Genomic DNA, 117,756 nt, shown 5'->3' with positions numbered 1-117,756 from the left:
TGGATTGATTATTTAATACTTTTTAAAACTTTTGTATCTCATGTTATTTCAGCCATTTTTACCCTATATTGTTTAAATATTTATTTATTTAATTAGAAACCCAAATTGCAACAAATAAATAAAATAAAATACAGGAATAAAAACACAATAATGCACACAAAAAATCAACATAACTGCTAAACAAAAAAAGGTCTTATTCCCCATCCATCCTCCCCCTTCCACTCAACCACTGTTTACTTCCTATGCTTCTCTGTCTGAAGTCTTCAAGTTTAACATATACGCCTTATATTGTAAATAGCTTTGAGTCCCATTTTAGGAAAAAGGTGTATATAAATCAAATCAGTAAGATTCTGAAAAAATTTCCTGTACAAAAATACATACTTTGTAGGTTTGCCAGTTCAGGTTCATCCCAGGTCTTGACATTTCTGGGTCAAAATATGAGACCTAGGGGCAGTCCTTGGCAATGTCATTGTTAAGCATTAAGTTCCAACCACAGTTCTTCACAGTTTGTCATCAAAAACTCTCTCTCTCTCTCTCTCTCTCTCTCTCACTCACTCACACACACACACACACACACAGAGGGAGGGAGGGAGGGAGAATATATTTTCCTGTTTGGAAATTATGCCTCCATTCACACTATGAAAATAATCTGGGATGAATCCTTGTTGTTCACACACATCCTGAATGCACTCAGTGCACTTTGGTGGGGTGGGGTGGGGTGAGGGCTGGCAAAACTCCCAGTTAACCTGGGATATTTGATACAAGTTTTTTCTTCTGTGTTTTCCTGAAAGATCCACATCAATCCGCATCTTCAGCAGTGTGAATAAGCTTTTGAATCAATTCAGATTGCTCTGTATCATTCAAGGGAATGGAAGTGGCTCCATTTTATTCTGAAATTATGGTGTGTGTGGATAACAAAGGGGTAACAATGACTCGGATAGATTTGTGAACCCAAAATAAAATGGGAACAGCAAATCTGATATACATCAGTGCATATTTTGTCTCCTCTGGACCAAAAAAAATATGGTTGTGATTTCTAAGACAGAAATCTCTGCTGAAAGGACTGTTCCTCAGATCAAGGCGATATGTAAGGATTTTGTTCCTTCTCACTGTCTTAGAGAGAGATGGGAAGAATAAGGAACAATAGTTGGAAACCTGTGTCAGTTTATACTTAACTAAGGCTGCATCCGCACTGCAGAAATAATCCAGTTTGACACCACTTCTGGGAGTTGTAGTTTGTTGTGGTACCAGAGTTCTCTGACAGAGAAGGCTAAATATATCACAAAACTACAATTCCCAGAATTGGGAAGGGAAAGGAAAAGGTGGAGCCCTGCCAAGGGAACCCAGTGGACTCAAGCAAAAGCAAACTGTTGCAGCCTCTCCTAGCTTGTGTTCTTCCTCATTAATAACACTTGCCATCTTGACTACATTCTTATGTTTCTTGGCCCCACATGTTCCAGTTTTCATCTGTGAAATGTTGGAAGGTATGCCTAAATATTCTAAACACAGAAGATCCTGTTGGATCTTGAAAGGTAAGCAGGGTCAGCCCGGGTAAGTACTTGGATGGGTGACTGCCAACGAATATCAGGTGCTATTAGTTGTATTTCAGAGGAAGGAACTGGCAAAACTACCAGTAAGTATTCCTTTCCTACCAAAACCCTATGAAATTCATGGGGTCACCTTATGTTGACAGGTGACTTGAAGGCACAGAACACAACACCCCAGTTATGGACACCCTCCCTATGAAGGCCCAATTGGTACCAATATTGTTGTCATTCTGGTGTAAAGTAAAAACATGGTTATTCACTAAAGCCTTTTGAGCCTAACTGCTTTTACACAAACTGTCACATGTAAATGGTTTCAAATAGTTTTAACTATTTTAACCAGTTTTAAATTGTCTTTTAAATTTGTTTAATTGTTTAATATATTTTGAGCTTTTTAAAATCTTGTTTATTATTTAAATTCTTTTAAATCTGCCAGCTTGGTCTTATTTATTGATTCATTATCTCTGAATAGAGGGTGACATATAAATATTTAAACTGTGATAATATAATTTTGCTAGGTGAGCAAAAAAGGCACAAAATATCCCTGCACAATCTTTCAGAACCACAGGTTTCTTTATTACTTTGGAATCTGTCTCATGTTCAGTATGGCTACCCTGTATTTGCATGATGGGAAACATGCTGGTTTTAGCCACTCCATACTGGGCAGTTTTATTGTGTGCCCTCGATAACCTGTAAGAAAGATAATTATCCAAGCAAGTTTTGGCCACTGAACTGCCTCATAAATATGAACTCTTAAATGCAGTCCAAGACAATGAAACAAGGTTCTTTTAAGTCAGTGCTTCTCAATTATTTTCTGTCATGCCCCCCTAGGAAGAAGAAAACATTTCGCGCCCCCCGCGCGACTGTAAATAGTATTTGCCGAGGTCAAACGAGCCCCCCTTTACAGAGCCTCGCGCCCCCCTTTATGGAGCCTTGCGCCCCCCCGGGGGGCGCACCCCACTATTTGAGAAGTACTGTTTTAAGTGATTGTTTCCAAAGGTATTCACAAGATTTATTTATATACATACACAAAAGTAGACAGAGTATAAAATTGTGGTTCAGTATATTAACACTCCTGGTGATTCCTCTCCCCTGTCAGATTTATGGTGAAACCCATACATAGCATAGGACTGGGAAACTGTGGTGTGTCCAGGGGGCAATTTTTTGCCTTTGGAACCCTTCAAAGACTACATGGACTGACAAATATTCTAAAAAGCTCTGAAGGGTCTGGAAGTCCACTTCTGGTTTTGAAAATGTAACACATTGCAAGGGGAAGGGCTGCAACCTATTTAAAAGATGAATTGCCTCCCTGGAGGTTTCAAAGAATTACAATTCTGAAGTCAGAGAACAGTCCAGGGAGTCTGGATACAGGTGAAGAACTGCAAAAACAGCCATGAAGGGTTGGACCTTGCCCTTGCCACAGGTCCATGCGATTACCTGCAGAGAGCAAGCTCACCTCACTGCCTCCTTTCAGACTTGATTCCAATATAGTCTGACTTTATGCCAAACATAGATCCCCTTGTGCCCCTTCCCCTGTTCTAGTGGGTTGGAGGGAGAAGTAAAAAGAAATACAGGTCATTTCTACCCCACATATTCCAGGGAAAGGGGAAATCTCTGGTTTACTTAATTTAGTGGAAGCTGGTGGTTCCTACGAATGGGGAAGAATTTAATCCAGAATTTAATCCAGTCTTTATAGGATTTATCCAAGGTGCTGAATTGCATTTCGTACAGTTCAGTACGTTGGAGAGTTCCTTTAAAACTATCCCAAACCTGAAGTGACTACACTGTCTCATTGACATGGGAGACACCAGCTACCATGGATTTAATTCATGATGGTCCAGGGGCTGCACTCCTTTTTCATGGGATCTCCAAGACCTCCCAGAGCTCCATCCTCATGTGCATCTCTCCTTCTTGCCGAGATGAACTGTAGGCAATGAATGATATCAGATTGTTGTTGTTCTGTGCCTTCAGGTCATTTCTGACTTATTTATTTATTTACGGTATTTATACCCCGCCCTTCAGCCCTAAAGGCTCTCAGAGTGGCTTACAATTATTATTTTTAAAAAGACGGTTCCCTGCCCTCAGGCTTACAATCTAAAAAGACATGACACAAAAGGAGAAGAGAATGGTGGTGGGGAAGGGGATGAGGTCCAGCAGTTCTTCTCTCCCCCTGAGGCCTGGACCAAGGCAGATGGACTAGGGGGAGGGCTCAGCTTCTTAATCTAGGCCAGGCCTGATGGAGTTGGGCCTGCATCTCTCCCTCCTTGGCCAGATTGCACCAGATGGACTGAAGGGAGGGCTCTGCTTCTTAGCTCAGGCCAGACCCAATAGAACTGGGCCTGCATCTCTCTCTCCATGCCCAAATGGCACCACATGGACTGGAGGGAGGGCTCTTCTTCTTAGACTTATGGTGACTGTGCTAAAGTGAACCTATCATGGGGTTTTCTTGGCAAGTTTCTTCAGGAGAGGTTTGCCATTGCCATCCTTTGAGGCTGAGAAAGTATGACTTGCCCAATGGGTCATCCGGTGGGTTTACATGGTGGACCCAAGATTTGACCCGGGTCTCCAGAGTCATCATTCCACACTCTAGCTGCAGAATTTTCTCCTTGCAAGGGGATGATGCAGAGAAAGTCATACTGTGATTTCTGTTTCAAATCCGAAATAGCAGTTGGATTCCCCATCACCTTTGCACTCCTCATTAAGACTGTGAAGAATTCAAGCAGACTGGGGTCAGGGCATTTCTTCCCTAGCCAGATTCCCAACTGGAAATATGAGTGCATCAGTGAGAAACTATAGTGCAAATACAGGTCAGAAATGGCAGTAGGTTTCACCACCACTGTGGATGGCAGAGGAATCTGCTGCTGTGGGGGCATTTTACTTGGTTATTCCTGCAGTTGTTTGAATTGAACAGCTCTCCTGGGACAAAACATTTGAAGAAGTAGAATACGTATAAAAAAGAACAGAGCTCTTGTTCAATTCTGCTGTTGCAGAAACAGTGGAGAGTGGATTTCACCACCCACACACTGGCAGACTCACTAGCCACCCCTGACCCTCTTCACCTCCAACTGTTTGCTCTTGTCCTCCTTTTTAAAAGTCTCTCCCCCCCCCCCCCCCACTGCAACATATATAGTTGCCAACCTAGTCAATGTTCTTTTAATGTTCCAGGCAAGCTCTAAAGAGCCTGTGTTCTAAAGTGCCACCTACTGGCCATTCATCTAATTGCAGTTAATGCAAAACTAACAGAAACATGTCTTGGAAACATATCCAGGGGTAGCCATGTTGGCCATATAGCAAAGTACAATAGCATTCAAAATCCACAAAACAGTGATACTTTTAATCGGACAATCAACATGCACAAAATACATGTAGCAAGCTTTTGAAGCTCCACTAGTTTCTTCAGCAGGCAAAATAAACATCGTAATTTTATATTTTTTCTCTCTTGATTCGTAACACCTTTGCCTGAAGAAGAATCCAGGGAAGCTTTGAAAGCTTGCATCATTTTTTATGTGCAGAAATATGTCTTGTTCTGGAAATGTTTCTCCAGCTTTTGATAGCTATGTTTACCAGAATCTTCACAGCTGTGTTGTTAATTGCTGTCAAGTTGGCTTCAACCTATGGAGACCTTAAGAATGGGAGACTCCAAGGCATGCTGTTATTATTAGCCCAGATCAGGTCTTGGAAACTGAGGGCCTTTGGTTTTCTGACTAAGTCTGTCCACCTATAATGTGGTCTCCCTCTTTTCCTGCTGCTTCCCACTTTACCAAGTATTAGTGTCTTTTCTAATCAGTCATATAATCTCATAAAATGTTCAAAGTAGGACAGCTTCAGTTTTGTCACTTCGGCTTCTAGGGAGAGTTCAGGCTTAATTTGCTCTCTGACCCATTTGTTAGTCATTTTGGCAGTGCATTGTAGCTATAGATCTCTCCTGCTGCACTACTTTTTAAATGGCTTCATATTTTATACCAGTGCACTTTATTGGGATAGTCCCCTTTCCCTTTCTGCACAGAACTTTCTATTAAAGTAATGTTTGTGAGACAGATTCTACAATGTAGTTTAGAGGTGATGATTGCTCCACTACTCCAATAGGATTGTTATCTTGTTGTTTGGGAAGGACTTAAAGAGTTTTCATTCCAGAGATTTCACTGGAATATTTTGAAAGGAGTGGGCCATTCAGTTAGAGAAGATGGCTTATCTCCTTCCTCACCCATCCTGCAGCTAAAGATGGGTCTTAAGGTATGTGAAAAGAACAGTCTGAGGAAAGAGCATTAGAGAAATAGGGAGAACTAGACCTATTAGTTTTCCGCTGAAAAACACCACTGGGGTCCAGTTACCCCTCACTGGGGAACTGAAATTGCATATTGGATGGGCTTCAATACCCAGGGGTATATGTACAGTCTGACTCTGGAGTAGTCTGCTAATACATTTGTAAATAAGGGCTAGAATCCATTTGGGAACTTACAAATGCATAACTACTCTAGTTACATAGCTATGCAGTGTCTCCCACCCCAACCATTTTCTCTCTGCTTTCCAGACAGCAGCCACTGTGTCTGATAGAGATCCATTCCCCTGGAACTCAGGAAGTAGAAGATTGATGTTCCCACCCTCTGTAAATGATTTCCATTGCAACAGGCAGAAACAGGGTCTCTGCCACTATTCTCCCTTACACCAGAAATCAGTCACATGAGTGGGTTAGGAACATCAGTCTTCTGCTTCTCAGTCAATGGGACATGGACCACTGTCTATCACAGTGGCTGCTGATTGGGGGACTTTCACAGTCCATACATATCCCCTAAACTAGGTAATACATAGGAATTGTAAATCCCAAACAGTTGTGTATATGCAACTCTAGGCTGCATATTGGTAATTGTCAAGTGAATTACAGCCAATATTACACAAATGTCCTCAGACTCTGGTAATATCTCCTCCAAAAGAAAGCCAAATCTTGATAACTGCTCTCCCTGTTCATTGAAGTTGCCCAGATGTACCTGTCTGTTCAGAACTATTGGTGTCTCATCACAATAGCGGTGGATAATCCATATGTTAAACCAAGTCTTTGCCTTATAACTGTCACATCGCTTCCATGTGGTCTCCATGTGTGTCCCTGACCAGTTCTCTGTGGTAGAACTAATTGTCCCCATGGAAAAATACATACAATAATTAGTACATTAGCATCAGGATGCTATTTTGAGTTCATGCCCAAAATATATACACACAGTAATTAGGTCTTCAAACCTTATGGTGTTAAATGAAAGATGGTATCATCAGTGCTATCTGCAGCAGGACACATCAAGGTCATTGACAGAATGAGTGCTGATATCTAATTGGGTGGCACTTAATTAATATATAATAAGCACTGTATTATATCTGCCAAAGCAGCCTTTCTTATGTGTTTTATAAATATGTTGGGCTACAGTTCTCATCCACCTTAGCTAGATCTGGACTCACTGGATTTTTATTATTATTTTTTTGTACTTTTGAAACATTTTCCTTTAAGTGAGCTGTGAAGCTTTAAAACTCAGAACAGAAGCCCAAGAACAAAGTCCACAGGCTGTACATCTGATTCATATATCTGCATGCTTTTCCGTACAAAGTAGACCAAAATAAGTTTGCACATACATTCAGTAGAAAATCTACCAAACACACAGCAATATTCTTATGAAGAATGCAGGTAAACATTGGTCGTTTGGCTCTAGTCTGCCTTCACTGCACTTCCTCCACTAGGTAAACTAGGTAAAAGTGGCATATTGTATCCAAACTCACTTGACCAGAGAAGTGATAACAAAGGGGAGAAAAAGCATGTGCACAAGTTTGAGCAAGCATTTCTAGATTATTGTTGCTTTGTAAAATCCAAAGTACACATTGTGATATTTTTTATTGAGCTAGCCAGAAGGTGCATGGAGTTTGTACCTTCTATCTGACTTGATAAAGGTAACACCACAATGTGTGTTTTGGAATTTGTTTTATGGTTAGAACAAGTATCCCTGCAATATTATTTAAATTATTTCAAAATACCAAAGTTGTTGCCTTGTTGTTTCAAATGAGTTCATGTATCCTGGAGAGTAAAGAAACAAATGCCCCAAGCTGAATATCCAGTCCTACACTTAACCAATGTTAAAGGAAGGAGGGGGGAAATTAATGAGGGCCTGTAGATGAATAGCAGTAAGCCAGAAAGAAGCAGCTAAAACAAGGATGCATTGAGAAAATGGAGAAAGCTGTGAGCCATAAGAGGAAAGCTATGAGGATTCAAAAAGAATTTGTCCCTCTTCCCTTGGCCAATAAAAAAATCTGCTGTTGTCTGGAAGGAAGGGAAAATGTGCTACTCAATAATATGTTAGAGAGGTGTAGAAGTATCAAAATACATGTTATTATGTATGTGGCTTGTATGCATTACTTGATAAAATCATATTGGGATATAAATCAATGGACAGATGAGTCAGCAAGAAAGCAAGTGATAAAGTTTGGGAAGAAATTTGGTTGGGCTGGCCCAAAACATTTTCCTGCTTGGGTTGCTTGGCTGTTTGGGGTGGCACAAGATCATACCTCCTACTTCTATTTCATGTACAAAAGCACACTAAAGTAGCAGTTTATGTTTTCTTCACCACAGCAATTTCCACCACTATCATGCTTCCCCTACATGATTCCTCCTCACAGGAAGACCCAGAACCCTCAGTAACTGTCAACACCTTGGAATCACCCTCTCAATGGTCCGGAAGGATCCTTAGGGGAGTCTGCTGAGAGTCCTCCCTGCTCAGGATGAAGGGGATTATGCTTCAGAGGAGCTCAGAAGTAATGGCCTCTTTGTGCACAGGGGTTCTCTTCTTGAGGAAAACTCTAATGAGTTGTAGCAGAACCCAAGCTTGGTTTTTGGCAGCTCCTGTTTAAAAACTTCATTTTCAGGCAAGAAGAGCTGCTGGAGTTTTTCTGTATCAGCTCTCAATGCAGTAAAGCTCACCTATCTGCTCTCCCTTGGATTAAATTTTGGGAAGGAGATTCTTGGACTGCCTTCAACCAGGATTTTTCTTCAAACCTTGTTACTGAACTCTGAAACCACTGCTGGTCTTGACTTCACTACCTACGTGCCCCCTTCCAACTGCACTGGACTCTGGAAACCCTGTTGGGGTCAGACTATTTACCATCCTATAATCTCTCAAAGCTCTATAACAGAAACTATGTAGCTCTCTGGGTTTTGTTGGAATACACCTCCCAGCTTTACTCACCATTGCCTAGGGCCACTGGGGATTCAGACCAGGAATACATGGGCCCAAAACAGATGACATGGTTTCTGGCTGTGTTTGGGGTGCAGCGTTTAGATGACGCATGCACCAAATGTGGCTGGAAACTGTGTTGATGCCGCACCATCCTAAAAGAACTGGGCCAAAAAGGAGAGGGAAAATCTGCTCCTTTTCATCAGCTGGCTTTTGGACCACAGCAGTCGCCCAGATCAGGGCCTGACACATGCGGTCTCTGCGACCCCAGTGCAAATGGCACAGTAGCAGTCCCACCATGGTCCTTTTGGCCCATGTGTTTTGGGCCACGGAGACTTACTTGATTCCCATTTCTGCCTTAGCATTGCTGCAAACAATGGTAGTACACATAAAGGGAAAAAGTGCCTTTGGTGCTACTTATTGCATGATAATAATAATAATAATAATAATAATATCTTTATTTATATTTCCCACCTCTCCCCATGGATCAAGGTGGGAACACAACAGCTAAAATCAGCATTACAATGCATAAATATCACAACCCACAATTTCATACATATATTGATTACTGGTCAATTATAAAACAATATAAAAATTATTATTACAATCTATGTGCACATCATCCCTAGGAGGTAAACATTTTCAGGGTTCAATCATAATTGATCAGGTGGATACGCCCGCCGGAAGAGATCCGTCTTAAGTGCTTTCTTAAAGGCATCTAGAGTGTTAATAAGATGGATCTCTTCCGGTAGGCCATTCCATAGTCTTGGAGCAGCAGCAATAAATGCTTTGTCAAAAGTTGATCTAAGTTAGTCTAACTTTGAGATGTTCCAATAGTTTCTTTCTAGAAGTCCTGAGAGTGTGGGGCGGATTGTGTAGGGAGAGGCGTTCCTCCCTCAATTAACTCGGGCCCGAGCCATTTAGGGCTTTAAAGGTAATCACCAACACGTTATATTGGGCCCAGAAGCTAATCGGTAGCCAGTGCAGAGATTTCAATATCGGTGTAATGTGCTCTGATCTAGATGTTCTAGTGAGCAATCTGGCTGCAGCATTTTGGATCAGCTGAAGCTTCCAGACTTGGTATAAAGATAGCTCCATGTAGAGCGCATTGCAGAAATCTAAATGAGAAGTTACCAGCGCATGTACCATAGTTTCAAGGTCTCCCTGGTTCAGATAGGGGCGCGGCTGGTGTATCAATCATAGTTGGTACCAAGCACTCCTGGATATCGTCTCCACCTGGGGAGACAGCTGTAGAGACGAATCCAGGAGTACGCCTAGGCTGCGAACCTCGTCCTTCAGGGGAAGTGTGACCCCCATCAATGACTGGATGACAAATTTCCTTCTCTGGGCCAAGGTTACCTATCACTTGTACCTCTGTTTTCTCTGGATTTAATTTGAGTCTATTTTCCCTCATCCAGCCCATTACTGACTCAAGACAGGCATTCAGAAGAGACACACCATCCTTGGTCACTGCTTCAGTCGGAGACATAGAGAAATAAATTTGAGTGTCATCAGCATACTGATAACATCACCCCTCATGTCTCCGGATGACCTCTCCTAGCGGCTTCATGTAGATGTTAAAAAGCATTGAGGGACACCAGATGTCAGCTCTCTTTTACAAGAATAACTGTCCCCCAGCATCACCATCTGGAATCTACTCGAGAGGTAGGACCGGAACCACTGGAGTATAGTGCTGCCAATACCTAACCCTCTCAGGCGTTCCAGATACCATGGTTGATGGTATCGAATGCCGCTGAGATGTCTAAGAGCAGCAGCAGGGCCACACTTCCCCCGTCAATGCTCAGACGGAGGTCATCTACCAAGGTGACCATGGCTGTCTCAACTCCTTATCCCGCCCTGAAGCCGGTTTGAAATGGGTCCAGATAATTGGCTTCATCCAAGACAGCTTGGAATTGGAGGGCAACTGCCTTCTCAATCACTTTGCCCAAGAATGGCAATAAAGAGATCGGCCTGTAGTTATTTCTAATCAAGGGATCAAGGGAGGGTTTTTTCAAGAGTGGTTTAACCACTGCTTGTTTTAGGTTAGATGGAAACTTCCCCTCCCTGAGGGATGTATTGATTATAGCCTGTAACAATGTTGTTACCACGTCCCCTCCCCCTGGGCGGTAAGCCATGATGGGCAGGGATTGAGAGGGCAGGTTGGACTCTGCTTTAATGCCGGCATCAAGATCAACAAGATTTTATCGGCAAAAAAAGTCATTAAATGCATCACAGCAGGCTATAGTTGGTTCTAACAATGGGTTCTGAGTGGGAGGCAGCTGAGTTAGATCTCTAACCACCCTGAGCAGCTCTGCTGGACGCAACTCTGCCGATGCAATACAAGCAGCATAGAACGAGTTCTTTGCTACCTCAATTGCCATTCCATAAGACTCTAACAGGTTCTCAAGGAGTGTCTTATCAGACAAGCGGTGGTGTTTTCGCCAGCGATGCGCTAGTCGTCGCGTGGTCCGCTTCATATTACGAAGTTCTTGGGTATACCATGTTTTTTTATTTGAAGCGAACCAGAGAGGATGCTCAAGAGTGATGCTGTCTATAGCCCTGGAAAGGTCGTTATTCCAGGTATCAACTAGGGCAGTGGTTCCCAACCTGTGGGTCAGGACCCCTTTGGGGGTCAAATGACCCTTTCATGGGGGTCGCCTAAGACCATTGGAAAACACCTATTTAATTACAGTTATGAAGTAGCAATGAAAATAATTTCATGTGTTTGGGTCACCACAACATGAAGAACTGTATTAAAGGGTCACAGCATTAGGAAGGTTGGGAACCACTGAACTAGGGCATCAACAGAATCGCCATCATTCCCAACCATAAAACCCTCTAGGGCTTCCTGGAACCTTTTGGGTTCTGTCTCCCTTCGAGGGTGTACCATTCTAATGGGTCCTTCACCCCTGAGAAGTGTATGGGTAGTAGCCATTAGTCCCACCTTGATCAGGAAGTGGTCCGCCTCTGACATCTGACTCATAGCCGCTATGTCCCTGGAGCATGGTTAGCACATTCCTTTTCCTTGATGGGTGAAACTCCCAATTGCATTAGCCCTCAGGCATGAAATGTTGCTCATAGGGCAGTCGCAATATTGACAGTCACATGGTGTCAGTGTCTCTTCTTCACCCCCTTGCTATTTCTAAGCAGGCTGATTGCCTATTATTATTATTATTATTATTATTATTATTATTATTATTTTCTATTCTTTTTTAAAAAGAAGCAACCTTAACTTGCATTAGCAGAACTCTGGAATTGTGTGGAAAGGGGGGGGGGGAATGAAAGGCATGCTGAATAGGGTATAGGGCAGAACAGTAGGGTTCAGAGGGAATCAGAGAGTACAGTGGCAGAAGCAGCCCCAGCCAATTGGCAAGTCATGCAATAATGGCTGTTCTGAAACTAGTATGTTTCCATTTTTATTAACTGATGTGATTTCAGTGAGGATGGGACTTGTGTGGTAGTGTCCGAAGCTGACAGACCAGCTTGGGGCTGAGGGGAGGTCCTTCAGCACAGAGCAATCTCTTCCAATATCCTGCTGTTGCATTGCAATGTCTGCCACCAGAAGTATGTTGTCTTATCCTGCTTAATGGTAGACTCACCCTGGAATTTGTGGGTGCAGCTTGGCACCCATCTATCCATTGAGCATTTGATTGCGCCCTCAAGAGCCCTGGTGGTGCAGTGGTTAAATACTTGTACTGCAGCCACTCACTCACAAACCATAAATTTGCGTGTTCAATACCAGCGAAAGAGCTCAACTCAGGCTTGTATCCTTCTGTGCTTGATAATGAGTACCCAGATTGTTGGGAGCAATTAGCTTACACTTTGTAAACCGCTTAGGGAGTGCTTAAGTACACTGATAAGCGGTATAGAAATGTACTTGCTATTGCCATTGCTATTGCTCATTTCTGTACACGTTTTTCTCCACTGTGATGCCCTTCTTGTTCAGTTCTTGTATTAGGACCCATGAAAGCAGAGGTGAATTTTTTTTTAAAATGCCCAAGTAAGTAAGGTTTTAAAAAAGGCAGAGACCGGTGTAGAGGTCCATTCTTCTTGTTGCTTGAACTGCCAGTCATCTCTTGCTTATAGTACTTCTTAAAGGCTTAACAAGGACCTCAGCTCTGGAACTGCCTTCTTCACTGTCCTTCTATCAGTAGCAAAGACTTCTTTATTTCAACAAGCTTTTAGAACTGAAAGTTTTTAAAGAAAGGACTTTTAACACAGTACTTTATTATTTTAATTATGTATTCTTTTTAAAGCACTTTTTTATTATACTTAATTGTATTGTTTTAAATTGTTTAAATATTATGAATATTAATTCTTTTGTTAATTGATTTTAATGCTGGTCTTTTGTATGTTTTAGCTTTATTGAACTTCTTTTAATTTGTAAGCCTCCTGGATCCCCAGATTTGGGCAGGGTATAAATAAGGGCAATGGGGATTTATGTATGCATATGGTTATGATGCTATGCACTGGATCCCTTTACTGACACCCCCCCCCTCCCATCTGCATTTACCAGGAAGAAGCCACACCAATTGATGGAAGTCTGTGCCTTTTGATCAGGAAGCATCTAACTGATACTCTCACCCCTTCACATGAACAATCTCTCATGCTGCCTAATCTCTGGGCAGCAGTAAGGCCCTTGTGCCCAAGATCACTTGGGCAAATGGAGGTAGGGCCATCATCCCACTGCTTCTCTACTGACAGGGAGACAGATTTCCATTAACTGGAGATTTCAGTTAACCGTCTGCTTCCCAATAAGTGCAGATTGGGTGACTTTCATGGCCCCTAAACTAGGGGCTATAGAGCAGTTGTGAATATGAAACAGTCAAGAGAGTATTACTCTAGGGACTTTATCACATGAAGGAAATCTGGGGTTGAAAAGGGCATTTTGCCAGAACATTCGTGCAATCACGGCAAAGATTTTCCCACAACATTGTGATTAAAGAGAACTTATTCCAGGAAGAACCAGGAATGTTCCAGCAACAAATTATTCATGGGAAAATCCCGTGAATGATTTGTCGCTAGAACATTCCTGGTTCTTCCCGGGATAAATTCTCTCTAAGTGTGATGTGTGGGAAAATCTTTGCCACAATTGTCCTGGGAAAATGCCTTTTTTAAATCCCCAATTTCCCCCATGTGATAAAGTCTTAATTGACACATTCCTAACTGCCCCAACAAGATTCTGGACATTACATGGTAGTAGTAATAGCAGTCAGAGTAGAAATCAACTTACCTGTCTTTTTTAAAAAAAGGAGATTGTCATTTGATAGCCCAAAACTTAAACATTTGTTCTCAAATTATTTTAATAAAGAACCAGTTCAGTCTTCTCTCACTCTCTACTAAGCTCTCTCTTCTCCCATCCCATATTAATTCCTCTGAAGTTTCAGATTCACATTTTTTTCAAGCAAATGTGTATCCCATTAAGAGAACGCAAGACAATCTGAGGGACAGGAACAGGTGGAGGCTTCAAAAGATCGGGTGAAAGATCAAATCGAAGCAAAGTCATGGCAAGAGCCACTTTCATTTCATTCATGGCAAACTGCTGCCCAATGCAGTTCCTAAAAGAAAAGAAAAGAAAAGGGAAATGGTTACAAAAGCTTGTGCATAGAAACATATTCTCAAGACTTAAACTTTCTGTAGAACTCTTTTGGCCAAGAGGAGCTGCAATTTGGAATGAAAATTTGGAACAACTCAGTTCTTTCAAGAGATATGCCAGAATGGCCTTTCGTATCTGCTGGGGTTTAGTTCCAGGATGACTGTGGATATCAAAATGTGTGGATGCTCAAGTCCCATTATACAATGGATTATTAAAATGGTATCCTTTATACAAAATGGCAAAACCAACATTTGCTTTCTGAAATGTTTTATAAATATATTTTCCAGCTGTAGATGGTGGAATCCGTGGATGCAAAATGTGTGGATATGGAGGACTGACTTTATATAATTTTGTTCATGCTGCTTTGATCACTTCCCTGGAGGGGAAAGTAGTTTGCCCTTCTCCTCCAGCTTAATTTGTTGTTGTGTGCCTTCAAGTTGATTCTAACTTATGGTGACTCTATCACTGGGTTTTCATGGCAAGATTTGTTCAGAGGAGAGTAACTATTGCCTTCCTCTAAAGTAAAGAGGTAGAGCCATAGTGGCATAGTGATTTGAGTGCTGGACTACAACACTAGAGAGTTTGATTCCCAGCTTGTCCATGAAACCCACTGGGTGACCTTGGGTAAGTCACATGCTCTCAGCCTCAGGGGAAGGCAATGGCAAACCTCCTCTGAACAAATATTGTCAAGAAAACCCCATGATAGGTTCACCTTATGTATGTCCTAAGTCAGAAATGACTTTAAGACACACAACAACAACAACAACAAATGGTAAAGAGGTTGAGTGTGCAGATTGCCTACCTCTGATCTAGACAGAGATACCAGGTCAAAAAATTTATTCTAATTTACATGTATCTTACAAGGTTTACCTTGGACCAGCAGAGAATGGCAGGAAGGCATGGGAATTTCTGCTGGATACATTTTCAGGTGTAAACCTCTGAGGATCAAACACCTAAAACAAAAAGATTCATTATTGTTAAGAAGCCTTTTTGAGCATTTTAAATACATATATGTGTATGCATTTTCTATTTTTTTCTCCTACTTTTGTTGCTTCAATTACCAGAGCAGGAGAAATGAGCTTTTGACCCACCAGATATTTGGAACTATGACAGTAAAAGTGGTGTCTAACTGCATTATTTCTGCAGTGCAGATTAGACTCTGACTACTGAAAGGAATTGCAGTTTTTCTCATCCAAGATGAGAAACAATATTGAAATGGGAGTTGTAGAGTTGTGTTGGGCAACTCTTTGGGGTGGGGGGGGGAATCCTTTGGCCAAAGGATAACTATTTCATGTGCAAATACTTTCTTCACCATAAATCTCCATGTGAAAATAATTGAAAAATCCACAAAACTATCAGTCCTGCCTTGTGGAGGGAGAACTGTGGAAATTTGGTTCTTGTGTGTGAGAACAAAATATGCAATGATTTACATCCCTAAACTGCTCTTTTCTGGAATAAGAGTGAGTTGCTTATCTAGGGCTGCATCCACACTGCAGAAATAATCTGTTTGACCCCACTTGGGGTCATGGGTTAATGCTATGGAATGCTGGGAAATGTAGTTTGTTGCAGCACCAGAGCATCAGAATGCCAAGGACACATACCTCTGGATCTTTCCATATGCTGGGGTTCTTGTGGATGAGTTGAATGCTTACTGCAACCCAAGACCCTGAGAAGCAATCAATGGTGAAAAGAAATTAAGATGTGTTATACACTCTTGGATGTCAATAACAGCTATTACAGGCTCAGACTGATTGCCAGTGGTTTAAAGTTTTGTTAGTAAGCTACCCTAGACATTGAAGAAATGAACTGCAAAGCATAATTTTTTAAAAAATAAATAATATTGAATGTATTTAATAATACGAATAGAAAAAATAAGAATGAATGTACTTAAAACCATGTAAACTTCTCTTTTCCATCGGTGTGAATTCTAACAATGTTAGCCTGTGCTGCCCTACATTTAAAACAAACAAACAAACAAACAAACAAATTCTGGTTGTCAAAATAAAACAAAATGAAATATACCTTCAGGCAAAGTCTTTCCATCAAAAAATGTAATAGGTTTGGTGAGTTCTCGGGATACTCCTGGCACTGAAGGGTAAAGGCGGAGGCTCTCTTTAATGCATAGTGTGCAGTAAGTCATCTTGCTAAGATCATCCCTGGGCAAGATCAGAGAGAGAATTATTCAAAAAGGAAAACCTCCATACAGGCAGGCCAGATCATATGTTGGGTGCATGTTCCCCAGCCAGATTCCATTGTACTGTTGTCCCAGGGCTTGCCTACATTAGTTCTATACCCCAAATTCCCTTTGGGCTGACCACATGGTGTTTACACCACACAGATCCAATTGTATCTGGGCTGTTTACACAACATCTGAACTCAATTAAGGGTTTCCATCTCTTACCCTGCATTTTAAAACCTTACCTTTTGCTCTGGATCTTCTAGAAATCCCTGAGCAAAATGTGGCAACAACAGGAGGCTGCTGGTCCCTCAGCATCCCTGTTAAGTTGTTTGGTGGACACAAGTCACTCTGGCCTTGTCTGATGTTAGAATGGAGCTCGTTGCCTTATCTGACCTCACAGCAACTGACAGTTGCAGTGCTAGCCACTTCACAGGGACCACAGCCACCCGTCATCTTCAGCAGGTAGGGGATAAATTCAGGGGAAATGTGGGGACCAGAATATTCCAAAGGCAGCCCAAAATATTCTGGGAAGTGTAGACAAGTGCTCAGCAGAAATTTTACCAGTGCTTGAACCATCTTAACATTCAGGTCCTATCCATTCTCAACACTAAGACCACAATTACTGAAACAGAATCAAGAGTAATGTAATACCATCAATAGCATATCTATAGCAATTCTGTCATCGCCCATCAATTACAACGTCGCACAGGAAAAGCCATTTATGGATCAATATGTAGCTATTGCAGAAACAACAGATGAGCACGATACTCAGTGCCCCCCTTCTTCCATGAACAAGACAGCAGCAAACTGCCAAGTAAATAACACCTGTCTTGCAATGTAGTGCTATGGAGTTATCTAACAAGCATATAGACAGGGATGATTCACTGGACATTATACACTTGGATTTCCAAAAGCCTTTTGACAAAGAACATCACCAAAAACTCCTCAGGAAACTAAGCAACCATGGGATAAGAGGGCATATCTTGTGCTGTATTAGCAATTAGTTTAAAGAACAAGACATGAAAGGTAGGCATAAATCAAGTCTCAGAATGGAGGGAATTAAACAGGATATCCTGCAAGAGTTTGTACTGGGAATGTGCTTCTTAACTTTCTTTAGAAATAATATGGAGTTATGGCTGACACCTGAAGTAGCCCAATATGCAAATTATGTTGCAATATTCTGGACTTCATAAAAATGTGTGGTGTTTACATTATAGAAAATGTATTATATATGGATAAATATTGTGTATATTATATGAAATAAAGCAAGTTGTCTGTTGGTAGAGGGATCAGAATGTGGATTGTTGGAAATGAGTGGTGACTGGTTCAGTATTTGTGTTCGACAGTCAAATAGGGTCAGAGAGTTAAGTAGGAAAAAGTTAGCAGGGACAAATGTCAGAATGGTCAGGGCCAATTGATCAGAGAGTGGAATCTGTGATGTGTGTTTGAAGAAGGGTAAATTAGAATAAGTATATAGCTGTATAAATAACAGTAGGTATTAACAGTAGATAAAACACTGTATTGTAAGCACATGTGTTTGAACAAGTAATTGTGAATAGTTTCATTATCTACTCTTAAATAAATGATTTTGTATATGCACACACACTTTATGGGATTGCTATGCTGAATTTAAGTTCCCAGGACTGGGACTCAAGTTATGGATAAGGCCAGGCAGAGTGGTGTCCCCACAGATCCTGAATTACTCAAAACAGTGGCAGCTGATACAGAAAGCAGGAGCACCCCTTAAGTGAGTATATGAATTCAACAAAATGCTGCTCTTTCCTCCACACTCTCCCATCCACCTCTGCTCATCTCCCCAATGTGTTGCTGTTGGTTGTTATAAGCCTTCAGGCTGGCTCTGACTTATGGTCACCCTGTCATAGGGTTTTCTTGGCAAAATATCTTCAGAGATTTGTCATTGCCTTTCTCTTGGACTCAGATATTGTGACAGGGATAAACAGGGATTCAAACCTCACGTATAAGTCAAGGGCAGTTTTTCAGGCCAAAATCATGGATTTTGATATGACCCGTGGATAAGTCGAGGGGATGTTACAAAAGATCTAAAGGGGAAAACAAAGCACCACTTCCCACTCTACATCTCTCTCTCTGAACCTCTCTCAAGGGTCACAGTATCAGCATGGGGAAACAAGTCTGGGTGCATACACACACACACACCCCTCTTTGCATCAGCATTTGCAGACTCAAGGCTTGCAGGAAAAAAAAGAAGACACCAGCCTTGCCTTTACATGGCTTGGGCCCGAGTTACTTGAGGGACCGCATCTCCCCATATAATCCGCACACACAGAACAACCGAGAAGAACTTGTTGGAAATTCCACCTTCTAAATATGTTATTACTTCCCAGATGGCCTTCTCAGTAGCGGCCCCACAAATCTGGAATAGTCTTCCCGATGAGCTCCATCTTATCACCCCCCTGGAAACATTTAAAAAGAGGCTTAAAACCCTCCTCTTCTGTCAAGCCTTCCCCCCTGGAAAATGAAGTCGTGTACTCTGATCCCATTGACTCTCTACCTCACCCTATTGATTGATTGAATGATTGCTTTTAGATTGTAAATTGTGTTTAGTGCTCTTGGTTTTATCTATTTTATGATGTTTTTGTAATTGGTTTTAAACTCTATGTAAACCGCTTTGATCTTTTTGGAAAAGCGGTATATAAATAAATAAATAAATTATTATTATTATTATTATTATTATTATTATTATTATTCTGTCTATAGTTCTATTCCAGCACTTAAATTACTACACCACACTGGTGCATCTTCCTGCAATAAAGTCTTGCCAGCAATAGTTGACCATCACTAGTCAGTACAGGTTGAATCTCCCTTATCCAAAATGCTTGGGACCAGAAGTGTTTTGGTTTTGGAATTTTTTGCATTTTGGAATATCTGTATTTGCATCTACATACATAATGAGATATCTCAGAGATGGGATGCAAGTCTAAATATGAAATTCGCTTATATTTTGTATATTTCTTACATACCTAGCCTAATATTTTAAAATAACTTTATGCATGAAACACATGCAAAAAATTATTTGTGCATCAGAAATGCACACATTTCTGTGCATCAGAAAGCAAAGGTGTCACTATCTCAGCCACCCACTGATTTTTTTTGGTTTTTGGAATATTTTGGATTTCAGAATCCCGGATAAGGGAAATTCAACCTTTATCATATTCCTGGGCCAATGCATAGTTCTGCTCTCCTACTGCAAGGTAAATTCATAGTGATCCTGCCCTGCCCAAAGGATATACTGTAATTCCTCTTATGTTTCTCCAAGAGATGTATTGCATTAATAACAAACCTGGCAGGGAAAGGGAAAACGTTGAAGCTCTTCCATTCGTAAAAGCATGGGAGAAAGTGATAGAAATATCTTTTTTAACAAATGGATTTGTCCAGTTTGGCAAAAAGGACACTTTTGCCTCTCCCACACTTTTATGACTGGAAGAGAATGAAAGTGCTTTGACATCACCCAGAGACAGGCAAGATAAACAGGCTTCTTTCTGTTTCCCTGCCGGGTTTGTTTTTAATGCGATAAAGCTCCAAATATACTTTAGCATTTCATTTCAACAGGAGCCTTTAGTATGAAACAGAAAATATGATGAAGAATATCAAATCTCTTTAGTTTGTAAAGTACTACAGTAATGCTGAAAAGCCCTCACTTAGTCTGAGGGCAGAGCCACATAATTATCAAAAAGAAAAGGCTGCTACTAAAAACAATGGCTGCTCACTTCTATAATGGAAACCTACCTCATGTTTTGTAATTACTATAATGACTGCATTTAATTTCTATTAAAACAAAAATCAAGAATCATGGGATGCCTAGCAGGAACAACGGGAGATGTCTGTATATACATTTGTGCTCATCAGAACCATGATGGTTATCTCAGCAATTAAACATGAATCCTTACCACTCAATGGTGCCACGCTCCCCCAGGATGGATTTTATCTCCTCCCTACATCTCTGCTGATGCTCTGGGTTCACTGCAAGACAATACAGCAACCAGGAAATCCCACTGGCTGTGGTATCATGGCCTTCGAACATGAAGGTGTCCACTTCAGCACGTATATCTTCATCAGATAGTCCAATGCCATTTTCATCCTAAACAGTGACAAACTTCAGTAGTGGTAGAATATGGTCCAGAAATCCATATTTCTGTCTCTCATTGCAGTATGAAAAAACTATACTGAAGTAAATATGGGCGATACTGCATGATTCACACTATATGTTGTCACAGAAGATGTGTTTTATTAACACAGAATGGGACATTAGTACTTATTGTGAAGGTTCCTTCTAGTTTCACATATAGAGGCTTCCAACAGTGTGTTAATTCTTCCTATTCAGTACACTGATGACACCCAAATATGTTTCTCTGTGTCTCCGACTGATGCAGTGACTAGGGATGGCATCTCTCCTCTAAATGCCTGCTTGGAGTCGGTAATGGGCTGGATGAGGGAAAACAAACTCAGTTTGAATCCAGAGGAAACAGAAGTGCTAGTGATAGGTTCTCCCGGCCCGGGGGGGATATGCAACGGTCAGAAGCACCTGCTATCAGCTTCGGCTGATACGCCAGCTGCGACCCTACCTAGGCTGGGGGGACCTTGAAACAGTGGTACATGCCCTGGTAACCTCTCGGTTGGATTTCTGTAATGCGCTCTACATGGGGCAACCCTTGTACCAAACTTGGAAGCTTCAGTTAGTACAGAATATGGCAGCTAGGCTGGTCACTGGACGCTCCAGGGCCGACCATATAACACCAATTTTGTATGATCTCCATTGGCTGCCTGTTCGCTTCCGGGCACAATACAAGGTGTTAGTTATAACCTATAAAGTACTAAATGGCTTGGGCCCAGGGTACTTGGAGACCACCTCTCCCCATATAATCTGCCCCGCACACTCAGGTCATCTGGGAAGAGTTTATTGAGGATCCCTTCTACAAGATATAGGTCAACCTCTCAAAGGGTATTTTCCATCTTGGCCCCTGGGATCTGGAACACCCTCCCCGAGGAGCTCCGCACTGCCACCTCCCTGGATCTCTTTAAAAAGAGTCTGAAGACCTTTTTGTTTCATCAAGGCTTCCCTGATGTTCCGTGATATGTGTGCCCCCCCCCCCCCATATGATTAACATCTTCGAGTATATTGCTGGCTTTGTTTAATGTTGATTTTATGTATACTGTGCACTGTTTTGTAAGTTTTAATTATCTATTCCAATTTTTATCTTGTATTGTATTGTTATTGCAATTGTTGTACACCGCTGTGATTGAATGGAATAGCGGTATATAAATAAATTTTATTATTATTATTATTATTATTATTATTATTATTATTCACTGGAAGGTAGGAATGATGTGACTTTGTGAGGAGGGATTTCCCTCTGTAGGCTCCTCCTGTTTCCTGCCTGAGCTTGAATACACTAATGTGAGCAGGACAGAAAATAATGAAGTGATCAGTTGATGAGACCAGAGATAAGAGGTTGGGATAAGTACCTCAGCTCAAGGGCCATCATGGTGTAGCAGTTTGAGAACTGGACTATAACTCTGGAGACCAGGGTTCAAAACCCCGCTGCAGCATAAAAACTCACTGTGTAACCTTTGGAAAGTCATACTTGTTCAGCCTCAGAGGATAGCAACATGCCAGTATTTTTTTAAAAATGTATCTTTTAAAAAAGAGCTTCTTTCATATGTCCATTTTAAATAACCCCACAGAATTCCTTGCTTTCTGTGGATAGCTTTATGTTTCAATTTCCTGTTGGAGCGATCAATCGGGAAAGGTATAAGAAGAGGAACAGTGACAGACTGAGCAAAGAAGAGACACATTGATTTACTAAGGGGCTGTGCAGACAGTCCCAAAAAGGCAGCCTCCAGCTGCCCCTTTTACAACCCGATCGGGGCCGCAGCAACCACACACCGTTGCCCAGATCTAGCCTTTGCAGGGCGCAAAAAAGAGCTGCAAGGGTGCAATAACCGTGGTGACTCAGCTTTACAGCACTTCTTCAGCACTGCATCATGGATGCAGCACTGGAGGAGCGCCGTCACGCAGTGTGCCTTGTGGTGCAGTGCCCAGCATCACGCCACTCTGGGGATGGAGAAGGGGCATGCATTGTGTAGACCATGACTCTGCCCCCAACCCGGTCTTTAGGATATCAAGAAAGATCAGGAAATAGGCAACGTGTGAAAGTTTGATGATATATATGGCTAAACTGGGCTGGTGATAATAGCAGGGTCTGAGTCAAGAGATTCTATTACTAAGGCTTCTGTTGGTACAAAGAACTGTAGCCAGAATCTTAGGTGGGATACAGATCGTCCAAAAAGGGCAATCTGCCACCGCCTCCTTTTCCGCCAGCGGAAAAAGAACCCACAAAAAGTGGGTTCTTTTTGTGGCGCATCTCTGACACCCGAGTGCACCAATGGCGCACTTGTGACATCACAAGTGCGCCATGATGTGCGGACGCTAAGCGTCCATCACGTCAAAATGGCGGCGCCCGTGTGTACAGGGTGCTGCCATTTTAACATACGGAATACGTCCTAGGGTTAGGGAGCATCTGAATGGTGCATGCTCCCTAACCCTAGTATCGCCGCCGCCATGCTACATTTTGACGGTCTGTAATGGGCCTTAAATGGAGCTGGTTACAAGGATCATACTACTCCTCTGCTCCTACAGCTCTGTCGGCTGCTGTCCTGTTTCTGGGCACAATTTAAAGTGCTGGTTATGACCTATTCAGTCCTATACAAATTAGGTCTAGGCTATCTGACAGACCATACCCCCCCCCCCGCATAAACCTGCCTGGACTCAAGAGATCCACATGAAAGGCCCTTGTTTTGGTCCTACCACCTTTCACAGGTATAGTTGATGGGAACATGAAAAAGAGCCTTCTCAGTGGCTGCCCCTGGACTTTGGAGCTCCCTCCATAGAGAGACGAGAATGGTCTCCTCCTTGTTGGCCTTCTGTTAGCAAGTGAGGACTTTGTTTGAAAAAAAAAATTTAAACAGGATTTTGGAACTGATGGTTTTTAAGGAAGGGGGCATAAGAGGGCGATATATGCTTTTAATTGTAGTGTTAAGTTTGTTTCATCTTTTTAAAGTTTATATTCTAAATTGTTTTAACATGGTAGTTTAATTCTTGTTCTGTCTTTTATTAATTATATTGTAATCATTTTAAATTTAAGCCATCCTGACTGAATGTAGAAATAGCAGCTGGTCTGAATCAAACTCTCATTCTTCTATGTCAATAATAAGGTACACATATATCAAGAAAGAAAACCAATTAATATATTATCAGTTGTTCCATGGAGACAAAAGGATTCCAGTATGGAAGCTGAAGCATATATGCAATGTTTTTCTGGTGTTATTTGTTCTCTGCCCTTCTCAGAATTAGGAGATAAACTGCTACTGTTTGTATTATAAGGAGCTCCCAGACCTTCAAAGAAAACTTCATGTATTACAGTGAATTACAGTAGTCTAGCCTCAGGGCCACACAAGTATGGAATTATTTTCTATTGCGACTTACTTTTGCAAAGAGAAGTATGTCAAGAAAATCCAGGTATCTCTTTTGTTGGATCTTCTGGAGTTCTTCCTCATCCCCTAGAGACTCCTTCCTTGCCTTAATGATTTTTTCTGTGTTGAAAAGTGAGTAATATAACAATTTACTGGAAATTACAAGTTCACAGAGAGATGGGCAAAGGTTAATTTCAAAGCAACAATATTATATAATTGAGAAACTGTCACATGGGTAAGAGACTGTTTGCTGAAAGCCTAAGAACATTAATATGCCTATGAACCATGACACAGCACCATGCATTAAAAGATATCATCTGCATACCTTAAACAGAATGAATGAAAGAAAATATTTCAAATACTAAACTCTAAGGGGCTGTACAGACTGTCCCTGAAAGGGTGGTCTGCAGCCGCCTCCATGTTCCCCAGATTAGGGCCACAGCAACTGTACGCCATGGCCCCGATCTGGCTTTTCCAGGGAGCAAAAAGGAGCCGCAAAATGCAGCTTATTTTTGCGCCCTGGAAAGGATAGCTCTGGCATCATGGCTTTAAGGTGCTCTTTTGGTGCTGTGTCATGTGGACTCAGCGCCAGAGGGGCACCATGACACCATGCGCCATGTAGTGTGGCGCGTGGTGTCACGCTGGCCTAGGGGCAGAGCCAGGGCATACATCATATGGACACCATGCCCCAACTCCATCCTCAGGCCAACTTTTCCTACCATTCTGCACAGCGTCTTAGTGCCCTCACATTCAAACTGGGAGGACATTCACACTAGATCAATCTATACAGGGAATACTTAGGTAAGTAAGCAAGATGTCATGATCCAATATAACCACTGTCTCCTGTAGAAGTCATATTCAAAGAAGCACCCAGGTTAGTCTGTAACAGTTTACAAAGGGATCTTGTAACACCTTTCAATCTGAGACAAAGAGGTTTGTAGCATAAGCTTTCATAGATTTCTGACTTTACCACACAAGGAAAGAAAGTCAAAACAGATCAGGAGAGTAGTGACTTTCTCTATGCCACTCCGCATGATGTTGTAGCACTTCCATTCTCTTCCCGAGAGGAGATAGTAATCAAAGCATGCTGGCAAAATTTGTTTGTTAAAAGGCTCACTTTGATGACCATTTCTCCTTGGGAAGAAAATGGAAATGCTACGATGGCATGTGGAGCAGCACGGAGAAAGTCACTATTCTCCTGACCCATTTTGCCTTTCTTTTTTCATGTGGTAAAATTCTTGGCCTACTTCATCAGATGCCTGAGAAATGAAACAGCTTGTAATTATGTCCCAGTAAAACATTTACATTAAAACAGAAATTGCAAATTAGATCATATCACTTTAAAAAATAATCACCAATCAATATTCTTCAGCATTCCTAACTTGGACTAACTACCGTATATACTCTACTATAAGTCAACCTCATGTATATGTCAAGGGCAAGTTTGGGGCATAAAATTATGGATTTTGATGTGACCCATGGATAAGTCGTGGATAAAACTTAGGGGGATGCAACAAAGGATCTAAATGATGAAGCAAAGGAAAATGATGCCAAAGAACCTACAAAATTCTGGAAGGCATAATTGTTTGTGCTCACCCTAAAGCAGGGGTAGGCAACCTGTGGCCCGCGGGCCGGATGCGGCCCAGCGAGGCCTTGGGACCGGCCCCAGCCTGGTCCTGCCGCCGATTGCCGCCGGGGCCTTTGGCCTCTCGTGTGCAGGGGCAATTGTCTATAGAAGCCTCAGAAACATGCATTTACATTAACATTTTTTAAAAAATCAGCAAATTTTTTCACGTGTCCTCCACTTTTTTAAAAAAAGTGTACACAATTTGAAAATTTTGTCCTACATTTGTCCCGGTTTATTTATTTATTTAAATTTTTTAAAAAAATATTTAATAATTTATTTTTTTGGCTTCGGCCTTCCAGTTGTCTGAGGGACAGCAACCCGGCCCCCGGCTCAAAAAGGTTGCCTACCCCTGCCCTAAAGGCTGGATGGATGAGAGAGTGGGGGGGGGGGTGTCACTGCTTCCAGGACATATTACACTCTTAACTATCACTAGGGGATGTTTCCCTTTTCTATGAGTCGACCCAGGTTTTTGGGGTAAATTTTTTGACTAAAATTTCTAGACTTATACATAAGTATATGCAGTAATTATCTTTCATATATCTCTCTGTGGTTTGTTTCTAATTTTTCCTGGTTCTGTTTATTACTACCTCTCTTTCCCATTTTTTCTAAAATGAGTTTAGGCACTTATTTGTTCCTGGGGCTAGGAGCAGCCTAACACAGTACAGTGGATCCTCGGTATACGCAGGGGATCCGTTCTGGACCCCCCCGCGTATACCAAAATCCGCATATGCTCAAAGCACTATTCTGTCCAATGGTGGCGCGCGTGCACGTGCGCCGCCATTGGACAGAAAAGTCCCCTTCCTCTTTCCCCCTCCTTCCTAACTTCCCTCCCTCCCTCCCACCTACCTACCTACCTAAAACTAACCTACCATCCCTCCCTCCCTTCTTCCCTCCATCCCTCCTTACCTGGGTCGCCGTGCCGCCGCCGCCGCCTCCTCGCTGCTGCTGCCGCCGCCGCTATAACTGGCCCGGATGCAGCCTGGAGGTCTCTTGGCCTCCAGGAGCAGCACCCAGCCGTTTTGTGGCGGCGGAGGCCGAGGCCGCGAGGGAGAAGAGGCTTGGCCTCATCCTCCTCGCGGCCTTGGTCTCCACCGCCGCAAAATGGCTGGCTGCTGCTCCTGGAGGCCAAGGGGCCTCCAAGCTGCAGCCGGCTCTTTAAGAGAGGCGGCGACCAGGGAGGATGAGGCCTGGCCCCGTTCTCCCTGGTCGCCGCCGCTGAGGAAGAGCCGGCTGCAGCTTGGAGGCCCCTTGACCTCCAGGAGCAGCAGACGGCCATTTTGCGGTGGCGGAGACCGAGGCCGCGAGGAGGACGAGGCCAAGCCTCTTCTCCCTCGTGGCCTCGGCCTCCGCCGCCACAAAACGGCTGGGTGCTGCTCCTGGAGGCCAAGAGACTTCCAGGCTGCATCCGGGCCACTTACAGCGGCGGCGGCAGCAGCAGCGAGGATGCGGCGGCGGCAGTGCGGCGACCCAGGTAAGGAGGGAGGGAGGGAGGGAGGGAGGGAGGGAGGGAGGGAGGGAGGGAGGGAAGGTAGGTTAGTTTTAGGTAGGTAGGTAGGTGGGAGGGAGGGAGGGAAGTTAGGAAGGAGGGGGAAAGAGGAGGGGAGGAGAGGGACTTTGTTCCTAATGGCGGCGCACATGCACGCACGCCGCCATTAGGAACAACTTCCGGGTTTGCCATGCGCGTATGCTCAAATACGCGTATGGCAAATCCGTGTATAGGGAAGTTCGACTGTATGCACAAAGGACAAAAGGTTCCTATACCTATTTTAGGAGGAGGAGAGGGAAGAAAGCTATAAAGCAGGAGTGAACAAAGTGTGGTCTTCTAGACAATGTTCACTGTATTTCCCAGTATTTTACACCATTGGTAGTACTAACTGGGAACTGCAGTCCCACAGTGTCTAAAGATGGTGCGTACTTTGTCCACTGTTGGTATGACACAAAATCTAAAGGGAAAAAGCAAAGAATCAGGAAGAGAACCTGTATGAAGGTGAGCAACCTGGCATGCCTTCCGAAACCGATAACCCTGGGGAGTGAACCAATAAATCAGATCGCTTTGGCCCAGGATAGAATTCAGTTTCTCATATTCCAAGGAGCAAAGTTCAAAGACAGCTTTGACATAGGAGTTCTCCCTAAGAGTAAAACAAAGAAATCATATGGTCTTAATCCTTGTACGTTCTCACTACCATAAAGTCTTAAAGTAATCTGGTGGCTGCAATGCTGGGCTGCATCACTGTAGAAATAACATGGGCATTCTTTCAAATATCATAGGATCATAACCTAAATAAAGTTACCTGCAATTATTGCCCATCCATGGCTGCATCTGCACTGCAGAAATAATCTAGTTTGACCCTACTTTTAACTGCCATGGCTCCATCCTACCAAATTCTGGAATATGTAGTTTTGTGAGGCACCAGCACTCTTTGGCCAGAGAAAGATAAATACCTTGTTTAACTACAAAGCCCAGGTTTCTGATGGATGGAGTTACAGCACTTAAAATGTTGTCAAACTGCATTATTTCTACAGTGTAGATGCACCTCAACATATTCCTTATGATGGAGTAAACCTTACTGGATTCAGGATTGTGCCACAAAACAGGAATGCTACCAGAGCATTTGAGGTTCTAGTGCTGTATGTCAGTGGTTCTGAAATGGTAGTGCAGGACCCCAAGGAGGTACACAAGAGTTGCTCAAAGGTAGCATGAGACTTGTAGGTCCTGTTTCTTCCTCCTTCTCCTCCTCTTCCCAAACTTTTTTATGTGTAAAATCTTGGCCCCATTCCCACTGGGCACAAAAATCGACGTATATCGTTGCGATTCTGGCTTGATTTTTTTCCCCAAGTCCTAACCAAATCTGGTCCTTCGTTCCCATTAGGAAAGGCTGAAAAATGACTTAATTTATTTTGACTCATGTTTTCATTCCTATTGGATTTTTCCCTACTGTATTTTAAAGCGGAGTGATTTGCTCCGGGGAACCTCTTTTTTTTAAAGCAGCTGTCAATCAAGCACCTAGGTGCTTGACGTCACAGTGACATCAGTTGCTTCAATGCATTTTGGCACGGTCAATCAGTCGCTTAGGCGCTTTTCCCCTCTGGGAAAAGGAGAAAGATCCTCCATCCCCCCAAGTCCCTTTGCCTCCCAAGCTCTCCTGTGTCTTCCCAGAGCACCTCTGGGAAAGGGAGAAGGTGCCTCTATCCTCCCAAGTCCCTTTGCCTCCCAAGCTCTCCTGTGTCTTCCCAGAGCCCCTCTGGGTAAGTGAGAAGGTGCCTCTATCCTCCCAAGTCCCTTTGCCTCCCAAGCGCTCCTGCGTCTTCCCAGAGCCCCTCTGGGAAAAGGAGAAGGTGCCTCTATCCTCCCAAGTCCCTTTGCCTCCCAAGCGCTCCTGCGTCTTCCCAGAGCCCCTCTGGGAAAAGGAGAAGGAGCCTCCATCCCCCCAAGGCCCTTTGCCTCCCCCATTGTTCCCTGGGCTGTTTGGGGGGCGATTGAGCAGGCATATAATAATAGTTTAAAATGGTGTTCAATGGGTCTCCTCACATGTTGGTCTATGAACGTGGAGCAGGGAGGAGGTTTCAGGGGGGCGTAATGTGTTTACCGCATTTGGAGGTCAATGTAGCAATTTGCTCTGTTTGGACACCCGACAGAGCGCCTAGGTGATCAAAAGCTTAACTTTTAAAAAAATCAATTTGTCTACACATGCGATCACCTTACCCTGCTTCCCACTCCACCAGGGGAAAGGCTACATGAATGGGGGGGATGGCGCCAGTAATGTAGGAAAGAGAACAAAGTGGGTGACACCCCCAGGCCAGCCCCTTGGTGCACTCTCCTCCCATCCCCAAGTTCCCTAATCAGACACCCTTGTCGTTCCCATTCATTTGCCCCAGATTGGACTTGGGAGGTGCAAGAAAAACCTCCGAAAAAGTTCAATCAAATTAAACCGGGATCAAGCCCCCCTGATTCGGGTTTTCCCTGGAAAAATCGATTACATGGGGGTCAGATCCGAATTCCAATGGGAACACAATTGGTGCAATGAGGATCAAATGTGTGCTCAAATGGGAACGATGCCCCCATAATCCAAGTCTTGATCCGCTTTATAAGCCAGTGGGAATGGCGCCCTATTATTATTATCATTATTATTATTATTATTATTATTATTATTAGCTTTATTTATAAAGTGCCGTAAATCTACACATGCATTAAATAAAATATTGAATTTACGTAAATAAAACTGTTCTAATTTGAACAATGTTTTTTCCTTATAAAATGTTAAAATGTGAATACACATGGATGTCCAAATTAAAATACTCACATTAAATAAACAAAGTATTTTTATTCATATATTACAGAGGGGGGCAATGTCCATATGTAGAGGTAAAGTGAAGTCCCAAGGGTAAAATATTTGAGTATCACTGCTGTGTGTATTTTACATGGTGAATATTTCAAAATTATGATTATTTTTTTAAAAGGGAAATCTTCACTGTTTCGCTGTTAAAGCTATAAATGGTAGCTTTCCTTTCAGGTTTTCTGTCATTCTGCCACCACTTTTATGCATAAACTAAAGCTCACTTTTATTTTTATTTTTTAAGAAGAACATTTACGATAGTCAACAACAATGCTGAAGTGATTTTAATAAGAAATTAGGAAATTAGAGTCATTTTCACCTGAGTGAGAAGAGTAACCAGTGCAGTATTAGAATAGAGAAGTTTTCCTCAATCATTTCAAATGTTTTTAAAACTAGAACTGAGTAGTTAAGCTAGGATGGGATGCGTAAGCTGTGTACTTCACACAGAGCTTGGAAAAGTTCTTTCTTTGGATTGTAACTCCCCCAATTCCCCAGCAAACTGGGAATTCTGGGAATTTCAGTCCAAAAAAATATATTTCCAAGCTCTGTTTTCACATCAATGAAAGTGTAACATAAATCCAAGATAGATTGCTGGAGTCTTTAAAATCACTGCTCAGCACAGCACTGGCCAATAAGATGGGCCTCTCCACAGAATTAAAGATACACCAGTACCTACCTGCCCATTTGACAGTTACTGTTATGACTGAAGGCACATTTCATGATACTGTCAAGTGTCATCAGGCTCACATGTTCAAAAAGCTCCACTGATTTCTGCTGAGTGATCAGCTTTTCCCATTTATCCTAAATCAACAGATGGAAAATAATTTATGACCATAGTGCTCTCAAAATGTAGGAATTGGAAATTCAGCACTACATTTCTGGTAGCTTTAGTGTGCCCCCTTCTGTTGGCTATATAGTCTAAGCCTGTAGTACATTTATATGGAATGTTTTTCTGTTTTAAATGTTATTAACCCATACAAGTGTATAAATTTCAGCTCACTTTTAAAATTCTGCATATTCTTTTGCCCCTAATCATGAAAGAAGACTTTCTTAGCAATTGTCTGAAGGCTATGCAGTATTTGCCCTAAGGTGCTATTAATTTTCCTCCCAACTGATTTTCTAGTGGAGGAGAGAAAATAATACAGGCATCCAAATACAGACTCCCTGCAGTCCTCACCACTGAATATGCTGGTCTGGACCAGTAGAGTCACTAGGGAGGGTGCAGGGGGTTCAGACCACTCCAGGTGACACCTGAGAAGGGGGATGATACCTAGTAACCTGCTCCACACCACTCCCACACTCCATCCTTTGTGCATGCTGCATTGTCACCACACACGCTTCTCCTTGCCCCCCATGCATGCAGCCCCATGTCCTGCATGCAATCTATTCCCCACGTGCAGTCCTGTCCTTTTCCAGGAGCGGGACTGCACACAGGTGATGGAGTGCACGCAGGACATGTCGCTGCTTATGCAGGGGGCACAGAGCAATGCATGTGATGATGGGGCAGTGTGCGCAGGGGACAAACACCCCATGCAGGAATGCCATTGCGTCCAGGTCCCATCGTTTTCTGGCACGGGAAGATGGAGTGCACGTTGTCCCTGGAAGCCCCGCTCCTGGAAACGCACCAGAATCCCCAGCCCCTGGAACGCCCAATCCCAGAAGTCCCGCCCCCCCACACCAGGTGTCGCTTGGTGCAGGAATGCTGCTGGTCTAGACTGCTAGCAGTCCACTGACATATAAAGGTCTGCACAATCCCTACCTCTGGTCTAGTGCTTAATAAATGTTTTATTTTTTTTTAATCCAAAAGATATTTGGAATACTTAACTGTGTCTTAAGCATTTGTTATGTGCATATCATAATTCATGGTTTATGTTATGTATAAGAAATCATGCAGCAGATGACCAAACAAACCATGTCCTCTTTTCTACATCTCTGTTTTGTTTTTTCTCTTGGTTCTTTTGTCAGACAGAGATGCTATCAGCACTGGCCAAGATACTCCAGGGTATACTGCTCACAGAGAACTGTAGCCAAAGGACTGCTGCCCCAATCTCCCCACATTACTTTGGTCTGCTGTTCCAATGCCAGATAGCTGTTCGCATGCCCATCCTGCTGTGCTGCCCAGTGTCTGCCACCGTAGCCTGTTGCTTTGATCTGAGGTTAGAATGAGGCACTCAGTGATGATCACATGGTTGTGCACCTTGTTCTGACCTCAAAACAAGCAAACTACAGCAGTGGTGGATACACCAAACAGCACAGCAAGATACATTTCAAACAGCCAGCCAGCATCAAACTGGAGGGCTCTGGATTCCAGGAAGATCCAGAGTAAACAGAAAGTTATTTAAATATGGTTTAAGAGGAGTATACCCTGGTTCTGGTGCTGAACAGGTTGGTCTGTTCACACCAGAACTGGGGTTTGGGCTGTGTGTCATCTGGTTGCCACACCAATAGGATGGGGTGAGGCCAGTTTATTTGGCCCATGCACAAAGGGACAGAGTTTGTAAGTCCAGAGTCAGGCATAGGTTAAATTATGGTTTGTGCCTGGCTTCTTAGCAGAGGTTGGTTTGCATATCCCAACAAACCAGATTTCCATGAACCATGTCATGGAGTAACATTATCAGGAACAGCACTGCTATCAAGCTAGTTAGGTAATCCTAGGAAAGCACTTACCAACATCACTTTGGTAGATTCAGCCATCAGTGTCACATATGGCTTTAAAATGTTATAATGGAAACCTGGAGTCAGCATCTTTCGATGCTGTGACCACTTTGGTCCATGTAAGACCAGCAAGCCTTTTCCTAGGAAAACAAAAACATAGCCTATCATTCAAACCTTTTCAGATATACTTTTGATATATTCAGGCAGAAACAGTTTCTGCTAATCATCAGAATTCACAGCAGTAACAGCATTCGTTTTGTTTTTTGCCTTATCTAATTCATTTCCTACAATAATTGGAGCAATAAGTCCCTTATATACAAATTAAATTGAGATAGAGAAATTGGAATCTTCAAGATATTAGATTTCCTCACAATTACTCAGCATGAGAATCCAAGTGCCATTTCTAAGCCAGCCAACTGCACAAATTCATACACTTCAGTAACAACCCACCTGATGCCAGAGTTCTGATTAAGCAGAATTTCTAGAGCATTTTCCAAATTTTCTTTGGAGCCTATTACTTCTTTGCTAACTGGAGCAATTTTGGAAGTCCCTTTTTACAACCTTCATTAGAGAGATTTTCTGTTGTGCCCCAACTTTCCAACTTATTAAATGAGTGAGGAGTTTTAGATAACACATCACACTGTCCTGTATATGCACACCAACTTTCATTCCAGGGTTTCTGTGATCGAACAAGATTTAAACACACTGCATTGCATATTTTCTTCTCTTCTCTGAAAAGAGGTGTGGGGATTGAGTGGAATTTTAAAATGGAAATGTAGAAATGTGCCCTATCACTATGTGTATGAATGTGCAGGCATGTGCATGTGTTGGAACAGGTATATATGTATAAGCCAAGTTCCATTCCAACCTCAAGGTATGGATGCCAACACATTGCAAACAGAATGCCTTACAGGCAAATTAATACAAAGGCTGCATTTCATGCAGTGATCATGGAATCAGCTATACATTCTACTGAAAATGGATAACATTAAAAGCTTGCAAGCTGTATTAACCTTTTCTTATAAACTAAAATTTAATAAATTCAAGACCTCTATACAGAATCTATGGCTGGGTACATACCACCAAGAAGCAGCGTCTAGGCAGCCATACACCAACTGTACGGTCCCTAACCCTAGGATGTCACGGCAGCAGCATAATGGTGGCCTCCCGTCCATATGGGGGCCGCCCTTGTGATGTGCACGCAGCATCCCAGAAAGAACCCAGTTTTTCCAGGTTCTTTTTGGGGTGGAGGGACACCATGCAGTTTGGCTGCTGCAGTGTCCCTCCACAGGAAAACAGGTGGCCTCCAGCCCTCCCTTTCGGGGCTGTATGTAGCGGGCCTGAATTTCTAATGTAACATTAAACTGTATAGTTGTAGAACCTGCCTATAATTTTATTCTTGCATGACAGCTATAGACTGTATTTATGTTGTATTTATTTTCATAGATATTAACCTGACTAGTATCTAGTAGTATTCTCTATCACGGTGGATTTGTATGAACTTACTTGCCTTTCAACAGAAATTTCTAGAGCTGTTTACATAACATGAAAAAATAGTATCCCAAAGTATTGTCTAACATGTATTTAAATTTTGGCATTTGTTTTCAGTAGAAATTCCTAAGGAGCTTAAATAAAATAAGCATACACACCCACAAAACAATGCCGAGAAGGGGTGCCTTACCTTTAGCAGAGTTTTCTCACTATAAATACCAACATTGATAGGCCTAAGATGTAAACCCATATAACCCATATAATTCTAACTATGTTATTTATGGCCTGTTCTTAACTGCCTTCAACTATTCTTTACCACAAAGGCCTTGAATATACATACCGATCCATGGGACTATGTTTCGATAGCTCATATTATCCTTTGGATCTGTAAAAGACAAGTGAACAAGAGAAAATAAGTTGAAACTTCTGCTTCCAGTTGTACTATTTCTTTATTTCTAAAATATATAAGCCTCACTTCAGCCAAAAGGACTCCCAGGACAGTATGCATAATATTATTCAAGACAAACAAGCAAACACAAAATAATAAGCATATTACTCATTTAACCAGATAACAAACAAATGACATATTCAATTAAAACTGAAGACCTAAATCCATTTTCTAGTTCCCAGTAGAGTACACCCAATGAATCAACTGGATTTACTGAAATCCTGATTTATTATTTATTTATAGAAGGCATTAATTTATTGCCCCTTGGCCCATGAGGGCTCCTGAGCTGATGCACAATAGGTAAAACCACTTCTTAAACAAGTAAATTTTTTAAAACCCCAAGGCTCCTCTTAAAAAACAATAGCAGCTTTACTGTTTTTAGGTGGTTTTACCATTTAGCTGTTGATTCAATGGGTCTACTGTAGCTAGGACTAGCAATTGGATTTAGGCCAAGATGCCTGGGCAAAAAAGGAACATTCTGTTCTAGCACTGACTACAAAGCAAGGTTAGCATCAATCTCATCTGTTCTGGGAAGACATCCAAAAGTTGGGAAGTAGCCAGCGAGAAAGTTCTTTATTTTAGAGATGTGTAATGTATTTTTCCCCCCACTGATGATACTTGAGTAAGGGCCTGTGAGGCTGATGATAATACACAGGAAACATGGTATGGGACAAAGCACTTCTTCACATATTTGTACCCAAACTATTACAATCTTTAAAGGAGATGATTTATACCATGAATTGGTATGATGATGAACAGGGAACCAAAGTAGCTCCTTAAAAATTAGTGCAATATAACCACTTACTTTAGTTTTCCTTATAAGGGTACATTGATGTAAACTGATAGGAATTCTAGCCATCAAATTCTACACTGGTTGACATTTCCAAAGTGCTTCCAATGTTAGTTTCATGTATAACAGTAATTCAGACTAAAAGTCATCAGGTCACTGGCCACTGTGGAAAAGCTAACTTCATCCAGGAAAGGTAGTAAGAAGAGAAACAGTGAAAGTTGATAAAAGGAAGGAATCCTCCTTCCCTGTTTGAAGCTGTTCGTCTTTTCCTTCAAGAGAATGTAACCCTATCCAGATGACCAACATTTAGGCTGAACACTAGTTTTTGAGACCCTGAAACTGCCTACCATGATGAATCTTTCCAGGAATTAGCTTCAGTTTATTGGTCCCATTCTGATTCATCATCATATCTAACTAGCAGTTTAGTATATCTACAGGCTCACCTGATTTAGATGATACTGAGACACAAAGATGGAAAGCATCAGTGTAATAATGCCTCCTAACTTCACATTTTATAGCATAGCAGACAAAATCAAACTTGTGGAATTCCACAGTCATATGCCTTGGGAATAAGCAGAATTCTCCCATAACTTCTTTCTAAAACTGTCCATGCAGGTATGTTGGAAAAAGAGATTCCACTTAAAAATTTGGAAGAATCTCCTGACAATGAGAGCTGTTTGATGGTGGAACACACTGCCTTAGAGTGTGGTGGAGCCTCCTTCTTTGGAGGCTTTTTAAACAGGAGCTGTATGGCTATCTTTTGAGAGTGCTTTGATTGTGCGTGTCAAAGGGTTGGAACGGATGGCTCTTGTAGTCGCTTCTAACTCTATTATTGTATGAGCAAAACTATCTTCTTATTGTGGTTTCCATCCCCACCTCACAGAGCTGGTTCAGCAAAATCCAATGGTTGATACCACCCAAAACTACTAAGAGGTCAAGAGAACTGATCTGGTTATACTCCTCCAATCTATCTGCTGACAGTGGACATTCATCATGGTGGCCAATGTTATTTTCATGTCAAAACCTGTTTAAATCTAAATTTAGACAATCCATTATATCCAAAAGGTATTAGAGCCAAACCAGCAACAATTTCTTAAGCAACTTGTCCTAAAAGTGTGTGCTTGCAACCAGACAATTCTTATAACAATTTTTGGAGCCACCATTTGCTTCAAAACAACCAGGACTACATAGTTTTTTGTGGTTTTTTCGGGCTATGTGGCCATGTTCTAGAAGAGTTTATTCTTGACATTTCGCCAGATGCCAGCCACAGATGCTGGCGAAACGTCAGGAATAAACTCTTCTAGAAAATGGCCACATAGCCCAAAAAAACCACAAAAAACTATGGATGCCGACCATGAAAGCCTTCGACTTCACTCTGTTGGCTGGATAGGCCAAGGATATAAGGAAAGTGGAGAAGCAGTAACGTTTCACTGCTCTCACTACCACAAAGCAGATGCCACAATATGACTCTGGTCACAGATTCTATGTGATTTTTGCCATCTGCACTCTAGTCACTCTTTTGTTGGTTCCTTGTTTGCTCAGTTCTCTGATCAATGAAGGAGAAATACAGGAGAAGAAGTTTGGGAACAAAAATATTAACAACCCTTTCTATCTCACCATTTAGTTATAAAATCTGTTCAACAATACTAGCAGTCATGTTAACCAGACAAGGCCCCAGAATATTCATGAATCCTTTTATCTGGAGGGGAGTACACCAAAACTGTAGAATTTGCACCCTCTGACTTATGGCGGCCCTAAGGCCATATTTGGGGTTATCTTGGAAAGATTTGTTCAGAGGAGGTTTGCCATTCCCTTCCCTGGAGCCTAAAGGTTGCAGGAGGGCACCTTGAAACAAAATCAGAATCAAAGGTTGAAGGGAGGGTATAGTCCTCTGAGATCTAATGCGAAGTACTACCCTTATTAAAACAATTTAAAACATAGATTTTTCTTTTAAAAAACAGTTAAAAATACAATTCAAAATAATAAAATATAATATCATTCTATAATATAGAAGTATATTATAATGCCTTACAATATAAAGTCATTCTGTAATATAGAAGAATAAGGCTGCATCCTCACTGCAAAAATAATCCAGTTTGACACCATTTTAACTGTCATGGGTCAATGCTATGGAATTCTGGGAACTGTAGTTTTGTGGGACATTTAGCCTTATTTGTTAGAGAGCTCTGGTGCCACAACAAACTACAATTCCCAGAATTCCATAGCATTGAACCATGACAGTTAAAGTATCAACTTGGATTATTATTCCTGCAGTGCAGATGCAGCCTATGTCACTCAAGCTGCATTTATGAGACATTATAGATATCTATGGATCATATCAAATCCAAACTTTCCTTTCTGCTGCAGTGGATATTTGGAATTATCTTTGTTTTGTTTGCTGTTTTGTTTGGGCAGATGTACCAGAGTCAGTAGGATACCACTCATTTGTCTCTTATACTCACATGCATACCCATATTAATGAATTAAGACTATTTTGTATTTTACCTCCTCTAGCAAGTAATGTTTTTGCATATTCAGGGTGATTGATTATTACACATGCAGAGAACCTTCCAAACCACAATGGAAAGGCATATGGATACTGAGAGAGCCAGGCTTCTGACTTTTTGAACACGGTGGAAATAGATGAAAGCTGGAAAGAAAAAAAAAACATAGTGAAGAAGGAGGTGAAGGTGACCATACATACACACACACACACACACACACACACACACACACACACACAGAGTATATTGAAGTGATGAAAACAAACAGTGCTTAAATCTAACATTTAATTCATAATGCTGGAAATCAAAATGCAAAATAGAAAAATGACCAGTGATTTGGCATAATACAAAATCTGAAACTTAAGTTGATGTTTTTAAAAAATCCTGCACATTGAAACTGTCTTCAGCCATATGTAGTATGTGATTATCAGTCTGAAAAAACACTCTTTCTTACTACAAATAGCTACACAGCCTTAATAGAATACTGGCATGTATAGATTTTGCACAGTATCTGCCATACGTTTTGGACTAACTCTATGTCAGGGATTCTTACACTGTGATCCTGAGGAAGAATTGTGAATCAGGCCAAACAAATTGAAATTTTCCCCCTTTCAATTTCCTCCCTGTTATTAGAAAGTTTTAAGTGCACTTTTTCCTTAAAAGGGGATCCATAGCTTTTACTTGATTCTCAAAGGGGTTCATAACCCCCGAAATATTAAGAACTACTGTTTAACATAGATAGAAAGCAGTGGAAACCTGTAAAATGAAGAGCACTTACAGAAAGATAAATCTACCACTAGTTGCAACTCACACAACATCGATGAATCATTGAATCATTGGAGTTTATCAGACAAGGGAAATTGGAAGTATAATCCAATGGCAATCCGAACGCAATCATGGGGTTTCACGTTATTGCATGATAGACTACTACATGCAAATTTGGGCAATGGCATGCTATTTTTGGATAATGGGAAGCCAGTTTGAATGCAATTCGCATTCACGTAAATTCGTGAACTAGCGAATTCACATGAATGCATTCTGGCCCCACTTTCTTTTCATTCGAAATTAAGAGAAATTCCTCACATGTGATAAAGTCCAAACAGTCGGATTCTAAGGGCCATCCAGTCCACCACCATCCCTGCCGTGCAAGAATATACAATTGCAACACTCCTGAAAGATGGCCATCTGACCTCTGTTTAAAGACCTCCAAAGAAGGAAGGTCCAGTACCCTTCAAGGTAGTCTATTCCACTGTTGTGTGTGTGTTTATATATATAGTTAGGTGGAATCTCTTTTCTTGAACTAGACTTATAGAGTTGTCTCTATGGCAGCAAAGTTATGATTTACCAAAACCAAAGGCTCTGGTTTGCTGTCAGAGTAAATGTAATGTAATAACCTTTAAAAGGTGCTCTTGAGTATTTTGATCTGTTAGGCAAGGTCTGCTATGAAGATGACATAGGCATAGCTTGCGGGGGGGGGGGGGGCATAATGAGGGCACTGCTCCAAATAGGAATTCTGTTTTCCCCAAATGGATTTTCCCTTCAGTCTCTAAATTTCTAGCATTGCAGACAGTGAAAGTCTGCTCACACTTAGAACATATATTTGCTGTGTTTGCATTCTCTTGATCATTTTGCCCCTTTTCTTTGGTTGCCTAAACTGTATCTCTAAAGGCTCAACTGAAATTTTAGGTTTTTGCAATGCTAGACATTTATGAAGTGAAAGATAATTTCATTGAGGAGTATAATTCTTATTGGAGGAAAGACAGTGCCCTCATTTGACCCTCAAACCATAGCTACAACCCAATACAATTTACCAAACTACAAACTACAGGATGCCACAGGATGTTGCTATGGTATTTAAACTGGAATCATGACAATATAATTATGTAGTGTGAAAGGGCTTCTAGTCTTTCATAGACTTACTGGATTCTATTGGATTCTGTGATTTTACTGCTTTCTTTTAAAAATTAAATTCTGACTTGAGAATCATTATATTGAAATATAATTTTAAATTATATTCTGCACTGAGAGAGGAAAACCTGCAGACAGACCTTAAAGACTAACAAATGTACCATGGAATAAGCGTTTGCAGACTACAGTCTCTTTATCAGATACATAAAGTGTTTCTTGAATTATCGAGAGCCAGTATGATGTAGTAGTTTGAGCATTGTACTATGACTCTGGTGACTACAAATCCCCACTCAGCCATGGAAATCCACTGGGTAACCTTGGGCAAGTCACACTCTCTCAGAGGAAGGCAAAGACAAATGTCCTCTGAACAAATATTGCCAAGAAAACCCAGTGACAAGGTTGCCATAGTGTCACCATAAGTCAGAAGTGACTTGAAAGTACACAACAATAACAACAACATAGATTTGGAGGGAACTGTAAACAGTAATGTCAGAGGGAAGTGAAAATACAGATAGTGGTGATTACTTTATAACTGACTATTTGAATAACAGTTGTGGGGTATTAACACAGCTATTCTTTCATTGGTGAGCTGCTTAACACATGTAATGTAATTTTTCAAACACAGCTCATAGTCACAGATGTAGAGCTGAACGTCTTCATGAATTAATTTAAATTTTTGACATTAGAATATGTCATTGAAGTACTTTGGGTCAAGAATGGTCACTTTAGAGACAGTGATAAGAGTAGCGTGGAAGCTTAAAGTGTTTCCTAACTGCTTTGTTTGCTAGGTAGCAGTAACAGTAACAGCCACTTTTTAAAAGTATACAAAAATTAATTGAGGATGGGGAAAGAATTATGCTGCTCATCCTTAATGACACCAAAGGGCAATTCACACTACAGAAATAAACTGGCTTGGAACGAGTTTATTTCCATGACATTCACACTCACCTGACCACAAGCAATGCAGTTTGCAGGGGGGTGGCAGCCGTACTTAAACTGGTGCATTTGGCACCAGATCCCTTAGGAGTTCTTTTTTTAAGAACCGCAACGATCCACATCTTTGGTAGTGTGAGTACGCTACCAAATAGATTCGGATCGCGCGGCATTATTCCCAGAAATGAAGGTGCCTCCATTCTAAATTGATACAGTGGCAAAATGTGAGTGGCAACAGGGTTAAAATGGCACAGAGAGATTCAATTGCTGTAAACATAGTGGGAACACTGAACAGATTCTGAATTGGTTCTGGATCAGCGCAGAGATGTGAATCTCTTCGTTCAAAAAGGTAAGTGTGAATAACCCCCAAGTATCCGACACCTATATGACAGCTGCAGCAACAGCTAGATTCATTCCCTCACTTACTTTTTCTAAGCTGAACTTTATCCCTGAATCTGATGAAGGGAAATGGTCCAGAATTATGCAGTTCAGGTCCAGAATTATGCAAGGTAACATTGTTAACAAGCTAAACAAGTTGTGGCAGTTTCAAACAACAAGGCCAAAGGACAAGATTAGAGAGCAAAGTTTATTGGCTTACTGGTTCATTAGTGAGAGCTTCTGTTTCAGTCTCATTCATGGACCTTTTAGGCTGAGAAAGTGTAAATTTGCCCAAAGTCACCCAAGTGGATTTCCATGGTTCAGTGGGGATTTGAACCTTGGTCTCATGAAGTCCTAATCCAACACTCAAACTACAGTACTATACTATGTTAACTATCTTCTATCCTGGTTAGGGTTGACTTTACCTTTCCTAACCCGATAAAAGTTAAAAGTACTGAATTACAAAGCAAACTTTGCCATGTTACTTAGAACTTTTAACAAACTGAGGGTCTGGGTTTGAATGGACTGAACTGCTATCAAATCAGTCTTGCCAGCCTTGTGATGGGCAGGTTTCAGGTTTATTGAATCTATCCTTTAAAAAAAATTTAAAACTAGAATCCTGAGGTCCAGCAACTGGATCAAGATATAAACCAGTGGCTTAGGTTGTTGGATGCCTATTCTGAAAATTAAGGCACACAGGAGTTTTTCATCAACAACAAGTCAAAACTCACAAGTCCATTTAAACAAAAATTTGGAACTCAGAAATAACAAACAATGCAGTTACTGATAACGAGTTATTTATTGTATGTATATAGCAGGCAAGTAATGAGTAGGAATGAAGTTACTTTACTAATGTAATAGTGTTTTCAAATTCATACCATTAATTTCAGCTGGTCCAAAGAGTTGCAGACAGACTGTTGACTGGGGTTCAGGGACATAGCCAAGGGGGGGGGGGTTCTTGGGGTCCGGACCCCCCCCTTCCATTAGAAAAATGAATGGTGTGTGCTGCTGCGCTGCCGCACCCAAGCTCCATTATAATGGTGGCACTTAGTCTGGACCCCCCCTTCCTAAAATCCTGGCTACATCCCTGTGGGGTTGGCTACAGGGAGCATACAACTCTCTTGGTGCAACAGTTCAACTGGCTGCTTGTGCATTTCAAGACACGATTCAAAGGGATAATTATTAGTCTTGACTTACAAAAGCCCTATACAGGTCAGGTCTAGGTAATCTGAAGGACCATATTCTCCTTCCCAAATCTGTCCATGCTTTGAGGTTTTCAGGGCAGGCCCTTCTTCCTATCCCACCACTCTCACAGGTACATCTGGCTGGAACATGCAAAGGGGCCTTCCCTCTGGCTGCTCCCAAGCTCTGGAACTCCCTTCCCAGAGAGACAGGTTGACTCCATCCTTGCTACCTTTCCGCAAAGACCTTTTTGTTTTGGCAGTCCTTTCATTAGGACTGGTTGCATTGGGGAAATGGACCTCACATAATGTACTGGATTTTCTGTTTGCTTTCTTTGTAATAGTTTCTGGGTTGTTGTTTATTAACAGGTTTTAATTCTTTGCTAGTTCAATTGCATTTTCAGCTTTTGCACGTCATTCATTTTAATGGTATTCATTTTAACTTTTATAAGCTGTCTTTAGTTCCAAACTGGGGGGGGGGGGAGCAGATATAAATAAATATAACAACAACCACATTCAGAATAAATAGATACTAAGCATCCCAAGGAGCCAGTGTGATGTAGTGGTTTGTGACTGTTGGAAAATGACTTCCGAGATCAGGGTTCAAACCTCTGCTCAACCATGAAAACCCACTGGGTGTCCTTGGGCAAGTCATACTCTCTCAGCCTCAAAGGAGGGCCATGGCAAACTCCCTCTGAAGAAACTTGCCAAGAAAAACCGATGTTAAGGTCGCCATAAGTCAGAAAGGATTTGAAGGCCTGCAACAACAACAACAACAACAGCAGCAAGCATCCCAATATTTTGCTTATGGTATGAAATGTCATCACAGATTCCCAATTCATTCACTAAGGCCCAAAACACACTGAAAAAATAATCCAGTTTGAGACCTCTTTAGCTGCCCTTGCTCAGTGCTAGGAAATCTTGAGAACTGTAGTTTATTGTGGCACCTGAGCTCTCTGACCGAGAAGGCTAAATCTCTTACAAAACTCACAAAAGCGGTCTCAAACAGGATGATTTTGGCAGTGTCTTTTGGACCTAAGTTTCTGGAGAGATGTCCTTTGCAGGTGATGATCCTTTTTCAACGCATGCTATTTTATGGTGGTGGTGGAGAAAGCCTTGTCTGATCCCACTGCTGAAATAATAGGATTTGATACCACCATGCTCAATGCTATGGAATGCTGGGAAGTGTAGTTTGTGTAGAATTTCCCCAGAATTTTGGGAAGCGTAGCAAAGCTCTGGTGCCACAACAAGCTACGCTTCTCAGAATTCCTTAGCATGGAGCCATGGCAGTTAAAGCGGGGTCAAACCCGATTCTTTCTAGAGTGTGGACGCAGCCTCCTTTGCTGATTGGGAAATCTGGAGTTTCTGGAATTAGCAAATGGACTCTGATGTGGAATGATGACTGGCACAGGCTCCAAAGTCTCTCGCTTTGTTTTGCAAAGCTGCTGTGGCAGCCACACAACAACAATGCCTCTTTTGAAGAAGGCTTTGGGCCTTCACAAAGCACCCAAAAGGATGCTTTCATGTGGGTGGCTTGGAAAGCATCTTGGGCTGCATCCACACTGCAGAGATTATCCGTTTTGACACCTCTTGAACTGCCAGGGCTCCATGCTCTGGGATTCTGGGCATGGTGGTTTGTTGTGGCACCTCTGGATAAAGCCAGTCCTGCTGAGGCAGCAGACCAAAGAAAGTCCCTGATTTTATCAATCCAGCATCCTAGGTCTAAAGCACACTGCAGAAATAATCGAGTTTGAGATCACTTTAACTACCCTGGCTCAGTGCTAGGGAATCCTGGGGATTGTAGTCTATTGTGGCACCAGAGCTCTCTGAGAGAGAAGGCTACATGTCTCAAAAAACAACAGTTCCCAGGATTCCCTAGCATTGATCCAGAGGCAGTTAAAGTGAGGTCTCAAACTGGATTATTTCTGCAGTGTGTTTTGGACCTTAGCAAAATGCATAGCTTGCTCAATATTGTATTGTATTGTTGCGTTAATAAATGATATTGCTGTTAATAAGTCCATCTGCAATTAAAAACACTTCCATCGTTCAGAGGAGCGGGGTATAAATAAATTGTATTATTATTATTATTATTATTATTATTAAAACCTACTTATTTTAACATGGGATTTTTTTAAAAAGCATGAGGTCTTTTTTGAAAATTTGCAAAAACATGTAAAAGATTGAGGCAACGGTGTTTAGAAAATAAATCCTGCAGAAGAAGAAGAACAGTGAGCATGGTCCAAAAAAACAAATAATAAATAATTATGAAGTAATCCACCTTGAGACCTCTGGTGCCACAACAAACGACCATGGGAACCTGGCAGCTCAAGCGGGGTCACAACGGATCATCTCTGCAGTGCGGATGCCGCCTTGGAAGCCCGGCTGGGTGAATGGTACCTACCTCAAAGCTGTGCCCATAGAGCCAATGGGCCGGGGGTCCAGGGAAGCTGGCCAGGGCTTTCAGGAGCTCCTGCCGTCGTCGGTGGAGCTGGATGGCTTTGAGGAGGAGGTAGGTGAGACAAAAGACAGCAGCCAGGTGCCACAGTCTGGACAGATCCATGGCAGCAGCAGCAGCAGCAGCGGAGCTTCAGAGCAGATGGCTGCTGTTCCCTGGGAGGCTGCGATGCTCTGCAGGCGAGAGGAGGCGCAGGGGCCCCTTATGCACAGGGCAAGACAGAGACCTCCCCCGCCGGGGCTCAAGGGCTGGCACCAAGCAAGGGGCCCTCCTGCTAACCCTCCTTCCCCCCTGCAGGCTTTCCTTGTCAGATAGATGGCAAGAAAGAAGAAGCGCAAGAGAGCCCCAGGGGAAGAGCTTGGCAGGAAAGGAGGGATTCTGCTGCAGGGAAAGGAAGGAGGTCCAACCGGGAAGGAGTGCAATGGAACAAGCCAGCCCTCTCTTGGGCAGCTTCCTCGCTAGAGCCAATCAAACAGAGAATCATAGACTCCTAGAGTTGGGAGAGACCCCCAAGGGCCATCCAGTCCAACCCCATTCTGCCATGCAGGAACTCTCAATCAAAGCATCCCCGACAGGTGGCCATCCAGCCTCTGTTTGAAGACCTCCAAGGAAGGAGACTCTTTTGCTGCACTTTGCATCCATTGTTCCAGGTCCTAGGCTCTGGAGCAGCAGAAAACAAGCTTGCTCCCTCCTCAATAGTGGCACTATTACTTCACTTGATCTGGACACTATACATCTATATTTCACCCTCCTCAATATGGCATCCCTTCAAATATTTATACAAGGCTATCATATCACCTCTTAACCTTCTCTTCTCCAGGCTAAACATCCCCAGCTCCCTAAGGCGTTCCTCGTAGGGCATGGTTTCCAGACCTTTCACCATTTTAGTCACCCTCCTTTGGAGACGCTCCAGTTTCTCAATGTCCTTTTTGAATTGTGGTGCCCAGAACTGGACACAGTATTCCAGGTGGGGCCTGACCAGAGCAGAATACAGTGGCACTATTACTTCTCTTGATCTAGACACTATACTTTTATTTATGCAGCCTAAAATCGCATTGGCATTTTTAGCTACCACATTGCACTGTTGACCCATGTTCAACTTGTGTTCTACTTGGACTCCCAGATTCCTTTTACACGTCTAAGTCTCTCGTTCAGCCAGGTGTCACCCATCCTATATCTGTGCATTTCATTTTTCTGCCCTAAGTGCAGTACCTTACATTTCTCCATGATGAATTTCATTTTGTTAGCTTTAGCCCAGCTTTCTAGTCTATTCAGATCATTTTGAATGTTGATCCTGTCCTCTGGAGTATTAGCTATTCCTCCTAATTTGGTGTCATCTGCAGATTTGATAAGTATGCCCCCAATTCTGTCATCAAAGTCATTGATGAAGATGTTGAATAACACTGGTCCCAGGACAGAGCACTGTGGGACCCCACTGGTCACTTCTCTCCAGGATGAAAAGGAGCCAGTGTTGAGCACCCTTTGGGTTCGGCCGGTCAACCAATTACAAATCCATGTAACAGTTGCCTTGTCTAGCCCACATTTTACAAGCTTGTTTGCAAGAATGTCATGGGGAACTTTGTCAAAGGCCTTACTGAAATCAATCAATCCATCCATCTTTTTTTACAGTCAATAGACTCATCAAGGTATACAATCACTGAAAACATAGACACAGAAAGATTACATACAACACAAAAACCAATCTGAACTAGAAAAGGTTTCATTCAAATTCAGCAAGTTAAGAATAAAATTAAATTGTCAGATTGGATTACACATTGGGGAGTATCCTGATTATGTAGTCAGAGCCCTAGGATATGCAGTAGATCTGTTAGTCAGACCCCCTTTTAGTAGAAGAATTCAAAGATATAGCTGTGTTAGTCTGTAGAATCAGTACGCAGAGAGATCTTGTAGCAGCTTTGAGACTCACTGAAAGAAAGAAATTGGCAACATGAGCTTTTGTAGACTTCAGTCTACTTTCTCAGATGTAGTTCCCAGAATTCCCTAGCATTGAGCCAGTGCAGTTAAAGTGGTCTCAAACTGGATTATTTCTGCAGTGTATTTTGGACCTTAGTTCCCACCACATGATGCTTCTAGGGAGGGTCAGAATATGAAGGCATAAAGTCCTAGGCCCCAAGGAAGCATCTATGGATATTTCAGTAAATGGCACCCCACCTACAAGAACGTTTAGTAGCGAGAGCCCCAGTGTATATTTTTAAAGGTGGGATCAAGTCATTGCCAGACAAGTCAAAATTAATTTTGCTTGCCTGCAGGTACCTTATTGCAAAACAATTAAAACGCAAGATGTGTGTGTCCACACCTGTAAACCTCTGGCAACCCATGAATTTCACAGGATTTTCTTAAGCAAGGTATTTCAGACCTAAAAAGCTGTATAGGACTTTCTAGGTCATGACCAGCACTTTGAATTGTGCCCAGAAATGAACCTGCGATCAATGAAGTTGTTTTAATAAGGGAGTTATAGCCCTGTAACTGGCCCTGGAACAGCATTCTGGCTGTAGCATTTTGCACCTACTGAAGTTTCTAAACAATTGCCAAAGGTAGCCCCACATAGAGTGTGTTACGGTAGTCCAAGCAGAATATAATCAAGGCATGTATCACCTGCCTTCATATCTGACATCTTAAGAAATGGACACAGCTGGTGCATTAGTTTTAGTTGTGCAAATGCTCTCCTGGCTGCTGCTGAAACATAGGCTGCATCCGGACTAGAGAAATAATCTGGTTTGGCACCACTTTAACTGACACAGCTCAGTGCTGTAGAATTCTGGGAATGGTAGTTTGTTGTGGCACCAGACAACGAACTACCATTCCCAGAATTCCATAGCATTCCATAGCAGAGTTCCAAACTATGATTCCCAGAATTCCATAGCCCTGCTCTGGTGCCACAACAAACTATCATTCTCAGAATTCCATAGCACTGAGCCATGACAGCTAAAGTGGTGTCAAACTGGATTATTTCTCTGGTGTGGATACAGCCTCAGGCATCCAGACTCAGAGTTGAGTCCAGGAAAAAATCCAAGCTGCAATCGTGATATTTCAAGAGACGTGTAACACCATCCATTGAGTAATCCCCACCAGCACAGGCAAAGTCCTTATTCCCTGATCTACCTTTGAACTGACTGGGAGCACTTATGTCTTATCTAGATTTAAGTTTTAATGTTTGCCCTCATCCAGTCCATTACTGACAACAGATATTGGTAGAAACAGCTTCCTTGGAACCAACTGCTCCCCATCATCCCAATGTACTTGAACCCAGTTCAGTGACTTGCTGAACTTACTGTCTGCTAAACTTTGAAACCCTGAATCTGATGGATGAATGGTCTTTCTTTTTCCTTGTTCCAACCTCTCTTCCTTTTGTGTTGTGCATGTTAGATTGCAACAGTATGCCTCACTTATCATATCTGTAAACTGGTTGGGAGACTATTTGAGTAAGGAGCAGGGTAAACATGTAATAAATACATACATGAACTGCATACATGTTAATTAAAATTGCTAATCTCAGCACTAACGAAGTCCTAACACAAGAAAGATAACATTTTTGAGGCATAGTTTGAGCGGGGTGCCCGACTTACCTCTTCCGAATATGGCTCAAATTTGAAAGTTGGGCTGATTTTATTGCATGGACTTTTCTCTCAAAATGGCTTCCCATTGCTTCCAGTGCTGAATTTGGACCCCATAAATTGCTTCAGCTGCCATTTTTTCCAAATCGGAAGCTTTGGAGTTGGAAAAAATGGTGGCTGAAGTGACTTACAGGGCCTGAATTCAGCAATGGAAGCAATGGAAAGCTGTTTCAAGCAAACTAAAAAACACTGAGACCTCTTGCAGAGCAGGTATTCCCCACCCTACTTGAAGACCAGATGATGTGAAAATCATAGTTACCAGGTAAAATGCTAGCACTCCAGCTTTGGGTAAGGATATCTTGTGTCTTTCAACCTTTTCTTGTTACCACTGCCTATTCTATTATCTCAATCAGAAAGGAACCAGTGCCTCTTCTGCTATTCAGTATTTTTGCAAGATGCTGACTCCTACACCCAAGTAGGATTGGAATAAAACTTGGGTGGGTTACAAACTGCCGCTGCTGTTTGCTCCACGAGGGAGTCGCAGCAGCCAAAACACGCGACTCCCTCGCGGAGCAAAAAAGAAGCTCCAAAATGGAACTTCTTCCTGCGGCGCAGTTATGATGCCGCGAGGCGCCAATGGCGCACTCGCGACATCATAAGCGCCACGCGACGTGCGGACACACAGCATCCACAACGTCAATATGGCGGCGGCCATGTGGAACGGCCGCCGCCATATTCTCCTTATTGACTACGTATTAAGGTTAGGGGGGTGCGGAAGCACTGCCCCTTCCTAACCCTAATATGTAGTCAATACGTATTTTATGGCGGTTTGTAACCCGCCTTGGACTCATTTCCCCACTCACAGGGGAACCACACACTGGCACTGTTCAACCAGTTTGACTCCCAGAAAACAACCACTATCTCCACCTTTTTCTCCTCCCTGTAATGTACTGTATTTGGAAGCAACATGAGAGAAGAAGATAGCATTTAAAGATGCAAGTAGACAAACCAAGTTCAGTTCAATAGCCCAATCAGGAAAATTGAATAAAATAAGACAGGAAGAACAAGTTAGGAAAATAAAACTAATGACTATGTACAATCAAGAAAAAAAATCCTAAGACCACCAGTGTTCACCTAAAGTACTTTACTGAGAAAGCAGTGAAAGTGGTTACTTCTATATTCTTTCTTTGGATCATAAGGAGAGCTGATCATAAGAACACTGCCACTGTATTCAGACATATAACAAGGGTTATTTGTGTGATAAATAAACACTAGTTTTCTGAGTTCATTACAAACATGGTTTGGCGTATAGTGCAATGTCAGATCTAATACACACAGACACAAATAGAGGAATTTGTGCTAACCCAGTTAATGTGGAGATTCGGGTAGCTCAGAATCAATAATAATAATAATGATAATAATAATAATAATAATAATTTGCGTTTCCCCGCCTCTCCCAAAGGATCGAAGCGAGGTTACAAACTACTAAAATCAATACATACAATGCAATACAGTACATATAAAAACACAAAATGGTACATCTATACAAACATCAGTAAAATATAACAATCCAACAGCATCCAATATCCAGGGGTAAGACAGAATATCATTGTCGGCAGGCATATTGGTCATGAAGACATCACTCCTCGGGGGGAACACTTGGCAAAAGAGTACGGTTTTCAATCTCTTTTTAAATGTTTCCAAAGAGGTCATGAGACAGAGCTCCTCCGGAAGGCTGTTCCAGATCCGCAGGGCTGTTATTGTAAAGGCCCTTTGGGAAGAGGAGACTATTTGGACGATGGAGTTTCCAATAAGTTCTTACCGGATGTTCTGAGTGTGTGGGGCGGCTCGTAGGAGGAGATGCAGTCCCTCAAGTAACTCAGGCCCAAGCCATGTAGGGCTTTATAGGTGATAACCAACACCTTGTATTGTGCCCGGAAGTGAATAGGCAGCCAGTGCAGAGCTTTCAGCTTAGGTGTTATATGGTCAAACCTAAATGCACCGGTGACCAGTCTGGCTGCCATATTTTGTACTAACTGAAGCTTCCGGACTTGGTACAAGGGTAGCCCCATGTATAGCGCATTACAGAAATCTAAGCGAGAGGTTACCAGAGCGTGTACCAATGTTTCAAGGTCCCTTTGGCCCAGGTTGCAGTTGGTGTATCAACCGAAGCTGATAGCAAGCACTTCTGGCCTTCGCATCTACTTGAGATGTCAACTGCAGGGACGAATCCAGAAGTACTCCTAAACTGCAAACTTCATTCTTTAGGGGAAGTGTGACCCCATCCAGGACAGGTGGACAAATTTCCTTCCCCGGGCCTGGGGAACCTATCATGAATACTTCCATTTTCTCTGGATTCAATCTGAGTTTGTTTTCCCTCATCCAACCCATTACCGACTCCAGGCATGCATTCAGAGGAGAGGTGCCATCCTTAGTCACTGCGTCAGTCGGAGACACAGAGAAACATATTTGGGTGTCATCAGCATACTGATAACACCGCGCCCCATGTCTCCGGATGATCTCTCCCAGCGGTTTCATGTAAATGTTGAACAAAGTGGGGGATAAAATAGCTCCCTGAGGGACACTCAGATGTAAGTTCCCTCTTAGAGGAGCAAATATCCCCCAACTGCACCATCTGGAATCTGCCCGAGAGATAGGATCGGAACCACTGGAGCACAGTGCCCCCGATACCCAATTCCCTCAGGCGTTCCAGAAGGATACCGTGGCCAATGGTATCGAAAGCCGCTGAGATGTCCAAGAGCACCAACATGGTCACACTTCAAGTTAAAACTGTAGATCTGAGTTGTGTAAACAGTGGGAGCTCACGCTCCTGGCTTCTCCAGGGGATATTCTTGCTCCCTATTATAACTTATTAATTTGCACAGGTGTCCTGGACTGCAGCCAGCACACCCACACTACGCCGATAAGAATGGCTAAGCACAGCAAGTGGAAGCAATCCACAGACCTTGCAAGGAGTAAGCATGAGAGCAGTCCAAAAGCCAAGCCAAAGTCAAGATACCAGAAGTCAGAGCAGTCCAAATGCCAAGCCAAAGTCAGGATACTGGGAGTTAGAGTAGTCAAATCAGTCCAGGATCAAAGCAGCAAGAAGATAACAAAGGTCCAGTCCATTCCAAGGTCAAAGCAACAAGGAGTCAAGATACAAGGAGTCAGTGCCAGCAGCAATCACACCAAAGGATCATGCAATAAACTCTGGCACTGAGCTGAGGCCTCTCTACAGCTTAAGTAAGGGAAACTCTCCCCCATGCCACCTGAGGCTGGTTTGCTAATTGCCTCTCTGCAATCCTCCTGGATCTGCGCCTGCAAGCACTCTCAGCCTTTCTTGTAAGTAAGCACCTCCAGGCAAGCTTCCTCCCCAGAGTCACCACTAGGCTGTTGCACCACAGGAGGCATATCACTAGCACTAGGACCTGGTTGGGCCTCCTCCTCTGGGGCTGGGAGATCACAGCTGGGACCTGGCAGAGCAGGATTATCACCTGGTGTAGCCTCAATTAGCTCTTGCTCTGGAGGAGGCTCGTCCTCCTCCTCCTCCGAGAGCTGTTCTTGGCTGGCCATGACAACAGGGATCTGTTATGGCATAAACTAACTATAGTTGATATTGATAAAAGGTAGGCTTGATTTTTTCTGATACTCCATCAAAATAACATCACGTAGGTGAACTGTTGCTCATAGAATTGTTGAGAAAAACAAGAAGAGTGAAACAGGGCTGTTTTTGGGCTCTTTCTCTTCTGCACACACACACATATATGTAATATTGTCACAATGGTGTCATTTCTTTCTGCTTTTTATCCCTTTACATGAAAGGTGCATGCTGTCAGTAGTGTTTTCTGCTGGTGACGTCATTTTGATCACCACATATTACAGTTCCCAGAATTCCACAGCATGGAGCCAGTGCAGTTAAAGCGGTGTCAAAGTGGATTGTTCCTGGAGTACAGATCCTTGTGAAAGTGGGTTATCAAGGCTGGGTGTCTCAGTGGTCCCCAAACTGTACTTTTTAAAGAGATTCTGGACTTCAGCTCCGAGAAACCTCAGCCATGTTGGCGAATAGTTTGGGATTCTGGAAGCTGAAGTTCACAATCCCATAAAGAGCACAATTTGGGGGGCCACTGCTACAAACTAATACAGCTATATCTGTTGAATCAGTGGTTCTTTAAGGGATTTTGGACTTCAGCTCCCAGAATCCTAGGCTACTGGCCAAGATGGCTGAGGCTTCTGGGAGTTGAAGTCCAAAATCTCTTAAAGGGCACAGTTTGGGGAGCACTGCCCTAGGGATAATACTGTGCTTATAGGAAAACATAGGTAACATCTCCAGTGTTTCTTTATGGTCAAGTACTCTTCTGTTTCCCTCTGGGCAAGTATTCTCCAGTGATTCTCTATGCAGTGGTCCCCAAACTGTGCTCTTTAAGGGATTTTGGACTTCATCTCCCAGAAGCCAAAGCCATGTTGGCCAATAGTCTGGAACTCTGGGAGCTGAAGTCCAAAAAAATCCCTTAAAGAGCACAGTTTGGGGACCACTGATATTTGTACAGTATATTATTATTACCTCTCCATTGATGCCCCCTTGTCGTGAGAGGGGAGGCTTGCGTACCCTAATGAAATTGTGAGCTATGCTGGTGGTGGTATAATAATCACTGTTAGGGCTTCCCATGCCAGACAGGTCACAACCAAAGGGTCTGACCAAGAGTGCCAAAGGGCAGGATGGGCTCTCTAGCCTTATGGCAACCATCCTAGGAGAAGGAAAACTCTAATCTCAAACCCGGGCAGATGGTGCTCATCTAGCCCTGTAAGGTCAACCATCTAAGAGAAGAAAACTCTAATCAAACCTATGACCTGAGGACTTCACTGCCACTGTCCATGCTTGTCAAGGCCTCAACAGACGAACCTCTGGTTTAAAGGGTGAGGCCAGTTCTGTGCACGCTGCGCTCCACCAAAAAAATCCATTGCACAGGCTCGAAGGATACATCCAATTGCCGAAAAAGCCCTATAGTGATAGGCGAGGGACGAAACGGCAGGTGAAAAGATGCACTGGAAGCTGCAGATCCAACCCTGCATGCAGACGGTTCAGGATTTTGGTCGCTTGAGACTGACCCAGGGATGGGGCCTAGAAAAGGTGGCCCAAAGAAAGCTCATCCCCAACAACCCGATTGGCTAGCCGCGGCCAACAGGCATCTTCTGAAGCGGTCAAACAAAGACAAAGACACAAAGGCACATACCAGCCTCCAAAGGTGCAAATAGACTGATGCTTGCATGCTGGAACATCAGAACCATGCAAGATTCTGCAGATAGTGGACGTCCTGAGCGTCATTCTGCTCTAATAGCCAATGGACTCTCACGACTTAACATTGACATTGCTGCTCTTAGTGAAGTTTGTCTCCATGAGGAAGGCAGCCTTAAAGAACACGGTGCTGGCTACACACTCTACTGGTCTGGCAAACCCAAAACTGAGAAACATCTTTCAGGTGTAGGCTTTATGATCAAAAACGCCATTGCCTCCAAACTCGAAACTTTGCCAACAGGACACTCTGATCACATTATCTCCTTACGCCTCTCACATGTTGTTCTCTTCAGTATATATGCCCAAACTATGCAAGCCAACCCTGTGGAGAAAGACAAATTCTACTCAGCCCTATGCCACCTTATACAAAAAGTCCCTGCAGAAGACAAAATCATTATCCTTGGTGACTTCAATGCCAGAGTAGCAAAGAACTTCGAAGCCTGGAAAGGTGTTTTCAACTTGGATGCATCCCTGATCCAAACACTGGCACCTCATTGACTATATCCTAGGGTAGTGATGGCGAACCTATAGCAAGCGTGCCAGAGGTGGCACTCAGAGCCCTCTCTGTGGGCACACATGTGACAAATGTTGCTGTCCTTGAGCAAGCAGGGATCACCAGCATTGAGGCCATGCTATTGAGGACGCAGCTGTGCTGGGCAGGACACGTTTCCAGGATGAAGGACCATTGCCTCCCCAAAATGGTATTCTACTGTGAACTCACCATGGGTCAGAGTAAGAGGGGCACTCCAAAGAAGAGATACAAGGACTCCCTGAAACAACATCTCAGGCTTGGCCAAATTGATCACCAACAATGGTCCTCCCTGGCCTCGCATCGGGAGGCTTGGAGATGCACTATCCATGACGCTGCAGCCTTTTTTGAAAGCTCACGGTGAATGAGTCTCAAAGAGAAACAACAACGCAGAAAGAACCACAACCCGGAAACATCACCCAAGGAGACTTTCCGCTGTGCTTTCTGCAACCGGACCTGTTTGTCCCGGATTGGGCTTTTTAGTCACCAACGCGCTTGTAGGAAGCGCAGGATGAGTCCTTCCTGAATCCTCGTTCGCGGAGAAATGCCAGAAATATTATTATTATTGTTGTTGTTATTATTATTATTCAGACTAATACGACTGTATCTGTTCAGTCAGTGCTCCCCAAACTGTACCCTTTAAGAGCTTTTGGACTTCAGCTCCCAGAAGCCTCAGCCACATTGGTCAATAGCCTGGGGTTCTGGGAGTTGAAGTCCAAAATCCCTTAAGGAGCACAGTTTTGGAGACTACTGACATCTGTGCAGTATATTATTATTACTATTGCTATTATTACTGTTGTTGTTGTTGTTTCGACTGAGGTCGTCTCTCAAAAAAAAGAGCCTCTGTCTCTTTAAGCCATTTCCCCGCCTCCTCCCTTCCGCGAACGTGAGCGACGTCTCAGGCGGACCAATAGGAGAGGCCGACACTGGGCGGGGCGAATATCGACGTCAACAATGAGCGCTCCAACCGGTTTCCTCTCCGCGAGGCAGCCAATGAGAGCCGCCGTTGTTGAGGCCTGGCGCTGAGGCCGAGCGGAAGCGGCGTTTCCCTCAGCTGTCATGGCTCCGGCGGCTGAGGCGAGAGCAGCAGGAGCGGCGGGCGGGAAGCTGTGGCGGCGGCGCCTGCGAGACCCCCGTCTTCCCCAGAGTCTCCCGAGGGGCGGCCGTTGAAGCGCCGAAGCTGGCGAGCCGGGGCCCGGAGTTAGGAGCCCCTCCCGGGGCCGCCCCGGCGCAGCAGAAGAGGATGAAGAAGCGCAAGGAGCTCAACGCCCTCATCGGCCTCGGAGGCGGCAGCGGCGGCAGCGGGGAGCGAGGCAGCGGCAGCGGAGGAGGAGGCGGCGGCGGCGGCGGCGGCGGCGGCGGCAACGGAACGGGGCGCAAGAAGAGGCACCCGCGGAAGGGCTCCGCCTCGGGACACCGGCTCCTCCGCACAGAGTCCGCCGAGAGCAGCTCCAGCTCGGGCTCCTCTTCGGACTACGGAGGCGGCGGCGGCGGCGGCGGCTTCGGGCTGTCTGGCGCTCGCTCCCGCTTCGCCAAGTGAGGCCCAGCGACGTTTTGGACTTCGGCTCCCAGAATCCCTGGCTGCTGGCCGACATGGCTGGGGCTTCTGGGAGTTGAAGTCCAAAGCGTCTCAGAGGCAGGAGTTCGGAAACCGCTGGCCTCTGGCGAGCCTTTGTGGTTCTTACCATTCATATAACAACAACAACATTATATTATATTAGAACAGCAACAAAAGGTCTCCATAAGTCAGTGGTTTCCAAAATCCGGCCTTTGAGACGCTTTGGACTTCGGGTCCCAGAATCCCTGGCTGTTATTATTATAATGTTATTATATTGGAATATTGTATTATAACAACGACAATATAAATGATCAAAGCGGCTAAAATATCCATAACATACAATAAGGACATATTTCATGATGTCCCTAGCCTTCCAGTCCACAGTTGTTGTCCACTCTGGAGTCGATCTGGACCCATGTGGCTGAGGCCTCTCCAAGGCCCCCTGTGCTCCACTGCTCTGGTCCTGCAAATTCATACCTATGACCTCCTTCATAGAGTCCATCCATCTGGCATATGGCCTTCCTCTCTTCCTGCTTCCCTCCATCTTTCCCAGCATTATTGTCTTTTCCAGTGAGTCATGCCTCTTCATGATGCGGCCAAAGTGCGACAGCCTCAGTCTAATCATCTTGGCTTCCAGAGAGATTTCTGGTTTGATCTGCTCTTGGACCCATTTGTTTGACTTCTTGGCTGTCCATGGATCCTCAGCACTCTTCTCCAACATCACATCTCAAATGAATTAATTCTTTTCCTATCTGCTTTCTTAACTGTCCAGCTCTCACATCCATACATGGTAATAGGGTCAAGGCTTGTAAATGATTCTAACTTTCATGCTCAGTTGTACATCTTTAGATTTCTAGTTCTTTCATAGCTGCCCTCCCCATTCTTAGTCTTCTTATGATTTCTTGACTGCAGTTCCCACTCTGATCAATGTTTGATCCCAGGTATGAAAATTCTTTTACTATTTCTATTTCCTCATTGTCTAGGTTGAATATGTGTAAATTTTCTCTGGTCATTATTTTTGTTTTCTTTATGTTCAACAATAAGCCTGCATTTGCACTTCCCTCCTTGATCTTCCTTAATAGTTGTTCCAAGTCTGTGATGTTTTCAGCTAATAGTATGGTGTCTGCGTATCTTAGATTGATGACCCTATAATGGATTCCCCCCCCCTTTTTTTTCTGGCAAGATTTGGTCAGAGGATTTTTTAGCATCCCCTGAGGCTGAGAGTGTGTGACCTGCCCAAGGTCACCCAGTGGGTTTATGGCCAAGCTGGGATTTCAACCCTGGTCTCTAGAGTCATAGTCTAGGGCTCAAACCACTACGCCATCCTGGCTTTCGCTTAGGGTGATATTTCCATACTTATACTGGTTGATTATTTTCTCCCAGTGTGCCTTATCAGTAGTTGTCTCCTATTCCCATCCCGATGCCATTTTACAAACTCTCCAGACTCTTTCCAGACTCTCTGTTACTGATATGCCTTATCAATAATGCCTCTCTGCCCGCCTGAATAGGGCGAAAGAAGCCGATGTGCTGGAGAAGAGATCAGAGGATACCGTGGATGGCCAAAAGGACAAACAAATGGGTCCTAGAGCAGATCAAGCCAAAAATACCCATGACAAACTGAGGCTGTCCTACACTGATCACATCATAAGAAGGCATGACTCATTGGGGGGAAAACACTAATGCTAGGAAAGGTGGAGGGATGTAGAAAGAGAGAAAGGCAGCAGCCCAGATGGATGGACTCTATTAAGAAGGTCACAAGTATGAGTTTGCAGGAATTTGAAGCAGAACAGTGGAGAACAGGGAGTCTTGGAGATGTCTCATCCACGGGGTTCCCATGAGTCAAGATTGACTAAAAGGTGGTTAACAACAACAAGACAATGTGAAGGATGTAGTTGTGGGGGTGTTATACAGCAGCAATAGATTTGGGAGTTCACATCTTCATAAAGCCATTAGCTTTTATAGACTTCACTGCTATGTGGTGTGTGAGCAATGGCCACTAGACTGGATAGTTTAAAGTGGAATTAAATACAGTGGGTCCTCCACATTTGCTGGGGTTAGGGATTCAGGACCCCCTGAAAGTGGAATTCCCCCTCCCCCCCTTTTTTAACCTGAGAGAACACCTCCCTAGGAATCTTTAGGTCTTCCAGCGCAACTCTGTGGTCATCAGATACTGGATGTAGATGTAAGATTGAGGTGACTGAGGCAGGACTGAGTCTTTAGTTACTAGGAATAGAAATGGAAACCTGTAGCACAAAGATGTCAGGGTGAGTTGATATAGCTAGAAATCTATACAAATTGACAGTATAGATATGAGGTTTTGGTCTAGCAGGGTAAGTGTGCTCTCTAAGGTGAATAAGTTGGGTGTGTTTTCCGGTATAACTTGTCCTGCTGTTGTTCTTGAAAGACGAATAATTGTGCAGGTAGCATGTCAGTGGCATTCTCTAGCTGGGTATTGTCACCTTGTAAGCATTGTACTGCTAAGCTTAAAATGTCTGAATATAAAATGTCTTGTTTAGACACACATACCCATACATCTCATCCTAGTTTTAGTTGCCACTTATAGCTGTACCTTAGGTAGTTACTGTTCTGTGTGTTCTTTTGTACTCTTAACTTCATATCAAATTGCACAGACTTAAAGAAACTTGTTGTGAAACCTGACTTTATAAGTCCTGGTCAGGCTAATCTTTGAACGAAGAAGAAAGATAAGAATGGTTCTTAAGTTCATTGTAAACACTAGTCATTGCAGCATGGAGTCTGTCCGTTCAACCACGTTTTTTTAGGAGAGAGATATCTCCAGCTTACTAAAACTAGTAATCTTTCTAATATGTTACACATTATTAGTTTCATGCGTTATAAGTTTCACTCTTTTGTGATGGGTCTTTATTAACTAGTAATGAGGTCAAGGTAATGATACAACCTGTAATTTAGTATAACTTATGGATGTCGTTAAAGTAAAAATGTTGATGCCTTGGCAGTACATTGTGCTATTGATAGATGTAATTAGTGGTGTTCCTAAGCTGGTTTCCAGCGAACAAGTGGATCTACACAATGATAACGCTGTTCTTTCATTCTCCTTTGAAATATCTGATATCAGATAGTATTTGGGCAGTAGAGCAAAAATATATAGTTGGGGCCCTCCATTTCTTGTTGGACTTCTCCTGGTATTCTCCCACAGTCTTGTGCTGGCTGTGGCAGATGGGAGCTGCAGTCAGACATCTGGAGGTCCACATTTTATCTACCTGTGCTATATACCATAGCAAGTTCTTCCATGCTGGACAGTGATGGTCAGTCAGCACACTTAGATCTGTGCAACAATATACCTTGAAGTAGTTCATTAGGATAATCCATGTGTGGGCTAGATTTATTAATACTTTAATTTTGCTCATTACTCAAAGATACAGTGGTGGATATAAAATACAGTGTCAAATCTTTTCCAGATAGAATTAATGTTTCTTAGGTCCAAAACACACAGCAGAAATAATCCAGTTTGAGATTCATATTGACTGCTTCTATAGATAACCATAAATGAGAACTTGAATTCTTATGTGTTTACTTCATCAAAAGAAAAACAAGAACAAAATTAACATTATGTGAATAGTTCTTATCCAACTGAGAAAATGCACCTGGGAGTAGTGTATGTCATGATTTAGTCACTTCTAGTTCGTTTTAGTTTTGCCATCACCATTCCTGCTGAGAATGACCAAGAATTGCCAGTTGTGCCACATGAAGGCTTCAGAGGGGGTATAATTGGCCAATTTTTTTGTTTAAGAGATGGTAGTGATTGTGCAAAAAATGCTTTGGGGAGGTACATGAAGCTCATGATCTGCTCTTTGCCCACCTCTTATCTGTTGCTATTTTAATAAGCCCTCACTTACTTTGGCATGTATTTTGGTGTTGGTGGATCAGAATAATAGTTTCCATCTTCTCTAACAATGCCCTTCTGTGGAATTTAATTGTAAAGTATTGCCAGAAGATGTTTTTGCATATGCAGGCATTACACCGACAGCCTACTATGTTACAGTTACTATTGTAACCAGTTAATAATTGGTTTTATAAGCCATAGGGCATAGTTTGGCAAAGAAAGATTCAGTATTATTTTTTTCTGTTTATAGGGGTGAATACTTGAGATGCTGCAAACTCTGCTACCCTTTATGTGCATTCGTCATTCTAGCTGCTTGTGTAGTAGCTTGTGTTGGCTTGGTATGGATGCAGATTGCTCTCAAGGAAGACCTAGACGGATTAAAAGAAAGGTTCCGAACCAGTAAGTACTTCTGAAGTATTTGTTTTCTTTAAAACAACTTAAAGGAGGAGTAGAAATCATGTGACTCTCAGTATAGCCAATGAGAAGAAGTGATGGGTGCTGCATTTCAAAAACATCTAAAGGGCCGTGCAGTTCCCTCCTCTCAGTTTAAAAGGAAAACACTGGCATATAATCAAACTTTTCTTTAGCTCAGAAGTTGGTAGTTTATAGCCTTCCATATAGTTTTGGATTATAGCTTCCATAATTCCTTACCCTTGATGATTTTGGCTATGGTGATGGAAATTGCAGTCAAGCAACATTTGAAGGGTCACAAGTTGCCCACCCCTTTTCTAGTATAAACTGTAGCACAAAATAATATGTTCACAGCTTCTTAAGAATGTTTTGATTGTTGTACATGTTTAGTAAACAAGAAAAACAGGATCCCTTTATTCACTGACTTTGTTATTATCAAGCAACCATGATGAAAAATAATCAGCTGTATTTTAGCTATTGTCATTATTACATAACTTGTCTTATGCAATATGTCACAAGTTTTTAAAAGGAAGACATTGGAGTGTACAATATGGCCAGTGAGTTCAATAGAAAATGTTCTGGGATGTCTTCAAACAGAATAATTTGGAAACTCTTCGTAGCTATAGTATGCTGAAAATCGGCTTTTCTATTTTGTTGATGCCAGTGGTAGACCAGCTCATCAATGTATATTTTCTTTTCTTACTCCTCCCCAACCCCCATTTGATGAACATTCAATGATTCATATTGCTAAGGTGGATGTTCAGAAATTTTAGTTGAACGGCAGCATACCAGTATTCCTTATTAAAAACAATACTATGTAGAAATTTTAAGATTATGTGCAGGGATGTAATATACTGTTTCTCTTGCTGTTTGCTGAACAACTCAGTGCCAGAGAGAATCTCATAGTTAATTTGTGTTTTATGTAACCCAATTGAGATTAGGGCATCACTACTCTGTGTTCTGGCTGAAATACTATTTTGTGTTTGATTTTGACACTTTTAGGTCACCTATGAGCTATAATGGCAAAGCTTAAGCTTCAAAGCACTGTTAATTGATCAAACAGATTAATGCATTTAATAAACTGTCTTGAACCTGAATGGAACAGTTTTTCATGTAACCTGAGCTACTATTGCATTCCTGGGCTGTTTCTGTGTGCTGTTGAACAGTTATTCTAAATAACCATAGGTTAGAAGAATTGAGACTTAATGGTGCTATTACACTCTAGTGTATTATGAAGAAGAAACAAACCACACTGACAAACAAATTTGAAATGTGGAGGAAAAGGATTACCATGTTTTTGTGTACACTCTTCACAAAATGATAGTTGCATTATGCTTTACATACTTATGTAGATTTGTTCAGTAACATGCAGTCTCATGAAAATCTGTACAATGAGTTGGTGGATAGCTGTCTTTAAAAGTTCAGTGATAAAAAATTGCCTTTTGTAAGCGTGCCTCCACTGGTTGTTTATTTTTCTGACTCTTTGTATTGTCATCTTGTGTCTAAATGAGACATACTATGCTACTCTTCCTGACATGTGTTCCATTTATTTATATGTACATTTAATGTATATGTGTAATAAGATCTTTATCTTATTTTAAAATTGTAGCATGATGCAGCTAAAGTCATAATGACATAATACTGCCTGGGCAAAGGTTACATTCCATAATAATAACAACCTGTGCATCACGTAGTCCATTCAACAAAATAATGCTGATGATCATGCATTCATTAGGCTACAAGTCTCATTTGCTTGAAAGGAATAAGCTGCATGTTTAATTCAGCTGGCCTCTTAAGAAATGAAATATAATACAGGAAGTTTGCAAAACATGTTATGATACCTTCTGTACTTCTAATGTTTTAAACCAGTTTACCATTAGTTCCTAAATTTGCACTTTGAAAAAAATTAATGGAATGTTTGTGTAATGTTTTCAGGTTGCAGATGTAAGTCATGAAAACAGTAGAATTCACAGATATAGCTGTGTTAGTCTTTAGAATCAATACATAGAGAGATCTTGTAGCACCTTTGAGTCTAAGTGAAAGAAAGAAGTTAGCAGCATGAGCTTCCATAGACTTAAAGTCCAAAACACATTGCAGATATAATCCAGTTTGAGACCACTTTAACTGCTCTGTCAAAATGCAAGGGAATTCTGGGTACTGTAGTTTTGTGAAATATTTAGCTCTGGTGTCACAATAAACTACAATTCCCAGGATTCTTGAGCACTGAGCCAGGGTAGTTAAAGCGGTCTCAAACTGGATTATTTATGCAGTGTGTTTTGGACCTTAAGTCCACTTCCTCACATGCATTTCTCATGCTGCTATCATCAGGAAAACAGTATATACACACTAAGATCTTAGTGTTTATAGATACCGTAACTCTTGGTTCTAATTTTGTCTTTCAGTGGAGTCAAATCAAAAAAACTCATTCCAAGAAATCCCCAGATTGACTGAAGATCTGCTTAATAAACAAAAGGAATTGGACAAAATTAACAATGGTGATATGGGGTTGAATAAAATATGGGTAAACATCACAGAAATAAGCAAACAGGTAAAGTGAGTAAGTTTTGTAAAGTAAGGAAAGTTTTGCTGGAAACTATTTGAAATATATCCTATAATGTTCATTCAGCCAATTTCAGTTAATATTATGTATGAATTCTGCTAAAAGATACAAACCCTAACCTGTTTTCTCATTGCTAGAAGAAGAATAGTGCTTTTATTCTTTGTTATTTTTCAGTGTGTGCATTTGTCTTCACAGAATAATAGCTAACACATTTGTTAATGCTTCAGCCTCGATGTTGGGTTTCCCAAGAGTACTGTGGAGAACACAGATTAGAATGCTGAGAACATCCAATGGAAGTAAAGTTGGAAATGGTGGGACTGCTCCCAGGAATGGGTATAAATAGAGGGACAGAGCCGTATATTATCCCTATTCCCTGATCTGACTTCTCACTGACTAGGAGTAGCTCTGTCTTGTCTGGATTACATTTCAATTTGTTTGCTTTCATCCAGTCCATTACTGATAACAGGCACTGGTTTTGAACCCAAACAGCTTCCTTGGATTTAGATGGGAAAGAGAAAGAGAATTGGGTGTCATTTGCATATTGGTGATACCGAACCCCAAAACTCTCCCAGTAGTTTCATGTAGATATTAAATAGCGCTGAACCCTGAGAAGCTCCAGGTTGGTGGACAGCGTATTAAACCACACACCTTTAACCTTGTCTAAGCTTATATGAGTATGAGGAACCTATACTATAAATTGATTCCCCACAAATGCGTACTTTCTACCAACAGAGAATAGGTTCTGCAGAATTAGCCAGTGAAATTTAATTAGAAGTGATGTAAGTGGGATTCTTTCAAAAATTATAGCCTTTCTCCATCTTTACCAGTCCAGTTGATTAGAGGCAGCTATCACTACAATTCACCATAGGAAACTAGAGAAACTTTCTGTGTAGTAGATTGGCAGATTTGCTAGTTAGTTAATATTATCAGACACCAGGTTTAAGAACTGAGGCCCCATTCCCACTCGCCCATTTGCCCTGGATAGAACTGGGCAGATCCGGTTCCCCTCCTCTCGAATCTGCTCGGAAACAAGTGCCCACTATGTTTTACCTCAATCGAGGTAATTTACCCCTCTGAAGTTCACATTTGCTGTACTGATTTAAAATGAAGGCTCCTTAGCTGTCAATCAAATTCACTTCTGCTTTCATCAAAGGTGATGTTTCTTACAGCCATTGGCCAGTGGAATGGGTGCTTTCCCCCTCCTTTTTAAAAAAACTGGTGGCAGTGTGCGCATATTCTGTCAACCTGTCAAATTTAAAAACCTCTAGGTGTGTTTGTGTATGTTGTGTGTATTTGGGTCACTACAGATTATGGCAACCCTAAAATGGGGTTTTCTTGGCAAGATTGATTCCGAGGAGATTTGCCATTGCCTTTCCCCTGAGGCTGAGAGAGTGTGACTCCCCCAAAGTCATGGGTTTCCATATGCCAGCCTCTAGCCTCCCCTTCGCTTCCAGCCCAATGCTACCTCTGAAGCCCTTGCCTCCCCCCTAGGCCATCCTCTCCCCATCACAACAACAACAACAATAATAATAATAATAATAATAATAATTCCTCACGCCAGAATGCCATCTCTGCATCCTCTTGCTTTGCTTTCCTTCCAATTGCCACCCCAAAATGCAATCTATCCTTCCCTCCTCTTTGGATCTCCTTGCTCTGCCTCCAATTGCCACCTCAAAACGCAATCTATCCTTCCCTTCTCATTGGATCTCCTTGCTCTGCCTCTGTTTTCAACCCCAAAATGCTATCTATCCCCACCTCAGAATGCCATCTCTGCATCCTCTAGCTTTGCCATCCCAGAATGCCTCACATACACATATGTAGCAAAGGCATTCTGTATCAATTTGCCAAATTGAAAAAGAAATATTTGTAACATTTGCATTATAGCATTCGCATATTACACATAATTTTTTTTTTAAAAAAAGCCTCTTGCAAAGTGAAGTGCCATGCCGGCAGCAAGCAGGAATGAAAATGTAGCACAAGCACACACATTCTATCAATATGTATATGTATCAACCTGTAGAACTATTCACATAGTCTGTCAAAAATAAAAATTCCCAAAAAAGAAAAAAAAGAGAGAGAGAGGAAATGCTGCCTGCGAGGGGGGAAGCATGTTCTTCTCTCTGTCCTCCTCTGACCTAATCCCGCCCCTGAACTTGACCCTTCATCCTGCTCCTTCCTCCTTCACCCCAATTCTGCCCTCCATGGCTCCCTTCCTCCTGCTCCTTCTTCCTCCTTCACCTCATGTTCCACCCTCTGCCCTCCCTCTGACCTAATCCCTCCCCTGAATTTGATCCGATCATGACCAGGGCAAAGTTCATATTTGCTGGGACCCGGGTTTTCTCAAAAGATACAGGTAAAGCTCCGCTTTCAAAAGACCTGTGCCAAGGGGCATTTGGCCCTGAACAGGTGTGAAAGCCTCAATTTCGATTGTGGAAGAATAAGGGCCAATATGAACTTCCTGTGTTTAATCCAGTTTCTGAACTGGGGTAAAAGGTAGTCTGAATGGCCCCGTAGTACTAGTTCTTGAGTAACAACTGTGCTGTTTGTAATAAATATTATCTTGGTATGTGATTGTTAGCAGATGTTCACTTTATCTAAGTTTGTGGTAGTTATATAATGTATATAAACTAAAGGATTGTCAACTGAGTGTTTGGATTTCATTTAGTGTGACATTTAACAGGGCAATTGAGTTAGTGTAAATATTTACACCTTTCAGAATTTCAGAGAAGGTACTGTTTGAGGATATTGCACTGGATCTTACAACCAATAATTTTCTAGTTAAACAAACAAAAACTACTTGCTGGGAGAACAAATATTATTTAAATATTATGAATATGTTTAATAAAGTTTTGAAAACATTTTGAAAAATAATAGTAGAATAGATAGCAGATGGCTTAAAATAAGCTAATCACGTTGTATTTGCTGTGCAGAATGCCAGATATAAAATATTATGAGAATGAAATTTTGTAGCCACGTACTTGGTGGAATTAAGTTGCTATGAAACTCCTTGGTGCTTGCATATCAGTTAACATACATAGAATTGTGCTGTAAAGCTGATTTTGATTGGATACCAATAGCATCAGTTGTACATGCTTTTGTTAATAAAGAACCACCAGTTTTAGCTGTTGGGATCAAGTCAGAAAGACCAGGAATGTAATACTCAGTTACCTACTGTGAAAGCTTTCACAAGACTTTGAGGAGAAAATTGCTTGTGTTCACTCAGAATTTGACATCATACTTATTACAGAGTGTGGATTGTTGTCTAGTGCTCCACCTGGTCAGGGTTCTTGAGGGGATCAATGTCAGTTGTTGTGGCTGGATACCATCCCATTCCACCACATATAAGCTTGACTTTTGCCCATCTTTGCTGTTAATATCTAGTAGAGTGGTGTTTAGGTCCAGGGAGTGATAAATACTTCATTCTGTCATGTGGATTGCCTGCTGCCTTGAAAATGTCTGTAGTGTACCCTTTCCTGAAGTCAATCTCCCTGGACCCAGAGGTATATGAAAACTGTGTCCCTGTTACTAATTATCCCTTTCTGGGCAAGGTGCTTGAGTATGTGGGGGCTGGACAACTTAAGATCTCCCTGGAGAACACAAATTATGTAGACCCATTTCAGTCTGATTTCATGGTGCTGAAATGGCCTAGGTTGCTGTGATATTCCACTCTAGGGGCAGACATGTTGATCTCTCCTGTTTACAAAAGCAAAGCTACCATAGACATAAATATCTCAAAACGTGTGTGTGTGTGGGGGGGGGGGGGGGTTGCAAAAGCTAGGTTTAATGTGGGGAGTTATAGAAAAGTTTATCCATGAAGCTATCAGGGTTAGCTTGTGTTCTTTTCAAGGCAGTTCTTGTGCTACTTTATTTGTCTTTCAGTTGTTTATCTGGGATCTCCAGCAATTCTTTCAATTTCTGGATAGTGAAATAACATGTCCTTCTGTTCATGAATACACTTGCATCCTTTGTTATTTCAGATATCTTTGCTGATGTTGGCTGTAAATCATCTGAAAGCAAACATTAAATCTGCTTCTGATTTGATTAATCTTCCTGCTACAGTGGAAGATCTTCAGAAGGTATATACTACACTTACCATCTAAAGCAGGAGTTCTTAACCTGCAGTCTTCATAAACTGATTGCAAAAAGTAGTGTCTTTCCTGATACTTTAAAAGTTATGTTTAAGTATATTTTTCTGTTGAGGTGGTTCCTTGTTTTATCAATTCAAAGGAATCCTGAAGCCAAAAGAAGTTACGAACTGCTGGTCCAAAGTTATAATTCTGTATGTTGCATACTACTTGGGTGTTCAGAAATATTGATTACTGGTTTCAGCTAACTTTTTCCATCACAGACAGTATTTATGTGTGCATGTAAAGTATTTTTCTGTAGCCTTTAGCTATGTTCCATGTTATGAAGAAGCATATACCTTGGTAAAACTTGAAATCCAGTTAGTGGGAATAACCCTTTAAAAAGTTGCTTTCCATCACTGACATATACTATTGTCTGAAAGTATGTAGGTATGGGAAGCTAGTGCTTGACCCAATCACATTTCACAGTGTTGGGGTTTGCTAGCAAGTGATAGGTGTTCAATATAGTACTCACACATGTGCTATGTGGTAGTTACATAGCAATGGAAATGAGGCCGCAGCCAAGATGGTATTTCGTCTAGAAACCAGCTTCTTGCTCTTCATGCAATACACAAGTCCCTTACTGTTGAGTATTTTTCTCTCAGTTCTTTTCCCCCTTCCTAAAACATTGTACTGTTTTTAATGGAGGCAATGTGAAAAATCAAAGAAGAGGACATATAATTCACAGTCTAAAAAGTACTTCTTATTTTATAATTGAGCTGATAATATGGGCATGTTTACATCTCTAAAGGCTACTTGTCATCTTCCCATTGCATGCTGCTTCTTTATAGGAAACCCATTTGCCTAAGCCCATCTTTCTTTACAAATGCAGTCTGAAAATGCAGTTAAAAGTCTTGCCACAATAAGCATGTTGCCATGGTGTTTTTAATATTATGGTGCTGCATCACAAATTGATGCAGCTGTTCTCTGGAATTAGTTTACTTATTTCTCATGTTTTTAATCTAGTAGTAAGTGTCTGATAACTACAAGACTGCTAATAACTTTTTTTTCAGAGTGTTGCTACTATAGGTAGCACTGTAACCAGTGTTCATCATGATGTTGAGACTATGCAGGCAGCAATTGAAGCACATAAGAAATCTCTTCAAGCACTCCAAAATGAAATGGTAAGCACATGTAAATATTTGATAGCATCATTTTTTGTTTTGAGACTTTAGGAAGTGTGTAATACTTGTACAGTTTGAAAATAAAGATAGGCTGAATTTTGGTCCTTTTAAGTAAGTATGCATTGAGAAAATTGCTATCTTCCAGTTGTTGTTTTTTCTAGAAGCTGTTTCAGAACTCCTTAAAGTTTAAGAAATTTCACCATATTTGACAAATTGTTTAAAATACCTAGACACTATTATTTAATACCCACGATCTGTGGCAGTGGGGAAAATGGTAATACTTACATCAAATTTTAAGCAATTAGGTATTCAAGCATTAGGTGGGTTCTGATTCTACCTTTCCTTCATATACTTCCTATTTATGGACATAAAAACATTGAGTAATGATATTAAAGAAGGTCAAGGCAATAGGACTTTCATAGCAACAAGAATTTCTGATTACATGCTAAGGGAGCAGCATACTATCCCATAATTTCATAACTTCTCTTTTGCTATATTTTCTTCTGAGCTTACAATTGTTTTATTTATTTATTTGACATGCTTAAAATAAATGGCTATTTAGAACCAGTATGCTTGCACATCTCAAATTTTGTTTGCCTTTAATTGTCATCTTTGATTACTTATTATGAATGTTTAATTTATAAGTTCAAAGATTAACAACCTTATGTTTTAACAGAGTGAACACACAGAAGATGTTAACAGGAATCAACTGTCTTCATTCTCTTCTTCTGTTCCCCAAACAAGTGAGAAGAATTTGACGGACACTTGTAAACAGGTGCACCTACAGAATGCATATTTATTTATTATGAAATGTATACCTTACCCTTCATAATATTCCCAGGTCAACATGCAATTGTTAGTAAAAAAGAGTCCATTAAAAATACAGTGACATTCAAATTATAGATAGGCTGATAAGTTATTTTGTGTGTTATGTTAGCCCACGTGTTGGAAGTGGTTTGCAATAAAGATCTGTGTATGAGAATTACATGGCAGCTACTTAAATGAGGTTTATGTTAATTCTTTGACATTTACATGGAGTTTTAACAACTCTATGGCACATGGGTTTCAAGCACAGTACTGAAATAATCCAGTTTGACACCAATTTAACTGCCATGGAAGTGTGGAATCTGTTGTTTTTGGAGACATTTAGCCTTCTCTGCCAAAGAGTCCTGATGCCTCAGAAAACTACAAATCCCAAGATTCCATAGCATTGAGCCATTGCAGCTGAAGTGGTGTCAAACTGGATTGTTTCTGCAGTGCAGATGCAGCCATGGATGGACAATAATTGCAGTTAACTTTATTTATGTTATGATCCTATGATATTTGAAAGAATGCCCAGCTTTCTTCTGAATAAAGCAACATGAGTTTGGATAGAGGTACCTGGAATAACAAAGAGAGGTACACTAAGTGTGTGTGCTGTGTATTCTTAGATATTGTTGTTTCCCTGCTTCCATAGCTGAATAATAAAACTGTTTGTGTATTAAACAGGATAACCAGTATCTACATACCTCTATAGAGGAAGTAAACTCTACCCTAATGTTGTACCAGAAACTGAATGATTTAAAACTTTTCAGTATGGATTCCACAATCAGCAATTTAAGCTGGCGAGTTACATCATTAGAAAGTCATATGATGGTTGTGAATAAACTAGAAAAGAAAGAAAACCTCACCCTTGGTGTGGTAAGTGTCCAGAGGTTTGAAAAATTAGTCTTTCAAAGCAAATTACATCTGCTACATACTAAATAGAATGGTTGTGCTACAAAATGGATGAATTGAAATAATACAAGGACAGGTTACTATTTCAAAAAGATATTGCAGGCTACATTTGTCTAACTTCAAGTCAGTGGTGGGGACAGTATCATCCTTTCTATATTTGTTGGACTGCAGTTGTCATCAACCTTCACTATAGGCTATACTTATTAGATAAATTTCATTATATGGAGAGATCTAAGATTTTGGGGTGCAATCTGTATTTTGTATTATATCTTATGCTTCGTTAGTGGAATCTAAAGTTGTATATACATGATACCTAGAAGGTATGGCATCTAGATCAGAGGTAGAGTGGCTTAACTTCAGTAAGATTGCTGCACCACCAACGGTCTACGTTTGCATTTGCCTTCCTCTCTCCCATACAACGTGCTCATTGTTTATATGCCTTTTAAAGATATAATTATTGGTACACTTTGCAACCCTTATTATTGTACCATTAAAACATACATCCCACTTAAACTTCTTTGTCTGCTTAAGTATCCAATGTGTGTTGCCTGTTACAAGGCTCTTACTGATCTCAGGAAACACAATTGGCAGTGTTATTTAACTAGTTTTTACAGTACAGAGGTGATAACTACATTTTAATGTTTGTGGCTAACCTCTCATCTTAAAAGTGTTCTACATTTTGTGTATGCTGTCTTTGAAAAATTAAACTGTACTTTAGAAACTAACAGCATGCAGTTTGGATTTTCTTTTGTAGGTGGGTGACTTAACTACCTCGGCAAATGCAGAACATGAAGCAAGGAATGAAACTACTACTGAAAACTTACAAAACATGGAGGTAATTCTAGTGAAAAGCACATTGAAATACTTTTTAAAAGAATCACTTTGAAATTGGCTGAATTGCTTTGGCCTGTATGCTGTTTCCCCTGTCATTTTGTTCAGGCATTTCCTAGTTTATTGTCAAATGAGGAGGGGAAGTAGGTTAGACATTCTTAAATATAAAGCACGGTAAGGCAGAGTGTGACCCACTAGAGCTGTTTTTGTGGGCCCCAGACCACAAAAATCTTCCTAAAATGTCCTCTAGAGGTTATAGAGAGCATTGTCACCATGTTTTGGGGTATCCCTGGATTATTTTAAACCCAGAAAGGGCCTTTTTAAAACCGGGAGTAAATTCAATATGACTGGAAGGCCTCTCCTGGGTCTAAAATGCCCAAGAAGAGCTAAAATGGCAAACACGCCTCTGACTATCCTAGAGGGTATTGGAGGGCATTTGTGGCCAAAACCAAAAAAAAAAAGGAGGTATGTGGTGGGTTTTATGCTCCTGGGAGGTCTCATAGGGTGCTAATGTTCCCTGCCAGTCTCTCACAGTTGCTCATTCTGATATAAAGCCATTTTTATCTGCAGTTTGCCAAAATAGTTACATGTACTAGAAATCCTTGGTAGCAAAGCAGAGGCATCTATGCTATTTCCATTTGGAGATCAGAGATAACAATGGCGGGTTACACACCGCCATTAAAGTACGCGCGGAGTGCATACTAGGGTTAGGGAGGTGCGGTGCTTCCGCACCTCCCTAACCCTAATACTCGCTCTGCGCATAAAAAATGACGGCGGCCATTCCAGACGGCCGCCGTCATGAGGACATCATGGCTGCGCCGTCTCTATACGAGGCGGCGCAGACGTGACGTCCTCGCTCCGCGCCAGGGCGCCTAGTGCGCCCTTAGCGCGGACCAGGAAGGAGCTCCATTTTGGAGCTCCTTCCTGGTTTGCGGCGCCGCTTTGCGTCACTGGGCGCAGCCTTCAGACAGCTGCGCCCAGCAAAGCAAGGGAGAAAGGGGCCAAACGGCCCCTTTCTCCTTCTCCCCGCCACCACGGGGTGTCCTTGGGGCTTGAAGCCCCAAGAACACCCCTTTTCAGGCTGTGGGGAAGCGGTGTTTTGCCGCTTCCCCACAGCCTGAAAAGCGGCGGATCGGGGCCTCAGCGGCTGCCGTTCTAGCCACTGAGGCCCCGATACACCAGGGAAAGGGGCGGGTACAGCCCGCCCATGGGACTTCCTCTGCACTTGTATTAGTTCCACAGAATGTGAAGGATAGAGCAACATAGGCTAGGTATTGGACAAAGTATTTATTAAAGCTAACACACTGATTGTAGCACATGCAGCTTAGAAGCCGCAATATATCAAGGTGAGCTTATTAGAGTACAACATGACAGAATAAGTTTTACTTTTCTGCAGCAGTGTCCCTAAGTGTAAAGTGTACCATTTTACATAGAAAAGATCCAATGATGACTCAAACAATTAAAAAACTAAACCTATTCCTACCTATATAATCCTGTCTCTTCGTCAACATTGGCTTCTGTTGGATACTATTCAAGTATAATGGGAATTGGCTTTTATTCCCCCCTCTACCCCATTTCAGTGGATTTTTGCTTCTTCAGAAATCATTTGAGCCTCTCACAATAGTTGATATGGAAACAAGGCCAAAACCTTACTTTTTAGAAAACATACTAAATTAAGTTGGTTGATTTGAAGTGGAGTCTTATCCTGTAATCATGTAATAATATTTAATTTTTTTATAACTAAACATATGACAAACCATCAAATTTATCATTGGAAATTATACATTTGTGTAGCATTTGTCTTACAATAGATTGCATAACTCTAGAATAAATTAAAATGGGAAGGTTACAATCAAGATGTTCTAGAAATATTTTATTTAAAAATGCCAGATTTGCAAGAATATGCAATTAATGATGTGTTAAGTGTACTGTACCTAATTTTCCAAACCCATAATATTAGTTACTGTTCTGGTCTGTATTTGTTTGAAGAACCTTGACAAACATGGAATTCATTAACAGAACCTGTGAACAAAGGTAGATACCCTCTAATCTTGAAGAAGTGAAGAAACTGCTTAGAAGAAAAGTCAGATAGTGGTAGAAAGATATGTGCCATTATCTGTCTTTTCTTCTAAGACATTTCATAACCCACCATGGGAGGATTCAGATAAATTCAGTCTCTAGATTGTTATAGATAATTCTCAATTTAATAATAAAAACCACAGGAACCTTAGGAACCTAGGGCCTTCTCTCACAAAGCCACAGGTCCATCTACGAAACTAGGAATTTGGCAGAGGACCCAGAATATTGAAATTTCCAAAGTTTTGTTCTTTGACAAAGAACAATGTCCTCAGTAGATTTCAAAGTTCCATAAACCTGAGGCCCAGAACAAAACAAGATGGCCTAATTTTATAGTCAGTTACACAAAGAAGCTCCTTCATCACATCTCATTGGCTAATTACAATTTAAACATACAGAATTCTTACAATCAGGACAGGAATATATGCATATATTAAAACTGTGGTTTCCACTCTTTACTCCTTCCCCAGTAATTCAGTAGCTTTCAGTAATCTTCCTTCTGAACATCAACAAATGTCTCCTTATCTTGAATTGTGTCTATTTCGCTGGTGCCAGTTTCCCTACAGGTCACGATGCACTCATTATTACTTTGCCCTAGTTCTTCTCTAGCTTTCAAGCCTCAAATTAAAGACTATTTTTCTTCTAACCAAGCCACTGACCAAGGTGACTCCATTTTGCTATAGCTTTCTATTATAACAGGAAAATTCCCACTACAAGATGTGCAAAGCAGATGTACTGCAGTTAATAATTTTTATGTCATCTATTCAACATTTACAACTGTGTATGTAAATAGCTGAAACAGTTTAGCCCCCTCCTATAATGGTTTACGAGTTGTGTCAGAGCTTGCTACTTGCAACTTACTCCTTCTATATAACTTGTGCTCTGTTCACTAAAATCAGCCAATATTTTATTAGTCCTATAGAACAAGAAACATTAAATTGATGCTATCTAGGAACTGATACTTTAAATCAAGTAATTTGACTTCTGAAAGAAGTTGTCACTACAACCTTTAGTGAAAGAAGCAAGGTTTTAACTGGTTTTCAGATAATTAGTTTTGTTGTCATTGTACAGAAAACAGAAAATGGAGAGTCTCAGGTATCCAAACTAAGAGAGAAGCTGCAACAGATCAGTTCTTTATCAAGGAAGCCAGAAAATGACAGATCTGAAGCACTGAAAAAAGGTGAAAAATTGTGTATAATGGTGGTTTCAGATTTTTATATTGAATCACTATGCTATTTTCCCTTTTGTTAAAGTTAAGTACCAACTTAACATCATCTGATAAAACTGCAGCTAGTGTTAGCCAAATGTGTTGCCAGAAGGCATTAGAATATGTTGGTAGCTGACCTTTAGGTGAGAGTGTCTCATCTAAAAATTTTAGGGCTCATTTTCATGGTCAAGAAGCTTATAAAGTGTGTTATCTAGACAGCTCAGAATTCTTAATGAGAGTGATTGGGACAAAGACATTTTTGGTCCCACATTATGTAATTATTTATTTTGTTTATATTCCACTTTGTTCCCAAAATGGGATCCAGGTCAAGGCACTGTTACAACAGTGACCTGTTAGTTGACTTGAATGATTTGGAATAGTCAAATAAGTATTTATATCACTGTTACTATGATCTAATGGTGGGGGGGAATCAAATGGTAACTTTGTTCTTTTTATAAGTCCCCAGTAAACAGACAGTGTAAATCACAGTGGTCAACATCAGAGATTGTGAGGGCTGTTTTCAACCCCCAACTTACCATGAGCCACACTGGCCCCTTCCAAGGAAACTGGAAATGACCAGGTGGTTACTTTTGATTTGGTGCATACCATCAAAATGCAATCCCCTTTGTGAAGTATAACAATTTTCTATCTAGTTTTACTCATTATCAAAAGAAAAAGCTGTAACTGCTATAAAATTACTTGACAGTAGGAAAACTCCAGAGCACCCCATCAAAACCTACAAAACTTCCAAGACTTTCTTCAAGGTCAGTCGGGAGCAATTTTGAAAGAAGTAGAAACCCAAGAAGCTTGTCTTTACCTGGAATATCCAACATAGAAGGTAATATTTTGTTGGAGTGCGATAAATATAGACTCTCCCCCCCTAGTTTAGGGGCAAAACAGACCACCCCAAAGGAGCGGCTTCTGACCGCCCCTTTGCTCGCTGGCTTGGGACTGTGGCAGCTGCACAAAGCCACTCCATTTTGTGCCAGGGAAAAGGTGCCTTTGCCACCGCTATGGCATTTTATCAGCATTTCTTTGGCACAGCATGTATAATAATAATAATAATAATAATTATTATTATTATTATTATTATTATTATTTATTTGTGTTTCCCCGCCTCTCCCAAAGGATTGAAGCGGGGTTACAGACTACCAAACGCTGTGCTGCCAAATGCCATGAATCTGCCACATGTGCAGTCGGCCGTATGGTTTCCCAGCAGTCTGGGATCATGCCACTGTCTGAACACCATGCTCCTAGTCCTCCAGGAAGCTGGCTCTTTTTGATTGTCTGTTTTGCCCCTTAATACCTTATAGTTGGGATCAGCTATTGTCTTTGAGCCAATTAAAATGTAATTGTACTGATTTTTATTAAATAGAGCACCATGCCTGATTTGCTCTTTCCTTGAATGTGGGATAAATCACTTTTGCAGTGTCTTGTTAAAATAGTTATGTATTACATTTGAACCAGGAAACTGTAGTTTAACCTCACCTTTCTAAGAAGGATATGAAATGCATTTCTGTTTCTGAAATGGTAAACCTAAATTAAATCAAAATTTCATGTCTCCCATGTAATAGGAAGGTGTGTTTTAAATGAACTGTGATAGAAGTGCCAGTGTCTGATAGGAGAGTGTGGTAGTATGAAACAAAAGTCATATTAGGATGTCACAATAAGACAAATTTCTATAGAATTCTGACTTATTGTAAATGAGCCAATGCATTGATTTATGCTGTTTGTTTGCACTCACCTGGCTCCTCTTGCATATTTGAGAATGGCTTATCCCTCTGGCTGATGGGAAAAAGACAATCATATTCCATATCTCACCATTAGTAATAAGTTAACCATAGACAACATATTTAACTACTCTCACTTGTAACAGTAGAGATTGGACAACACGCATGAAACCCAAGCTTGTTGTGAAATGCCAGCTGGATCTAATTTTTAGCATAAACATAGTTTATCATACTACGACCATTACAGTGGGCCCTTCCCTTACACGGGGAATCCGTTCCGGAACACCACCACTTCCCTCTCCCCCATGTAAGGACTACAGCACTGCTTTGGCGCAGCTTTCGGCCTCTTAAGATGTGTGTGATGCGTGTGTCATTTAAACAGAATACCTCCAAAGTGACCCGAAGCAGCTTTATTTTGGCCCGTCTGTATGGGCCCACAGTGTGTATCTTTTTGTCATATGAGACCTTAGGTCTTCCAAAACCACAAAACATAACAGTACACTCAGTTATATCTGCATCAACAACTATTGCCTTTTCTACTGATGCACTCCTAGAGAAAATCTATAGAGCAGTCACATGGCCAGCACCATCCACATATACTAAATACTATAAACCAGAGCCTCATTTTAGGGAAGGGTTCTGCAACAAATAGCAACACATTAAACACATTGTTGCCACCTTCTGCCCTAACGAACATGCCTGCTTGGGTAGATCCCATTACTGGATAGCTCCTTCTCTACTGGTTGAGAATGGCACATTGTAGAACTTACCATGAAGAATCAGGATCTGCATCTTGTCTGCATGGATTTAGTGCTAATAGAGACCTGAGGGATTGATGTGTGTTGGCATGCTTAAACAATGGAATGGGTTATGTAGTGGTGTGTTCAATGTAAGGTGTTGTTGATCACATTCCTTTGTACTGAAATAAGAGAAAAGGGAAGCATGCTGACTTGAGACTATCACAATGTTATTTCTTCGGGAAAGTAGATAGAAGAAAGGGAATATGGGAGTATGGTCAAATGAGAAGAACAAGGTCGTTTTACTTTTGCAATGAATGAGAAAATAGACTGCCAACTATTTTAAATTGTGTGTGGTTTGATTAGGCATTGCTAACATTTGCTTTTTAGTTCTAACAATGAACATTTCTGGTGTAAACCTATAGCTACTGAATAAAGTTTGTCTGAGTTTGCCATTGAAGCCTGGAATTTCTGAAATTTAGGAGGCACCCCAAAGTTCAGAAACTTGGCAAGGAAAACTTTTTAATTCCTTTTCTGGACATGAGTCTTCTTTTATTCTTTTCTGTTTCTGCACTTATGAAGGAACGGAAACAGGAGATGAGGATGGATAGAGGTTTATTTTTAGTAACACAGTATCTTGCCTAGCCTGGGTAACACAGGAATTAAACTGTTAATGGATGGCTTCTTCTCTTTAGCAAGAACAGACATTCATAGTAAGTCTTGCAGTGTGTCATTCTCATTCAGAAAGCAAGTGTACTTCTTGTCCTTTTAAACCTAATTATTATTCTTTGTAGATCTTCAGGATTTATTCAGGACCACCAATCAAGGTACAGATGGCAAGCTGTCATATGAAGACCTGCAAAATCTGGTTGAGGCTACAATTCATGATTCACGGAGCTTTAAGGAATTTGATACAGATGGGGATGATAAGTATACCCTACAAGAATTGAGGGTGGCTCTGGGTTTATAGTATTTCTGCTTATAAATACAGTATTTGAAGGACTACCGTAGCTACAACAAAAACCCTGATAATTAAAAGCTACATCTAGCACTTTTCCCAATGATGATACTAATGTTTGCAGCTTAGCCTAATGTACTTGTTGACACCTTTTAAATTTTGTGTTCTTTGGAAAGTATTGAAAAGCTTTTATATTTTTATGAAAAACTTAAGAGATGTTGACTCCTGAAAGATTTTCAACTTTAAGGCTTTATTCCAGAGATAATCATTCATGACTTAAGTCCTTTTGACACAAGTGGAACACATAGTTGTTAATAATGTGTTGCCTTCACTTCCATTCCAAGGACGTTACTGCATTTAATTTCTCTGGCTCAAGGCCAAAGTATGATATTTTGCCATTGCATTGAATAACTATGTGGGGGTAATTATTGCACTGAATAACTACATTCATTGCATTGAATTAACTATAGGGTAATTGCACCTTAAACTATGCTAAGAATTTTAGCTGAAAGTTTTTATTTCCCTTATAAGGGAAGTTCTTGTCTTCAAATTAGAATATGTGTGTAAATATTGACAAGCTTATTTTATATTTCAAATTTGCCTTAAATGAGTTGCACTTTAGAAGAAAAACATAAAAGAACCTGATTGTGTGGGATGGAGTTTATCTGCTTGTAAATATTTAAGACAGCATAAATTACACACACTTGGGTCGACTTTGTATTGAGGGTAATAAAAATTCCAGTCTCCATTGTATGAATGTTGAAGACTGGCAAGATATACTTTTCTACTAGGGTGTATACTTTTTAGGACACTTTTCCCATAATTGTCTGGGAATCGATGGATAGTTTTCAGAAAGTCAAGATCTCAACCCTACACTAGATTGTAAAGAAGACCACCATTTTTAAAACTTTGACGAAAGAGAACTACAGATTTATTTAATACTCAAAACAACATGTTTTTGGAATGTTTAGTTATATCCTTTTGCTTTTAAATTTAAGTACAAATTGTGTTTGATACTATTAACCTTGGAGTGAAGTGTAGTTACTAGAAATACTTTAAGATAAGTAGTCACTTCAGCCTTCCCCCTTATTTTGGCTGACTTTTAAAAAATTAATTGTCTGCACATTAATTTGCATCTCATAGGATTAAAAGTGGTGATGATGGTCACCATAATTACTGTCATTCATTAGTTTTTTTGTGTGTGTGTCAGTAGATGAGGTGACAGCTAAACTACATCTTACATTAAGCGCTTCTTTGTATTTGCATTATGTGATTTGTGTGTGTGTATGTGTGTGTGTCTGTGTGTGAGAGAGAGAGAGGGAGAGAGAGAGAGAGAAATGGGTCCAAGACCCTGAACCAAATTTAGACTGTGGCATGGTTCTAACAAAAATCTCCTCCTCAGTTGATCCCAAAATATGTAGTTTGTTGAGGGAATTTGCATTGGAGCTCCAGCACAGGTGCAGATAGCATGTTTAATCTCACTCCATCTGCACTGCTGTCTCAATCTAATTGCAAGTCCTTTGATTGCTGTTTTCAAAAACACATGTAAATTTGAAGAGGCATTGAATGTAATATGTAGTTTCATATCCTATATAGCTTACCTTTTATCGTAAACTTTGTGTCCTTCACATTTTTAAGCTACTGTATTTTTTTGCTAGTAAAAACCCAATAGATACAGATGAAGGATAAGATTTTTTGAAAGTAAATGTCAATGTTTCTTTTTCTCTAGATAGAGAACAAATCCCAGCAAATACACTGTTGTGAATCAAAATTTGAAGTTACTTCCTAAGCTTTCAACAATATTTTGCAAGGGCACACAGCCTTTTCACACTTTTAATAGATTAATTTTTAGCAAAGTAACACTGTCTACAACAAAAGGCTGATGTTTTAATAATTTGAATATGGGTGCCCTTGATAATTATGGTGGTCACTGTCAGAACACTAGTGAGACAGAAGGCCTGGCATAATGTACACTCTGCATTGTAGAATGTTATCTTGCTGAAGAAAGAGAAAAACTACTACTTAGATAAAAAAAGAAGTGTTGAAATACCATTCCCTTCATAGATTGCTTTGATGTTGTTGTTTTTCTTAACCTGGAAACAAGCTTTGCCCATTGGTTAGGAGAGCAAGTGTTCTTTCAGACAAGCATCAATCACTTTCATTTACTTTATGTCTAAAACCATTGACCAAATAAAGCAATAAAATATTAGTATTTATTTGTACCGATGTAATGATTGTATGCCAAAAATTGGTAAATATTTTGGGAAGTTCACTTGTAATCTAATCCCACTGTTAACCCAGTAACTCAGAACATTTTTTCTTTGCTTTGAGATATATTTCAGCTGTAATAGAAAATCTCATGCAAACATTGTGATACACATGGCTAACTAAGTTGCTTGGTTTGTGGTAGTCTTCAAACTTCATCACCTCAAAGAAGACTCATGAGCTCATATGGCACTCATGAGCATCTCACATGAGCTTTTCCCATTTCTTGGGGTCAATGTGACACATAGAAAATAACCAAATGATTCAGATGACTTATATGAGACAGATTTGCGAATGATATTGAAATGATATGGGACTAAACCATAAAAGAGAATCCCCTGTACTATTTTAGCAATATGTCTCAAGGGTGTGATTTCTACTATTCTGTTTCTTTCCCTATGGGATGTGTCTTGCTAGGTTGTGCTACATGGCTCCTGCCGTACCTACATGAGATTATGGCAGAACTTGTAAACCTTACAAGGAATAGCCAAGGACCTGTTTTAGCCAGCAACATATTAAATTGACTTAAATCATGCATTCTAGGACTACAGTTTCCAGGCAGGATAAAAATGTGCTATTCAGATTCCAAGATACAGCCATGTTAGCCCTGAAAATCAGTATGTAAAGAAATCTTGTAGCACCTTTTGGACTTTGTTTGTCTCAAAGGTGCTACAAGATATGTTTGCATACTGATCCCAAGCCTGTACATTGCAGGACTGAGAAGGGGTATCATATCTTCCCTTGGTTTAATGGGAGAATAAGAAGGAATTTGTCTTAAATCAAGGGTTTGAAACAAAGTGTTCAGTGTTAGTGCCACCAACATTATGATGTGGTAATCTATGATTGGGAAAAATGTATTAGACCAGCCTTTCCCAACTTAGTGCCTTGCTGATGTTTTGGTCAACAAGTCCTATCAATCCACAATTGCCTCCCTGAAGTTGCATTGTGAAACATATGGAAGGTACCAAGTTGTGTGAGGCTAACATAGATTGTACAGCAAGTTATTTTTAACTGTTTTCTGTACAAATATCAGTAAAGTAAACCCTTCACCATTGCAGTACTAGAAGGATTTGTGTGGATTTTGAGTTTTCCATTTAATACTATTAGAATGCTTCCAATTAAAATGATAGTCTCTGAAAGTTGGAGTTCTTCCTGTCTTTCACAAATGAAGAGGTTGAGAGTGTATTTGCTGAGAATTGGTAAGGAGACAATAGCATGACAATAGAATTTACTTGTTACCTCTGGTGGTAGCACAAATAAAAATGTATGTTTACAAAACAAGAGAGTGGATTGAGTGCAGGTTTGTACAGGGTGATCATATCAAAAGGTCTAATAATTAGAGAACTGAGGTAGAAGAAGTTTATTTTTCCCTATGGTGAACCACAACACTGCTAGAAAGAGCAAAATCTTAATACTGTATGGTCTTTAAGATCTTGCTTGCAGGTGTTAGCTATACTTTGTTGTTGTGTGCCTTCGAGTTGTTTCTGACTTATGGTGACCTTAAGGTGAATCTATCACAAGGTTTTCTTGGCAAGGTTTATTCAGAAATATCCCATTGTCTTCCTTGGAGGCTGAGCGTATGTGACTTCCCCAAGGTCATGCAGTTAGTTGCCATGCTCAAGCAGGAAGGTCAACTCTGTATTCCAATGCACAGACCACTACACCATGCTGTCTCTCATAGCTGTACTTTGGGGGCTAGTATTTTTATACTGAAGCATATGTAAAAGGACCTTGCTCTGTAAGATGTCTACCAAAAGTTCAGTTACTCTGCATATATACTGTACTTCCAGAGCAAGAGCTGCACAATCTTTGGTTGTCTAAACTAGAGAGCTGTTCTACAAGTGTACCAAAATCTAGGTCATTGGCACAGGAAAACACAGTAAGGATTTAAGAACTTAACACACACACCCCACCCCAGTATTCTCTGGTATGAATCTTAGTTTTGGTCTGTGACAATTTGTCGTAAAATATCTTGTACAAAAAGTTCTTTAGATGTACATTTATAAATACATTGTATAAGTAAATTCATCTGAGTTTCCATACATAATAACTGAAATATTAACATTTAAATGGGCTGAGTCTCCTTTAGATGTGTGTACAAGCTTGTATGGGGTGAATTAAAGCTGGTTTTAGTTACCATGTTTTGCACCTGTCATACATTGTGAATGTCAGATTCAAATAAAACACTTTGTTTTGGGTGTAAATATTATTTTATAATTTCAGAATGCATTTTTATAGCTAGAATGTGGTTTGCTACATAAACTGAAATATTGATCCTTCTATGACATACAAGAACTTCACAAATGTTATGTCTATTATTGTTCACAGTTGAGCAGAGCAGCATAAAATGAGCTCACTATCAAAAACATTTCCAAATCTCATCTTGTTCCAGACAATAAATTTGCTGTTAGGCAGAGATGCTGCTACCAGTATTGTATGACTCATTTTTCAATGCAGCAGATTTCAGGGATGAAAATGCTGTGCTTCTGACTGGAATACTGGAACAAGGGTAAGATGCTGAATGCTCAAGTAGTGGTGGCAAGTAAGAGAGGGCACAAGCACAAGGTACCTCCTGAAACACTGGTTTGCAAGGATCTGAATCTGGAAATGATGAGTTGGAATTATCACTCCTCTCTGTAGTGGCTTCATTAGATGAGAAATTGTCTTGAGGTTGTAGGATTTCATGAGGTGCAGGATTGCAGACTTGGGCTTTAGTTTCAGGCAGGGCTTCCTTATCAGCTCTGTGAGATAATGCATGCTGGAAATATGTTTCTGCTTTCAGCTGCTTCACCCAAGCTTTTGCACGTTGTCTCTGATGGATTCTTTTCCTCCATTGAAAGAATAGCATGCAACCAAATACTAGGAAGTAACAAAATCCTAGACTTCCAAAATAGGCAGGTAGCAAACCTAGATGTAAGACCAAAATAAGATTAATGCTTCAACAGATGTTTTGTATTTGCCCCACAATACAGTTAGTTGGTAGAAACACCAACAACGCATGAGGCACTTGTGAATTTGAGATGTTTCAAATTTATAATTTGTAGAAAGTCTTCCAATGTACTATTTTGATGTCCTGTTATGATTAAATGCCTTACCTATATTTTAACTTGAGAAAACAATGCTCTTTTTATGTGTATATTTATAGAGCATGTCCCCCTCCCGCTTCAGCCTTTAAATATTATGTAAATATCAAGGGGCAATATCTAAACCTAGACAAGTCCTACTAGTGGAGCAATGGCATTCAATGAAAATAGGAAGCAATTGATCTCCCATGCCACTGAAGCCCTCTGGGTGCCTGTAAAACTGGCTGTAGAGGTTTCAGAAAGTGCATGTACCACAAATGTAGTCCCTATATATATGCCTCTTTCTACAATCTACTGCAGCTACATCACTCACACTTCTGCTTGCTGTATCAAACTTTTGAAGTTCACAATTTATGTTGAATGGCAATCTGGGAACTGAAGTCCGAAAAATCTACAGTAATTAAGGTCCAGTACAAACTGGTGCTTTGCGCCAGCTTGGGGCCAATTTTAGGGCTTGGGAGAGCAAAGCATATGAGTGCCATTTTGGCATGTGCACATGTTCACACGGCACGCGCACAGACGACATCCCTTGTGCACCATGGAGGCAAGGTACGTCACCGTGCCACTACAGGACGTTAATGGTGCTTTGGCAGTGGCAGAGAAAGGAGCCACGTTTTGTGGCTCCTTTTTCTGGGCGCATTTTGGCCATGACATGAGGTTGCCCATCTGTATCCCCACATAGTTAAGAGCACAAAGCTAATGCAGGGATGGGTAACATGTTGCCTTTCTGGTGTCAGATTTATGCAGAACCAAAGTCAACTACAGTTTAGAGCTCAGATTATGAGCAACCTCCAAATGTAAAAAAAAATAAAAACCCCAAAAATCAAAGCCTATTAGAAGAATAGACATTTTCCAGTAATACTATGGCGCCTCCTGAACCTGAGATAGCTTAAGGTAGGAGATGGCAAAATGCAGGCCTCAAATGTCAGACCATATTAGTGAGGAATTCTGACAACTACAGTTTGACCACATTCAGAAGCTGTATTTTGTCCATCCCGTCATAGGATCTTAGATTATCTTAATATGACCTGGGATTTTTGGCATGTTGGATTGCAGCCCCACACGTTTGGCTATGTTGGCTAGGGTTGAGAGAAGTTACAATCTTAGCAACATCTGGAGTGTGATACACCTGTTGCTGACCTATATAAACCCTTCTAGTCTCAAACTTATAGCTTTGAATGGGGCTGTGACACTTACCACTGGATATTATCATCATTTCATCACAGAAACTCTTTTGAATATGTTAAACTGGTACGTTCACAGGTTGGGCCACACTTCTGTTTTGTTCTAAGGAGAAACTAAACTGAAGGAGCAGGTGGTTCCGGTTGGCATCATTGGAACAGAATGGCAAGGAGACTAACATTCCAAAGCATAGTGAGATAATAGCAGCTAGGATACCTCCGGCCCTTAAGAAAGGTATCCTAGCTGCCATTATCTCATTAGATTTTTCCAGTCCGATGTGATCAGCAATGATTGAATAGATCACTATGGTTAGGGCAGAAGTCCTTTTAGCCAGCAGAGCAACAAAAGGAGGATATTTTCCTAGGCCACTTTCTGTCCTTGTTAGTCTGAAAAACAAAGACTTTTCTTATCTCACATTAATTTGGAAAAAGCTTCAATTGGTCTTCATTTTTTCTCTCACAGTACAACTCCTCCCACTGCCACCATTGTGGAATATAACTAGAAGCAGCAAACAAACTTCCCAGTCAATGGTTTACCTGAATATCAGTCTCCTTAAAAGCAAACTTCAGTGACTTCATGCCTATCATTACAGATACTGGTATATCTCAGTTAACAAAGCATCAGAGAAGGAAGCTGCCTTTTACAGTTGTTTTATGCTTCCATTGTCCTCTGTTCAGCTGTAAGGTCCCCCCCCCAACAGTATCAACATAAAGAGGATGGTGAAGAAGGCTGGAGAAATACAAACTGTTGGTGTTGGTTTGCAGAAGCATGTCTGTAATAATGCAATAAAGCTTGAGTAGGAAAAAGGTAATGTATTCTACAGTATCCAACTGTTGCCAAGCATGCCTCCTTAGAAAAGGCAAGGTAAACAGCAGCTGTCTTTGGAATCCTGTACTTATTACACATATGGGGACTGCAAAATAGAGAGAAAAGGGGAGAGCAGGGAAGGCTCACCAGCTCCCCTCCCCGCCCCCAACATGTTGAAAACAGCATAGATCTACATGTTTGGACAACAAAATGCAGTGGCGTCAATAGGCAGTGTGGGTGCGTGTCGTGTGTATACTGCTTATGGGAGTGGAAGACACCACTTCCCCTCAAACATCTGCCTTTTGGCAGAAATGGACTGTGGAATTTGCCTGTATCTCTTCAAAATGCTGAAGAGATGGTGCCGTGGGGGTGAGGCTCAGTGGGAGGAGAAAGTTTTAAATTTAAATATATTTAAATTTTCAAAATTTAATTTTTAAATGTTCTTTAAAAACATATTTCACCAAATTTTCACTTTAACCACATCAACGATATGTAAGCACATTCTGTGTGTACGATGTTGTGATTTAAAGGTGTAATTTTAATTTTGCTGGTTGTTTATGTCACTGCTCTTGCCATTACATTCACTGATAGATTGGAATTATTCCCATTAACACACACACACAAATACTAAGGATTTTGTATGGGTGTGGTATTGGAGAAGATCAGTGAGTTCGTGTGTGTGACACCATTAATTACCGCACCAGGTGACACCACCCCTACAGATGCCACTGCCAAAATGGAAATTATTGGAAAAGTAGACTGGTGAAAGAAAATGAAAAAATCATCCCTGGATGCGTGTTGGAAGAAACCTTGAATGCAGTGCTTCCCTGAACTGTTGAGGGGAGGATATTGGGTCACCCTGTGTACTTACTTTTTCCTGGAGTCCCCTCAGGTTGGGATATATATATATATATATATATATATAGAGAGAGAGAGAGAGAGAGAGAGAGAGAGAGAGGTGTGTGCACACACACACACATACACACTCTCTCTCAGTGGGTCCTTGATATCCACTGGGTTTTGGTTCCAGGACCCCGCATGGATAACAAAACCTGTGGATGCTCAAGTCCCGTTAAATACAATGACACCACAAAATGGTGTTCCTTATATACAATGAAAAATCAAGGATTGCTATTTGGAATTTATACTTTTTTGGAATGTTTTCAAGCTATGGATGCTTGAATCTGTGGATAAAGAGTTTGTGGATAAGGAGGGCCAACTATGTGTATGTGTATTCTGAGGTGTATTTGTTGATGTTTTAAATAAAGATTACACACACACACACATGTAATCTTTATTCAAAACTTCAACAAATGCAGAACCTCAATAAAACATTAAAAAATCTCACATCATATCCACATTGATTCAACCATAATAATATCCACTACATTATCTTAATATCCTCATCACCAGTAACAATTATACCTCATTTCCTTACATCTGCTTCAATTGAATAATTCACTCCTTAGTGATGACAGTCCACCCCACTTGCTCCTGATATAGACCCACCACTTTCCCATTCCTTTGTTCTGCCCAGACGCTACAACTCCTTTCCTTCTGAAGATACTTCAGCTAGGACCCTATCTCCCTACTTGAACCTGCCACAGTTCAGTGGTGTCACTGTTTGGTGTCACCCAGTGTGGGAACCCAGAAAGAGCTGGGAGGGCAGACCCTCCCTCCCTTGTACCCCAGGCTGTCCCAATCCGGGAGAAAGGTGGGATATGAATAAAAGGAAGGGATGGATGGATGGATGGGAGCAGTGCCTCTCACGTTTACTGCCCCTTATGCAAATATATTCTGGACCAGTCTATACCTGTCAGTCACTTTTCATCTACACTTCTGACACTGTCATAGAGTTGGGAGAGGCCACAAGGGCCATCCAGTCCAACCCCATTCTGCCATGCAGGAACTCTCACTCAAAGCATCTAGCCTCTGTTTAAAGACCTCCAAGGAGGGAGACTCCACTACACTCCGAGGAAGTGTGTTCCACTGTTGAACAGCCCTTAATGTCAGGAAGTTCCTCCTAATGTTGAGGTGGAATCTCTTTCCCTGTAGCTTGCATCCATTATTCCGGGTCCTGTTCTCTGGAGCAGCAGAAAACAAGCTTGCTCCCTCCTCAATATGACATCCCTTCAAATATTTAAACAGGGCTATCATATCACCTCTTAACCTTCTCTTCTCCGAGCTAAACATACCCAGCTCCCATTTTACTTGCCCTCCTTTGGACACTCTCTAGTTTCTCAATGTCCTTTTTGAATTGTGGTGCCCAGAACTGGACACAGTATTCCAGATGAGGTTTGACGAAAGTAGAATAGAGTGGCACTATTACTTCCCTTCACCTAGACACTATACTTTTATTGATGCTGCGGCTGCAGCCTAGAATCGCATTGGCCTTTTTAGCTGCCGCATCACACTGTTGACTCATGTTCAACTTGTGGTCTACTTGGACTCCCAGATCCCTTTCACATGTAGTTTTCCCCCATCTTATATCTTTATGCCACTGTGGAGGGCCTAGTGTACACACAGATCCAGTATCCCACATAACTTTTCCTAATCCCCCTCCTGGCATGGCCTCTTCCAACTCTATGACCCTACAAGCTTGTCTCCTTTGGCCTGCATTCCCATTCCCCTCTTCAAAACGCGTTTACAATGCGTTTGCTTCTCCTCAAGCGGGGTGGCTCTTCGTTTTAGGGCGGAACCTGGGTGCCAGGGCTGGCCGGGGCGGGGACAGTGTTCCTTGCTGCTCCTCTGGCGGACCTTAAGGCCCAAGAAGGCTCGGGAGGGCGAGGGAAGGAAGGAGGCAGCCAGGGGAGGAGGGCATGGCGACGGGGCACTTGCAGCAGTTGTGGGGGGCAGGGATGGGGGTCTCCCGGGGGGCGCTTGTGGGGCGCTTTGCCGCCCTCCGGCCTCTGGGCCTCTTGCTTCCTCCGCAGCCTCGGCTTCTAGTAGTCTCCAGCCGCGGGGCTGCGGGCGGCGACGGCGGGCTGGAAGCGAACCGTTTCTTCCAGAAGTACCAAAGCAAGATCGAGGACCTGCGCAGGTGAAGAACGGACCCGTAACTCTCGCCTTTGTTGTTGTTGTTATTAGGCTCCCCTCCTTGGTTCCCCGTTCCTTAGCTTCATTTTTTTAGTGAATTTGATGGCATTTTATGATGTTTTGTGGGTTTTTTTAATGGGGAAGGGGTTGGGGTTTATCTTAATTATGTTATTGTGGTTTTTTATGATTGTATTATTATGATTATTACTATTATAAATTATATTGTTATAATTTTTAAGGCTCCCCTCTTTTACTAATAATATTATTAATAATAAATATAATAATAATAATATAGAAGAAAATAATACAAAATAATAAAAATATTCCAGTTCTTAGCAGCTTCAGCCTTTTAGATGCTGAAAGTCGAACAGAACTCTTGTTGTTGTTGTTGTTGTTGTTGTGTGACTTCAGTTCCTTTCCGGTTTATTTTTTTATTGACATTTAAAAAAAAGTGTACATACAATCAATATGCAACAAATGTTACGTATCCAAAACATCGTCAAAGTCCTTTCCGACTTATGGAGGTGAAGCTGCCCTGGAGTTTTCTTAGAAAGGTTTGTTCAGAGATATATATATATATATTTAATTAATTCCTTTTTCATATTTAATGCATAACATTCATTCATATGTTTGTTTACATTCATCCTCTAACCTTTTTATTCCGTAACTGTACATACAATTTTCCTCTTTTCTCCTACTCTTGTTTTTACAGTCAACAATCTTCCTTCTTTTATGGAGCTTTCTCCCCCAGCCCACACACACTTTCTTTCCTTTTCCTTATTAAGAGGTTTTTTCCCTTGCCTTCCTCTGAGGCTGAGAGACTGTGACTTGCCCAAGGTCGCCAGGTGAGGATTCGAACCCTGCTCTCCAGAGTCCATAAGGAAAAGCAACAAAGAGGTTCCATAAGCATTGACAATTTACTTGGCACAGATGTTCATAAGCTGCAGCTCACTTTCAATTGATGTTGTTGTTGTTGTTGTTGTTGTTGTGTGTCTTCAGGTCCTTCCAGACTTTATGTCGAACCCAAGGAGAATCCATCCTTCTTGCCAAGATTTGTTCAGTGGGTTGCTATTGCTTTGCTATTAGGTTGAGAGTGTGTGACTCGCCCAAGTTCACCCAGTGCTGAGCAGGGATTTGAACACTGGTCTCCTGGTCCTAGCTCAGCCCTCAAAACATGACTACACCATGCTGTTGAAATAGGTTTCAGCTTTGTTATTGTTGTGTGTCTTCAAGTCCTTCCTGACTTTATGGCATACCCAAGGAAAATCTATGCTGGAGTTTTCTTGGGGCAAGGCTTGTTCAGCAGGAGTTGCTATTTCTTTAGAGGGCATGCTTATCAAATTTGCAGATGACACCAAATTAGGAGGAGTAGCTAATACCCCAGAGGAGAGGATCAGAGTTCAAAATGACCTTAACAGATTAAAAAGCTGAGCCAAAACTAACAAAATGAACTTCAACAGAGAGAATGTAAGGTACTGCACTTAGGCAGAAAAAATGAAATGCATAGATATAGAATGGGGGACACCTGGCTTAACAAGACTATGGGACTGTGCAGACTGCCCCTAAGGGGCTATGTCCATGATCTGGCCTTTGGAAGGCACAAAAGCTGCAGTGCCTCGGCTTTAAGTCACTCCTTTGGCGCTGTGTTGTGTGGGGGCAGAGCCAGGGTGTGTATTGTGTAGACGCTACTACCTGATTTCACCCCCAACCCAGCCCAAGCTGCCGATCTGCACAGCCCCTTAGTGTGTAAGGGATCTAGGAATATAATGTCTAGATCAATTGAAGTATAGTGTCTAGATCAGGGGTAGGCAACCTGCGGCCCGCGGGCCAGATGCGGCCCGGCAAGGCCTTGGGACCGGCCCCAGCCCGGTCCTGCCGCCGATTGCTGCTGGGGCCTTTGGGGGGCAATTGTCTATAGAAGCCTCAGAAACATGCATTTATATTAAAAAAATTTTAAAAATCAGCAATTTTTTTCGCATGTCCTCCATTTTTTTTTTAAAAAAAGTGTCTTCCATTTGAAAATTTTGTCCTACATTTGTCCTGGTTTATTTATATATTTAATGTTTTTTTTTAAAAAAATATTTAATTATTTATTTTTTGGCTTCGGCCCCCCAGTTGTCTGAGGAACAGCAACACGGCCCCCGGCTCAATAAGGTTGCCTACCCCTGGTCTAGATCAAGGGAAGTAATAGTGCCAGTCTGTTCTACTTTGGTCAAACTTCACCTGGAATACTGTGTTCAGTTCTGGGCATCACAACTCAAAAAGGATGTTGACAAGCTGGAGCATGTCCAGAGGAGGGTGACCAAAAGGGAGAAGGATCTGGCAACTATGCCTTATAAGGAAAGGTTTAGGGAGCTGTGTATGTTTAGCTTGGAGAAGAGAAGGTTAAGAGGTGACATGATAGCCATGTTTAAATATTTTAAGGGATGTTATATGTTCAGCTCTGTAATTCTACAATTCCTCTGAGGCTGAGAGTATATGACCTACCCAAGATCATCCAATGGGCTTCCCTTGCTAAGCAGAGATTAGAACACTGGTCTTCTGATCCTAGTTCAGTCCTCATAGTGGTAGGGGACTTCCAGACATACAGAAAATACTGGGAAACCTTTTTCCATCATTGCCACAGACAGATTTTTTTAACCTCTTGGCCACAAAAAGATGGCAAGAGACCGCCACCGCCCTGCGTTTAATGTTGTATTAGAAATAAGCACTAACTCAAGCAATCCCAGCTAGGAGCGGTATTAATTTTGGTTTGGTTAAGCCAGGGACGATGTTACAGGATCGCAATTCTCCTCATTGCTAGCTGTGTTTGATAGGAATGACAGCAGTTCCAGTGCAACAACATCTGAAGGGCTACATGTTCCCCACCTTGGCCCTAGATCAAATGAATACACAGCAAAGCAGTCCTCAGTCACACAACCAGTTTTAACCATCCTATTGGGAGCGAGGCAAAGTCATTCAGGACGTGTCCATACGAAGGAGCATCCCAGGAGACTGTTGCTTCATGAGCATCTCCAATCCTGTTGATGTAAATGTCAACACCGATTGAAACATGAGACCTAAAAGAGATTGTGTGGATCATCTGTAGCCCATTTGCAATGCATGTGGTTGATATGTTTAGGATTGTATACAAGTTAACACAAAGTTCCTTTCTTGCCTCACAAGCTGCAGAGTGGATCACAGTGATCCAGTGTGGGACCTCAGCCAAAAACTCTACTGGCATTTAGTGCACTTAGAATCAACCTGGGTCAGCTTGATCTTGACTAGGGCTGCATCCGCACTGCAGAGATAATAACCCAGTTTGACACCACTTTTAACTGCCATGGCTATGAAAATCTGGGAATTATTGTTTATTGTGGATTCAGAGCTCTCTGACACAGAGGGCTAAATGTCTCACGAAATTACAGTTCTCAGAACCCCTCAGCATTGAGCCATGGCAGTTAAAATGGTGTCAAACTGTATTGTTTTCTGCAGTGCAGACAGGCTCTGAATCGTGTTTGTGCTGTACAAAACTTTAGAAGTGTTCAAAGGTGAGTTTGGGTTTGTTCTGCAGAGTGGATCACTGGATCTCCTTGAAGTCCCATACATTCAGTGCTGCTGAATCAGATTACAAACTGAGGGAAGCCGGACATTGGTGAAAACCGTTCCTTGTACTTCCAGATCACATACATTTCACAACCAGCCTTGCCATTCCTTTTAGTTCTGTTTCTTTTTTTCTAAATGAGGAGTCTGTGTGCAGATGAGTTTTATTCCATGTGCCATTTGTTAAGACCGGTGCTGGTGGAAGTAGCCACTCTCCTTTTCCATTTTCTTCTTTAATTTTGTTTCCTATCTGTCTCTCCTAGGTGTGTAATTTTAAAAAAAAAGAACACTGGTCTCCTGGTCCTAGTTCAGTCCTCTATTGAAATAAGTTTAAACTTTGTTTTTCAGTACAGTACTCTCATTTGCATCTGATTAAGTTGGCTGCAGTCCACAGAAACATATGCCAAATAAACCTTCTTGCTTTCAAGGTGTCATAAGATTCTTTGCCCTTTTTTGCTTTAAAAGACTAACATGGTTCCATCCTCTGTCTCTACATACAGCCACCAATCCTCAGGTCAGAGTTTATTTGCATGAGTGCAAGTTCTGCTGATTTGGGAGCTGCCATAAATAAGAAAGTGCTCTTCCTAATTGCCTTTCTCCCATGTGTGCTCTTCAGCCATGTGCTTACCGGATAAACATGCCCTGAATTTTGTTTTAGCAACCTAACCTGCTTTCCAGGATAAACTGTAAGGATAAACTGTGATAAAAGGCCAGCTGTAGCTGACCATGCACCATGTGGCGATGGCTGAAGAAAATAAACGACAATGGCTTTAAATTAACTATCAAATGTTTTAACTTTGATTCAGATCCAACCCAGATATTTTTGAATCCCAAATGAAGAAAAAGGACGATATGAAAAAGCAGCCTGTTGGATTATCAAAGCAAGAAGAATTTGTCAGACTCATAGAGGAAAAGGCAAGGCCAATTTTCAGTTTTGTTTGCTATTATATTAACTACGGGTTGAATCTCCCTTATCTGGAATTCCGAAATCCAAAATATTTCAAAAAACTAAAACTTTTTTTCATGGGTGGCTGAGATAGCAATACCTTTTTTTTCTGATGGTTCAGTGTATGCAAACTTTGTTTTGTGCACAAAATTATTTAAAATATTGTATAAAATTACTTTCAGACTAAAGCGTACATGAAACATAAATGAATTTTGTGTTTAGACCCGAGACCCATCTCTATTATGAGACCCATTATGTACATATACATGTATTCCAAAATCCAAGATACCTGGTCTCAGGCATTTTGGAAAAGAGAGACTCAACCTGTATCAGAAATCTGGCTTAGAAAAGTTGACACATAGTGTGTGTGTGTGTGCGTGCGCATGCGTATGCATACATGCATGCATGGAAGGGTGTGCTGGCTCCTAGTCTTTAGGTAGCTTGGACCTAAATCATGTAATGCTTTAAAGATGGCACCCAACACCTTGTACCTGGCCCAGAATCTAATTGGCTACCATTGGAATGATTTTCATATTGGTGTAATATCATCACTCCTAGATGTGCCATTAATCTATGTGGCTGCCATGTTTTGAACTACATGAAGTTTCTGAACTTGGTAGCCCAATGTACAGCACACTGCAGAAGTTGAACCTTGAGGTGGTATGTACACTACTATCTTTAGATCCTTCATATATAGGATGGGGGGCAGTTGGTATAACAGCTAAAGCTGATAGTAGGCACTCCTGGTCATTGTATCTCAGCTGTCTTTTGTAGTGATAGATGCAGAAGTATCCCCAAGCTGCAAACACTCCCCCATTGATGCTCTGGCAAAGGTCATCCACTAAAGTGACCACAGCAGTCTGCGCTCTGCATCCTGCTCTGAAGTTAGTTTAAAATGAGTCTAGAAAACCTGTATCATCCTAGACTGCCTTGAGTTGGGTTGCAGCAGCCCTCTCAGTCTTCTTGCCCAGGTGTAAAGGAACCTTCAGAGGTTGTTGATCCAGGATTGCAGTTTTGCCTTGGGCATTTGGTTGTTAGGAACTTTTGTCTTTCACTCTCTGTCTTTTATTTTCAGCTGTTCAGGCACTTCTCTCCTATTTCTTTAACTGTCAATGCATCTTTCTGTCTTCAGTTGTGAGGCTGGAAGTGATGTTTCTTTATAAAGGCACCTTTTTCTGAATCAGAGGACACTGCATTTTATATATATATATATATATATATATATATATATATATATATCTGCATGACAGGCAGTCATATCCACAGATTCACCCATCCATGGCTTGAAAATATTTTTTAAAAAATATATAAATTCCAAAAAGCAAACCTTGATTTTGCTATTTTATATATAAGGGACACCATTTTACTATGCCACTGTATATAATGGGACTTGAGCAGCCATGTATTTTGGTATACACAGAGGGTCCTGGAACCAATCAAACACCAATGGATACCACTATAATTCTGTAGTGCAGATGCAGCACATGTCACACAAAAAATTGACAAAAACTGTTGGCTTAAAGGAGAAAAAACCCAATGCCTTTTAGAAGGTAACTCAAAGGTTGTAGTATACTGTACAGGTTTTCAGATTTTCTATAACTCTTTGTCCAGAAAAATGAAGGTGAAGGGAATATGTTCAGGGCATGAAGTCTGCATCTATTTACAGTCCTAAGATAGAAAAGGGGGGAGCCTGTATAGCAGAATCTGATACAGACTCCATGCCTTGAACAAATGCCAGCCGTCCTCCCACATTTTCGTTCCTTGTTTATCATAATGCCTGTAGGAAATCTGGAGAACTCAATAGCTTGCACAATGTTTTGTGACTTTTGGATTTGCCTAATACAAAAGTATTATCCCAGTATGAATTTTGAAGCTGAAAACACAAACATCTATACTGTACATACAATGGAATATTGAAGTTATAAATTCAGAAGTTAAGTCCAAGTGAATATGCCATAACCACTGGCGTTTTTATATCCTGTGTAATGTTTGTTTAACTAACTGCAAAAGGATATCATTGTGTCATGTCAAGGAAGTAATTTCAGCAACCCAGAAGCAAAAACATTGGTTTAAACCCAGCTGCTAGTCACAACTAGAGTAGATTCATTGGATCAGTGTGATATAAGTATTGACTTATCATTCCACAGTTAAGTCACTGGGTATACTGGAGTTGGAACTAGCCAGTGGAGAGTAGTTATGGCAGTTGTAAGCCTAAAGCATGTGGCAGCCTATTGCTCGCCATACCTGATTTAAGTCATTAGCCTTAAAGTTAGTATCAGGTGTAATCATAACTCCCAAAACTTGAAGTTCCAGAAACAAATACTTAATTCTGTACAATGAGGGGGGGATTTAAAAAAATATATAAAGGAAACCTAAGAATAAATATTTCCATAGTCAAATGTATAAAATATTAAGACAGAATAAAAATAACCATCAAACTTTAACAATTCTAGAGAAGTTTGTTACACATGTTTAATGTCTATGTGATTTTGTTTAATGTCTATGTAAAATTAATAATGACTTTTGCATCTGTTTCAATTATGTATAATTTTGGGAAGAGGAAGATTGTGTATGCACATAGTTTCTAACCAGATATTTATATATGTATTTCAGGTCAAAGTAGCTTAGCAGTTTTGTTACGAAACATGTCACAACAACGTAGGAGATAGCAATTTTAAAATGAACCTTTTTATTGTAGTTCAAAGAAGCATATGAAGCCAAAAAAGGATTCACAAAAAATAAGGTAAAGCAGTATTGTATTAAGTAACTTTTCTGTGTTTTTATTTCATTTGTATTTATCCTGTTTTGTTTATTATCTGCTATGGGGTCCAGTTCAGTCCATTAATGTATGAACTAGATGTGAATCTTAGGGACCTGAATTTCAGTCACTGTTCATCCATTTATTTTTATTGTTTAATTTATACCATGCCTTTCTTCCACTGTGGGACCCAAGGTGGCTCACAGTATGAGTTAAAATAAAATATAGTTGAGACAATGGCTAATAAAAAGTTTTTTTTAAATTAAAGAAATAATAATATTAAAAACATTAATTTATAATAAATATTATAATATAATATAATATAATATAATAAATATGATAGTGATAATAAATGTATAACACAACACACCTTGGTTAAAATATCTTTGCTGGAAGACAGGTAACACTCAAAAGCCGGGGTAGAAAGAAAAGTCTTCACCTGGTGATGGAAAGAGAGCATGGGAGCAAGGAAAGAGAGCATTCCCTTTCCATGGCTGGGAATTTCGTAGGCTGTGGAATTAGCAAAGATATACATAGTTCTGAGCACTAAAGGTAGAATCATCCAATCCATTGTATTCCACGTGACCATGTATGGATGTGAGAGATGGACAGTTAAGAAAAAAGATAGGAAGAAAATTAATTCATTTGAAATGTGGTGCTGGGGAGGAGTGCTGGAGATACCGTGGCTAGCCAAAAAGACAGAGAAATGGGACCTTAAAGAGATCAAGCCTGTACTCTTCCTGCAAGGCAAGATAATCAAACGGAGGCTGTTGTATTTTGGCCACATCATGAGAAGACATGACTCATTAGAAAAGACAATAATTCTAGGAAAGGTTGAAGGTACAGTGCACCCTTTTATTACACAGGGGATCCGTTCTGGGCCCCCTGTGTAAAAAAAAGCATATGCTCAAGCCCCATTGAAAATAATGGGGCTTTTTTTTTTTTAAATAATGGGGCTTGTTCATGTGGCAGCAGTATGGTGGCGCACATATGCCACGGGTGCATGCCCCATTAATCTAAATGGGATGCGCTGCCCCTTGCTCCCTGCGCGTCCCCACGTGGCTTTCAACGTATGCTGAAAGCTGCGTATAGGACCGCGTATGACACAGGTGCACTCTAATAGAAAAAGAGGAAGACCAACTGCCAGATTGATAGACTTAATCAGAGAGGTCATAGGCATAAAACTACAGGACCTAAGCAGAGCAGTGGAGGATAGAGGGTTCTCAATTCCAACATGGAATCATGATCCTGTGATGGTAGTAGGACAGAGAGAAAGCTTTCTGGGTGGCATGGGGTGGGGGGGCACTACTTGTTTGCAGAACATCCAAAAAGGTTTTTCAGGAAGTCATGTGAGGAAATGGCACAATCTAAAGTGCCCCTCATGAATTTTCATTACATTCTATTTCTCCCCACCTTTCCCCAACCTCTCTATTTTTAGAAATAACGTAAGTTTGTATTATTGTACCTATATTTATTAAACTCTTGGGGGGAAAATAACAGCAGTATGTATATACTCACTATTACTCTTTTCCCCTCTCACATGCAAAGGCACATGCATTCAATCCTGTGTTTTTCTTCTTTTCCTCTTATAGCCATGGTCTATCATGCAAACTTTGTTGTTGTTGTGTGCCTTCAAGTCATTGTTGGCTTATAGTAACCCTATCACGGGGATTTTCTGGCAAGATTTGTTCAGAGGGGGTTTGTCTTTGCCTTCTTTTGAGGCTGAGAGAGGGTGACATGCCTAGGGTCACCCACTGGGTTTTCATAGCCAAGCAAGAAATTGAACCCTGATCTCCAGAGTCCTAGTTGAACCACTATACCATGTTGGTGCTGTACAAACTTTATTTTGTGTCATTTGTTTCAGACACTTGATTCCATACTTAATGTTGAAATGATGAAACAGAAGAAACCTGAAGAAATAAAACAGGTGACAAAACATTGTGAATGTATGATGAATGCGTTTATTTGAGATTCTTTTAATTTTCAGTGATGGACTATAAGTAAATGGAATCATTTCTTTCTTTCAGATATGGAAGCAGTATTACTCTGGGGAAGACACCGTGTATGCTGTTATTCCAGTAAGTATAGTTGATACCCAGTGATATTTGTTCTGTTGTGCTTGACTCACAAAAATTTGCTAAGTAGGTTTAATACTTTCTTGTTGTTAATCACTTAAATGAGCTCGATAATCAGTGTTTGCTGAAGTGAATGGAAGCATGATGCAGTTTCTTTTGATCAGGCATTGGATTCTTTGTTTTCTTTGTTTGGAACTGAAAGGCTCAATGCCATAAAACAGAGGTCCCAAAACTTTTTGGGACTATCACCCTCTTTCCTCTTGAGCAACAACCACCCCCTCACCACATATTTCTTGATAGATATACTGTTTGTGCAACAGCCAGCAGCATCTATCCCAACTGCACCAAACTTGCCTTCACCACCTCAGCATCTCATGTGTGAATACAGCAGTGGCCCAGGCCAGCTCCTCCCTCTCACCCACACCAGCCATATAGTAAAATGAAGACTGGTTGGCTGGATCCTCAGTTGCTGCTTCCAGGGTGATCGGGTGCAAAGGAAGCAGTGCCACAGTAGCAAGGTGAGCCACGACAAGGTAGCTGACCATTTTGGGAACAAAAGCTAAGCAGATGTCTGAGCAGCAAGTGAGAAGCCTGTTGGCCATGCTGGCTTAGCAGGAAAGGCCAACGTGGGTAAGAGGCTTCTTGGTGGCTTCTTGATTGGCTGCTCAGTTGCTGCTCCCAAGGTTACTGGGTGCAAAGGGAGAAGCTTCTCCATGGGAAGGAAGGACTCTCATTCCTTCTCCAGTGTGTTTCCCACGTGTATCCCCAGGAAGGAAGGACTCTCAGGCAAAGGAGTTTTTCAAAGAATCAACCCTGGATACCCCTCCCTCTTCTTTCCCAGAGAGGAGCACACATCCCCCACACTCAAAACATTACTTCTTCTGCTACCTCTTCTCTGAGCCTGCCTGACAAAAGGAAGCAGGAGCAGCAGTGTAGCTCCAGCCACCAGCCAATTCCTGGCAAAACTCAGAGTAAGCAGGGTCTCAAATGTGAAAGCTTTTTTGCTGCTGCTTCTTCCCCACCAATGTGTGCTCTACCTCCTCATTCCCACCATGGTCCTAAAGGCCCCTGGCTCCCCTTGTCTTTCTTTTGTTCCAGACTGAAGGCCCCTCTGCTGCCCCATTTTCCCTCACAGCCCTCCTGAATCTTTCTGTCACCCGGGGGAAGGGGACATACATTCCACTGCCATAGAAAAAGCCCAAAACATATGAATTTACTTTTATTTCCTTCCTTAAACACACACACATACACAAATGCTGCCTCATTCACTCCCACCTTGAAACTTAAAATGTGTTTAGAAAGAGACATATCCATTTCTGCTGATTTTTGAAGCTTCAAAATACATTGGTTTTGAAAGGAGAATTCAGTTTGAATGAAGAATAGACTTCCTGCTATTGTTCTGCTGAAACTTAGTTGTATATATCCAGATTGGCATTTTTATACATTTGTGCAAGCCTCCCAATTGTAGATAGCTAATGTAACATATATGTACACAGACATTTGAAGGCCTTCTTGTAGATTGATATTAGACCTTACAAAACCTTTCAGGAATGACCACAAGGTTTAATTGGGTAGCCCAATTGCTAGCCAAATAAGTCTTCTTTGTTTCAAACTTTCATAAGTTAAAACTTCTGTCAGGATTTTTATCATTGTCTCTGTTATAGTGCTGGTGTTGATTGATTATGGGTATGGTTTATCATCTGTAAGTTTAATCATCATTTTTGGAGCCACCAAAAATGATTTGAAATATACATTGGAAATGTTTGAAACAAATACTCTGTCCTGTATTTCCCAGTAGTAATAACCATTCAAACATGTCTCTTCCCTTTTTCTTACCAAAGGGGAAGACTTTTGATTTGATGTGGGAGCGAATTCAGAACTGCCCCTCTGTAAGTATGGTACATGTTGTCTTAACAGATTTCTTACAGCCACAGCTTTTTGCATCTGTGTTGATTCTTCTTCTCGTCTCCTAGTAGACTGACTGATGATGGCTTATTGTGTAAATTTTGTGCAATTTGGATCAACTGTCCATAAAAGACTTTGGTCCAAATGTAGTAGGTGTTCTTGTACTCTTACATTACAAGGACTTTTATTATATTAGCACAGCAGAGAACAGTTATGAGATCCTTCCTGGGACAGTTCTTGTACATTGAAGTGTTTTATAAGTATAATTTGGGAGAAATTTATCAAGAGTAGATGAAGTTTCCAACAACTGCAAATCTTTAATTAGAAAGGCCATTCTTATAAGTGTTGAATCTAGGCAACAGTTAACAAAGACACTATAATGGCCTGCTGAAATCCAAAACATTGATTCCAAAGACAGCTTTATGCTGTGTGAAATGAACACTGCTGGCAGATAGCTATGAAGAGTTGCTCTCCAAAAAATCTAATGCAATTATCTTCTCCTTTCATTTGCTATGTTGGGACACTTGCCACCTGATAACTTCAGCTTGTCATGCAATTATTTACAGGCCTGTATTGATTAGTTTTGTGGTATCTGGACAGAAATCAAAACCCAGTGGGAGAAGTTTTCATATGTTTATCTTAATGAAAATCATCACTGAGATACCTCTGAAAGCGAGAGATCTGTGAACATGATGATCTTTCACATAATCATTATAAATATGATAGCAGCTGGTGAGAGTGATGGTGTTGGAATATCCAGCACTTCACTCCTGAGGAGTGTTTTAACATTTTAACACATGTGAATACTGTGTGTTTAGTTTGCAAAACAGCTAGGAGCAAGAGAGGCAGACTAACCCAGTAAATGGCATAAGGGGAAGATGTTCTTGATATACCAATGAAGTGTAGTAGATAACATGTTGAATTTAGATAATAGACCCTGGAATTTAAATTTTTACTAGACCATGAAGCTCACTTTGATCCAAAACACACTGCAGAAATACAGTCCGCCCTTGGCTTACGCGGGGATCTGTTCCGGATCCCCCCACCCCGCGTAAGCCAAATACCACGCATGTTCAAGCCCCATTCAAGTGAATGGGGCTTGTGCATGTGGTGGCACAGCATGGGCACACACCCCATATATCCAAATGGGATGCAATGCCCCTTGTCCCCGCGCACTTCTGCGCATTTTTCAACATATGCTGAAAGCCGCATGTAGCCTCCTGCGTATGACGCAGGCGCACTGTAATCCAGTTTGAGACTGCTTTAACTGTCCTGGCTCAATGATAGGGAATTCTGGGAACTAGTTTTGTGAGATATTTAGCCTTCTCTGTCAGAGAGCTCTCGTGCTACAATAAGCTACAATTCCCAGGATTCCTTATCACTAAACCAAGGCAGTTAAAGCGGGGTCTCAGACTGGATTATTTCTGCAGTGTGTTTTGGACCTTAGTGTTCTTAAGCTAGGTACTACAGTGGACCCTTGTTATACGCTGGTGTTTGGTTCCAAGATCCCCCGTGTATAACAAAATCCGTGTATGCTCAAGTCCCATTAAATATAATGGCAGAGCAAAACAGTGTCCCTTATAAAAAAATGGAAAATCTAGGTTTGATCTTTGAAATTTATACTTTTTTGGAACGTTTTCAAACTGTCTATGCTTTGAATCCGTGTATAACAAATCCGTATATAAGAAGGGCTGACTGTATTTTCCAATTGAACCTGACTGTTTTGTAAGAGTAATCCCATACATTTGGTCCTGATCTCTTTGGGACAAAGACAGAATACAAATGCTATAAATCTCTGAACATGCCCAATGTCAGATTTTTAAATAACTCTTAAATAAATACAATAGAAGTTGCAGTTCATAAGTTGTAGTGTGTCTTAAGATCAAATGCATGTTTTTAAACTCTAGTATTCTGGTACTGAGGTTTTCCATGTTCCAGTTCACTTAAAGCAGGGCAGGGAATGTATGGCACTCACATGTTTGACTGCATCTCTCACCAGTGCTACTTTGCTGAGGGATGATGGGAGCTGTAATCCAACCATGTGTGAAGAGCCATGTATTTGTCATCTCTGGTTTCCCGCAGAAGCCAACTTGTTCTGTACAGATGGTCCTAACTAAACTATTTGGGATTGAGAGATGTTTTTTCAAAGGCACATTTATAATTTGTTTTTATAATTTAAACTTTTCCAACTCAAGCAGTGACTGTGGCTGTACATTTGGCTTCAGAAATCTCCTTTTTTTACCAAAAAAAAAAAAAAAAAGATTTTGTCACAAGAAATGATTAAATAAACCAGTTTAATTTTTCTCTTCTTCCCGCCAGTTTCTATATGCACTGCCAAGGAAGGAGGGATATGAGTTTTTTGTGGGTCAGTGGTCAGGAGCAGAACTCCACTTCACTTCTCTGATAAATATTCAGGTAGGTGATATAAGAAACTGATAAATCAGTTTTTGAAATGTATGTGTATATTTAAATAATTTTATGTTTTCTCTAGTTGGACATGAGTTCCTTAGCATCTTCTGCTTGTGCTCTACAGTACTATTTGCTTAAGGAGAGCTTTTTGTGTTATGAACCTTTCATTAGAGCACCTTCACATGTTTGATAAGATAAAGCAAGAGGTAACATTTTATTCACTGATCAGGTGCTTATTGAGAACCTCATAAAGTAATCAGTCCTTCATGCTTGTTTTAAGTGAGATAACCTTCATTTCCTAAACAAGACGCATGGAGAGATTCATTACCCCATCCTTGTTCTTTGTTACTGCTGTCTTGATTTTCCAAGATACTGAACTCAACAAGAGCATAAGGAGAGCTTTGCGAGATCAGAGTTAAGGCCTATCTAGTCTAGTATTCTGTTCCTACAATTGGAACATGAATTCATTAGCATTTTCTGTTCTTGTTCCTCAGTAACTGGTACTGAGAGACATATTGCATCTGATGTTGAAGGTAAGATATAGCCCTCATGACTAGTAGCATTGACAGTCTTATTCTTGCTTAATATGTCTAACCTCTTTCAATGTCATCTGGCATGGTGACTACTATCCAGACTGAATAACTGAACAGTAGTTGAATTCAAATGGTCATTTCTTGCCTGTTATACAAATGCAGCACCATTGCTTTCCTTCTTCACTGAAGGAGGCAAAAAGTTTTGAATTCTTCTTTCATCTGAACTAGGAAACTATGGTTAGCAACTTTAAAACAAACCTGAGTATTACCCGGCAGACTGGAGGAGGACCAGTGTTGTCCCCATCTTCAAAAGGGGGGGAGGGGAGAGAGAATTCCAACAAATACCACCCAGTTAGTCTGCGATTAGTACCAGGAAAGATTCTAGAGCAGATAATTAAACGAGAGTATGTGACCATTTAGAAGGGAATATGATAATCTGAAAAAGTAAATATGGGTTTCTGAGAAACAAGTCATATTTTCTTGACTAATCAGATCTCTTTTTTGATAAAATTACTGGGTGGGTAAATGAAGGAAATGCTGTGGATATAGCATATTTTGATTTCAGTAAGGCCTTTGACAAAGTCCCCCTGAGATTCTTACAAACAAGCTAGTAAAATGTGGGATAGACAGTGCAACTGTTTGGTGGATTTGTAATAGGTTGAACCCAAAAGGTGCTCAACAATGGCTTCTCTTCATCTTGGAGAGAAGTGACCAGTGGGGTGCCACAGGGTTTTGTCCTGCGCCCAATGTTGTTCAACATCTTTATCAATGACTTGGATGAAAGAATAGAGGGCTTGCTTATCAGATGACACCAAATCAGGAGGAATAGCTAATACCCCAGAAAAGAGGATCAAAATTCAAAATTAACCAAATAGATTAGAAAACTAGCAAAGTGAATTTCAATAGGGAGAAATGTAATGTACTGCACCTAGGCAGAAAAAAATGAAATGCATAGATATAAAATGGGGGATACCTAGCTCAACAAGACTACATGTGAAAGAGATTTAGGAGTCCTAGTAGACAACAAGTTGAACATGTGTTAACAGTGTGATGCAGCAGCTAAAAAATCCAATGCGATTCTAGGCTGCATCAATAGAAGTATAGTTTCTAGAATAGATCAAGGGAAGTAATAGCTCCACTCTATTCTACATTCGTCAAACCTCACCTGGAAAACTGTCCAGTTCTGGGCACCACAATTCAAAAATTATAAATACCATAATAATAAAAAAGGACGTTGACAAGTTGGAGAGTGTCCAGAGGAGGGCAACCAAAATGATGAAGGGTCTAGAAACCATGCTCTATGAGGAGAGACTTAGGGAGCTGAGTATGCTTAACCTGGAGAAGAGACAGTTAAAAGGTGATATGATAGCTCTGTTTAATTATTTGGTGTCATATTGAGGATGGAACAAGGTTGTTTTCTGCTGCTCCAAATAATAGGACATGGAGCAATGGATGCAAACTATAGAAAAAGAGATTCCACCTAATATTAGGAGGAACTTCCTGACAGTAAGAGCTGTTTGACAGTGAAACACACTGCCTTGGACAGTGGTGGAGTCTTCTTTGGAGGTTTTTAAAGGGAGACTGGATGGCCATCTGTTGAGGGTGCTTTGATACTGTGTTCTTGCATATCAGGGGGTTGGACTGGATGGCTCTTGAGTTCTCTTCCAATTCTGTGATCTATGATTTAGAGTTGGCTTAAGTTCTTATTTATTTATCCTAATTTATTTATACGCTGGTAACTATTGTCCCATTTGGAACAAAATGGGAAGTTGCCATTAATTAAAGATATGTTCCTTTAATTGCTCCTAACCAAAAGGAAGAAGTGGTGTTTTCCTGCATGGCCAAAAGGATAATACATACCTTAATTTATTAAATAAGATGTTATCATTTTAGCTCTCAAAGTCGAAAGGGGTTGGTTGATTACCGTTGTTGTTGAAGTCAACATATTGTCCTACATTATAACTATATCAATGTACATGCCACATTGAAACCTCACTCATAATGTTTTCAGAATTTCAATTCTCCATCTCAACTTTCTTGTGCTACCTTTTTGGCTTAAAATTTCCTCTTCTCTTCCTTTGTGTCCTTTTTACTTTTCCACACATAGGCCAGGTTCCAGCAACCTCTTGAAATGTGTTCAATGGGCTGCAAGTACATGCTGAAGTTTCTGAATTCAATTCCATACCATAGGTCACACTATGCTACTGATTCAAGCTGCTTTTTAAGTTCAGTGTAGGCATAAAAAATGCTGTTTGGATAAAAAAAAAATACAGATGTCCAATTTATCTGTCTCTGCTCATGCTTCTTTGGTTAGTACCTGCCCTTTGTTAAAAGGAAATTCTTTTAAATTTTGGATAGATGATAGCTGGAAAGTTTATGTTTCTGGCAGTTGAGCAGAGTATTATTTCAGAGAACCATAGGAACAAATCCGTTGTGCTAGGTGTTCTTACTTGATATAACAATCTAATCTGACAGAAACATTGTACATTGTTTTCCATGCGAGTTTTACATAAGAAGAATGAATCAGTTCAGAAATGTTCACTTTATGTTCCCTGAATGTATACTTCATTTTGTTCTAGAATCCTAATGCCACATATATACTAATAGTAATCTCAACTTTCTGTATACCATTGGTTATGTAGATAAAACAGCACCATTCCCATACAAGAGGAAAGTGATTCACGTACAGACATATTTAAAAATAGTCTAATGGGGACTGAGCATGTTCTGTGCTCATGGGATACAAACAACTGTTAGTGGAATGGAAAGGTAGTGGGGAGGAATAGATTAGCTGAAGTTTTGAACAGGGAACATTTTTCTGCAGTATTGTGTTGCATATTCCAGTTGTTAGGATAATTTGCTTCTTCATTTCTCTTGGGTGTCTCTTTGTGCTTGTGCTCTTCAATGGTTTCTTCATTAATTAAAATTCTGGCTTTTAATCTTCATTGAAGGGCCACATTAATATTTCTATTTCCTGCAGACACAAGGTGAAGCTGCTCGTAGCCAGTTGATCTTGTATCATTATCCTGAGCTTCGAGAGGAAAAAGGAATTGTACTGATGACAGCAGAAATGGATTCTACATTTTTGGTAAATAGAAACATAGCTGTTTGTTCATTCTTTGCCCCACCCCACCCCTTCAAGTAGTACCAATGGGAAAAAATGTGTGATTATTTTTCTCGATTACTAAATACAAAAGAAGGGTGACTATTTTCAAACATGGTTTACCAGTGGGATGTCTTGCTTGAGATGTTAATATTACTAGGAACATCATGATCCAGGTATTAGCAGGGATAAGAAACGAAAAGTAACATTCAGTGTTGTTCTTTTCTCGGAAAGGACTGTAAGCTGATCAGCATTGTGCTTGTTGAATATTTAATAAGCTTTTCTATATACACACAAATGCAAGGTTTCATATCATTATACATGTTAAAGAAGTAGGTTGAGTCATTCACCAGAATTCATGATTCTGGATATATGACATAGTCCTTGGCATGTCTCTGCAGATTCAAATGACTATCCCTTCCTATAAGGCATGATGTGACCTAACTCTTAATGACATATTGGCCGTATACCACATCATCAATCCTGTACTACTTTTACAGCATATATTCATCTTGAGTTTTATTACTGGGTGCCTTTATTGAGTCAACACAACATTTGCTGACATAATGCATAATATTAGAGCAAAGTGAGAAAATGAAATTGAAATAGTAGATATAAGACATAAGGTCAAGTGCAAAATGAATGTAAGAGGCTTGCATTAGAACTGTTGCATGCCATTTTATTTAGTATGTGTGTTTCTCCCCCTGTCCTGTTTCTTTAAATTAGGGATTGAGAACCTTCAGCCCCTCAGGTACAGATGCACTATTACTCCCATCGTACCTCATCATTAGATAGGCTGCCTAGGGCTGTTGGGAACTGGCATTCAACAACAGCTGGAGGGCCAGGGGTTCTTGCTTTAAATTATCATCCAATTTATGTTAAGGATACTGCAACTTATAGGGTAGAACCTTCTTCCCTGCCATGCTGCTTTTCCATGTGCCCTTACCCCATTTTATGCAAAGGAGCATTGTCATGAAATTTCCTTCTGAAGTATTAATGTTAGAGGATCTAGTAATGCAGTGATGCCTAATTAAGTTTCATGACAGACTGTGATGGGGTCCAAAAGCCTGATTGACATCCCACTGCAAGCACATAAGCATGCACCTTTTATTTTGCACCTGGATTTGTGGTCCATGAAATAAACTTGGAAGAGTCCTAAATTTAAACCATAGCCCATCTCTGAGCTCAAACTGTGGCATATTTCATAGGATTATTATAGTCCTGAAAAAGACCTCTCAGTCTTTCAACAACTTGCATTGTGTCTCCTTCTGTTTAAACTTTTCCAGAGTGTGCAAGAAGCTCAATGCCTAGCCAGCCAAGTGCAGCTTTTTTATGCCACAGACCGACACGAGGTATACCAGGTAGTGGAAACTTTTAACCACCGGCCAGCTGAATTTAAGTACATGTCTGTCATAACTGAGGTTGAACAGAGCAGAGTTGGTGAAGAACTGAATCCTCAGCAAGAGCCACCATCGTCTTCGGCTTGAGTGGTTCAGTAGCCACGAGCAGAGATGACTGACGTGGCATATGATCCTGCCTTGGGACTGGAGTTGCTGCTTCATACAGAAATAATCCAAATGGGAAAGGGTGATGTCTGCATCTGATGGGGAGAAGAAGATATCTTATGAATTGGTCAACTCAGTACTGTGGGAATGTGGAGGCTCTTGCATAGCCCCATTTCTTTCTGAATGATAGAGGAAATGAGGAAACACATGGTGCTTGCAGTTTCCTCTCCCGTATTGCACACAGTTCAGTGGTTTTTCATATTTATGAAGATTCTCTGTATCACTTAGTCAGCAAGGAGGGAGTATGGGAGGTGTGAGCTAGGAGAGACTAGATATGGTGAATTCCTAAACAAAAAATGATTCATGTAATTTCATCATAGTACATGATTTTTTTGCAGCTTGAGTGAAAAGGAAAGTTTTCTACACCGTGGGGCTTAAAAACAAACAAATAAAATTAAAAATACAAAAAATAAATACAAAAACACATCTTTGGACATGTCTCAAGCTTGATGAAGCATAACAACCATTCTGTATGTAAAACTTACAAAACCAAACAGTTGATTAGAGACTTCTGGGGAAAAAGGCATTGAATGTTTCTCAGAGTGTTTGCCTATCATACATAGGTGAGGAAAAACCTGTTGCATTTAGTCTCAGATTTTACCCCTCTCCCTTCCCCAACAATAAGGATAATAAATATTGTATCAGAACTGAGTCATGCACAAATTTACAGTTCATTTGTGAAACTAGAGATAACTTGTTATCTTGCTTTCGCCCTTCTTGGCTGCTTTATGTAATGGGTGAATTCCTTCTCCTTAGATGGCTTGTTTCTGAACCTAATGAGAGTGAGAAGGGGACAAGGAGCAGGTTCAGGAAATCCTGGATGCAGATGAACCTGATACTGCACAGACTAGCCTTGGTTTTCCAGGAAGTAATCTGCAGAAGGGAAGCCAGATAATACTGTCTCTCTTCTCAAACTGGATTTAGAAATGACTTTATATACATCGGAAATGATCAATGACAGGTAATATGGATAAGCAAGGAGAGCGGAGAAAGCACTTGTAGTCTTGAGAATAGCTCCTAAAAGAGAAGTTTTGAGTTTGAATCCTACACTCCATGCCCTTAGCTGTGTTATCTAATGGTGCATACCAAAAACAAAACAAAAACAAATCGCCTCTTTTATCTCCATCAAGGCAAATGATTTCATTATATGATTTTTTTGCGTGTGTATGCACTTGAATAATTTTGCATAATTTTTCATTTCTGAAAACCAAAGTATTATAATAACTTTGTGACAGCCTGGATGGAAAAAGGTTAATTAAAAGAAAATAATTGCTGGATCACATATAGCATTTGATTTTAAAAGCTGTATACATTTGCATATGAATAAAAATTGTTCTAAACAAAATACCTGCTTTACTTTCTGTTTTAGATTACAAACATGCATGTCACAACAGGTACTTTCTTGGGAAGAGGCATTCTTTTCTGTGGAAGCAAAAGTTGAGAAGCCTCTTACTAAAGTGTGTCAGTGACAGGTGCCACATTGCATGTATTGAAAATTTAGTATGTCTTTGTCCTATTGATGTGGGATACCTGTTTAGTCAAGCAGAAATTATTTATTTAACTAAACTTTGAGAAGAGTTTTTTTTTTTTTTTTTGTGGGTTTTTCAGGCTATGAGGCCGTGGCCTAGAATAATTTTTTCCTGACGTTTCACCAGCAGCTATGCCTGGCATCTTCAGAGAATGAGTACAGGGCTTGGATCCTGAGTTGCCCTGGTGATGAAAGAGACAAAGGTGATTTTCACTGATTTACTCTTCCCTTTACAGCCTTCAGTGCCACTTTCCACACTCTCAGACTGTCTCCCACCACTCCATAGCAGGCTTTTGGGAGGCACAGGGGGCTGAAATAAGTCTTCCACAAACAGCAGGATTGTTAAAACCAATTTCTGTTGACATACGAGCACATGCATAAATGTGCTCTGTTACAGAAGAGTTTGGATTCTTTTTGATTGGGTAATGTGCATAGCGCATAGATGACTGCGACATCCTGGATTTCATAGGAAGTACCATTTTGTTTTGCTAATGGAAATTAAATTTCCTGGACTTTAAACTGCTTTGTCTCCCAATACTACATGGCTAGAAGGATGAGTGACCTGCTTGCATAGATATCCCTCCATACTCTGAACAACACCACCAATAAATTCAGGCCAGTGACAAACATGGTGTAGTGGTTTGAACATTGGACTATGACAGGAGGTCATGGTTTGAATCCCTGCTCAGCCATGGAAACCTACTGGGTGATCTTAGGCAAGTCACAACCTCTCAGCCTCAGAGGATGGCAATGGCAACCTTCCCCCAACCTGAAAAAAACTTGCCAAAAACACCCCATGACAGGCTTGCCTTAGAGTCACTATAAGTTAGAAACAGAATTGAAAGCACACCACATTATTTTTAACCCTTTGTTGAAGAAGCCATTGGAACCTCAAAAGCTTGCAACATATATTTTATACATTTTGGTTGGCCCTATAAAAGCATTACTGTTTTGTGGATTTTCAATGTTACTGTACTGTGCACAGAGCAGAATATTCAGCTCTTTTCCCCCTCAACTTCAGTTCCATTGGATGAATGAAAAAATCTGGTACTTGTGAAGCATGAAGCCTCCTCCATTCCTCTTGCTCAGCGGCAGCCCTGATGCCCCTTATATTGCCATGGAAACAGTGAATCACAATGGCTTGGAGAGGCCTAAAGCAGAAAGTGGAAATTACTAGACCCAACAGACAGTGGGTGGATATAGATATGTTCCTGCCTCCCCTTATCATACTAGACAGGTGGCCTTTCCAATAGCAATGTTCTAGCATTTTTGTTTTAAAAATATTTACCCCTGTTTTCAGAGAGGGTTGCTGCTTGCTGTGCCTGAAACATTTTCTGCACCATATCATCCTTTTTAAACATTTCCCCATATTTCCTTTCCTTAGCTCATGTCGCCTAATTGTTAGTCCCAGAGCAAGTCAGTGGAAACTTGATAAGTCAACACTCATCTGAGTTCCCTTGACTGAATGATCAACTGCTGTTGAAACTAAATCAGATTTAGCCCTGTTTTAGTGTTTACAGTTTTTATGTACAGTCAGCCCTTTGCATTTGCAGCTTTGACCAATTTGATTATTCATGGATTTGAGTAATATGTTCTCTCTAGGAATCTTTGGGTTATTCAATGTGATTCTCGGGTCAACTTCCACCAAAAGCTGACACAGGAAATTATCACACAGGGGTAAGAAACAGGAGAGAAACGGAATGCTCCCATCATTATCGGATGATTGCACAAAGATTATCACACAACATTGTGATCCTCCCATACTTATTGTATTAATAACCTATAATCATTCTGTAATATTTTATTAATGGTAAACTCCCATTAATATCTCGTTACAGGACAATTACAGGACTATTACAGGTTATTAATGGGATATGTATGAGATGAGCACAATGTCAGAGATTATTGCATGGAGAAAAAGACCTGAAATAGATTTGGGATTGCAAACTCAAACATGGGTGGTATCGCACATAAAATCATCTCTGCTGCTTGGTGACTACAACCCAGGTCCCAGCCACGCTTAGTTGGCAGCTTTGCAGAAACTGGACCTTTCCATTTTTGCAAAGCTGCTGGCTGAGCATGGCTGGGACCCCAGTTGTAGTCGCCCAGTGGTAGCAGCAGCAATTTAACGTGCAATAATACCTGCCTTTGAGTTTGCAATCCTGAATCTATTTCAGGTCTTTTTCTCCATGCAATAATCTCCATCATGTGATAGTCTTCATGCAATTGTGTGATAATGATGGGAGCATTCCGTTTCTCTCCCGTTTCTTATCCCCATGTGATAATCTCCACAGTCATACTAGTGGACCTAGAGATTCTTAGAACCCTTCCCTAGGCCTTTGTAGGCCCTCCACCGTGATGCTATGGCCAGCTTCCACCAGACGTTGATCACAGCCTTATGCTGAAGGACCTAAAGATTCCTAGAGAGGTGTTCTTTGAGCTTTTTTTAAAAGTGCTTTTTAATTTGTGTTTTTTCCCCACTTTCACAGGGGTCCTTCACCCCAGCAAATGTGTAGGGCCCACCGTATTTCTTACGATATTTATTGTAAACTGCTGAAACAATCCTACTCGATTGAAGTAGAAGAGAATTTCTAAAATGTAAACCCACCCTCCTCTTCTGGATGTCAGTTACCTCTGGTTGTAAAATAGTCAAACACTGGTCAAAGTATTGCCTTCAGTCTGCTTAAGATTCTTGCACACTTCAGTTTCCATTTCTTTTTAACATAGGTACGCTAATCAGCTTCTTGATTCTGACTACTGGGGCAGCTACATCCTAGGAAATGAGTAAGATTCTCAGTTTTCATTACTGTTTCTTGAAAGCTTAACTCACTGCTGTGATTTACTTAAGGTTAGGCTGCTATAGCAGTTCAGTACAAAATTCATGTGTGTGCGCATGTACATGTTCTCAACATAATGGCGACCCCATGAATTCCATAAGGTTTTCTTAGGCAAGGAAGACTCAAGAGGTGGTTTTGGACGTTTCTTCCTCTTAAATATAGCTTCTAGCACATGGCATTGGTAATTTCCCATCCAAATACCTGGACTGACCTTGATTCAAAAATCGCTTGGGATATGGTGTCTTTAGAGCAGTGGTCCCCAACCTTTTTTGGAATACCATGCCCTTTTCTCTTGGATGTCAATTCTAGCTCCCTGCAATACATATTTCTTGGTATCAGATCTACTTTTCTAATGCACAGTCAAAACAATCAGTCTCATTCACTGCTCCCTTTGCTACATGGTCACACTGGGAGCAGCAACCAAGTAGCTGGCTGAACAGTGACTGAGAACCCCCCTCTGCCTGATGGCCTTGCAACAGAGATGTCACTAGGGGGCATTGGGATGCAGACTGCACCAGGTGACACCATAATGGGGTGACACCATGACCACCACTGTGGCAATGCCACTGTTACTCTCTAAATGTCTGCCTTTTAGAAGAAACAAGACATAGTATTAATGCACCTTATAAGACACAAGCACAGCAGAAGAGAAGATGTGCCCCAAAAGTGGGGCAAATGAGGCCTCTCCTTCCTCTAACCACTAAGCTTCAAACACCCTCTTGAAGAGGAGAAGACAGGGCAGGACGTTCTGGGTTCCTCTGCCCTCCTGGCATGGCCTGGCCCTGCCCGTCTGTGAGAGAGGCAGAGTAGGCAGGAGCATCAGGGAGGGAGGGAATGTGAGGAAGTATTTAGGAGGTATTTAGACCCCTGTCATACTATCAATCTAATTTCTAAAAAGCAAAAGAAACTTTCAACATACTGTATGGCATAGGAGAGCCACTAGAGGTCAGGATTGCACACTATTTATCTGGTAATTCCCTGGCTGTTTGGGTCTTCTGTCCCTTTTTGTTTTGGCTCTCTCAGTTGTTTCTGGCTGCATACCCAGAGGGGGGAAATATAGCCAGCACAGTCTACATGTAGTCTCATTTATGGCCCTACATCTAGATTTTGCTTATGGAAAAATGCTTACATTTTTTCCTAGAAGTACATATTTTAAATAAAGCGCATGTCAGTAGAACTTGGATGTCTTCCCCAGCCCGTTAATCATGTTGAGACAGTAGGAAAGTATGTACGTATGTTAAAACTTGAATACTGTTGCTGCAACAGTTGGAAGGGCCATTGAGAACTGATGGAAGTAATATGGCACAAGCATGACAGCTGCACAGTCTCCTACTGTTCCAGACATTAAGGCTTTCCCATGATGGCTGGAAATGACAGGAGTCATAGACCACCACATTTAAAATTGGCAAGTTAGAGAAGATAGATGTAAACCAGCAGATATGATCACAGGGTTGTAAAATGACAGCCGTAAGGCACAATCCAGTAAAGTGCACAAGAAGACACTCCCCCCAACCCCCCATGGCAGTTTTTGTTGTCTCCAGTCCCTCCAAATTCCCTGGACCATCGTTTTTCTACACAAAAATGTTGTGGGTGCATGGGGTCACTTCTTTTTGGATTGTTTCATTAGGGGGGAAAATGAAATGGCAATTTACTACCATCACCCCTTGGCACCCTGGAAGCTCAATAAATGGCAAGCTGTGGTTCTCCATTCAGAAGACCTAAGCCATGCATGCAGTTGATGACTGAAGCTCCCAGAAATCTCTAATTCATAGAGTTTCTATAACTCAAAGCTGACGATGGCAAGTAACAATACAAATTGCCACTCCTACGAACCTCCACTGTGGCAATTCACCTTTTTAAATATCAATCAATCAATCAATAGGTTGCAGAGACAAGCTACTCTGTTTCATATTTTAAAACTAGAAAGACTTAGGAAGAGTAAAACTAGAGAGAAAGTGAAAGAAAGGAGTTAAGTAGAATCAAGAAGGAAGTGTGGTAGGCAGGTGTTTTACAGGAATCGTTTAGTTTTTGTTTTTTTGTTTTTGGTCATTTAGGGTTTAATTTGCTTTATCTCAACAGCTTTAATGCAGTGTTCTTTTTATGGAATGTGATGTTTTATCTTTTTATTTGTAAGCCACCATATGGCAAAAAGATGGCCTAGACATTTTGAAGAAATAAATAACTACACTTTCCTCTGTGTTCATGCTCAAAATATGTTCTAGGATTAAAATTATCCCTGGCGGTATAATCTGAAGTAGTTTTCTTATTCCATCAGCTTCCCTGGTTGCAATTCTTGACTTAGTTGACTGCATTATGTAGAAGAAATGATACCTTGGCTCACCCCTGGGGCATAAACAAACAAATAAATATCTCATTTGGATGGAAATGAATGAAGCAGAATCTTGGCAAATTTCTGAAAGAAAATAAAGCCAGATGCAGAAGTGCATTTGCTTTATTGTTTTGAAAGGGCAATGTGATCTAATTGAAGCAAGAGGGAGGAAAGAACCAGTAAATGTGCTTAATTTTGAACCAGTGGGAATATGTTATTAAAAGCCATAGCATTTGAATTCTGAAACAAGCTAAATTGCCATGTGTTCATAGCACAGACTCTGGAATCCAACCCTCCAGTTTTCTAATCAGCTTGGATAAGATACCTTACAAAAACTCAGACCTAACATGTTTGTCAGTTTTTAAAAAGAAAAACAGATAACAAATCTTGCTATTCTTATGCCAGGGGTGAGTAAAGTAGGACCAGCTTGCAGCTTCTAGTTGTGTCCTGGGTCCTGTGAGATTATACTGTACAGCTAAAAGCAATGATATAAATATAAATTCATTTCATAAGGTTTATTTACAGCTATATTAGATATACTGTATATTATGGGCTATACCACTTCAAACTATAAGAGGGGGATCATATGACTGCTCTGCCATAAGAACCCCCCACCTATTAAAGCAAACACACACTAAACTGAGAGTGACCAGATATCATAAACACAAAGGAGGACAAGACATCCCAAAATGTAGGACAGTGAAGAAAAATGTAGGACTTTACAAAATAAAAGCTAAAAGGAATTATGTGTGTGTGTGTGTGTGTGTGTGTGTATTCATTTTGTATGGTTTATTTACAGCTATATTACATATACTGTGTATTATTATCTATTTATTATTTTCATTATATTTTATATTTTATTATATTTTATTATCCTGTCTTCACTGATGTATCCTTCTAAAGATCTTTTTTCTTCTCTAGGATCAGCACTAGAGAAGACTTGCCTCCAGAGCTTGGGGCACATTTGTTTGTCAGAGCGGAAAGGGACAGTAAACATGGTGCCACTTAATAGACTTCTAGTGATGCTCAAAAATTAAGGCCATTTTGGAATTAATCTGGACAGAAAGTTGAAATGTAAGATATGTCCTGGAAAAGGAAGACATATCCTACACCCTGCCCCTACTGTAATCACTGAGAGAAGTGTAACTAGACTGAATTTTTCTACATGCAGGAGTTTTGTGTTGTGTTGTTTGTATGGAAGAACACTGCATATGGAAAGGAGTCAGTGGCCATCTTCTCCTTCATCTCAAGCAACAAAATAATTTGTGTCATATCCATGTCTTTATTGTAACCAGAGCTGATCCAAGATATTTTGCTGTTTGAGGCAGAACAGTTAATGGTGTCCCCTGCTCAAGTTAAGGTGCATAGCATTCAAGGCCACCCATGTTATTTTGGTGCATAGAGCAGAAAATCCCACAAGTATCTCTGCTAATCCTTGGTAATCAATCTAACAAAGTAAGTAGCTAATGATATCCTGCCCTTTTATATCAAAATTCTGCTGCCTGAGGCAGCTGCCTCACTCTGTCTAATGGTAGATTTGCCCCTGGTTATTGCCTCACTTGTTACATTTAGCCCTGGTACTGAATGCATATTTTGGGTCCTGATGCATACTAGGCCTTAACTCTTCCTATCCTCTTTTTAAAGCCATATAACAGTGGGCCCTTGTTATCCCCTGGGGTTTGGTTCTAAATCCCCTCCATGGATACCAAAATTCATGGGTGTTCAGGTTCCTTTAAATATGATGGATAGTAAAATGGTGACCCTTATATAAAATACCTAATCAAGATTTGCTTTTTGGAATTTATGTATTTTAAAAAAAATATTTTCAAGCTGTGGATACTTGAATCATGGATAAAAAAAATCAGTGGATTTGAAGGGCCGTATGTATGTGCTTTCTATGAATAGAACCAACTTTTTTATAATCTAATTTTATACCCGTTGTTTTTGTTCAAACCCAACTCACCTAGTCATCTCTCTTTAATAAAAGAGAGAAGGTTAAGAGGTGACTCAATAGCCATGTTTAAATATTTGTAGGGGTGTCATCTTGAAGTTGGAGCAAGCTTATTTTTCTGCTGCTTCAGAGAATAGGAGTCAGAGCAATGGATGCAAACTACAGAAAAAGAGATTCCACCTAAACATTATGAAGAACTTCCTGATAGTAAGAGCTGTTTGACTGTGGAATACACTGCCTTGGAGTGTGGTGGAATCTCCTTCTTTGGAGGTTTTTAAACAGAAGCTGGATGACTATCTGTCAGGGTGTATTCCTGGAAGGCAGGGGGTTGGACTGGATGGCCTTTGTGGTCTCTTCCAACTCCATGATTCTATGAATAGCAGCCACAAATGTGAGCAACCTTTGGGAAGATAAATGCAGTTCCAACAATCCAGTAAACGAAGTTTACCGCACCAGGGATAAAACGTTCCCCGATGCATTACAACGGGCACGAGCAGGGCCGTGCAAAGAGCGTGATGGGAACTCGATGGGGCCCAGAAAGCTAGTTTACCGCACAGGGAATGCCGCCGCCGCATGTTCCCATTGCATTCCCATCAGGTTCCAGGGGACACCATTTCTGGGAACTGTTGGCACCCTCTGGAACCTGATGGGAATGCGCGGCGGTGGCGGTGGCTGCGTTCCCTGTGCGGTAAACTAGCATTCTGGGCCCCATCAGGTTCCCATCACGCTCCGTGCGCGACCCCGCTCGTGCCCGTTGTAACGCATCGGGGAACGTTTTATCCCTGGTGTGGTAAACTTCTTATACACATGTTCTCAGAAATGTGCTTTTGGTTAGTTCAGTAGCGCTTCCTTTCTACTAAGTATGATTTAGATGAAGCAGTTTTATTAAGAGAAGCCTTTCCCCTGGAGCTATTTAAAATATGAATACTGAAATTCATTGTCTGGGTATGGGCCTGTTTGAAGTGTTGTGCAAATTTTTGAATGGTCATGTTCCAGAAGGCTAATTTCAAATTGGAACAAATGGCAAGAACAGGGAGACACAGGAAGAATGCTTTAAACATAAATTTATTCAATTAATTTAGCAGAATGCCCTTGATGCCTTTAGCATATTACATCATGCACCTATCTCTCTATTTCTAAATAATGATCAGATCCTGAATATAGCAGTTCTGTATACTGTTAGTTGAAGAAGCCCATTCATATGTGCTTCCTTGAGCAATGTGGTGGTTGGAGTGCTAGATGAGGAAGACACAAGTTCAAATCCCCGCTAGACCTTGAAACCTTTTAAGTGACTTTGTGCCACTGATGACAGACTTCTTCACAGGGTTGTTTATGGATAAAAATGGATTTGAAGAGCAAACTATGTTGGAACCAAAGAGGCATCAATGCTTGTATAAAATGATATAGTGAGAGAACTGAGCCTAGATAATGCCTGCCTTTTGGTTTCACCTCTGTGTATCTTTCTTTGGTATATGTACTCAAGCCTTTTGCTCCTTGCCTGCAGAGGTCAGTTCCCCCTTCTCTCAGGAAGTTAGTCTCTTTGTTCCCTATATCTGGGAAAGAGCATCTATGGGGCCCCAACCCACAGTAATGGATGCACATGGATGCCAGCTTTTAGAGGTTCTACTAACCAAGTATAGGTAAAATTAATTCCTATCCTATGATGGATTTCCTGAGATAATAAACATACATTTTCTTTTTTTACCTAACAAACAATTGTTTGTTAGTGGAAAGAATTGCACTAGCTCTGCTGAACTCTGCTCAATATAGACACACAATATTCCTACAAACCATGCATGCGATCTTAAGGTTTTTAGAAAATAGACAAAGTGCAAATATGTACATACCGATGACCTGAAAGTGTCAGTGTGGTATAGTGGTTTGAATGTTGGACTAGGACACTGAGACAACAGGGTTTGAATCCTCATTTGGCTATGGGATAAGTCACACTCTCTCAGCCTCAGAGGAAGGCCAAGCAACCCTCTTCTGGACAAATTCTGCCAGGAAAATGCCATGATAGGGTTGCCTTAGGGTTGCTATAAGTCAGAAATGACTTGAAGGCACTCAACAACAACAATGACCTGAAAACAATTTGCATGCCCATGTTGATCCTCATAATAACCCTGTTATTATGTAAGGTTTGGCTAATAAGTTGTAAGTAGTTCATGTTCAGGGATGCAGTGGCTTAGTGGTTAAGATGCCAATTCTGACAATTGTAAGGTGAGAAGGTTGGGAGTTTGAGGCCTGAGTGCCACACGATGGGGTGAGCTCCTGTCACTAGTCCCAGCTTCTGCCAACCTGGCAGTTTGAAAGCATGCAAATGCAAGAAAATAAATAGGTTCTACTTCAGTTGCAAGGTAACAGCATTAATGCAGTCATGCTGGCCACATGACCATGGAGCTGTCTTCAGACAATGCAGGCTCTTTGGTTTATTAATAGATATGAGCACTGCCCCCTACAGTTGGTTACAACTAGACATTTGTGTCAAGGGAAAACCTTTATCTTTACCTTTATGATTCTATGTTCATCCTGTGATCTTCATGTCTGAGTGTAGATTTCAGTGCTGGCCTCCCAAGTTATATTAGGTCAAAGGTCTAATTGCTCCTCCATGTGTTCCTGAGGGACTCCAGGAGTGGGCCGTTTCTAACTATGGCATGCTGAAGCTGGCACAGTTAATTACTCCTCCAGCTGACATTATGAAAGGAAAGCTAAACATACATAAAGGGGGAATCTTTGTCCACCTTCTCTCTTGCCCTGAGCAAGGTAGTGCAGCTTTGGAGGTAGCAGACCATTTGCTACTTGACTCCCTACCCACACCGATTTAGGACTGCTCT

General features: G+C 41.1%; 4 protein-coding genes across 7 annotated transcripts; 2 read left to right on the top strand and 2 right to left on the bottom strand.

Moving 5' to 3' along the window:
- Positions 1 to 13,829: 13,829 nt before the first annotated feature.
- Positions 13,830 to 54,863, bottom strand: LOC149316248 (cytochrome P450 4B1-like). 2 transcript variants are annotated; one of them, XM_089515088.1, is made up of 12 exons: positions 54,327 to 54,863; positions 37,884 to 38,028; positions 34,481 to 34,525; positions 32,662 to 32,789; positions 30,671 to 30,795; positions 27,638 to 27,789; positions 24,047 to 24,153; positions 20,451 to 20,641; positions 16,368 to 16,501; positions 15,947 to 16,011; positions 15,216 to 15,298; positions 13,830 to 14,307 (listed from the first exon to the last, which is right to left on the bottom strand). In XM_089515088.1, the coding sequence occupies exons 1-12, from the start codon at positions 54,327 to 54,329 to the stop codon at positions 14,139 to 14,141; spliced, it is 1,347 nt and encodes a 448-aa protein (XP_089371214.1). In that variant the 5' UTR covers positions 54,330 to 54,863; the 3' UTR covers positions 13,830 to 14,138. The 2 variants fall into 2 exon arrangements, with proteins under 2 accessions (XP_089371214.1, XP_089371213.1); XM_089515087.1 differs by lacking the exon at positions 54,327 to 54,863 and adding an exon at positions 44,684 to 45,081.
- A 230-nt stretch (positions 54,864 to 55,093) lies between these two features.
- EFCAB14 (EF-hand calcium binding domain 14) lies at positions 55,094 to 81,497 on the top strand. 3 transcript variants are annotated; one of them, XM_089515083.1, is made up of 11 exons: positions 55,094 to 55,670; positions 59,805 to 59,953; positions 62,368 to 62,513; positions 66,503 to 66,601; positions 67,663 to 67,773; positions 68,450 to 68,548; positions 69,262 to 69,453; positions 70,244 to 70,324; positions 73,468 to 73,576; positions 74,313 to 74,441; positions 76,865 to 81,497. In XM_089515083.1, the coding sequence occupies exons 1-11, from the start codon at positions 55,378 to 55,380 to the stop codon at positions 77,038 to 77,040; spliced, it is 1,584 nt and encodes a 527-aa protein (XP_089371209.1). In that variant the 5' UTR covers positions 55,094 to 55,377; the 3' UTR covers positions 77,041 to 81,497. The 3 variants fall into 3 exon arrangements, with proteins under 3 accessions (XP_089371209.1, XP_089371208.1, XP_089371211.1); XM_089515082.1 differs by having other exon boundaries at positions 55,095 to 55,670; positions 74,310 to 74,441; XM_089515085.1 differs by lacking the exon at positions 55,094 to 55,670 and adding an exon at positions 56,437 to 56,633 and having other exon boundaries at positions 74,310 to 74,441.
- Positions 81,498 to 81,507: 10 nt separating this feature from the next.
- Positions 81,508 to 83,660, bottom strand: TEX38 (testis expressed 38). Its single transcript, XM_089515086.1, has 2 exons — positions 83,574 to 83,660; positions 81,508 to 82,200 (listed from the first exon to the last, which is right to left on the bottom strand). Exons 1-2 carry the CDS (start codon positions 83,590 to 83,592, stop codon positions 81,701 to 81,703), a joined length of 519 nt encoding a protein of 172 aa, XP_089371212.1. The 5' UTR covers positions 83,593 to 83,660; the 3' UTR covers positions 81,508 to 81,700.
- A 3,417-nt stretch (positions 83,661 to 87,077) lies between these two features.
- ATPAF1 (ATP synthase mitochondrial F1 complex assembly factor 1) lies at positions 87,078 to 107,622 on the top strand. The gene is made up of 9 exons (XM_089515081.1): positions 87,078 to 87,405; positions 91,790 to 91,898; positions 94,628 to 94,672; positions 96,552 to 96,614; positions 96,715 to 96,765; positions 98,604 to 98,651; positions 100,987 to 101,082; positions 104,590 to 104,697; positions 105,999 to 107,622. The coding sequence occupies exons 1-9, from the start codon at positions 87,185 to 87,187 to the stop codon at positions 106,197 to 106,199; spliced, it is 942 nt and encodes a 313-aa protein (XP_089371207.1). The 5' UTR covers positions 87,078 to 87,184; the 3' UTR covers positions 106,200 to 107,622.
- Positions 107,623 to 117,756: the final 10,134 nt, after the last annotated feature.

Source organism: Sceloporus occidentalis, unplaced genomic scaffold (assembly GCF_023333645.1).
Source record: "Sceloporus occidentalis isolate IW3139 unplaced genomic scaffold, rSceOcc1.0.p SCAF_3, whole genome shotgun sequence".
Classification (NCBI taxonomy): Eukaryota; Metazoa; Chordata; class Lepidosauria; order Squamata; family Phrynosomatidae; genus Sceloporus; species Sceloporus occidentalis.
Note: the sequence above shows the minus strand (reverse complement) of the source record. Positions and strands in the feature narration are given on the sequence as shown.

Coding starts and splice junctions, on each gene's coding strand:
- LOC149316248 (XM_089515087.1), bottom strand. CDS start 44,842: ATGGATCTGTCCAGACTGTGGCACCTGGCTGCTGTCTTTTGTCTCACC. Junction 34,526..37,883: donor AACATTACTTGCTAGAGGAG/GTAAAATACAAA, acceptor TGTCTTTTACAG/ATCCAAAGGATAATATGAGC. Junction 27,790..30,670: donor AGTAACTGTCAAATGGGCAG/GTAGGTACTGGT, acceptor TTTTACTCTTAG/GGAGAACTCCTATGTCAAAG.
- EFCAB14 (XM_089515082.1), top strand. CDS start 55,378: ATGAAGAAGCGCAAGGAGCTCAACGCCCTCATCGGCCTCGGAGGCGGC. Junction 66,602..67,662: donor CAGTGGAAGATCTTCAGAAG/GTATATACTACA, acceptor CTTTTTTTTCAG/AGTGTTGCTACTATAGGTAG. Junction 69,454..70,243: donor AAAACCTCACCCTTGGTGTG/GTAAGTGTCCAG, acceptor TTTCTTTTGTAG/GTGGGTGACTTAACTACCTC.
- ATPAF1 (XM_089515081.1), top strand. CDS start 87,185: ATGGCGACGGGGCACTTGCAGCAGTTGTGGGGGGCAGGGATGGGGGTC. Junction 96,766..98,603: donor CCGTGTATGCTGTTATTCCA/GTAAGTATAGTT, acceptor TTCTTACCAAAG/GGGAAGACTTTTGATTTGAT. Junction 101,083..104,589: donor CTTCTCTGATAAATATTCAG/GTAGGTGATATA, acceptor TATTTCCTGCAG/ACACAAGGTGAAGCTGCTCG.